This window comes from Zingiber officinale, chromosome 7B (genome assembly GCF_018446385.1).
Source record: "Zingiber officinale cultivar Zhangliang chromosome 7B, Zo_v1.1, whole genome shotgun sequence".
NCBI classification, from domain to species: Eukaryota; Viridiplantae; Streptophyta; class Magnoliopsida; order Zingiberales; family Zingiberaceae; genus Zingiber; species Zingiber officinale.
The window spans coordinates 4,265,538-4,409,716 of record NC_055999.1 but is presented as its reverse complement, the minus strand read 5'-3'; the positions used below and the strand labels follow the sequence as shown (position 1 = coordinate 4,409,716).

At 39.7% G+C, this 144,179-nt stretch overlaps 8 protein-coding genes and 1 long non-coding RNA gene across 13 annotated transcripts; 6 read left to right on the top strand and 3 right to left on the bottom strand.

Moving 5' to 3' along the window:
- The first annotated feature begins 10,080 nt into the window (after positions 1-10,080).
- On the top strand, positions 10,081-11,336 carry LOC122005113 (probable xyloglucan endotransglucosylase/hydrolase protein 23). The gene is made up of 3 exons (XM_042560034.1): positions 10,081-10,436; positions 10,531-10,724; positions 10,822-11,336. Exons 1-3 carry the CDS (start codon positions 10,176-10,178, stop codon positions 11,213-11,215), a joined length of 849 nt encoding a protein of 282 aa, XP_042415968.1. The 5' UTR covers positions 10,081-10,175; the 3' UTR covers positions 11,216-11,336.
- Positions 11,337-30,846: 19,510 nt separating this feature from the next.
- On the top strand, positions 30,847-32,136 carry LOC122005111 (probable xyloglucan endotransglucosylase/hydrolase protein 23). The gene is made up of 3 exons (XM_042560033.1): positions 30,847-31,214; positions 31,310-31,503; positions 31,599-32,136. The coding sequence occupies exons 1-3, from the start codon at positions 30,957-30,959 to the stop codon at positions 31,990-31,992; spliced, it is 846 nt and encodes a 281-aa protein (XP_042415967.1). The 5' UTR covers positions 30,847-30,956; the 3' UTR covers positions 31,993-32,136.
- Positions 32,137-32,480: 344 nt separating this feature from the next.
- On the top strand, positions 32,481-37,021 carry LOC122005108 (ribosomal RNA processing protein 1 homolog). 2 transcript variants are annotated; one of them, XR_006118320.1, is made up of 3 exons: positions 32,481-34,289; positions 35,435-35,536; positions 36,864-37,021. XR_006118320.1 is itself a non-coding variant. In XM_042560031.1 (2 exons), exon 1 carries the CDS (start codon positions 32,600-32,602, stop codon positions 34,250-34,252), a length of 1,653 nt encoding a protein of 550 aa, XP_042415965.1. In that variant the 5' UTR covers positions 32,481-32,599; the 3' UTR covers positions 34,253-34,289; positions 36,864-37,021. The 2 variants fall into 2 exon arrangements, 1 of the variants encoding a protein (XP_042415965.1); XM_042560031.1 differs by lacking the exon at positions 35,435-35,536.
- A 3,288-nt stretch (positions 37,022-40,309) lies between these two features.
- On the top strand, positions 40,310-41,516 carry LOC122005109 (probable xyloglucan endotransglucosylase/hydrolase protein 23). Its single transcript, XM_042560032.1, has 3 exons — positions 40,310-40,632; positions 40,715-40,908; positions 40,986-41,516. Exons 1-3 carry the CDS (start codon positions 40,357-40,359, stop codon positions 41,377-41,379), a joined length of 864 nt encoding a protein of 287 aa, XP_042415966.1. The 5' UTR covers positions 40,310-40,356; the 3' UTR covers positions 41,380-41,516.
- A 4,094-nt stretch (positions 41,517-45,610) lies between these two features.
- LOC122005110 lies at positions 45,611-50,304 on the top strand. Of its 2 annotated transcripts, none has more exons than XR_006118322.1 (7): positions 45,611-46,078; positions 46,225-46,302; positions 47,910-49,054; positions 49,136-49,218; positions 49,415-49,513; positions 49,858-49,970; positions 50,047-50,304. It is a non-coding gene; the product is annotated as an uncharacterized LOC122005110 (long non-coding RNA). The 2 variants fall into 2 exon arrangements; XR_006118321.1 differs by having other exon boundaries at positions 45,621-46,078; positions 48,999-49,054.
- Positions 50,305-51,671: 1,367 nt separating this feature from the next.
- Positions 51,672-54,889, bottom strand: LOC122005107 (protein SMAX1-LIKE 4-like). The gene is made up of 3 exons (XM_042560030.1): positions 53,348-54,889; positions 52,875-53,067; positions 51,672-52,773 (listed from the first exon to the last, which is right to left on the bottom strand). The coding sequence occupies exons 1-3, from the start codon at positions 54,571-54,573 to the stop codon at positions 52,594-52,596; spliced, it is 1,599 nt and encodes a 532-aa protein (XP_042415964.1). The 5' UTR covers positions 54,574-54,889; the 3' UTR covers positions 51,672-52,593.
- Positions 54,890-90,298: 35,409 nt separating this feature from the next.
- Positions 90,299-92,430, top strand: LOC122003517 (transcription factor bHLH35-like). Of its 2 annotated transcripts, none has more exons than XM_042558625.1 (5): positions 90,299-90,451; positions 90,671-90,842; positions 90,953-91,186; positions 91,308-91,449; positions 92,059-92,430. In XM_042558625.1, exons 1-5 carry the CDS (start codon positions 90,378-90,380, stop codon positions 92,061-92,063), a joined length of 627 nt encoding a protein of 208 aa, XP_042414559.1. In that variant the 5' UTR covers positions 90,299-90,377; the 3' UTR covers positions 92,064-92,430. The 2 variants fall into 2 exon arrangements, with proteins under 2 accessions (XP_042414559.1, XP_042414558.1); XM_042558624.1 differs by having other exon boundaries at positions 91,308-91,478.
- A 954-nt stretch (positions 92,431-93,384) lies between these two features.
- LOC122005106 (cation transporter HKT2-like) lies at positions 93,385-95,422 on the bottom strand. Of its 2 annotated transcripts, none has more exons than XM_042560029.1 (3): positions 94,239-95,422; positions 93,938-94,144; positions 93,385-93,690 (listed from the first exon to the last, which is right to left on the bottom strand). In XM_042560029.1, exons 1-3 carry the CDS (start codon positions 95,393-95,395, stop codon positions 93,486-93,488), a joined length of 1,569 nt encoding a protein of 522 aa, XP_042415963.1. In that variant the 5' UTR covers positions 95,396-95,422; the 3' UTR covers positions 93,385-93,485. The 2 variants fall into 2 exon arrangements, 1 of the variants encoding a protein (XP_042415963.1); XR_006118319.1 differs by having other exon boundaries at positions 93,570-93,690; positions 93,785-94,144.
- Positions 95,423-125,071: 29,649 nt separating this feature from the next.
- On the bottom strand, positions 125,072-126,131 carry LOC122003516. The gene is made up of 2 exons (XM_042558623.1): positions 125,936-126,131; positions 125,072-125,848 (listed from the first exon to the last, which is right to left on the bottom strand). The coding sequence occupies exons 1-2, from the start codon at positions 126,101-126,103 to the stop codon at positions 125,276-125,278; spliced, it is 741 nt and encodes a 246-aa protein (XP_042414557.1). The 5' UTR covers positions 126,104-126,131; the 3' UTR covers positions 125,072-125,275.
- Between the last annotated feature and the right edge of the window lie 18,048 nt (positions 126,132-144,179).

Below are 144,179 nucleotides of genomic sequence, written 5' to 3'. Positions count from 1 at the left end.
AGGCGTCGATCCGGCTTAGATCCATTTCGGATATCTAAGTCGAGATCGTGACTAGATTCCGGTCTCGGAAAGACGGAATCTAAGTCATACTCTTTGCTATTACTTTGTTGAACTTTAATTATGCTAACATTTTATTTTGCAGGATCTATTTTGTCTCGGACTATCCTTGTTTTGCAGGAAAGTTGTTCGCTGGAAAAAGGTGGTCCGGGCGCCCGGAGGTCCGAGCGCCCGGGAGGCACCCGGGCGCCCTGGAGGTAAAAATTATCCTGACCGCGCGTCGTCACTTGGAGCTCGCTGGTTGGACTTGCCATGTCTCACCAGGGCGCTTGGAAGGGATCCAGGGCGCCCCGAGCTTCATATAAAAGATGGGGCGGAGGCAGAGATCAGAATTAACTTAGAACTCTTAGACTGCTTGCTCTGCTGGTCTGCGCTCCAACGAGGCTAACGAAGCTCCGACAACGTTCTCTTGTCCTTGTGGTTTTCTTTCTGTTGGTATAGCTTTGTTTTAATTTTCATTAGCATTCCTTGTACTGTCTTTGTAATCATTATTTCGAATTGCTAGTGAATTGCCCAACGAAAGTACTCACGGAGTACGGGCCTTCGAGTAGGAGTCGTCACAGGCTCCGAACGAAGTAAAAAACATTGTGTTCATCTGTCTAAGCTGCTTCATTTCCGCTGCGCTTAACTCTTTTATACTCGTTTTTCGAATCGATATTCACCCCCCCCCTCTATCGACGTTTCACGATCCAACAGAATATTCCATGGGCCATGATAAAACTGACATTTTCTTGATCTTCTCAGGTGAGCGACACTTGGTGATAACCTTGATATACATCGAGCATGTAGATTAGCTCGCAGCGTGCTAGAGTCCACCATCTGGTCTATTCGGGGCAGCGAATAGAAATCCTTAGGGCACGCTTTATTCAAGTCACGAAAGTCTATGCAGACCCTCCATTTGTTGTCTGGCTTGGGGACCAGTACGATGTTAGCAAAGCAGCTTAGAAATTGTACCTCCCATATGTGGCCAGCCTCCAGCAATTTATCTATCTCCGCTCAGATGACTAAGTTATGTTCAGTGCTGAAGTCCCTTTTCTATTATTTTACTGGCCGAGTGTCCGGTCAGACGTGTAGTTTGTGTTGAGCCACACTTGGCGAAATGCCGGACAACTCATGTGTTGTCTAAGCGAACACATCATGATTTTGTCTTAGGCAGACTACCAGCTCCGCTTTTTTCTTGTCCTCTAGATTGGTGGCGATGAAGGTGGTTGCTTCCGGGCAGTTAGGGTGGATCTGAACTTCTTCTTTCTCTTCATAGACCAACATGGGGGGTTTTCAATGATGTCGTTCACCTCCAGGCGAGGTGTCTTCCGAGCGATTCGTGCTTCCGTTCTGACCATCTCGACGTAACAACGCCGAGGGGCCAACTGATCTCCTTTGACTTCTCCTACTTTATCGTCCACTGGGAATTTGATCTTCCTGCAGTAGGTGGACACTACCGCTCAGAACTCATTGAGTGTAGGTCGACCCAAAATGATGTTGTAGGCCGAAGGCACATCTACCACTATGAAATTTGTGGTCCTTGTCCACTTCAGGGGTTCTTATCCAAGTGAGATGGCCAACTTGATCTGACTGATCGGCAACACTTCATTGCCTATGAAGTCGTAGAGCAGAGTCATCATTGGCAGCAGTTCACTTCGATCAATTTGTAATTGATCGAATACCTTCCTGTATATGATATTTACCGAGCTCCCTATATTAATAAAAGTGTGATGGATTGAATAATTGACAATTACCACTCGGATGATTAATGGATCGTCGTGGGGGACCTCCACTCTCTCCAAATCCTTAGGCCCGAAATTAATCTCGAGTCCCTCAACTTTCTCCTTACTGCAGCCAACGGTGTGGATCTCAAGCCGCCGCACATGCAACTCTCTCCAATGTCAGCCCACCGGCAATCATTCCTATCTCCCCTTGAGCGGCGTTACTTCGATTCTCTTCTTCCCTTACGGACGGTCTGATCCGTTCGGAGGAGGCTCAGGCAGGGATTCAGTCCCTTTGTGGTTGGTGGTGGCGTGGCCCCGGTCATCCTTTCCGAATTCCTTCATTCTGTAGATCGGCTTCGATGATGCTGATCCAGAAGTGGGGATCGTCGGTGGCATCTGTGTGGAACCGACCTGCTAGTTGCCAGGTCATAGCAGTCCCTGGTGTTGTACATCATCGACTGGTGGAAGGTGCAAAACATTGGTGCCCACCTCTTGCTCTTTGGATGAGCGGCCGCCACTTGTTGTACGGCATGTGGCCGAGTCTCCTGGTGTGGAGTGGCTCTCGATCGAGGCCCTTTAGGTGGTTGATGACTGCTCGGTTGACGTCGCTCGAATGCTCCTATAGGCTCAGCGGTTGTCTCCTTATTCCTTATCGCATGGGCTTCTTCCACATTAATGTATTCATTGGCCTTCTTTTGGAGATGACCAAAGTCCTTCGGCGGCCGTCGAATAAGCGATCGGAAGAACTTTCCCTCGGTGAGCCCTTTGGTGAAGGCATTCACCAACACATCTGACGAAACTGTTGGAATGTCCATCGCCACCTGATTGAAGCGTAGGATATAGGCCCTCAGGGTCTCTCGGGGCCCTTACTTCAGCGAGAACAGATTCACGCTCGTCTTCTGGTGGCGGCGACTACTAGCAAAGTGATGTAGGAATGCCTCTCGGAAGTCCTTGAAGCTGTGGATCAAGCTGTTTGAAAACCATTTGAACCATCGTTGCGCCAATCCAAATAAAGTGGTAATGAAGACTCAGTATTTCACTCCGTCCGTATACTGGTGAAGGGTGACCATGTTGTCAAACTTGGCCAAATGGTCGTCAGGATCGTTTGCTCCATTGTACTCCCTGATTGTCAGCGGGGTGTAATGCTTTGGCAGAGGGTCATTCAGGATACCCTCCGAAAATTATTGATTGACTCGCTCGGGCGAGTCATCTTCCCTTGGTGCTTTTCCCTTTCGTGCATCCTGCACGGGTGCCTCATCAGAAGAAGATCCCCGGTCTCTATCCGCTCGACCTCTTTCTTCTAGGGGAGCCCATGATAGCGCTCGGTTGAAGGGAATTGGCGTATTACGGGTGTTCCCATAGGAGTCGATCAGTCTCCTATTTGGCTCATGACGAAAAGTTGATCCGCTCGATCTTTTCTTTCTCTTTTAGCCTGTCGACCTACTGCAGAGGCGGCAGGCTCATGTGTTGGCTGATCGGCCAACACCTATTGTTGTTGCTCCAATATCTTCGTCACTCGAGCTTGTATTAGTGCATCAAAATTCTCTTGTGTCAGCGTCACTGTTGTGAGTCATCCAACGTCTTTCATCTTCTTATTTGGATACAGGTTACGTTCTCACAAATGATGCCAAAATGATCCTATCTGAATGAAGGAAGTTGGAAAGCTGGGGATGGGGTTATAGGAGATCGGTGGCCGGCTAGAAGGGGAGGTTGGATAGACGTGCCCCCAAATTGATTGATTCTTCCTACACTTGTTAGTTATGCAGCGGAAATACAAATGAACAAGTAGAAAGCTAATCTAAATACAAAACAAGAAATATAAACCGCTAACACGTTCGTTTACGTGGTTCAGAGATTAGGGCTCCTACTCCACGGTTATCCGTAAAGTGGACGATCCCACAATCCGTCGGTAGATTAGCTCCCGGTAAACTCTGGCTATCTCAAACCTCCTTGTGGGTAGAGAAACCTCACCACAACACTCACAAGCACTTGAGAATTAGTAGACAACTAATTAGACTTTAACCAAGTCCAATTTTGTCAACTATAACTAAGCTCCCAAGCCTTGGTTATATAGGCTGCGGGTTGGAAAACCCCGCCTACTAGTCGATTGTCCTCTGTGGAGATTCGACCGTTACATCCTAACGGCTCGATACCAGTCGACTGGTAAAAGTACCAATCATCTGCTCCAAATTGGTCAAGTGAACAGAAGCATTCTGTTTGCACCTAGTTGACTACACCAGTCAACTGATGAAACTACCAGTCGACTGGTTTCCGAGTACAACTCTCAACACTCGGGCCCTCACCCTTACGACTCACTTGACTCTTCATTGCAGCTTTGACCTCTTACCTTCAAACCTACTTCCTTTGGCTCTCGTCCCTCGGATACACCCAAGCCCGCGGCTCGTCCCAATGTCATCCTTTGTATATGCCTCGAAATCGCTTCCCTCAGCCCTTGTCCTTGTTGCCTTGTCCACGGTCCCTTGGATGGTCTATCCTTCACCGGACTTGAAGCCATCATGCTGAGTCATATGTGTATCCTGCAAACCTACATACTCACATACACATATCAAATAACTAGGGTGAACCTAACTTAAACCATTTGCCCAAACACCAAAACACATAGTCGCACAGACCATTGGGATTACTCCAACAATCTCCCCCTTTTTGATGTTTGGCAATACGTTTAAGTTAGGGAAAAAAATAGAAAATAAATATGCTAAAAATAATGGATTTACGTTGTCAAGGATACACACTTGGACTTACACTGTCGAATGGACTTACGATGCTAAGGTTACACACTTGGACTTACACTGGCGAATGAACTTATGATGCCAAAGCTACACACTTGGACTTACACTGCCGAATGGATTTACGATGCCAAGGCTACACACTTGGACTTACACCGCCGAATGGACTTACATTGCCAAGGTTATACACTTGGACTTATACCGCCGAATGGACTTACGTTGCCAAGGCTACACACTTAGACTTACACTACGGAATGAACTTACGATGCCAAGGCTACATTCTTGAACTTACACTGCCAAAAAAAAAACAATGCAACATGCATTGGAACCTATCCCAAGGCTCCCTTACACCTAAGCTCCCCAATAAGCTAGGATTTTACCACATGGCTATTTAAGAACCTATCACAAGGCTCCCCCTACGCAAGGGCACTAAGGTTTTCCTAACTAAACCTTACTTCTCCTCCTTTGCCTAAGATCCCAAAAGCTTTTCAACAATATCCTAATTGTTGAAAACTTATCATCCAAATGACCATAAACTCGTGTATTTATCCCCCTAGAATCTCATACACCTATATACAAGCTGACCCGATCATAATCTAATACTGAAAACAATTTCAGACTGATATCAGTCGACTGCCACAAGCATGAGTCGACTGCTGCTATCAAATTCAACACACCGAACCATTTTGTGTTCGAAATACACTGTTGTCAATCGACTGGTAACTGTACCAATCGACTGACACACTGTTCCAGCCATTTTCAACATTCTAAACCTAAGTTCATAAATGCATAGAAAATTCCACAAATAACCAAAAATCTTCAAATTTTGTGGAGAGATCTGTTTTACCCATGTCTACTTGGGAAAAATACATTCAGAAATGTATCTATCACCAATCCCAAGATTTACACAAAATTCAAAACTAGCTAAATGGTTCAATTGAACCTTGACCTAAAGTCCTAGTTTTGACTCTCTTGATGTATTTGCTCATACTAACCCACAATGCATCCCTGGCATTGGTTTATATAGAATCTATACATCCAAAATCAATTATCATGCAATATGACCCCAATGTCATATTTTCTTGCATGAAACACAACTCAATTGTGTCAATTCCCTAAGGTTGAGACTCAAATCCGTCTCCAAATCTTTTGGCATATTTCATGACCCGATCTAGACTCCCAAGTAAAACCCACTTGAGATCCATTGGCCATGGATTCCAACTTGACTCTTAGAGCTCCCCTTAGAGCTCTTAACCTTAGCCACATCTCTAGGTGACTCATCTACAATAGCTAGGCCACATCGGTGCACCTGAGGTGATACTTGGCCTACAAACCTAACTTTCTTAACCTTAGACACCTTGTCCTTGGTTAATTTCTTCTTACCATTAAATGACTTTCCCTTGTCATTTATTGATTCCTCCTTGCTATAGTCATATGCAATCCTAGCATACGACTTTCCCTAAGCATTGGAGACACTAGATCGGTATCCTAAACTCGATCTATCATTGTTGGGTCTTGGCTACCCAACACCATACCTAAATCCTTAGATCCAACATTGAATCTTTCTAAGATTTTCTCTAACTTATCAAGTTTTGCCTTTAAAGCTTGATTTTCTCTTTCTAGGTTCCTAAACCTAGAATTAACATGTCCACCATGGACATTCCTAGACCTACCCTTTCTAGGCATGTGTCTCCCCTTCTTAGGATTAATGCCTAGATTCTCCATTACCTTCTTCTCCTTAGGTAATGAGAATCTAACTCTTCTAGGTCTATCATGCATACATTTCCTAGGATTTTGATCTACATTAACCCTATTCCTATCATGATATTTAAATCTAAAGTTATGCATCGGTAAATAATAGCAATTATTTCTAGTATGCATGGGAGTATAAGAATTTAAATTTGACTTCAAATTTAAATTAGGGTTTACCTTACCCTTTACCTTTGGAGCCCCCCCTTGACATGAGCCTCCGTTCTTCCTCCACTTCTTTTCCCACTTCTTTAAATGCGTCAACTTCTTGAGCTCTTTCTTCTTTGGACATTTGGTGTGGTAGTGCCACATTTCACCACACGTGAAGCATCTAATGTGCTTCTTCTCCTTCTTTTTCTTACACCCCAAATTAGTATCTAAAATAATTTGAGTGGGTTTAGGTTTTACCTTCTTGAGCAAAGGACATCTACTCTTGTAATATCCCTTCTCATTGCAACCAAAACACACAATGTGGTTCTTTGATTTGACTTTGGTGGAGATGCTCACTAAGTTGGTTTCCAAGATTTCTTCTTCTTCTTCACTTGTCTTGAAATCTTCTTCAATTCTTAAGGATGTAGATGATGCCTCATCTTCCTTCTCCTTCTCGAATGTTGAGCATGGCTCAACTTCTGGTTGCTCACCTCCTCTCCTTGAGCAATTGAACCCATCTCCTTGGGCTCTTCTTCTTCTTGTGTAGGCAAAAGCTCTTCTCCTAGAACTTTCTTCACTTTGCTCCACAAATCGTGAGCATTCTCATATTCACTTACATGACTCATCACATCATTAGGCAAAATATCAATTAAAATTAATATTACCTTTGAATTTGCCTTTGCCCGTGTGATTTGCTCCTCCGTCTAATGTCATGGTCGGAGCTTCTTCCCTTTCTTATCCTTCGGGACTTCAAATGGCTCTTCCACCACCATCATTGTGTCCCAATCTGTCTCAAAGAAGTTCTTCATCTTCACCATCCAAAAGGTGATGTCCCATAAGCTTTCTCCTTCGAACTTTGGCGGATCTATCAAGATGGTCATCTTTGCTTCCTTGGCGATTAGTCCAATGGAGAGCGGTCTTGCTCTGATACCACTTATAGGGGATCGGTGGCTAGCTAGAAGGGGGGTTGGATAGACGTGCTCCCAAATTGATCGCTTCTTCCTACACTTGTTAGTTATGCATCGAAAATACAAACAAACAAGTAGAAAACTAATCTAAATACAAGACAAGAAATGTAAACCGTTAACACGTTCGTTTACGTGGTTCGAAGATTAAGACTCCTACTCCACGGCTGTCCGTAAGGTGGAAGGCCCCTCAATCCGTCGGTGGATTAGCCCCCAACAAACTCCGACTATCTCAAACCTCCTTGTGGGTGGAGAAACCTCACCACAACACTCACAAGCACTTGAGAATTAGTAGACTACTAATTAGACGTTAACCAAGTTCAATTTCGTCAACTATAACCAAGCTCCCAAGCCTTGGTTATATAGGCTGCGAGTTGGAAAACCCCGCCTACCAGTCGACTGATAAAATCATCAGTCGACTACCCTCTGTGGAGATTCGACCGTTACATCCCAATGGCTCGATACCAGTCGACTGGTAAAAGTACCAGTCGACTAATGAAACCACCAGTCGACAGGTACCCGAGTACAATCTCTCAGCATTCGGACCCTCACCCTTACGACTCACTTGACTCTTCGTTGTAGCTTTAACCTCTTGCCTTCAAACCTACTTCCTTTGGCTCTCGTCCCTCGGATGCACCCAAGCCTGCGATTCGTCCCAATGTCATCCTTCGCATATGCCTCAAAGTCACTTCTCTCAACCCTTGTCTTTGCTGCCTTATCCACGGTCCCTCGGATGATCCATCCTTCACCGGACCCGAAGCCATCAAGCTGAGTCATATGTGTATTCTGCAAACCTGCACACTCACATACACATATCAAATAACAAGGACGAACTTTAACTTAAATCCTTTGCCCAAACACTAAAACACATGGTCGCACGGACCATTGGGATTGCTCCAACAGAGGTGACTACTGACAGGATGAAGATCTCATCCTGTAAAACAAAACAAAACCAAACCAGGGAAGGGGTCCTTCGTGTTGGCCCTCCAACGCTCAAGTTAGAATCAGGAAGAGAGAATGAATAGTCTAGAAATAGATAAATCTTGTCTTTCCTCATACCTGATATACTCTTTTATACCTTTCTTTGTGATAGTTCATCTACTCTTATTTAATGATATTAATTACTAGAGGAAGACTTCTTTGTCTTGACTTTTGTGCATTAATGATAAATGAAGTGTTCTCCTTGGTCTTGACTTTTTCATATTTAATGATGATAGACGGAGTGTTCTCTTTTATTTTCTCGTCTCATCCTGTGTAGTGTCATTCTTGTGCCGGACGTGCGGTACGAGCGGCTCGCTTTCCTACCGGACAGGCGGTCCGAGCGGCTCACTTTTCGGCCAACTGAAACAACCAACTACGAGTTGTTCATTCGTCTGATCGACCTATGATGCCCATTTGTCTGATCGGCCGGGTAATCCACGCGGCCACTCTTTTACCGATCGAGATAACCAGACAACTACATTTGATCGAGGATATTGACTTTGATTAATACTGTATCAATTAATTCGTTATATATATATATATATATATATATATATTGTCTAACAAATTGTACCAACTATTTCGACTGAGATCTTCCATCCCCGAATACTGTCGAATACGATGGATCCTTCCCCACTGTATTTGTGAATCACCGGGCAAGAATGGAAGCCCACCCCAGGGCGAGCCAAGACGCGCTTTCTCCGGGCGGTGCCGCATGCCAGCGAGTCACGTCCGACCCAGCTTTACTGCTCGTGGAGAAGGCGCTATGTCTTCCAATACATCGCAAGAGATAAATAGAAAACTGACACGTACGTTCTTCTTCTTCTACACTTTCATGGTCCCCACTAACAGCTGGCACGATGACTAACAGGTGGTAAAGTTCACCCACTCCTAGGCCGGCCTCGATAAATTATTTATCGAGTCCTCAATATTTATTATGACAGAAAAGGAAAAGAAAAGAGATAGAAGAGAAGAAAAATGCCAGTTAAATTATAGAATATTAGTTTTTAATATTTTTTTTTCTAAACTGAAAAAAGGCACCAACCAGTTTTTCAATCTAATAATAAATAAATAAATTTCACTAAATAAAGAAAGTTCAAATCTATATAAAAATAACCTTATGACTTCTATCTCAAATAAAAGAATTATCAATAGACCAGATGTATTATGAAAACACCTCGTACTAAAGACAACAAAACATAACAAAACTCTAACTACATCAAAAATCGTAGGGCACCTTCGAACAATTCGTGTAAATAAATAAAAAAAAGGTTTATGAACTAAATTAATGAGTTCTTGTCTTTATTATTGTTAACAAAATTTAATATTAGTGTGTTAATGGGTTGAGATGAGTTGGTATATTTTAATTAGTGATGAAAGTTAATGGTTATAGAAATTATGCAGGTTCAGTGTGTTAGAAATAATGGGTATGTATTAAGTTAGTGGATGAAAAATAATGAAATAATAATTGTATAGTAGAGTTGGTTGATGTTGACATCTGTTGCAAATTTACCCTTTTTTGTTCTATTGTAAATTGGATACAGTACGTGAACATCAGTCAAAAGCCAAAAGCTGGCAATGGTTCATTCGGAGACAGCTGAGCTTGATCGCCTTCCATTTCTTTAATCAAACCGCGTTGAAGCAATCTATCGCTCATTTCCTCGCATTTTCCTATAGATCTTCTTCACCTATAAAAGGAGAGGAAAGGAAAGCCATCGACTCATTCATACTCACTCCGATCCCAATTTCATTTTCGTATTGAGTTAGCTAGTTCAAGTAATCTGATATCACAATCCTCGGCTTCTTAATTCTCTATCAACATGAAGAGCTGCTACCTGTTTCTGGCGGTTGCTTGTTCTCTCCTCGTCATTGCCTCTGCTGGCAGCTTCTACCAGGACTGTGACATTACATGGGGTGATGGACGAGCAAAGATCCTCAACAATGGCCAACTCCTTACTCTGTCACTCGACAAGACCTCCGGGTCTGGCTTTCGAACTAAGAATGAGTATCTCTTTGGCAAGATTGACATGCAGATCAAGCTTGTTCCTGGGAACTCTGCTGGCACCGTCACTACCTACTATGTAAGTTTTCAGCTCGTCGATATGTACAATGGCGACTTGTTCATTCTGGAGCATAATTATGTGCTAATGGGGCATATATATTTTGAATATGCAGTTATCTTCTGAAGGGTCAACGCATGATGAGATTGACTTTGAGTTCCTGGGCAACCTCAGTGGTGACCCTTACACTCTCCACACCAATGTGTTCACGCAGGGCAAAGGCAACAGGGAGATGCAGTTCAAGCTCTGGTTTGACCCCACCATGGACTTCCACACCTATTCCATCCTCTGGAATCCTAGACATGTCATGTGAGTAAAACTGATCCAACATGCTGCTATGTTTTATCTCACTATATATATATCAATCTCTTGCTCATCATGCATGAATCTTAAATCATTCTTCCAGCTTCATGGTCGATGGCACACCAATTAGAGACTTCAAGAACCTGGAATCTAGAGGCATTGCTTTTCCTAAGAATCAACCCATGAGGATCTACTCCAGCCTCTGGAACGCTGATGACTGGGCGACCAGAGGGGGCGCAGTCAAGACTGATTGGTCGAATGCACCGTTCGTGGCATCATACCGAAACTTCAATGCCGACGCTTGTGTTCCAGCTAGTGGTGCCTCCAAGTGTGCTTCTAATGCAGCTTCCAACAACGGCGGGTGGTGGAACCAAGAGGTGGATTCAACAGCCCAAGAGAGGATGAAATGGGTTCAACAGAATTATATGATCTACAACTACTGCAGTGACCTCAAGAGGTTCCCTCAGGGCCTGCCCCCTGAGTGTTCCATTGCCTGAGAGAAAAGAGAGGACAACCGCTGTGAATGTGATTCTTTGATTCATTTTAAATTTTTCGTAGCACGAGAGCAGATATTGTTGTTTTGTTTATTGTCAAATAAAATATGATTTATATTTGAAACTTTTTTTTCGGATGTCTGACAATATAAAACATCAGATTGATCAGCTTAATAGAACTGCTAATATTATTAAAAATTCTAACCTATTAGACATACAAATTATTTACGTTTTCGTAAACAATCTTTTGTCTAATATCAACAACATTTCAGATCTCATAGTTTAAATTTATCAAAACAAATGAAAAATATGTGCCCAAGAACTTTGTATAGAGAAAAGATCAAGAAACTGATTAGCATATAGATGAGTAATTGTTTATCAAATTCACATTTGAAAAGAGTACCATTTTTTAAATCAAGCTAGCAAGTGAAATATACCCACAAAATCAAACTAGTGTTTTCAATCAAAGAAAGAATAAACTAAAATAGACAAAATGATTGTTTTTTTTTTTTTGACAAATAAAATTACTTGTACTCCAGCCTTGGAATAAAAGGAAGCTCACTCTACCAAGCCAGATATATGCACCTATGTATTTAAATTTTTCTTCTCTAATATTTTCTCCTCCTTCAGTCCTTCTGCTAATTTGAGCGCCAAAGTAGTCACCCCGAGTTCCACCTCGACATTCATTCTAACCTCTTTCCCAGTGCTATAGGTATTTAAAGAGTCCTTCTCAACACCGGATCAACATGGTTTTGCTCCTTGGCAGTTACTGTTTGTTAACTCATTTGACAACAATTTCAAATAGGAAGAAATGATCGTCGTTTGTAGGAAATCGTCTGACCTGAGATATTAAGATGGTGGAAATTGGGAAAACTGATGAGGATCAACATGCCACAGGCAATATGGCCCGTGAGGAGGATATCACCATGACAAGAGAGGATTTCTGATAATTAGTCAATCAGGCCAGCCGTGCATATATGTGAATGGAAAAGAGGTGGAAATAAAAGAGACTCCTTTGTAAATGAGATTTTGGTCTCACATTGAAAGTTTCAAAACATATTGGTTAATTTATATTGATTCACAAACATTGATATTGTGAACAAATACTTAGGGAGAAGCTCTCACACATGCGCGCCCGAGGGGGTGGGGGTGTAAATTTAAGGTCTAGATTGCACTGATCTAAAGGTCACTTTTGTGCAAGCACGACCTGTATACATCGAATGTTGAACCAATTGAGGTAAAATTTATCCAAGTGAATCAAGTTGTGTTTTGCCACTTAAATCTTTTTGCTAGTTGCTCAAAGGTAACAAATAATCCATAACCTTCAGACATTTTAAGTCGGAGGGGTTAATGATAGTAAATGCCATTAATTCGTCCATTTGAATACTCTAAGGTGTTGGCGCATTTGACATCAATGATCAAACGTGAGTTTTGATGTATGATAAGTGGACTAAAGTTAGATGTGTTGTTGATCTAACCTTATTACTGAGTGCGTAGGGTTGACAAACTTGATGGGTCAAGAGGATTTGACACTAGGTAGGAAGTCCAGATGTGGAATTCTGGAAAAAGGTAGGGATATTCGATTCCCGACAGGAGGAAGTCCGGATGTGTGATTTCAACAGGAGATCGGGATGTTGGATTCTCGGTGGGTGAAGTCCAGATGTGCGATTCCGATAGAAAGAACTGGTTGGTCAAATTGGACGTCAAAAAGATAACTTGACACTTGGTAAGTGAAGGTAAGTCACTGGAGGAGAGTAACTCAGTAAGGACGCGTCCCAGTTAAGGGGACAGTTGGTGTCGGTCCAATTTAGGTTTATTTCGTAAATCTAAATTGAGACCCTGACTATATCTTAGTTTGGAGGACAGAGTTTAAGTCATAAATTAATCATATTATTATTGTGTTAACCTTGTTTTGTAGGTTAAATATTTTTATGTTGGACTAACACTTGTTTCAAGGCAAATGGAGTACAAAAGATCTCGGGTGAACAGTACCCGAGGCGCCTTCCAGACGATGGAAGGCGCCTTCCAGGCGACGGAAGGCACCTTCCAGACGACAAAACGTGTCTTTTAGGTGACGTAAGGTGCCTTGAGTATTGTTCATAAATGGCGCCTTTAAGTGCTTGGAAGGCGCCTTCGGTCAAATAAGGCAGAGACATCATCGACTATAAGGAGCCACTTTTTAAGGGATAGAACTCGACATTGAAGACGCCTTCAATGCTATGGAAGGCACATTCCATCCCTTATAAAAGAAGCATTTAACCAAGGCTTCAATGACATCATTTCTACGAGCTTCTACGTGTCCGTTTAGTGTTCCGACTGCTTTGGCTTTCTACTGCTGCCCTACTATGACTCTACTGAGCCCGACTACTACTCAGTGTCAGTTAATTTGGTGATTCAGAGTATAGATTAGATTTACATCTACTGAATGTTTAATTAAACATTTGAAAGACCCCCACAATAAAGTTAAAAGAATTTAGGAATAATAATATTTACACAATTAACCTAGTCAACTCCTCATTTAAGTGTCACTTGACACAAAAAGAGGAAACCTAGCTATGACATAGACAAATGTCTGACACTAACTTTAGAGACCTCACCAAACTAAAAGGCTTAGTTAGAGGACTACCAAAACTACCCAACTTAGACTCAATAATTTTTAATACTTGTCAATAAGGGAAATAAATAAAATCAACCTACAAATCAACTAATCAAACTCAAACCAATTCAACACTTAAATTATTACACTTAGATTTATTTGACTCATATGGAATTAAATCTATAAATAGAAATTTATATTGTCAAGTAATAATTGATGATTACTCAAGATTCACTTGGGTAATATTTTTAAAAAAATAAAGATGAAACATTTGAAAGATTTAGTGATTTGTGTAAACAAATTGAAAATGAAAAAGACTTAAAAATAAAAAGAATTAGGAGTGATAATGGTGGGAAATTTAAAAACCATAGGGTTACTAAATTCTTCTTAGAAAATGGATACCATCAAGAATTCTCTTGTTCTAACACAGCTAAAAAAAATAGAATAGTTTACTAAATTCTTCTTAGAAAATGGATCCGGAGCTGGTCCGGGCGTTCGGAGCTGGTCCAGGCGCCTAGAACTCAAAAGTTATCTACAAGCTGATGTGACGCATGTCGATTGGTCGAACCACGTGTTCCAGGTGTCCGGAGGGGTTCCAGGAGTCCGGAATAGCCTATAAAAGCAGTCTTCGACCAGGAGCTTCATAACAAGATCACGAACAACTTTCGCTTCTTCGAGCTATCAAAAAATACTTCTACGATGCCCAAAAGCTCCGAAGACGATGCTACTAAGATTTCCTTATATAAAGTTGTCGGTATTCTTTAATTTTCAAATTGCTTATAAAACTATATTTGTACTCTTTCCAACTGATTAGTGATTGCCCATCGAAAGCATTCTTATGTGCAGATCTTGGAGTAGGAGTTGTCACAGGCTCTGAACTAAGTAAATTCTTGGTGTTTGTGTTGTTTATCTTTATTTTCCGCTGTATATTTACTCAAAACGAATGAATTAGCCACGAATACTATTCAACCCTCCCCACACTCTAGCGCTTTACGATCCTGCAGTAGGAACAACATAAAAGTCAATACTAATAAGAAAATAATAAGTTAAAGATACCAGGAGAGGGTGGGGATAAGTTTAATCATTCCTTTAAGGAGGTAGCTCATCCTAGACTTTTTGTAAGTCCAAAAATGATAGGTTAGTCCCCCTCATGATTAGATGCATTGGTGGAGAGCGCCCTTAAAACCTTACATTAACATGTTGCTGCTTCTAGTCGAGAGCAAGTCATAAACTCTTTTGAGGTCAAGATGTTGGAGTGTATACTAAAAGCCTAGCTTTTGTAAACATTTATTTTTGAAATAAAAGAATCACATTGGTCAATATCTGTATTTATTTGTTAAATGTAATTTTTTAAATAATTTATATAGTAGATAACATGGAGTGTGGTGTCACACTCAGAAGATCATGTTGTCGGTTCTCTATAAATTATAAACAGTTGCTCACGACTAAGATGGAAAGGAACAAACCATCAGAATAGTCGTAGTGTAATTAAGTATTAGTTTATCTTGATTAATAAATTACACTTGTACACTCTAAGTGTATTGAGTAGGACTATTTAGGTAAGTTCTTTTTGTACTGACTTAATAAAAGAACTAAACCTTAGTTATTATGGAATGTGTGCTCTTAATCCTAATATAATAACAAGCACATATATTTAATATTTATTTCTTTGACTTATCAAAGGGTGAGGTTTAGCTCGATAAATCAATATGCCCGATAAGTTGGGAAATGATATTACTTATAGTGTGTGTTATTGATTATAGAAGGAATCTGTGTCCTAGTTATCTAGGTTGAAAATGCCCCCAAGAGGAGCTCATAAGGATTGTCATGTTAAACCCTGCAGGTGGACTTAGTCCGACATGACAATGAAGTTGAGTGGTACTACTCTTGGAGCTAGATATTAATTAAGTGAGTTGTCAGTAACTTATTTAATTAGTGGACATTTGTTATTTTAAACACAGGGAGACTAACACACTCACGATAAGAAGGAGCTCATAATGTAATTTGGGATTGGTGCGGTAGTGCGATAATAACTCTCTAGTGGAATGAGTTATTATCAATAAACTTGAGTTGTGTGTTCGAGGCGAGCACGGGATACTCAAGTTCATCGGAAGGCCAAAACCAATTTCTCCTCTAGGTCATTGTCGTTGCCTCATTATAGCTTCAAGTTCATCCAATTGTAAGGCTCTTCTTGGTGTCCAAGAAGTGGGACGATCCAATGCTTGGTGACCAAGCAAGGGCCGACCACATCCTCTTCTATAGGGGCCGGCCCTTTGCTTGGTGACCAAGCATGAAGGGGCCGACCACTATATTAAAACAAGGAGGGTTGTTTTTGAATTTTTAAAATCTTCTCTTTGTAGAAAACTATAAGTTTTAAAAGAGAGATTTTAATTTTAAAAACTTTCCTTATTTGAATTTGGCCACATGTTTTAATAGAGAGTTTTAAAAGTTTTAAAACTTTTCTTTTTTAACCATCCTCATGGTTTAAGAAAAAAAAGGAAGATAAGTTTTAAAATTAAAATTTTCTATCATCATGTTAAAAAAAAGGAAATTTTATAAGAGAAGTTTTAAATTTTAAAACAAGGTTTTAATTTTTAGAACTTTCCTTTTTTAACTCCTATTTTAGGAAAGAGAGCTTGTAAAATTTTATTAGAGTTTTTCTTCTTGTAAAATTTTATAAAAATTTTATTTCCTTCCTCTTATAGGGGCCGGCCACCCTTGCTTAGTGCCCAAGCAAGGTGGCTGGCCATATTAAAAATAATAAAATCATCAAATTTATTTTTGGTGATTGATTCAATCAAGAGGAAAGAAAAGGAAAATTAAAAGGGAAAAGGAAAAACTAAAGGAAGATTTTAATTTTTGTAAAAATTCTTCCCTTATTTGGCTTGGGCAACTAATATAAAAGAAGGGGTGAGGGGGCTTCATGAGACACAACTCTTATTCTTTTGCTTGGAGATCTCAAGTGGCCGACCCCTCTCTCCCTTCTCTTTTCCCTTTTGCTCTCTTCTCCTTGGTGGTGGTGGTGGCCGAATTTTAGAAGAAGAGGAGGAAGCTTTTGGGTGGTATTCATCTTGGAGGATCGTCTCCCACACGACGTCCAAGGCGAGGCGAGGAATACGGCAGAAGATCTTGAGGTCATTAGCTTACAAAGAGAAGGTATAACTAGTAGTTTTTTTCTGCATCATACTAGTTATTTTTCTTTGTATGAATTCTAAATACAAGAGGCAATTAGATCTAGTTTATCAAATTTATTTTTCAAGTTTGTGTTTTCTTCTTTTTCGAATTTGTGATTCGATTATTCTTTTTGGTTAACCTAGAGTTATTTAAGGAAATTAAATATTAGCTTTCCTTAAAAGGCTTTGCCTAGGCGGTGGTGGTTGCTCTCATATCCAAGAAGGTCATGTGCCTCGCCATGTAGTCCTGGAAGCTAATTTTGGAAATTAATATTTAATGAAATTAATAACTTAGATAGATTTGAATCAATAGTGTTAAGTTCCGCTTGCGATTCAAATCTAAACCATTAAGAACAGATAAGTTAAATTTGGAATCAATGATGTTAAGTTCCGTCTGTGATTCCTAATTTAACTTCTAAAGAACACAATAGGTTATTTAAGGAAAGGTTCGACATTTGTACAAAAAAAATTTGTACAGTGGAATCGGTGCGTTTTCCTAGGACTAACCAACACAAGAAAGCTTTCTTCTATTCTTCCCAAGCCTTATAATCGTTTAGCTCCTTTTTGGCAAACATCATCTTCATCTGAGTGGTTTCCAATTCAGCAGCCATCTTCATCTCCCTCTATTTAGCCTCGAATATTTGCAACAGTAGTTTCTCCTCGGCGAAGATCTTAGTTTGAAGATCGTCTTGGAGTTGTAGGCACTGAGTCTCTTAGGTAGTCAACTTCTACGTCTCAACAATAAGTTCTTATTGAGCTCATTCTCCTAGGCTTGTTTGGTTGACATCTCTGTCGCCTGAGAAGTGGCCTGGGCTTCAGCTAACTCACCCCAACTTTTGAATCCTATCAGAATAAATATTGTCCTTAGATACCTATTTTACTGCTTCGTCTTTGGCTACCTTCTTCGCGGTTGTCAAGTTGTCCAACAAACCCTCTAGTCTTGATTAAGTAAGCTACCTTTATAACTCAGCCACTTTGTTTTTTATCTGTGTGTACCTTTTGAGGAGGTTGCTGACATAGTGGTACATCTCTGATGCAATATCTATCTAACATAACCCCTTGAACTTTAAATGACAATAACTTTTGACTCGAGACTTAGAATTAGGCTTTGTTAGTGACCATGAATGTAGAATTTGAAAATCTACATTTGTTATTAGGGCACCCATAACTGTCAATTTTCAGACCCAAATTCCACCATCTAAGCCCTCAACCGAGCCTCCGAAGAATTTATTACTATTTTTAGTCATTTTTATTTTTATGCTATTTAGGGTATTTTTGGTATTTCTAATAATTATAGATCATAATTAGTTTAAAACAGCATCCTATTTGATTAATTTTAATTTCTGTTAAGAGATTTCTTTTTTTGGAAAAATCTCTTTTATTTTTCTATAAGATTGGAATTGAGATTTATATATTGATATTTTTCCCTTTCTTTGTCTTAAGGTCTAGAGTTTATATAAATTCCTGTCTAGTTATATGAGGATTCATCCCTTAATTATTAATAAAGTTTCTTTTTTTTTAGCAAAAATAGTTTTTCTCCTTATTTCTTTGGGTTCTCTTCTTACCTTCTCTTCTAATTCTCCCCTTCTTGTCTTCTTGCAGGATAATCGCTATCTTGCCCAGCGTCCATCCCTTTTTCCTCCACCCTACATTGCACTGTTAAATCAGTAAATTATAGATATTATGTAAAGCATCAAATTGGCAGATAAAACTTACCTACCGAATGGATCAGATCAAATTCTTGCATAGTTCCAAGTAATTCATCTTCAACATAATTTCTTCCTCATAAGCACATAGTTGCTCAGAAGGGGAGGAGTTGTCTAAACTGTCTTCCGCCCTAGGTTCTAGAGATGATGGGGTCAAACTAGGGCTAGGTCCCTCATTACTAGGAGAGGTCGTTAGAGTCTTGCCCTTGCCCCTTGAAATCTTAGGTAGTGTTTAGTTTAGGGGTTTGGGAATGAGGGAATAAATTCATTCCCAAACCTTATATTTGATTGATAGGAATGAAATTTAAATTTTAGAATGAAATCTAAAAAATTGGATATTGATGAAACTCACGTCCTTCCTTGAGTTTTGATGGGAATGATAATGGAAATTTAGTTTTGGACAAAAATGCCCTTAATATATTTGTTCAATTTTTCTTTCATTTACTTTCTCTCTCCTTTTTCTCTTTTATCATACTTTCTCTCTCCTTATTCTATCATCACACTTTCTCTCTCATCATATTTTCTCTCTCCTCAATCTCTCCCATCATGCACACTCTCCTCATTTTCTCTCATTACACTTTTACTCTTTTTATTCTCTCCTATCATACTTTCTCTTTCATCATACTTTCTCTCCTTATCCTCTCTTATCATGCTTTCTCTTCCATCACACTCTTTTTCCTTATTTTTTCTTATCATACTTTCTCTCTCATCATACTTTCTTTCTCCTCAATTTCTCCCATCACACACTCTCTCTTTTCATTTTCTCTCATCACACTTTCTCTCTCTTTATTCTCTCCCATAACACTTTTTATCTCATCACATTTTTTCTCTCCTCATCCTCTCTCATCATGCTTTCTCCCATCACACTCTCTTAATTTCCTAATTTTCTCTCATCACACAGTCCCTCTCAGCATTCTTTACCATCACATTTTCTCTCTCATCACACACTCTCTCTCGCATCATTCTCTCACACTATATTTTTCTCTCACATTCAACTCCCTCTCACATCTAATATTTTTTCCTATTTTCCTCCAAGGGTAAAAAAGAAAATTTTAATTTATTCCGATAGAAAATATTTAACTAATTGAACATTATTTTTAAGAGTAATATCCATGCTCATACTCATTCCTATTTCACAATACTATGATTCTCATTCCTATTCTGATTTCTAAAAAAGAACCAAACACCACCTTAGTCTTCTCCTTCCCACTTTCTTTAGGAGGCAACTTCTCTCAGGTAGAGGCGCTAAAACTGTCCCTCTCGAAAGGCAAATCAATTTCTTCTTCTTCGATGTCTTAGCATCATGATCAAATCTTTCTATAGTTAGAACTTTAGGATCATGTGGGCATTTCCTTGAGTCCCAATCTCAGAGACTGGCCCTGTTTCCCACTTTGAGCTAACTTAGAAGGGATAATAGAAGGAGGAAGCCTTGGAGCATGCTTCTTCTTTATGGGTCTGGCCTCAAAATGTGTCTCCATCTTGATAGGATCCTTCGTACGGCTAGAGAGGGGGGGTGTGAATAGCCGACCCCAAATCTTTGCTCGTTTCTTTCTACAAATTAGGTTAGCAGCGGAAATAACAAAAGGAAACGAAAACAAAACAAACCAAACCTCAACTCGTCGATGTAACGAGGTTCGGAGATGAAACTCCTACTCCTCGGCGTGTCCGTAAGGTGGACGAAGCCTATCAATCCGTCGGTGGATGAGTCCCCGGAAAACCGGCTAATACAATATACTCCTTGTGGGTGGAGAAACCTCGCCACAATATTCTTGCAACAGCAAGAAAGGAATACAACAAGAAATACAAGAAGACAAGAACAATAAATGTAAAAACACAGGTTTTCTTGCCTCCTCGCCGACTGGATTCGTTGAAGCAGCAGCTCCTCAGAACACCTACAGGATATCCCGGTCGAGAAGCTCACGCGAAGCTTGTGAAGAAGAGCTCAACAAAGCTCAAGCACGACCATGAGAAGAAGAGAAGAGGAAGAAGTTCTCGCAGCCCTCGACCCCTTTATACTGCGAAGAAGGCGAAGAAACTGGCCGTTGCGTCAGCAGCTAGAACCCCGATCGATCTACGGACCGATCGGGGTCTTGATCGGTCCCGGACCGTCGGTTAGTCTGAGAACCTTCATGCGTACTACGTCGATGCGTGGACCGATCGGGCTCTGGATCGGTCCACGACCGATCCCTACCTGTCAGCGACATCGTCTCTGATCGGTCCCGGACCGATCGGGACCTTTGATCGATGCGTGGACCGATCGACTGCCTTCTTTCGCCTCGTTTGGCGATCGGTCACGGGCCGATCGATAACAGAGTTTCTCGATATCGATCGGTCACCGGACCGATCGAGCAAAGAGCATTGGATCGGTCGGTGACCGATCCATTGGATTTTGCCCAAACCAAGTTCCAAGACTTCAAACCAATATCCGGTCAACCTTGACCTATTGGTACTTCATCCCAAGCATCGGTCACTCCCTTGACTGCTAGAACTCCACCCAGTGTCCGGTCAATCCCTTTGACCTACTTGGACTTTCAACACCGTAAGTCCGATCATCCCGATCCATCTGGATTTTCCTTGCTGGCTTCACTCACGGGACTTTCACCGCTTCACTCACCAGGATTTCCCACCGCCTAACATCCCGTTAGGACTTTCCCTTGCTGGCTTCACTCACCAGGACTTTCCCACTGCCTGGCTTCACTCACCAGGACTTTCCACACTGCCTAACATCCCAGTTAGGACTTTCTCATTCACCTAGCTTCACTCACTAGGATTTTCACCTGGCTTCACTCACCAGGATTTTCCCGAATGCCTGGCTTCACTCACCAGGACTTCCACCTTCACCTAGCTTCACTCACTAGGATTTTTCCCCCCGTGCCAAACTCCCTGTTTGGACTTTCCCCGTGCCAAGTCTCCATACTTGGACTTTTCCAGTGCCAAGTCTCCATACTTGGACTTTTCGCGTGCCAAGCTCCCTGCTTGGACTTTTCCGTGCCAAGTCTTCATACTTGGACTTTTCCCGAATCAGGTCAACCAGGTCAACCTTGACCTACGGTTGCATCAATAATCTCCCAAACATCTATTCTTGTCCCACATCAAGAATAGAACTCTCTCACGAGTGTCAAACATCAAAATACAACTCAACTAGGTCAACCTTGACCTAAGGTTGCACCAACAATCTTCCTAAGTCAAACATCAAAATACAACTCGAGTCAGGTCAACTCGAGTCAGGTCAACTAGGTCAACCTTGACCTAAGGTTGCACCAACAATCTCCCCCTTTTTGATGTTTGACAAAACCCATAATCAAGTTAGGTTAACCCGATAACCTAACTTAGGTTTTCCAACCATCTTCCAATGTCCAATGTTCTTTCCATGAACATTCTCTAGACATTCTCCCCTTAGGTTAACCCGATAACCTAACTTGGGTTCTCCAATAATTCTCCCCCTTTTTGACACACATCAAAAAGAATTCCAATGTTCTTCCTCGAACATTCCTTGACATTCTTCCCCTAGCTTAGGTTAACCCGATAACCTAACTTGGGTTCTCCAATAATTCTCCAATGAACACTCTCCCCTTTTTGACACACATCAAAAAGGAAAAAGAGGGTATCAAGGTCAAGAGTTTCTTCCTAATGAAAGTCCCATACCTTTCATTGAAACTCTTAATTTCCCCCTTGATACTAAACTCAACAATCAACTTAGTGATAATCCCATATCACTAATCCTCAAAAGTCTTAAGGAGTAAAAACTCCCTAAAAGTCAACTCCCCCTTGACAATTAGGTAAAAACTCCCCCTAAAGGTCAACTCTCCCTTGACCATTGCACCAACAATGTCTTGGAGAGTTTCAAACCTTTAGAAATCCACAAAACACCATTTCCATAACTGAAATTTCAGACCAACAGCTGAAAATCAGAAACTGGCACGCACTGATCGGTCCCCAGACCGATCAGAATCCCCCTGGATCGGTCCCCAGACCGATCCACCCTTCACTGATCGCACTGGATCGTCACTGATCGGTCACCAGACCGATCAGAACTTCCCTGGATCGGTCCGGTGACCGATCCATACTCTGAAATCAGAGATTTCTGATTTCCCTTCCCGGAAATTCAGAAACTCCTAATAAATTCCAGAAAATTCCAAAAATCGTAAAATTTTGAGGATACATTCCTCATATCATACACTATCATGGAAAAATAGTTTTCTATGAAAATAACTTCCATTTTTAAATCTTGATACAAAATTCAAAAACTTTGAAATAGTTCAAAGTTAAGTCCAACTTTGTATCACTTTGGTCAATGATGAATGTTATCACTAGGAAAGCTTCATCAAGGTTTTTCAAAACAATTTTGAAATGATTTCAAACTCTTTAATTTGGGACCACAATCTTAGGGCTATATGCACATGACTTGTACACAAGCTTTCCCTATGATCCCCATTTTCTTGAATTAGGCTCATCTAGGTACAAAAACTATGCACCTTGATCCTAACTCATGATCCTAATATCTCACACACATCTAAAGTGCATCAAACACATCCAAGTCAATTTTGATGTGAGATATGGGTTTAGATATCTTAGACTAAGGTCTCATGCATTTTCTAAACACAAATTTGATCTCAATATCAAAGTGTGTTTTTCATCCTTAAATCAATTCAATTGATTACTAATGCAAGAGATGATGACATGGCATAAAATGGTATCATAAATGAAAACATGTGCCAATGTCATGATGTCATGGCATAAAGTTTGAAACTTAAATAAACATGACATAAAAACTAGCCTAAGCATGATCATGACATTTCAAATGATAATAAAATAAATATGATGTCATGGCATGGCATATGGCAACCAATCATGGGAAGTTAGCACAAATAAAATACCTAAATTCCCTATCTAAGTATCCTTAGCCTTAGCTAACTTAGAATCTAACCCTAGATTGCCCATATATCCCTAAGAGACAACCAAAATCCCAATTATGGTATTTCTCTAGGTTTTCTTAAATTGTGCCAAATGAGATTAAAATCGATATTTTTCAAATATGGCACAATTTACTCTTTAAGGAGTAAATAATAATCCTTTTTCATTTTCAAGGGTTATCAAGACCTTGAAAATGCTCCTTGAGTGTCAATTTCCTCAAAGTTGGGTTAACTACCCTTCTAATTGGAGTTGACACTCTCCAACCCATCTATGGGATAGAGAAGATACTCCTAGGAACCCAATACCTATTAGAGCTCATTGGGTTCACTAAATATTCACTAGGGATAACTTCCCTAGCAACCCTCCTAATGACCCTCTTAGGCTTTGAAGCCTTGGTCATTTGGGTCTCATCAAGGTCAACTATAGGGGTGACTCCCCTTGTAGCCTTGGTAATGGTCTTCCTAGCCCTAGGTTTTGTTCCATAATCAAATGGAACATTGTGGTAAGTGGGCTTGACCATTTGGGACTTAGGTTTGTGACCCAAACCTTTCTTGTCCTTGGACTTGGGTTTTTGACTCTTAAACCCTAGAGATGACTTCTCCATGTTTTTAAGAGCCTTTTCCAAAGTATCAAGTCTTGACCTCAAGACTTGATTCTCCTTCTCTAATACCTCAATTTTTGATTTGTCATTTTTCTTTGAGGCATTCCTAGGCATGTGTCTAGTTGATTTGGGATTCCTACCTAGGTTCTCCTTAACCTTAGATGAGGTAATTCTAGGGTTGGCTTTCCTAGTGTTATCCTTATCTAGGCTCACATGTTTGGCACCTAAGCATGTGTATCGATTTCTAATGTTATCATGCTTATCATTATTGACTAGTGCAATAAAATTTCTAGCATGCATCTTACTAGTATTGCACGAATGAGACTTAAATGATACCTTAGGGTTTGCCTTAGCTCCCCCTATAGAAGTGCTCGGTCTCTTGCCCTTGTGAGGTTGCCTCCCCCTCGGACAATGACTCCGATAATGTCCCCTTCGCTTGCATTGGAAGCACACCACGTGCTCGCCTTTGCGTATCGGAACTCCGGCTTCCTTGACCTTTGGCGCCGGTGGAGTCTTTCTTACCCTCTTTGGACACTTACTCTTGTAATGTCCATGTTCCCTACACTCAAAACACATAATGTGTAATTTAATTGAACTTAAATTGCTTGAGTTACCTAGGGTTGAGGGTGGATGCGAGCTCTCTTCTTCATCCCTTTCGGAGGTAGAAGCTTCTTCTTCTTGCTCCGAACTTGAAGAAGAACTCTCCTCCTCTTTGTCCTTAGATGTTGAGTAACCCTCAACTTCTAATTCGCTCCCTCCATGATGTGAGCTACTTGGCTCACTAGGCTCCTCTTCATGGCTTGAAGTGGAGCTCTCCTCATGGTACTTGGCCAAGTTATCCCACAACTCCTTGGCATTGTTGTATTTACCTATCTTACACAAAATATTAGTAGGTAATGAAAATTCAATTGTTTTAGTTACCTCATTGTTGATCGTGGATTGGTGGACTTGTTCCTTCGTCCACTTGTTCTTCTCTAGAGGCTCTCCTTCTTTATCCATTGGAGGAGTAAACCCTTCTTGTACACAAAACCAGTTCCACATATTAGTCCTAAGAAAATACATCATCCTTACCTTCCAATATGCGAAGTTGTCGTTGTAGAAGGGTGGAATGGTGATGTCTTCTCCGAATTGATCCATCTCTAGCTTTTGCTCCCACGGGTGTGAATCCGATGAAGAGCGACCTCGCTCTGATACCACTTGATAGGATCCTTCGTACGGCTAGAGAGGGGGGGTGTGAATAGCCGACCCCAAATCTTTGCTCGTTTCTTTCTACAAATTAGGTTAGCAGCGGAAATAACAAAAGGAAACGAAAACAAAACAAACCAAACCTCAACTCGTCGATGTAACGAGGTTCGGAGATGAAACTCCTACTCCTCGGCGTGTCCGTAAGGTGGACGAAGCCTATCAATCCGTCGGTGGATGAGTCCCCGGAAAACCGGCTAATACAATATACTCCTTGTGGGTGGAGAAACCTCGCCACAATATTCTTGCAACAGCAAGAAAGGAATACAACAAGAAATACAAGAAGACAAGAACAATAAATGTAAAAACACAGGTTTTCTTGCCTCCTCGCCGACTGGATTCGTTGAAGCAGCAGCTCCTCAGAACACCTACAACAGCAGGATATCCCAGTCGAGAAGCTCACGCGAAGCTTGTGAAGAAGAGCTCAACAAAGCTCAAGCACCAGAACAGCAGCTCTGTAGAAGAAGAGAAGAGGAAGAAGTTCTCGCACGCCCTCGACCCCTTTATACTGCGAAGAAGGCAGCGAAGAAACTAGCCGTTGCGTCGCAGCTAGAACCCTGATCGATCTACGGACCGATCGGGCCTGTCTTGATCGGTCCCGGACCGTCGGTTAGTGCTGAGAACCTTACATGCGTACTCGATCGATGCGTGGACCGATCGAACTCTGGATCGGTCCAGGCCGATCCCAACTCTGTCCGCGACATCGTCCTGATCGGTCCCGGACCGATCGGGACATCTGATCGATGCGTGGACCGATCACCTGCCTTCTTTCGCCTCTGTTGCTGGCGATCGGTCACGGGCCGATCGATGAGAGTTTGACCGATGTCGATCGGTCACGGACCGATCGAAGCAACAGTATCCTGGATCGGTGCGGTGACGATCCGAGCAATTTTGCCCAAACCAAGTTCCAAGACTTCCAAACCAATATCCGGTCAACCTTGACCTATTGGTACTTCATCCCAAGCATCTGGTCACTCCCTTGACAGAACTCCACGCCAAGTGTCCGGTCAATCCTTTGACCTACTTGGACTTTCCAACACCAGTCCGTCATCCACGATCCATCTGGATTTTCCTTGCACGGCTTCACTCACGGGACTTTCACCGGCTTCACTCACGAGATTTCCCACCGCCTAACATCCCAGTTAGGACTTTCTCCTGGCTTCACTCACCGGGACTTTCCCCTGGCTTCACTCACCAGGACTTTCCACATTGCCTAACATCCCAGTTAGGACTTTCTCATTCACCTAGCTTCACTCACTAGGATTTTCACCGCTTCACTCACGAGGATTTCCAATGCCTGGCTTCACTCACCAGGATTTTCACCTAGCTTCACTCACTAGGATTTCCCCGTGCCAAACCCCTGTTTGGACTTTCCCGTGCCACGTCTCCATACTTGGACTTTTCCAGTGCCAAGTCTCCATACTTGGACTTTTCGCGTGCCAAGCTCCCTGCTTGGACTTTTCCGTGCCAAGTCTTCATACTTGGACTTTTCCCGAATCAGGTCAACCATGTCAACCTTGACCTACGGTTGCATCAATAATCTCCCAAACATCTATTCTTGTCCCACATCAAGAATAGAACTCTCTCACGAGTGTCAAACATCAAAATACAACTCAACTAGGTCAACCTTGACCTAAGGTTGCACCAACAATCTTCCTAAGTCAAACATCAAAATACAACTCGAGTCAGGTCAACTCGAGTCAGGTCAACTAGGTCAACCTTGACCTAAGGTTGCACCAACACATCTCAGATGGCTTCGTTAGATCAAAAACTTGCCCTGATATCCTTGTGGCTGTGAGAGTTGGCTCAGTAAGGGTAGGGACCTTGATTGTAGCTTTCGGGACTTCAACTACAACAGTAGGAACCTAGGTGGCTGCTAAATCATCCACTATGAAAAGATTGGAGGAGGGCTCTTCGGAAGGGCACATATGTCCTTCATGGAGACCATCTTCCACTTTAATTTCTTACTAATTGAGGCAATGCACATGACTTGCTCTACAAAGACAAAAAAGTTAGTTAGTGAAAAAGAAAAACTAATTAAAGAGCGCCTTACTCAAGGGGTCATCTATCTCCGCTACAAGGGGGCTTACTCTAGCTCGATACAACAAGTAATGTGATAAGTCCTAGAAGAAGGAATGAAGGGGAAATCTACGGCCTTTGCCCAATTGGCCAAAGAAATAATTAATATATCCTGTGGGTAGCTCATGGGGATGGTGCTTTGGTAGCGGGATCCTAATTTCATGGTCGGAAGGAAACACACAAGGTTTCTTGGATAAACAAGACTGCATTTCTAGTCGACGTGGTTCATTGGGACTCATACTAGGGTACCACCTAACTAGGAGTTCCTCAATGGCCATGAGCTCAACAAGAAAGGAAGAAAGCTAGTAGAAGAGGTCAAAAAATAGAAGAAGGTCCAACAAACTTACAGTCTAGCTGGACATGAAGAATATGAAGGCAAAGGATACGGGAGACCAAAGGAAGCGAATGAATGCGGTGTTGTTTTTTGATTAACCTGATATACCTTGGTGGCTGAATGTTAAGGTTGTTGTGTTGACTCATCGAACCGTTGGATGACAAGTTCTTTTCCTCACCGTTGGATTGTTCGGCTGAATGATTGTGATCTCAATGTAATCTTCATCATTAAAGTGGGGCACTGATAAGTTATGAAGTGTCACATCAATCTCTAAGGCGGTTTAAAAATAGCTGTCTGATGCCAAAGATAAACATGCACTAGCACCCCTACTCTATTAGATGTAGGATGGCGTCAGCAACGAAACCTCGGTATGCCTCCACAATTAATGCAATAAGGTATTTACACGCCCTAAAGTAGATATTGCATGCTACCTATTAATGAAACAACATAGTGCACCAATCATCAACGAGATACATGACCAGCATATCATATCTCTCAATTCCAAGGTTTTCTCTGTAGCGATTGACCTATAGACAACTGCCCCAATAAAACATGAACACATCAAACTAACATAATGAAGAAATAGGAGAGGGTTGTTGGTGAACAATTCAACATAGTCTAGTTAGTTGGACCATGCCTCTTTTGACTAGACTTAAAGGGGAAGTTTGTGATGCGGAGGTTTCTTTCTACAACTACATGCCTCGTAGGTCAACAGTCATGTTAATTTGTCGGTCAAAGTCAAAATAGGTCCAACTTAACCCGAGCGAAGATAACTTTGCTCAAAATGGACTCAGATCTGATCAAACTAGCTCAATACACACATCCCCATGATTAAAGGACAAGATGTTGATCATATCTTAGTCTCAGACTTCCACCTTAGTCTCAAACTCCATTTAGTTTTAGACTCCTTCTTAGTCATAGACTCCATTTTAGTTTTAGACTCCTTCTTAGTCATAGACTCCATCTTAGTTTTTGACTCAATCTCAGTCATAAGCCTACATTTCGGTCTCAGACTCCCTTTTAGTCTCAACAGTGGACCCCACCTTAACCTCAGACTCCATCTTAGTCTTATATTTCATCTTAGTCTCATACTTCATCTTAGTCTCAGACTCTCTTTCCGTCTTGGCCATAATGTCGACAGTAGTTTTAACCTTAGTCTTAGACTTCATCTCGATTTTAGACTCATTCTCAATCTTAGACTTCTTTTCATTCTCGGCCATAGTCTCGATAACAGACTCTACCTTAGTCTCACACTCCATCTTAGTCTAATATTCCCTCTCAGTCTTAAATTTCATTTCATTCTAGGACTCCCTTTCAATCTCAGCCGCAGTCTTGGTAATAGACTCCACCTTAGTCTCAGACTCCATCTCAGTCTCAGACTCTATCTCAGTCTCAAAGTCTCTTTCAGTCTTAGCCATAGTCTCATTATCAGACTCTCCCTTAGTCCCAGACTCTATCTCAGTCTCAGAATTTATGTCAATCTTGACAATAGATTCCACCTTAGTTTTAGACTCCATCTTAGTTTTAAACTCCCTCTTAGCCTCAGACTTCTTCTCAAGCTCAGATTCAGTCTCAGTGATAGTTTCCCTTTTAGTCCCTATCGCAATCACCAACATCACACCTGTCTCTGCCTTAAACGCCAATGTTCTCCTTGAAAGGCAGATCTCGATATCATCTCAATCTCGGTCTTCGCAAGGCTACTACTTTACATCGATGTCATCCTATCTTCATCCTAGAGACAAGTTTATGTCCTATACGGGTTTGCCAATAGTGACTGCGAATATTTCAAAATATGTGGCATTCTAAGCTGCAAAAGGCGGGTTCCGCCGCCCAGCGGCCCCCTACGCCTGCCCCATGGTATTGTAGGAGGAAGGTAAATCAGGGTGAATGCTGGGTTGGCAAGTTGATGGTTGTTCGAGGCTTTAAGCCAGCAGACGGGGATATTATCCCACATTGCAACTGGCGACACTCGAACCGTCGCTCCATGCTACAAACATACCATCAACTTACCAACTGATCCAGCCCCTGGGGGCAAAATATGTGACATTCTAAGAATGAATGAGTGGTGGGTTATTAAACCTTGTCCTCTAGGTACCCCCTAATGGCACATGGAGGTTGATCAATGGGAAGATAACCAACGACGATCGAATTTGATTCCCTCCTCAACTTGGCAATGATTATATTCCAACTTATATAGAGATGCTCTTGAAAAGATCATATACATACTCACAAAGATAACAATAAAGATTCTAATTTTTTTCTAACTCCATCAGATTCTACCTTTCTTCTCCACCTTTATCCTTCAACGTTTGAGCAAACCCTAACTTAAGTATAAAAATATCCGTGGGATACATCTACTGGCCAATCTAATCCTCTCATTGTGAGTGTATTTCAGATTCCTTTATCTCCTTCACCTATGATCTTTGGAGTTGGGGCACGTCAGTAAATGAGTTGAGTGATGGTTTAATTGTCCATGATATTTAACCTGAACAGTATCCAAGTAAAATAATGTCATTAAAGAAAGGTGAATCAAGATATTGAGAAGTTCATTAAGTTATTCATTGTTTGCTGGAATAACATAACCAAGGACTAGTCCATTATCTGCTCTTGTTTTTATGTCTCCAAGTTGCTTACGAGTGAAAAAGTTTGGAGGAGTCGGTGATACCAGCTCGTCCAGTGACTCGTTTTCCAGGGTACGAAGCCAGCAGGAAACTGGCTTGTGAGAATTAGATAAGGCACAACCAAAAGGTAAAGTTGGCAACGCAGATGCGAGACAGCTAAGCTCACTCTCGTCCTGTCTTCGGCCTTCCCTCATCTGTGCCACTACCTAATATATAAACCGCGTTGCTCTGACGATCCGTGCAGTAGATCTGACTGCAAAACTGTACCCAGCTCAGCTAGGAAGCATCCAGCGAAATCACTAGAACTCTACTCCTCCACTAGACCCCTAGCCCCGTGCTCATCACATTATCATCATTAGCTATAAAATGACATCAACTCATCCTCCTTCCTCACTCAGTCCCAACACATTAATCTTCTCACTCAGCTCAAAGAATACAGAGATCCTATTTCGCTTCTACTTCCCAACCTTCTAATTCAATGAAGGGCTTGCTGTTTGCTATCCTCACTTGTTCTTTTTGGATCATTGCCCAGGCTGGCAATTTTTACCAGGACTTCGACACCACCTGGGGTGATGGTCGAGCAAAGATCCTGGATAATGGCCAGCGTCTAACTTTGACACTCGACAAAACTTCAGGATCTGGCTTTCAGTCCAAGAATGAGTACCTCTTCGGTAAACTTGACATGCAGATCAAGCTAGTTCCTGGCAATTCTGCAGGCACTGTCACTGCCTACTATGTAAGCTCTTGCCATAAATCACCACACATTAGTTTTTGTTTATTGGAGTATGTATATACGGGGGCTAATATGCGGGCTACTTGTTTCTGCTGCAGTTATCTTCGCAAGGACCAACACATGATGAAATCGACTTCGAGTTCCTAGGAAATCTCAGTGGAGACCCATACACTCTCCATACCAATGTCTTCACGCAAGGGAAGGGCAACAGAGAGATGCAGTTCAAGCTGTGGTTTGATCCAACTAAGGAATTCCACACCTACTCCATCCTGTGGAACCCAAGACACGTCATGTGAGTACCTCTAATTCACAATCAGACCGAGCTCTACTGAAACAAACTCTATGTCAATCTCTTTTTCACCATGGTTCTTTTGATCGTCCTTGCAGCTTCATGGTTGATGGCACGCCGATCAGAGACTTTAAAAACCTGGAATCCAGAGGTATTGCATTTCCTAAGAACCAGCCCATGAAGATCTACTCTAGCCTTTGGAATGCTGATGATTGGGCCACCATAGGCGGCGCCATCAAGACGGATTGGTCCAACGCACCGTTCCTGGCATCATACAAAAACTTCAACGCCGACGCTTGCGTTCCAGCTTCTAATGCCCCTAACTGTGCTCTGAATGCAGCTACAAGCAAGAATGGATGGTTGAATCAAGAACTGGATTCTACTGGCCAAGAAAGGATGAAATGGGTGCAGCAGAACTACATGATCTACAACTACTGCACTGATCTCAAGAGGTTCCCTCAGGGTCTGCCTCCGGAGTGCTCTGTTGCCTGAAACAGAGAAAGAGAACGATCAGTATCATTATTTTATTCATTTTGTTGATATGCGCAGTAGAGGAAATTATTGTGATTTCCTTTCGTGTCAGTAAGATATGTTACCATAAATTCAGAAATGAAAGCTATTAATTACTTTCTCATCCGTTCCAGACGAGCAAAGCAGCTACTAAATACATCATGTAATTTAGCATCTCATCACCAAATTGCAATGATCGAAGCTTATACACATGAAAGTTTTAAGTGATCCAACAAGTTTAAATTAAAAAGACTAATAATAATATTTAAACTAGTCAAACTCGAGCTTAGTTGCTGTTTTAACAAATTAGCTACTGCATATGGCCAAAACCGCCTGCGATTAGACGTAAGTTGGCGTGCGTAAGTTTTTCGGGCCCGGGCTTGGGCCTGGGCCGCGTAGAGAGACAGAGGATGTCACCACACGGCCCGTTTCATTATAATAGGAAACACAATTCGGATCTCTCGGATCCTTTCGTAGCTTTCTCGCCTCCTCTGGTCTCTTCTCTTAATATGCCCTGATTTAGGGCTTCAAGCCTAGGGGCTTTTCAAGGCCATCTCGTAAAGATCCGTTACTTGTGGTGGCGGCGCCAATGGACGCCCTCCTTACCGGCGCCATCATCGCAAAACGCCTTGCGTCTTGCAACAGAGTCGCTCGGGAACGCGCCGTCCGCGCCTTCTCTTCCTGGATCTGCCGCCAACCTAACGACGCCGTCACCGATGCGGACCTGATCAAAGTCTGGAAGGGTCTCTTCTACTGCTTCTGGCACGCAGACAAGCTTCCCGTCCAGGCCGAACTCGCCGGCCGCCTCGCCGCTCTTGTTGAAACCCTGCCTCCGCCCCTTGCCTTCAGATACTTCGAGGCCTTCCTCGTTACCATCCGACGGGAGTGGGGTGGCATCGATTTCCTACGCCTTGACAAGTTCTACCTTCTTATTAGGAAGTTCCTACGGCATGCTTTCTTGCTGCTGAGGAAGAAAGGATGGGATCCCGACCTCGTCAGCCGGATGATGGGAATATTGTTGGAAAAATCGCTTCTTGCAGCCGACAATTACTTAGCCAATGGGGTCAAGTACCATCTATCGGAGGCCTTCTTGGACGAGACGAATGATCTCCTTCCTTTTCTTGTGGACACACTAGACTTGGTGCTGAAGCCCTTTATTTTAGTGTTGGAGAAATCTGCGGATAGGATACTTGTGAATAAGATAAAGATAAACATGTTTGATCGGTTCCTTGAGAACGGCAGGAAGTTGCTGAATCTGATGAAAGCTGGAAGTCAGGTGGAGTTGAACACTGAAGAGGAGAAACTTGGAAAGATTACTTTGTCGCTAGCACTTTCGAAGATGTTCTTTGATGCAGCTTCAGCTTTGGAAACTCTACAAGCAAATCGGAAAATTTTGTTTAATTTGCATGAAGGTTTTCTTAAGTTGGAGAACGATTTAGAAAAATCTGGAGTGCATATCTCAGCCGAGTTCTTGGATAATGGGTGCTCACAGGATGTGAGTAGTACCGTGGTTATAGAAAGCACTGAGCAGGCTGAAATTAAGAATGAAGGTATTGAAGGTAACCCAGATGACAAACAAAGTAAGAAGAGGAAGAAACCAAAGGCATCTTCAGATGCTGATCAGAGGAAAAAGAAAAAGACTGATAAAATGAAATCTTTAGATTCTGTTTCGGAGAGTTATGTAGTCGAACCAAGTAGTGAGGTCGATGTAGTTAATGCTGGGATTCAGAATGGGGATATGATGGAAACCCATGAAACGATTGATTTTAATGAGTCTGTAATTTCAAACCTGCAGAGACAATTTGAGAAGGCTGCTGCTGAAGCCGACATCCTTAATGGAAGCGATCAAATGAGTGCTTCACCAACCACACCGATAGCTAAGATTGCTGTAAAGAAGAGAAGAACAAAGGCTATATCTGCAGGAGCCAATGAAAATGGAAGCAGTCCTAACTCTGGGAGTATTACGGGAAAAAGTGGTAAGAAGGTGAGGTTTTCGATGAAGAGTAACTTGGTCTGGAAGCCAAATAGCCCTCTGCCTCCACAGAGTTTGAGATTACCTCCATCTGTTACTCCAAAAGGTAGTGCTCTTAAGAAGGGCGTTCCTCCTGGACCTATCAAGGAAACATCTTCTAAAGTTAAGAAAATGAAGGCGAAAACAAGCTCGGTAAAGAAGATCAGGATTGCTGTTAAGAGCCCTTCAGCCATCAAGCGCCTTCGGAAGCTGCAAAGTCGCTCTGTGTAGATTGGCCTGATTTTGTTGTTTATGGTTCCATGCTTTGGTTTGTTTCCTTCTCTGCCTTCATTTTTCATATATTTGGAATTTAGTTAGTTTTCCTTTATCATGTCATCATTTCTGGTATGAGTGCTGGACTGTGATTATATCATGTTCAATTTATCTGTGACAAGTCACACCTTACTGATGGAGTTCTTGACTCTTTCCATTTTGTTACTTAGCTTTACAAGGAAAATTCTATGAGCTTAAGATGCCATTTGAAGGATCGAAACTGCACCAACACCATTTACATTGTCTTTTCTTTTTTGTTACTTTATTCACATAATTTTTTGTTTTCCTCTCATGTTGTTTTATATTTATGATTATACTCATAAGAAACCTCACTTCATACTCATAGTCCTGGATCTCTATTAGGTCTACATATACAGCCTATCCAGAAGTTCAATAGTATGTATCAGTATATTTCAAATGGGGTTAATCTCAGGGAGGGTTGCCTAGTCTGCAAGCTTCGCGGTGTCAAGAATAAAGTACTTTATGTTTTAGGGAAAATTGGTTCCTTTTCCAGTCCTATGCTAATTCTAGGAGAAATTTAAGTTAGCAGAATTAATGATGCAAGAAAAGGAAGAAATTAGAGGAATGCACAGATGGCCTTAAGAGAAAAAGGATAGAGAAAATATGACTCTTTAGATTTACTGATAGTTATGTTGAACCAAAAAGACTGGTACTTAAAAAAATAAAGGTGAGAGCTTGAATGGGAATATTGATGAAAACTCATGAAATGATTGATTCTATGATTTCAATTCTACTGAGACTATTTGAGGAAGTTTCTCTTGAAGTGAGCATCATCAACAATAATGGTAAGCTTATTGAAATGAGCAAAAAGTATAGGTGATAATGCAAATGAAAATGGAAAGGGGTAATGGGTAAACCACTAGTCAGGAGATTGCGAAGGCAAATAATAATCCTCTGTTGTCATGGAGCTCTAGATTACCTCCATGTGCTGCAACAAAAGATGTTGCTCTTAAGAAGGATATTCCACCTGGAACCGTCAGGGAAAAGTTTGCATACAACAAAGAAAAATTAACGTGTATTCAAGCTCTGTAAATCTGAGTTTGATTTCTTCTCTGCCTTTATTAATCATTTCTTTTGAGTACTAATCTTTGGTTTTCCACTATGCATTTTATCTTTCAGTATGAACTTGAGGAGATGGATTAATGCCTATTATCTGATGTTTAGTACGAATCTAAATCTTCACAAATCACAAGCAAATTGATTGAGCTCAAACAACTGAGGGTATTAAGATGTTTTTTGTTTATCTGTTCTTCATACTTCTTTGGTCTACACAGCCCAGTTTTCAATTTTTTATTTTACTTTTCTCTGGATAAATTATATGTAAAAATATATTGGTATTCCATATCATGTAGCCCTCATTTTCTTTCTAAAATGTCCACTAGTCCATAACACAATTATTTAACCTAATGCAATCATAGTTTAGTAAAATTCGAGTGAATCCTCGGTTCCTCACCATCCTTGTTTCATCAATTTCTTGTACAGAATGAAATGATCAGTTATGATATGCTTTGAAGTTCTGTCTTGCCTGGAAATTTTTGCATACGATTGCATTTCTCATGTGCTATGCTTCCATTCTGTAATCTACATGCAAATGATATCATTGTTAGTTTGTGTTATTAGGTTAATGTTTATGACATATCACATATGTAACAGATTAAGGAATTGTGACTGAGAAACAGTAAAAGTAAAATACACAGTTGGATTATTTTGCACCAATTGTGACAGAATAATCATCATTTTCCTCCTCAAACCATTAAGTCTCAACTATTTGGGCTGTCTATGTGATCTTTATCATCCATTATGCTCTATAAAAGCTATGCTAGTAGTGATTTTGCACCAATTAAATTGATTTTTATTATATTAATTAGAGGCTTTTTTTTGGGCCTCTTCTAGTTGTTGTGATCATCATGTCGAATTTATCCCAACTGTTTTGGTCGTCTAGTTAAAGAGCTCATATTACATTTTTAGAATAACATTTGAGGAATTTTAAGAGATTGAGAAATAAAAATCTATGTATCACTTATGTACATTATTTCAAAGAATCATGTTTATTCCACAATTCCCCTATAGCCTCCCACCATTCTGTGTCATGCATCCACGAAGGCAGTAAGAACTATGTTTTTTTTTTCTATTGCTTTTAAGGGAGGCTGGCTAGATGCTGCTGTTTTGGTTTTTTAGAAATATTAACATGTGCTTTGAACTTTCTTTCTTGTAATTAATAGCACTAGTTCGGGTAAGAGATGCATAGTAGACTCTCATGCGAAACCAGAGACCAGTAAAGTTGGTCTTTCCAAGAAGACAATCTAATGATGTATTGAAATCGTCTTTGTTAGCATAGTACACATGTTTAATCCATTGAAAGTGAAATCGTCTAAATACATTTAACGTATTAGTATCATATTTTTCTAAACAGAGTGAACCCATCTTTCTAATTACATTTTGTCTGTATTGATACAGAAATCCTTATAAACTGTAAGATTGCAAACATTTGTTCATGGTTGATACAGGCCAAGTTAATTAGCATTTTCTGACGTTTTGTTTGTTCTAGGATTTGGCTCTAGACTGGATCCAACTAGAAGTGATATATTGTTGGTGCTCATGCTGACGCTGTACAATATAACCTTGCATTTGTGGCTGTTAGCAAATCACTTGTATGAACTCAGTTGCAAAAACACTTTTTTAAGAGAAAAGTATTCATTTACTTAACCGTCCTAGGAACCATGATTCAGCTAATATGGATCCTGTTTCACATTGGTCAATTAAGGTGATCTTTCAGATTTAAAAAATCAACTTTGAGCGTTATTTATTTGACAGTATATTTTCAACTTGACTCGTCCCTTGTAACATTGGTAATTTTAATTGCTGGATGTTTTTAGACATCGGCAATGCGATTAAGCTAAATTACAACTGATCATTCATAAGAATAATTATTTTTGTACCTTAAGCAAATAGATCATACTCTATCATTGGTGTTTCTACCTACTCCTGGATGTCATTTCTTTAAGGTGCAAGTGCAAGATTTTTTACTCTTTTCGTAAGTGGAACAAATTCTATCGCCAAATCCATCATTGCAAGACTATACTTGTGTGGCAGATAATTTATAGGCAGCTACTGCAGTATATCTTTTTGTTTAAAGCATCAGCCTCAAAATCTTTTCCTAATCCCTCCACTTAATTGTTGTCCTCGTCTCATTGTTTTGGGATGTTATATTAGTATCACGGGCCCTATAGACCTAGCATCTTTTCTGTTTACGCAATTTGAGATCTTTAAATTTTTTATCTACATCCATTATGCATGATAATGGTCCTAGAAATTCAAAAAATAGTTAGCTTTGGCCAAGTCCTTTCTACGATGCAATCATGCGTTACAGCTATAACACCATTCAGAGATTCTATTAATTGAACTTGTGAAAGTTGAATTCTTTTGCTTATCCCTAATAACATATCATCGGTTCCACTAATGCTAATTAAGTGATAAAGATACACAAGCGTGTAGGTAAATTAGCTCTTCGTACGCTAGCCTGTTTTGGAGAGACGCCAACTCCATTTCACATTAATTATCACCTACTAATTATATTAGAAAAATTCTTCCGTCCAATATAGATTGGCTCGGGGATCCACTGATTTGATGCTTACCACGGCCTGTTCGTAATGCTCACGTGCAATAGGCTTTAATCACATCTCATGATCTCAACAGTGGCTTGGTTCGATGAAAGCAAGAAGACTACAAAACGACGAGTTGCTTGTGATCCTGTCACCCTGTCCTTTCGTCTCCTCTTTGGCATTGAGTCCGTCAGCTGAGATGGACTGACATGCTATCTGTATAATTTCTCCTAAGAAATAGAATTGAGTTACCTGCTTAACCCGCCCAAGACAGTACTAGTTTGACATCTATACACCAACAATGTTAGATCATGCATTATCTGCACTGATGCGATGCATAAAGGTGATATTTGAGTCAGAAGTCGAAGGAACATAATAATCAAAAATAGTCATAGGTCAAAGAGACGTGACAATTAATATTTAGGGAAAAGAAAGAGTTCTGACGTCATCAACCATATAATTTTCGATTGGGTACAGATAGATTAGAGCCCTAGATCAAAGACATAAGATATAGCCTGGAGTAAGCCTTGACCTTTCCAGACTGGGTGGGTATCCTCAGCCCGAGCCCCACAGCTAGGCTTGATACTCTTAGTCGACCCTTAGCGATCCCAGCAAGGAAGGTGGGGCCCGCACCTCAGCTCGTCTCCCTTATCAAGACTCAAAACAGATGACTCACCCGAACAATCGTCTCGAGCAGTCCGTAGCTAAACCCGGATGGAACAGACAGCACTAGGCGACAATAAGGGCATAGAATCGTAACTGTCTGTCATAGAATAACTGTCATGCGTCAGGGAATATTCAGGTGGTCTGCTATCATCTACGAATGGAACCTTCCTTCAACCAATGAGAGGGCTTCATGTGTCCTCCATCACCCAACAAGCTCTGACACCCAGCATTCTTTGACATTGGCCAGTCTCCAGAGGTACGCATTGTCATATAAAAAGGAAGGTCTTCTCCCTTAGCCAAGTACGCGCACATTTGCAGTCGTCTTCTACAATTTTGTTTTCTTCGTACATTGTTCTTCTGGAGAAAAAAATACCTGACTTGAGCGTCGGAGGTCTTGCGCTGAGGATTTTTTCCCTGGTTTCTGGTTTATGGTTTCTAGTTTCTAATGTTTCAAGTGCTTATCTGAGTGTGCGCAGAACCTAAGTACTGCCGGTTTCATCATTGTCGTCCTTCAGTACCATATAGGGGTCATTTTCCTGTGCACATATACTAGGAGTATCTAAATCACCTCTCCGTCAACATCGACGACATCTCAACCGACCTTCGTCTAACTCATATTCCTAACCGGATCATGCACTATGCACAGTAAACTCTCTCGGACATCTTCACCATGCACGACAAGCTCTCGATACAGACTCTTTGAAAATCAAGATCTCTCCGGGAAAACAAAATCCTGCTCGCAGCAGAATTTATGGTGTCTCTAGATGCCATTTGACGTGTTTTGAGACACTAGTACACTACAACACCCATGGCACACACGTCAAGATGAAAGCCTGCAACACAAACTTCAAGATAGCGACAAAGAACCAGATTAAACTCGCGTTATCTAATTAGAAAATGTCGCGTAATTAATGGTTATGGCACGATGAGCTTGGATTTCAAGTGTTCTGGGTTCTCATCGTCCATGAGAGATCGTTCACTCTCTTCTGTTGTAGACTAGGTCTAACTCACGCTTTGATCTGACAAGTTCACAGAGTTTCTCAGTGCAGTCCCTTCAAGCCCGAAGAACATATTTCATTTGCTACTTCGCTCTTTTGAAATTCTATGGTGATATTCCCAAGTGATTTCTAATAAATCTCTCCGACTCTGGCTCAACTAAGCTCGTGCTTAATTCATGGATAAAGTCGCCCACTTGAGATTTTCCCTAGATAGAAATGGCTCAATAAAATTAGATCCTCTATCACATTTGGGCAAAAACTTGTCTATAATACCGATGAATCATACTCAAGATCTTGATGACACTTGTATCGAATGTCTAAACTCTGTCTCTTGGTGAAAATAGGCATTAAACACGTTTTATATCTATATACAAAATCTGAAAATGTTCAATCTATCTCTTTTCAAATTTCAACTACATCAACACAAGGAGCTAGTCTCTGTTTAATTTATTTATTTACTCATGCAATCACGTACGTATCCAATCAATACACATATACATTAATATACCAGATGAAAATTTAAAGCAAAGCGTTGCACAAAACTACAAAATAGTACAAAATGAAACCAACAATGACAAGCAAAAGCCGCTGAAAAGCAGAGTTGCGGATACAGGATCTCCAACTACTGGAGCCAGCTCATTCCTAGATCATCTTCACAAGGAACCTTCCCCAATCCTGCCTTTCCCTTCCCTATATATATCCCAACCTTCCCTCACCCACTTCACCCACAAGCGCAGATCACTCGATCTCTTCTTCAACTCAAATACCTAAGCTCATGCTCATGGCGTCCGCTCTCTTCTCTCTCTACTTTGTGTTGCTTGCCATTTCTTCTACAAGCACGGCAATGCCCGGAAATTTCAACCGGGACGTTGACATCACCTGGGGTAACGGCCGTGGAAAAATCCTCAACGCCGGACAACTCATCACGCTCTCCCTCGACAAGACCTCCGGATCCGGCTTCCAGTCTAAGAACCAATACATTTACGGCCGGTTCGACGTGCAGCTCAAACTCGTTCCGGGAAATTCTGCAGGCACCGTCACCACCTTCTATGTATGTGAGAGATTAGAATTCCCATCGTTATTGGAACTCTAAAAATGAGATAATCGAAGTAATTGGATTGTACATGTTGCAGTTATCTTCTCAAGGGCAAATGCACGATGAGATCGATTTGGAGTTCCTGGGGAATCTCAGCGGCGACCCCTACACTCTCCACACCAACGTGTTCACGCAGGGGAGGGGAAACAGAGAGAAGCAGTTCAAACTCTGGTTCGATCCCACCATGGATTTCCACACCTACTCCATTTTGTGGAATCCCAAACACATTGTGTGAGTCTGATCACTTATCAGCGTACATTTCTGAGGAAAACTCGAACCAAGGATTTATTAAGCTTTTTGCGCTGCAGTTTCTACGTGGACGGGACGCCGATCAGAGAGTTCGAGAACATGGAGGCGAAGGGGGTGGCGTACCCGAAGAGGCAGGCGATGCGGGTGTACGCGAGCCTGTGGGCAGCAGAGGACTGGGCGACGAGGGGCGGGATGGTGAAGGCGGATTGGTCACAGGCACCTTTCGCGGCCGCGTTCAAAGGCTACGAGGCCAATGGGTGCGTGTGGCCTGCCGCCGGCGGAGGCGCCACCGCTTGCTCCGCCCGCGGAAGTTCGTGGATGTGGCAGGAGTTGGACGCGACGAGCCTGAGGAGGATGAGGTGGGTGCAGAGGAACTACATGATCTACAATTACTGCACCGATGCCAAGAGGTTCCCCCAGGGAATGCCGCCGGAATGCTCTGCTGCGCCTTGAGTTGAGCGGCCATCCCCCTTTTTCTTTTTCTGGCAATAAAGATTTGCATTCGTCGTAGAGCTAGCTAGTACAGTGTGTGATTATTTTAATCTATGTTGTATGCTTGTTTATGTTTGATAAAAATATTTTTCCTTTTATAGCGAAGCTTGTTCATGTTGGGAACAAAATTGTCACACGATCAACATTTCAAATCACAAGAGATTTAAATATATGCTCTCAGAGAGTTTAATCATATCCACCGTAAGGACTGAATTACGGTGCAGGGGTCTAACTATAGAATGTTGGACTCCTGGACTCCCCGCTGCGAGTGCTTCTCGATTTATCCTGATGACCGGTGAAAAATTTTCGTGAAATCAGATTGATTAATCATTTTTTTTAAATTGCAATGCAGAAGGGCTCCCGGAACAACTCTACATACGATGCTTTCTCAATTTTCCATGTTTACAAGGATCTAATTTTTAATTTTCACGAAATAACTAATAAATTTTATTTAATAGGCGAAAATGATTTTAGAACACTAGATTGATGTATCTGTTATGAATATTTTTATCTATTCTAATAATAGTAAAAAATTTTAATAAAATTGAACCAATTCTACAGGATTAATTAAAATTGGATAATCAGTTTTTTAATAAAACAGTCAATCCTAATCCCATGAAATATCTAACCGATCATCTCTATAAATTAGAAAAATACATATGGAGACTCATCATGATAGTTAACGTTCTCGAATCCGCTACCCATTAGCAAGAAAATCTTTCATAATATCAAAATCTAAATATCTAATCTATCACGTGTCATCATTTATGAAATTCAGGTTCATCCTATTTTTTTTAGTTTCGATCCTGGGATTTAATATGGTAAAATAATCCACCACGAGCTTCATGATCCGTGCTTGGTAAAAGGTGTCACCCTTCAAAAAGAGCAGATTTAACGGTCCAGATTGAGGATGTTCCTTTTACATGTATTGACGGAATGGATGATCCTCATTTATAAAATAGATGTAAATTATTCATCCTCATCAATATATGCAAAAGGACCATCCCTTAACTGTAAAAAACGATCCAGAGGATCCGATCCCCTCTTCACAAGGCTTTTACTAGATTTGAGGAGAAAGATGGTCTTTATTAGGTCTATTTCAACGTCACAAAAACGTTTGATTATTGGACAATAATTTATTTATAAAAATATTTTTTTAAAAAAATATTCTTTTTTGTGTTTGAATGTGTTAATGAAATTGGGATTTTTTATATAAATAAAGGCATTTTTGCTAGTACTAGGAGAAGTAGCAGGTGATTAATTAGTACGTAGTTTCCATCCAAAGGAACATTTCTTGAATCTGGTATTTGAATTCAGCACACAACCTAACAAGTATACTTCAGTCATTATGATACTGTATCAAATATCTCATCTATATCTTTCAGCTAAATATAAGCAATTGCTGGAAAAGGATATGAATAAATTAGGGTGATGGGAGCCTGATGCTATTCCTAGTTAGCCCCCCCCCCCCCCCTCCCCTCTCCAAAAATGTTAGGTTTCAGAGTTGAAGATATGGCAGCTACTTCTTTCTCCATTGTTCCTATTAGAAATTTGAGAGCATAATTTTCTTCAGACTTGATCTCTCATACAGCTTCCATATCTGAAAAGCGAAAAAAAATTCAAGCAGAGATTTGGATTTTGATCAATACAGATATGGTGAAGGAAGAGAGACACGAACTTATATATTCCGGAAAATAGAAGAGATATCTGTGTTCTTTCTGAAACGAATGATCTCCAGCATACCAAAGTTGTCGATGCCAGCTTTTGCAGAAAGCTCTTCTCGTGAAGCACATTAATTTTGTTAGAGTTCAATTAAAGTCTCATATTAAAAAGATTTGATAAAAATTATAGGGTTAAAAGGATACATAATATCTCTATTGACATGAAACCTTTTGAGTAGAGCCTAAGAACAAAGTCATGAGGATCTAGGTCCAAAGTGGACAGAATATCATGTCATTGTGGAGTAGATGAGGGTAATCGGATACTTACGAGGAGACCCGGAGCAGGTCAGGATGACTAAATGCTCGCGGGGAGACTTGAAGTAGGTTAGGTGACCAGATGCTTGCAAGGAGGCCAGGAACAGATAGAGTGATTGGATACTTACGGGGAGGCAAGTAGGTCAGGGTAAGCAGATCAAGATTGACCGGATCCAACTGCTTACGGGGAGATTCGAAATAGATCAGGATGACCAGATGTTTGTGGGAAAAGCCCCGGAACATGTCAGGATGACTGAATGCTTACGAGGAGGTCTGAAACTAGGGATGTAAACGAGCCGAACCGAACTGAACAGTATCAGGCTCAAGCTCGGCTCGTTTAAGTTATATTCGGGCTCGAGCTCGGCTCGAGCTCGAATCGAGCTTTTATCACAAGGCTCGAGCTCGGCTCGTTTTAGAATTATCAAGCTCGCGAACAGTTCGAGCTCGGCTCGTTATTAGCTCGATTATCAAAGTTAACGAGCTTAACTCGTTAAGCGAGCTCGGGCTCGTTTAGAGTTCGTTTTTGGCTCATTTTTTGACTCGGTTTAAGGCTCGTTTTAAGGCTCGTTTTAGAGCTCGTTTTTTTGGCTCGTTTTAGAATTCGTTTTTTTGGCTCGCGAGCCTATAAACGAACATGTTCGCGAGCTCACGAGCCGAATATCCTTAAGCTCGAGCTCGGCTCGATAAAACTGTCGAGCTCGAAATCGAGCTCGAGCTCGGCTCGATAAGATAAACGAACGAACTTGAACGAGCTTTTTACCGAATCGAGCTCCGAATAGCTCTCGAACCGTTTGGTTCATTTACATCCCTATCTGAAACATGTCAGAATGATCAAATGCTGGCGGAAAAACCCAAAACAGATCAGGATGATAAAATACAAATTAACCTGCAAAGTTTCTTCAGGTAAGAAAGGTTTGATCCTCCGGGAAGAACTTGGCTAGATCGAAATCACTAATAGTCGGTTGAAATTTATCATCCAGGAGGATTTTACAGGCCTTGATATCTCTATGGCAGTCCACAAAATAGAGTTCTCAAGTACATACTGTGATCGTTCATGCTATGCCGATGATGATTTGGAATCGCGTTTGTGAGTTCGATTACTAAATTAGGATGATTTGAAGATTGCTACCGAATGAATGTGAAGCTGCAAATTAGCTGGAGAAAATTAATCCATCGATCCTTTTTTTGTGTGTGTTGTCTTTTGTTCAATTCATGGATGATGGTAGAATTGACAATCTTTTGGTTCTTGTACCTCCGGCAAAATGCTGTTGAAGCTAAAATGATAAGAAGCAAAGCTATTTCGACTCAAGTGTAAAGGATAAATGATGATTGCTGGCTTAGAGACGGGAGTTCTAGGACAAGTTGATCAATTTGAATTTAATCTGGCTGCCACTTAAATAAATTTGAGATATATGATCCATCAATCTCAAAGTACCCAATCTATGTTATTCATTATACACACCCAATTTGAGTAATTTGGAGATCACTAAGCATGATTCCTTTAATCTATTTCACCAATTATATGATAGCAGACTGGACTTAGAAAGACTGAATTATTCATAACTGACCTTGATCCCCAAAACTCAAAATCCTTTATCTCCCAGGGACTCCAGGACAACTGGGGCTTGGAAAACATTCTCTCTCAAGTCCTTACCAAGTTGTCATTCAACCTCTGATCAAGAGCTTCCTCCGGTCATGTGGAGCATCCGGTCAGCGTATGACCTTTGCCACCAAGAGCTTCCTGTTTACTTTTCAGCAAGGGAAAGGGATAAAGGAGAGCTTCATGTGTGCCGTTGAACTTATTCATTCCTGTCATTAGGAAAGTTAAAAAGACTCTCATGAACAAGATTGACTCTGAAAAGCTCTTTGATAAAGTCAACTGGACAATTTTGCTAGTGATTCTGAAGCTACACCAAGGTGGATATAATTGACACCAAATAAAGTTTTGAATTTTCAGTTGGATGTAATCATATTCCTGCTAGTGCGATTGTTTGTGCGCGAGCGATCAATTAAAACCATGCAGTTGAATCATATACTTGGGGTGGTCAAAGTAATGAAAGAGAACTCAAAAGTGTTTCTTTTGATCAACAAGTTGGGGAGGCAATGGCAGAGCCAAGTGAAACGCTACCCGGGCTGTAGCCCCGGTTTTTTTTTTTTTTTTTTGTAAATTCCTAGTTAAAATTTAATTTCCTTTTTTTATTTAGTTTGGGGCTCATTTTTATTAAATTTGTAGTCCGGGTGGCATCCAAGTTCAACGAAGGAGAAGGATGAAAAAATAAAATTCCTCTTTTTTCACATCTGCTCGATTCCTAGCATCCAAATCCAACGAAGAGAGAAAGAAGAAAAAAATAAATCCATCTTTTCCACATCCGCCCGATTCCTTCTACGGTTTTACCTCTCTACCCCGCCTGATTTCTTCTTGATTCTCTTCTTGCTCTTGACGTTCCACTCCTCTCTTAAATGCCCACTTGCCCGGGCTGCACCATCCAGTCATCTTCCTCTTCGCCGAGAACCCCTACATCTTGTCCTCCCTCCTCCTCATCTCTCTCTTTGCCAGCTCCCTTTTCTTCTCTGCCTTTGAGTTTTCCACCATCTCCCTCTTTGCCAGCAACCTCGCCGCTTTAGCCACCAGTCCACCACTAACCCCAGGAGTCCCACCTACTCTGAACTCCTCTATCGGCCAGGTAGAAATTTTCTTGAAGAAAAATTCAAATTTAGGGCTTTTCTAGTTTGGAATTTCTTTTTTTTCCTCCATGAATTGATATCAGATTTGGTGGTTGAGACAGACAAAACCTAATCATCTAGGTATCTTTTTATATTTGTTAAATAGAGGGTTCAAGCTTGACAAAGGAGAAGACACCAATTGCTTCCTTGATCAAATTGTTTCTCTACACCGTCATCCATCCAGGTTTGGGATTTTTTAGTACTTTTTTAATTCAATAAATGATGTTAAATTTTTAGCTATTACTATTGTTGTTGAATCTAGGTAGGCTAAGGTAAGATTTATACTAGAAATTGTATTAGAAATCATTCTTTAAAATTCATGAAATTCTAAGTTAATCATGTCAATGAGTATTTGTATTAGGTTATTTTAATGTCAAACCAAGAGAGAAAAAGGAGAAACAATATTATATCATTCTTTAAGCCAAGAATTAATAATCTTTTATCATCTGAGAGGACCGAGACTAATACATCCATTCCTAATGAGGAGTTCGAATCTTCGTCTAAATCTCAAAGAGTTGAATTTGATAAAACTTTACTTGAACGAGATCTTGGATTGTGTATTTCAATGTGGCACAATCTAGTTAATTATCATGATGAAATTAAACGAGCTTATATTAAAATGGGTCGATATCAACCTAAATTATAAAGTGCCCACGGTCTGAATTAGGAAATCAACATTGTCGATTTCAATATACATGGTTTAAAAAATTTGCATGGTTAGAGTACTCTTTTACAAAGGATGCAACATTTTGTTTTCCATGTTATCTTTTTAGATTAACTGAAACACACAATCTGCATTTATAGTTGAAGGGTTTAAAAGTTGGAAACACGTTAATGATGGAGTCAAGTGTGCCTTTTTTGTCTCACATGGGAAGTTTAACTCAGTGCATAATAAATCTGTAAAATATGTTGTTGATGTGATGAATGTAACTCAATGTATAGATAAAGTTATGAATCTAGAATTTTCTAAACAAATTCGAAAGAATCGAATAAGGCTTGCATCAACAATTGAGAGCGTCCATTGGCTTAGTTTGCAAGCAAGTGGATTGAGAGGCCATGATGAAGCTTCAGGTTCCCAAAATAGTGGTAATTTCATTAAATGCTAAAACTTTTGGGAAAATGGAATGCTAGTATTGGCAATGTTATCTTAGAGACAGCTCCAAGAAATGCAAAATATACCTCACCAGAAGTTTAAATTTTTTTTTTACATATTATTGGTAACAGAGTCAGAAATAAAATCCGTGAAGAAATTGAAAATTCTAAGTTTTGTATTTTGGCAAATGAAGTGAAGGATGTATCTAACAAAGAACAAATGACTATAATTTTGAGATTTGTTGATGTCCATGATTTTTTACGGGAGCCTTTTTTACAAATTGTACATATTCATGACACCACAGCTGCAACACTTAAGAAAAAAAATATATGATGTCCTCACTAGATATAATATAGAAATACATAATATGTGAGGTCAAGGGTATAATAGTGCTAGCAACATGTCTGGCACTTTTAATGGATTGCAAGCTTTATTTCTTAAAGATTGCCCCTATGCATATTATGTGTATTGTTTTGCCCATCAACTCGAGCTAGCATTAGTTGCAACCGTTGAAAATGAGATCTCTATATGGCTTTTCTATTCGAATATGACTAATATTGTTAATCTTGCTGCATCTTCTGCCAAACACAATGCCGAGTTACAATCTGCTCAAGTTAATGAAATTACACGTTCTGTTATTGCTGGTGAACGTGAGACTGGCCAAAGAGCTAATCAGATTGAAATTTTGCATCGAGCAGGAACTACTAGTTGGAGCTCCCATTTTCAATCTATTTGCGACTTAATAGATAAGTATAATGCAACTATTAATGTACTTGAAAACATTATCACTGATGGTTCCTCAACTTTGATGCGTGGGGAAGCTGGTAGTTCCTTAATAGTGATAAAGTCTTTTGATTTCATTTTTATTTTGCATTTGATGCATAAAATTATGGAGATCACAGACTTACGTACTTTGTTGTGTCTTGCAACAAAAATCTCTTGATATCATAAATGTAATGGATTTGGTCTTTACAACTAAAGCATTTCTTCTAACATTGAGAAATGATGGTTTTGATATTCTTTTTTCATATGTCAAATCATTTTGCACAAGATTGGATATTGATACTAGAGATGAGTGCTCATTATAAGCTTTCTAGTCGTTTATGTTAACAAAGGGATACCATCACAGTTGAGCATCACTTTCATTACGATATATTTAATGCTGTAATAGATTTTCAATTGGAAAAGTTACACTCTAGATTCATTGATGAGACAGTAGAACTTCTTATGCTTATCTCTGCTTTTGATCGAAAAGATAATTTTAATTGGTTCAACATTGATAAGATTTGTACTCTCACCAAGAAGTATTATCCTGAGGACTTCGTTGAACAGGAAATGCATAATTTGAGGTGTCAACTACAACATTATGAGCTCGATGTGATTTGTCATAAAAATTTCAGAAAATGTCCACTATCTCATAATTGTGTCAAGGGATATTTGAAACAAAAAAAAATGTAATACTATAATTTGATCGACAAGGTGATTTGTCTAGTTTTAACTTTGCCTGTTTCCACTGCAACTACAGAGCGTGCATTTTCGGCTATGAAACATATTAAAACAATTCTTCGTAATAGAATGGGAGAGGATTTTCTGACAGATTCTATGAATATCCACATTGAGAGAGAGTTTGTTGCAAGTATTGATTTAGATTCTATAATTGATGAATATTATACTTTGAAGAATCGTAAATCACAACTTCAATAATATATGTATGTATATATGGATCATAAAATGATTTTTACTTTGTGAGTTATTTGTGCTAATTAATTTTTTCAACTTTTATTTAGGAAGTTATGGCATAAAAGCCCTCCAACTGGAAACTACAACTGGAGCGGCAATTCAAGTAATCATTTAGCTGCTTAGATTCTGTCTCTTGTAGTTCAAATCATGTATATCTAAAACGTACCAAACTATGCTTTAACAGTTTTTAACAATGCGATTGAGATTAATGTACCACAACCCCGGTTTTTGTCCATGAAGGAAACATTTGATCTGCTTCTAGTGCAGGTATACATCCATCATGTTTTCTATAAGGAACAACACGATTTCAGCTTTCCTTTTTTGACTTTCTGTATCTTGCCTAACTTCATATTTTTGTACTTGGACCTACATTTAAGAAAGTAAAATCACGACCAGTGGTAACTTTAATTAGTTTTTGGTTAGCTAGCAATTTGTTTGATCAATTTTGCTTCTCAACTTGTAGGTGGCAAAGTTCCTTTCCTGTTTCAAGTCCATACCTAGTATTGTTGACCTTGACAAGGTTTCTGGTGATGTTTGATTTGGTTCAAGAATAGTGTTGAAGGTATTCTTCCCGGATTTGATTTATTTATTTTCTATTTTTTACTTGACAAATTAGGCATGTGTTTCTTATGGAGTCTATTTTAATTTCCTTTTTAATCTTAAAATTCAAAATTTTAATAGACACTCTGTATATTACAGTAGCACATTGATTTCCTTTCATTTCTCTTTTTTGGCACATAATCATAAAATACTATGAAGAATTACCATATGCTTCATTTTATTTGGCAATCAACGGCGATGAAGACCTCACCTCTGAGCATCGACTATTATTTGTTCCTGATAGTATATTAGTGTTTTGTTAGATTTTGATTTTCTATCTGTTTTAAATATAACTTTCTTTTGCAGAACTCAAGAAAAAATATCAAAGGGATTTGCAAAACTTGACTTTGGCCACTCAATCTTTCAAGATTTTTTATTTGTTTGTGTTTGCTACACTCCTAATATTTTGCATTAATGAGGTAAGATCAGTTTTCCTTTTCATGCTATTGAATTTTATACTGCTAACGAACTGACTAGTGCTCTCGTGTTTTATAGGATTCAACCTACAAAAACTTAGAGATCATCATTATTGATGCAGCTCATAATATTGTTATCCACAACAACCTAAGGATTAACTCTAGAGTTACCATTAAACTTTGCTTTCATGGTTACCTTTTATTTAGAAATTTGATGTGATTTCACCTTAGAATTTTAGTTACCCATTTGATGTGTTTGTCTAGTCCCATAAGTTATGTGATTCTACTCATCAACTTGTTTCCTTTGATAATTTGGACTCTGATATATTTTAATGCCTATCATTTTTCTATTTGTTTGTTTGACAAATGAGTTTTTTTTTTTTTTATGAATTTTGGTTAAAGTAAAAGATATAAATTATAGTTGTTCTATTTGTCTTGTAAAAATTATTTTTTGAAATATTTATGCGAAAATATTATAATTTTTTTTAATATTTATTTTTTAAAATATTTTTAAAAAAAATTAGTGATGGAAATTTAATTCCGTCGCTAGATTTAGTGATGGATATTAAATTTTTCGCTAAATTTAACTACGGATATTAAATTTCGTCGTTAAATGATAGATATTAAATTTCATTACTAAATTTAGTAATGAAATTTAATATTCTTTACAAAATGCAGCGATCAAAATTTATGACTGATAATTCGGTGTTAGTTTTTAATGGTTGTATATATGTGTGTGCGCGGAGGACAGGCCCTTCCCTCATTACATAATTGTACCAATCATTTCATTAAAAAATTTTAAATGCTTAAAGAATAAAGTCACTTTTGTATAACCATTGTAGAATATTGAGAGAAGTCATGACTGATCCATTGAGCCCCTCTATTCAAACATTCTTGCAACAAATATACGATCATATTTCAAAGAAAATATTGGCGCAGAAAGCCAGAAAAGTCAGGTCAAAGTTAGCTAATTTTTAAAGATGAAAATTAATAGATGTAGAGTGATCTATATTGTAACTGCATTATGATCATCTTGAATGCTCCACCTTCAAATAATTGCACACAAACAAATGAAATCAATCACGAATTTTCTTGTTTTTTTTTTAGAAGTTCATCAATCAGGCGACAATTCTATGGCAAAATAATTTATATCAATTAAAAATTATTTTTATGTTTTAGTCATTTGAATTATGAGAAATGTCTAAAATTCTTGTGGCTACTACTCTTTGGAATAATGATTAGTACATAAGGGAGGTATTTATATCAGTTTTACTGAGATTCAAATCTCAGACCTCATTATGACAACACCTCATGCGCTAGCCACTAGTTCCATCCGAAGGAATAGCCAGAGATAAAACAAGAACGTTGATGATATGGCACCAACAACTGCATTTGATGCAGTTGCAGTAATAATTCAGCTAAAGGACTGCTTAGTTAAGATTTGAGTAAAGATATGTAACTGTAATTGGAAAATTTTGCTTAAAGAAAATTTTACAAGGTGGCATTGCGCCTAGTTCTTAAAGAACAGAGGCCATGAAGCCAAACTCTTCAATGTTCCTTCTCTCTTCCCCTTCCAATCTCAACCTCAAGTTCCCACCTCTTTGCGCAGTTAGTAGACACGGTTGCAAAACCTCTCTCACCCACATCTCAAAGAAGCTCTCCAAGAACAAACCACCGGCCTGCGTTAACTCTTCCACGACTTCCGGATCGATGAAAAGTTGCCACTTTTCATCCTTAGCATTCTGCACTTCATCAAATGCTCGATGCAGCTTCAAGAGGAGATTGACCTTAACCTCGTGGTACTGACCACAACATGCATTTAAAGTGAGCTGAACAGTCGAATTCAGAAGCTCTTGTGGGAGACGGCGGCTATTGAATTCAGATCACTTGGAACAGTATGCTCCTCGATGTCACTGTTCACTGTAAAATTGAGATCAAAACTATGCTCCTCTTTTATTGGCTTCTTTGATAAGCTCCCAACATCACTCTCTGACTTTCTTTTGGCGTCGTATGATGATGATGTATCGAGGGCACAAAGTTTCATCGCCACTACATTGTTGATGTCATTGGCATCCTTCACGTTTGAGCACTCGGAAGTGGTCAGTATAAAGATTGCATCAGCCAAGCTGACTTCTTCACCTAACTTTCCCTTAAGAGTACCAATTTTTATGGCATCCGAGAATGACTCAATGAAGTCAGAATTCATTTGACAGAAATCCTCTATTAAGAGTTTAAGACCACACATTTCGTGTGCTTTCTTAACGCATCCAAGAGGGTTGCAGTTGCACAGAATGAACCATTTTGCTTAATCGATATGATCTTATCCTTGAATCCGAAAAAGGACTTGGCCACGACTGAAGCTAGCCTTCTCTTGGCAACACAATCATTCCCTTCTACGAGGAGCATCATAGCCGTGTTATCACCACTGGCGCACTCATGCAATGCTTCCACGATCGAAGGAATAGAATTTGATTGCCAAGGAACTTCGTCTTGCAATTGACATTGTAAAGCTATTGGGTCTGCCATCAATAGTCTTGTCTCTTTTGATGTTGCCGAGTCTGAGAACAAGGGACTGGATAAAGCAAGAGTTGACTTAACCTGGTGATTTACTGATATTTTAAGGGAACTAATTAATACTTCCCTCAGACGAGTTCCCTGTCTCGTTCTTCTTATCAACTACTAAAAATCCAGGATAAACATTTTGAATGGTTGAAGGGAAAGATAATGATTGAGATTCGATGAAGGTTTTGTTTTGGTTGCAGAACATGCTGTTAGGCCAACCTGAATTCAATTCTGGCAAGGCTTCCTGAAACAAAAGAAAAAAAAAAATACACGAGAAGATGTAAATCATAAGAAGAGATACTATTTATACAAGGAAAAGGATGCATAGATTTCTCCCAAATTTACCTTCTGATTGCTCTCAGGGTTTGCTTGGAGCCAGCATGGGATTTCTGACTTGAAAACTGACGCTTCTTTTTCAAAGTTAAATGTGCACTCGTCACAACAAAGCAGCTTCTCCTGTTGCTTTGAGCTAAAAATCTTTGACTGAAGCAGTTGAAATGGGGACTCAGCAAATGTTGACACCTTTGAGTTTAGGCAACTGCCAAGAATAAAAGAGGAAATGGCATATCAATATTTCAGTGCCATCTAGTCCTTCTCATACAACTAAATCATGAAATAGAAACGGATTTCAATAGCATGAAACAAGTAGGGTTCACTAGTTTTTCATCAACAACCAAAGTGCAATATATTTTGCCAATTATTAGGATTAAGCTTAATGAGAATAATCTGAAGCACTTCCACTATTCTCTAAGAACCATGCAAGGGTTGTTTTTGATATATGCAAGTGATGTTTTGGCAACCAATGATATATATCTCACCTGGAAGCTTGGAGACCCAAGCCAAGCCAACCTGAGGGAACCACCACAGCTTTAAGGGCCCATAGAGTCACAAGACATGGCTGCCTTATTAGGCACTTCGTGTACGTGCTGTAGCTTGCGGTAGCCAATAACCATACCCGGTTGTTAATGCTGCTCTTGAACTCGGAGAAAATATTCCCCATCTCCACAACGATATGCTCCACTGGGTCGTAGTTGAATCCGCTTCCATCTATTGGTTCCTCATTCACTGCCCAACTCAAATCCCCTGCATAGATTATGAGTCCAACTCTATATGATGTTAGAGAATTGATGGCTTTTCTGAGATCAGCCATCTTCATGTCCACTTCGCCCTTGCTCATCAGCCTGGGATGGACAGAGAACTGAAGATTAATGAAACCGGCATGCATGAGCTCATCAGGAACCTCATATCTCTCCAGCCTCCGCTTCAGCTCATCCACAAGGCCCTCCGTCATGGAGATAGAGTCCCCCACCACCACAGTGTTGTCCTTCTTTCCCTGCTTGCTTATCATCGTCCCAATGACCGACGTCAAGTCCTCGCTCACGGAGACCTTAGAAGCAAGACCCAGAAGCGGGGATTGCCACATCTCTCTGCTGGCGTTGGTAATGTCCTTGCTAGAGTCCAGCAGAAACGGAGAGGATTGGTTCAAAGTCCAAGCCTCTTCCTCAAGGTTACTCTTAACGCAGCTGCTAGAGAAGCCAGCCTCCTTCATCACCCTGCTCACACTAGGGTCATCCAGAATGGAGAGCATGAGCTGCTCCATCTCCACCTTGATGGCAAACAGAGGCTGCTGCTGCAACTGTTGCAGAGGTTGCTGTTGTGGCAGCTCAATGCCGCCCCTCCTCTGGTTAGCCTGGGCCCTCTTGAGAGCTGCAATGAGGGAATTTGAGAGGGAGGAAGGGGAGGGAAGGAGAGAGGCAGAAGAAGGAGGAGCGGTGGCGGGAAGCCGGTTGAGGGCCACATTGAAGCAGAGCTCAAGGGCTCTGCACCGAAGAGGGTGGGTGGTTGGGTGGTGAGGCTGGGACTTGAGGCAAGCTCTCCTAAGAACATCAGTGGAGGCAGAGGAGGTGCTGATAACGATTGCAGCAACATGAAGGGGTGTGACCTGGGCGTGGCCTGTCCTCCTGGCCAAGTTGACCGAGAGCTTGAGGACCGAGGCAACCTCATCAGTGAGAGCCTGCTGCACTATGCAAACTCCACTTCTCATACCTCAGCCTCCAATCTTCTCCTTCTCCTTCTCCTCCTCTTTTTAGCAACACCAACGCCTTTCCTGCTCAGTGGGTGTTTGATTAGAGCTGCGTGTTGAGATGGTGGAGAGGAGCTGCTTGTAGGATTGTGAAGAACAAGGATTACTTGTAATTGTAGGATAAATGTGTTGGTGATTGCTACGCTTTGTGAGGCTTGGAGATAGTTGGTGTTCAGGGGTTTATGCACCAGGATCTCTCTTTTTTATTCCTATCACGTCCCTCTTTACTCTGGCTTTTTCTGTTGTGGCTGGTGCACACTGTTGGTGGTGTCCACTTCAGCGATTTCTCGCTTTCTTTCTGCACCTTCTTTTGGCCTAATTTGCCTCCTTTTATGCTTGCTTACGAATGCTGTCCCTTTGCAGTAAAGTTGCAGTAAAGGTGATTGAGCTCATCTTAACGTAGTTCGTCCCAGATTAAGGGATTAAGGAAGGTAACGAATGAGAGAGATTTTTTTCTTATGAAAGATCAATCTTTCTTAAAAAAAAATCTTTCTCATCCTCTAGGAAATATTAATAAATATGATACATATTGAGCATATAACTGATTTTTTAAACTTATTTTTGTTCCATTTATATTTGGAGGGGAAGCGACGGGCAGGAGGGGTCTTGATCAGGATAGAATAAATTGTCATCAAACTATGAACCCAAACATGAAGCGTTCCAGTTCTTTATATATTTTTCTCCTAAGACTTTCTCAATTGAGACAGATTAAAACAGGAGTGACAAAATTAAAATCCCTGCATCGACGCAGATCATATTTGACTACTATTCTTAATAAACAAATTAATAGAAGAATGGAGCTATGGAGAGGCTGTCGAGAAAATAAATTGGACTATAAACAAGTAAATAAATTATTTGTATTATATTCACACTATAAAGACACTATAACACTTTTGAGGATTACTTATAATTTTAGAGAGAAAAAGAAAAGGAAGATGAAGAACAATTTTCAACATGAAGACTCTATATTTTTATTTTTCGTTGGATGATGAAACAAAAATACAGGGGGAGTATTTATAGTACTCACCATACAAGATACATAGTTGATCAGAAAACTAAATTCTATCTACCAGGAAATTCTATCCCTATCATATGAGAGAAATACTCTCAACCATATATTTTAATTCTTATCAATTAAATTCTATACTGAGAGAAATACTCTCAACCATATGTTCTAATTTCTATATGTTAAATCTTATCCATGAGAAAGAATACTCTCATCTATATTTTTATTTTTATCCGTTAACGACTTAGTATTGATTTTCAACATATGCTTCATTCTTTTACAACCCAGACTTGGATCATAATTAACCCCTTAACTCCTTACCCAATTAATCAAACATGTCAAAATCGGGTCACATTTAAATGAGCCAAGCAACTCCTTGATTATCGCTTCAAATTAAGATTCTGATTACAGTGAATTTCTACACAAGCCTGCTCTGCTTAATACTGCAATGCATGCATGGTATGGTCTCAGTCTCAGTCTCAGTCCAAGTCTCAGGAATGTTGAAGCATTCTGCTCGCGAGCTGACAAGCTCCATCAGAATCGTTCAAAGAATCAAAAGGCGAACCGGCAGGAGACAGAAAAAGAAAGGAGGAGAGTTGTTAAAGAGGTGGAGAATTCTTTTACTTTAAAGAGACGTCTGTTTGCGTACTAGCGGGCGTCCCCTCTCTTGTCTCTTGTCTCTTGTCTCTTGTCTCTTGTCTCTTGTCTCTTGTCTCGTAGCAGCCAAAACACAAGAGTGATCACTCATTGTCTCAAAAGAAAAAAGGTTTGTAGTAGAGAGACAGCGGTTGGTTCCTTTTCCCCGAGTAACAAAGCATGCTCATGTCTGCCCCACTTGCGTCGCCTTAGCTTGATTTTATAATTTTGTGCTCTCTGGCTCTTCTTGCAGTTGCAGTGAGGAGAGCCCCACACATCTGAAATTTAAATGCCTTTTTCATCTTTCCTGTTTAGAGCATATGTGTTTTCTTCGCGGATGTAAGTTAAGAAAAGGGAGATGCGGTCGGACTCACGTTTCTCCTTATTTTTCTATTTTTATTAGAGAGAAAAAGGAAGAGGAAATGAATGTTGAGAACGAACAGCCTAAATGGGGTTTAATAAAATAAAAACTCTCATGAAATGCTAGAAAAGAATTTTCCTCCAAGAACCAGTAGGAAAAAACCATTTTCATCTCCTTTTTTCTTTCAACTTATTTGTGCACAGCTCCCTTTGTTTCATAGTCGCTGTCAGCAGAATTTAGTTAATTAATGAATAAACACTCAAGAATTTGCAGCTCCAATGGCCATCAACTTGTAAAATGTACATTGTCACAAACTTGTTTTCTTAAATGAATAAACACTCGAGAAATGTACAATGTAGCAGTCAAGAAGTTCAACGGAAAACTGAATTAGATAATGATCACTCCTTGTGATGACTTTACCATCAAGCAATACTTGCTCGAGTAGAAAGAATTGCACAGTGCAGTAAACAGTAGTTGGATGTTGAGAAGGTCACATGCTAAACAGTATATGTTAATTAGTAGGAAAACAATGCCGAGGACGAAAAGATATTTAAACCTTTGTAAACTTAAAAATCTGTTTCTGCAAACTGCATGAGATCAGAATAGCTTGTCATGGCAGAGGAATACATTAATCAGAGAAAAAAGAATAACAAAGTAAGTTGATGTTCTTCTCCTCTCCATCGGACGTCGGCAGGATGGGGGAGAGCCCAAGGAGAATGAGTGAAGGGATATTTATTTTCTTGATTAAAATTCTTTTTCCTTGATCAGCATAAAGGCAGTGCCATTTTCAGAGGAAAAGAACTTGAACAAGAAAGATTGGAAGAGGGAATGACAGCGAAAAGAGATGGCAACAATGCCTACAAGACATTGTAGTTCGACAGGTGAATGACATAGGAGAGTAATGAAGTGAGAGTTTGAGGCATTGCATCAAAATGCCAAAAGGGTGAAACCCAATACCCTAAAACTTTCCTCTCAAAGGACAGGACAGCAATGCAATGCCTCCCCTCTCTTGCTCTGTATTCTCTACTTTTGATGCTTCGTCTCCTTCGATTTTATGTCAGAATAAAGCCCAAAACGCCACTGTTATGCTCTTTGTTCTTCTTGTTCAAGAATGTATCTTTGTTCTTTTGCAAGGGATTACAGTTGGATTTTATGGTGGACTTACTGTAATTTATATCTACAAATCTGAATTGAATTCATCTAAAGTGATCTAACTTAAGTTTATTCAATTTCAGATTATTGGATGTGAGTTAATGTATAAAACTATTTAACCCAATCTGTATCATCTATGAGTTGATAACAAATTAAATTCTCTATATCAAATATTGGTCCACAAGAGTTTAGGGTATCTTTACGTCTTCCTTTGTTCCCCATTGACAAAGGTTTTGTAGTGTTGTCACCCTAATTCCCTTTTGATCCTATTAGAAAATTGTGAAGAAGGTTGGCTGGGAATGTGGCTTCTGGGTTGACTGCTTTTAAACCTTACTTCGCTCTGCAACACAAGAACGTCAGTGCCGAGTCAGGGAAGAGGTCCCCAGCGTTAACCCTCCGACACTCAAGTCAGTCACCAAAAAGATGAAAGAAAATAGAGTAACAACAATCACAGACGTGAATAGTAATAACGCGTACCTCCGCCAGTGCATGAACTCCCTTTTATATAGGACTCTAACGGGTAATGTGCACGCTCCTCAAGGCATGAGCACGTTCTCCAAATTATCATGTGAAAGGGCATGTCAGAAAAGTGGCTCTAATAGTATATCTTAACAGGACATGCAAATCCCTAATGCGATAGTAGCAACTTCTATCGTACGATCCACCTGTTGACCATGCCTCGTTGTAAGTGGCATTATCTCTCAAACAGATATTAAGAGATATGAGATAGGTCTCACTATTTGGCCGAGCGGGGGAGTCATTCGGCCGAGGATCACCGCTCGGTCGATTTCAGCCGATCTTCTTCATAATCCTTTAGCCCAGTTGATTGTTACCGCCCGACCGGACCAACGCTCCGGTCACCTATGTGTTCCTCCGTTTCATAATGAGCATCTGATGTTCTTGTCGTAGTGCTCTTGGTTGTACGAACATTCTACTCGAACAAGTCACTTACCGATCGGATACTTCATGCCCGATCAGCAACTGTCGTAGACCTTCGCTCAACCCACCTTTGGTGAGCCCGTTGGTTCTGTAGCATTGACCGTCTTGACTTTGACAGGCATGTCGGCCTTGACTTTGACCTCCACGCCATATGCTACCTCCGTCCTTGACCCGCACTTAGTGGGTCCCTTATCACCGCATCACAAACCTTCCCCTCAAATCTAGTCAAAGGAAGTTGTAAGTCTGATTGACCGTACAAGTAGTGTCTTTGATGACATTCTGATCAACCATTTTCTGTTCTCGAGCTCCCGATCGGATTATATAATCTTCGTCGTTTTGCTTCATCTTGCTAACCTGGGTGTGTAATTGCCGCTCAGATCCTAATTCATAAGCCTAAGTTTTGAGCGTTCGTTCGACTATCATAGAGACAGAGATATGTGCCGATCGGGATGGCTGACGACAACACTTAGTAAATTTTCCATTTCCTGGCTCTTTCTCGGATGAGCGCCCTTTGATGGTTGCTGAAGCCATCTCAATTTCTGGGAGATTGTGCAAATCTCCGATCATTATGGCTGAGCACGCCGCCCATGCCTTTCAATGAAGCCCCATTAATACGTTCTCGGGCTTGCTGCCACCTGCCCCCCTCTTTGTCACCGCATGTTTGACGTGACAGGTGGATATCCTCTGATGATATGACAAGCGCCTTTTCAAATTCCACGACTAGATCTTGTCCTCGCTTTTCATAACCCTTGATCAGGAGGCTCAAGGCGATCGTTCGCTAGGCTTTATAAGCCCTTATTTACTCGCATCGTCTTCACTCTGCCTCGCGTTTTCATTCTCGAGCACATTCTGTGACGCTTCTCCTCCTCCTCATCTTCACCGGCGACCTTTCTCAGTAAGCCTCTCCTTTCTTTCCTTCGTTGAATCTGCACTTCACTTCGTTCTTGATTTCTTATGACTGTCTCCCCTCAACCTTCTCCATCTATCCCCGGGTTTTGGTACACTTCCACCATTCCAAATTTAACGGGGATGAGATCAACCGGATGAAACTCACCTACCGTTTCTCCTTCGACTATCAGATTGCTATCCCCTCTACCTACGACCGACCCCATGAACCTCCCGCCAGATTCTTCATCGGTCTTCGATTTCTCGTTCACCCTTTCTTCTCAGCTGTATGTAAATATTTTCAAATCTCTCTGCACCAATTGGTGTCGAACTCCTTTAGGTTGTTGTGTAGGGTAGTTGTGTTGTTCGCTTGCACGACATTCCATTATTTTTATTATCCAAAGTTGTCCAAACTAGGAACTTTTTTGTTCCAAGCCCAAGTGGGCTCTGTCTTTTTTGAAAAAATGCTGACCTCCAATAAGCACTAAAGAGAGCATTATTTTTTTTATTCACTTTCCCACTCAGTAAGACTTCCTGACCGACTGGCGGATGGAAGTAATGAGGCCTCCATCATTTGGGAGATACCAAAGATGATCGAACTATCTCCAAGCAGCTTCCAGTTTGGCCAGTCAAAAATATCACATCCATCGGCTATTATTGGAGATTGTCCTTTACGTGTTCGGGTTGAGCCTGATCCACACACGACTGCCCATGACCTTAGTATTCTCTGGCTTATCCTCATCCTTAAATCTAACTGATTTTTTCTCCTTTTTTGCAGCTCAAATCATGCTGAGGGCACATCTGAGCGGCAAGAGAAGGCTCGCGGACTCAGAGATTAAGTCACAGGCGTTGTCGAGCCGCAAATTACGGCTTACAGGTTGTCGAGCAATTCGATGACCTGACAGGGGAAGTTGGAGGGACCCATGTGTTGGCCAGCGAGGCTGGAGCAAGTCAAATAGCGATTAGTGATATCACGGCTACTACAGCTAACCTCCCTCCTAATTAGCCTTTAATGCTTCCGATGGTGGTGCCCTCGGAGTCGGTCATCTTATGTGAACCTCTAATACGACCCAACAGGCATCGTGGAGAAGTTTCTTCCTGATCAGCTACTTCTGCCTTACAAACCTCTGCACGTACTGGTTTGCGCCTCTCCTCCAAGCGGGATGAAACTTCATCACCCGCCTTCCCCGAGCCAGCAGCTATCCCAATTCCTACATCCATGTCATCCGACCAGACACTCTCTCTGTCCGAGTTGCAATCGGGGACCATATGCACACTGCCTATTGCGTATATGCCTCCTCGCTCTTCTTTATCGACCGCATAGGTATCTTCTATCTGGTCATCCCCGATGCCCAAGTACACGGGCAAAGTGACTTCCGAGCCTTCTGGTCCGAGCGGCCAAAGGCACATAACGACCATTATCCACTTGTCCACTGATGAGTGGCGCCACCCGGACGACACCGAGCCCTGTTCCCTAGAACACCAGATTCGGATCCAAGGGTCGTTGGCTCAAGTATGGGTCGATGCTAGGGCCTGCACGACGACCATCTCCGTGGGAGAGCTCGCGGATAGTCGTACCTATAAGGCTACTAAGGTACATATATTATTCTTATTCTCACCTATTTATTTCCCGATCAGCATTTACTAACTTATTTTTTCTACAGTTTTAGGTCGAGAGTCTGGCCATGTGCCAAAGATTAGCCTTTTTTGGAGCACGAAGTCCAACAACTGCGTGCTCTGAGTGGCCTATCAGAGGCTTCCCGGGCTCGTTTGGAGCAACTGACTAGCAAGGTGGCCCAACTAAAGGTTGATTTGGAGAGAAGCTTCGAACATCTTCAAGCTGAGCGGAACAAGAGTACCGAGCAGACCTCACAAATTGAGCGGCTCAACAAGTAGGTTAGTAGCTTTGAGTCCAAAATCAACTTCGCTAATACTCGAAAGCTTTGTGCCATAGAGGTCTTGGCACAAAGTCTGAAGGATGCTGAGGCTGCTCTGGTCATCGAGAGGGGTAGTCGATCGAAAGAACAAGTGACTACTAAGCTTCAGCTCGACACCAAGGATGCTGAGCTGACTTCGCTGAAAGCCGAGTTGGAGGCATCCAGAGCGGCCTTCAAGATTTACTAAGATGCATAGCCCGATCAGTTTGAAGTCTTCAAGCCTAATTATCTCCGCTCGAACCCCTTCAATGGTCGGCTCACGATCGGGCGCTCCGCCTCTTCAATTTTGGTATCGATGTAACCCTCTAACAGTTGAGGGATAATGGCTATCTCCATCTCGCACCGACCAACTAGATCATAAACAGAGAGAAGCTCATCGAATCGCTGCTAGACGACGTGCTCGATTAACAAGAGTAACCCCTTTTTTGTTTCACAGACAACCTTTTGTACCCTCTCTTGGTGTTTTGTAAAAAATCTTCAAAGTGTCAATGAATGAACACCCGTTCGGCGTCCCCTCTTGTTAAATTTTGCAAGTGTTCCTTTATATATCGCCTTTCGGCCCAGTGGGATGTTTAGCTTCTCCACCGTCTTTTAGCGTTTTGTGAAAATTTTCTAAGTATGCATTCTTGTTCCTCCGCTTATCAATGTAACAAGTTGACTAGCCATCCAACCGTCCATTTTGGTGTATGCCAAACCGTCTCTTTGCTTTTCTAAGCAAGGATCTTCCTTACCAGTCGACTGTATAACCGATATTTATAGTTGTCACATAACCTATTACTGATTTTAATCTCGAATTTATAGTCGACGCTCGGCTTTGGTAGTCAACTTTTGAGTTCATAGTCGTCGCTCGGCTGTTGATTTATTGACAGGGGTTTAAAGTCATCGCTTGACTATTGAAGGCGTAGACAAGAGTTTATAGTCGCTGCTCGACTGTTGACGTAGACTAGAGTTTATAGTTACCGCTCACCTATTGATGGCGTAGACTAAGGTTTATAGTCGTCGCTCGATTGTTGATGGTGTAGACAAAGGTTTATAATCATTGCTCGACTGTTGATGGCATAGACAAGTATTTATAGTTGTCGCTCGACTATTGAAGACGTAGACAAGGGTTTATAGTCGTCGCTTGACTGTTGATGTAGACTAGGATTTATAGTCGTCGCTCGACTTTTAACTTGGACGAACGACACAAGAGTCTGGAACACTTGGGTATTTTATTCATTATCTCCCTGCACACACAAGACATAAATTCATACAAGTGTATCAGGATTTAATCACATACCTCTCACCCGACCCTATAGGGCTGGAGATGGTTTGCACTCCAGAGCCGATCTAGCTTTCTCCCATCTCCATCTTGCAGATAGTAGACTATCGAACGAAGCTTCTGAATAACTATGTAGGGTCCTTCCCATGGGGCTTCTAGATTGGTGACGTCGCCAACCAGCTTCACTCTCTTCCAAACCAAGTCATCAACCTAGAATGACCTTGGAATTACCCTCCAGTTGTAGGTCTGCTTCATGCGCTACCTGTATGCCATGAATCGAACGATGGCTTTATCCTATACTTCATCTACCAAGTCCAGCTCCATGAGTCTCCATTTCGACATTTCCATCATCGTATAGCTATACATGGTCGGACTCTACTCCAACTTCCACTGGCATCACTGTGTCCCCTCCGTACACCAGATGGAATGGGGTGACATCCGTCTCTCTTGGTGTGGTGCCATGGGCCCACAATACACTGGGGAGTTCATCAACCAAGCTGCCTCTAGCATGGTCGAGCAGAGCCCGCAACCCTCTGAGAATTTCCCTGTTGATGACTTCCGCTGATCGTTGCTCTCGGGTAGGCCACTAAGGTGAAATCCTGTGTAGTGTCATAGCCTTCGCACCACTCCTTGAGCCTTTTGTCTTGCAAACTGTCTTTTGTTATCCAAGATGAGTCGGCAAGGGATGCTGAACCGACATAAGATATTTTGTCATATAAATTTGATGACCATATACTTGGTTATTTTGGCTAGCGACTCAGCTTTCACCCACTTTGAGAAATAATCTACTGCAATGAGTAGAAATCTTCGCTGACCAGTTGTCATTGAGACCAACGATGTCCATGCCCCACTGGTCAAATAGACAAGATACCGTGGATGCTTTCATCTCCTCGGTGGGTCGGTGCGGGATGTTATGATACTTTTGACATGATAAGCAAGTGGCTACTGTTCGAGCGACCTCATCTTGCAATGTGGGCCAAAATTATCCCGCCAACAGGATCTTTCGAGGCAGTGATCTGCTGCTCGGGTGACTTCCGCAGGAGCCTTGATGCACGAATGTATTCAACATCCTCCAATCTAACACACTTGAGCAGCGGCCATGAGAAAGTTCTTTTATATAGCTGATCGTCGATCATGGTAAATCGTCCAGCCCTCCTTTTCAACAAGCGAGCTTCCTCCTGATCAGCTTATGTGACGCTCGATCAGAGGAACTCTATCAGTGGTGTCCTCCAATCGCTCGAAAAGTTTATTCCATGCATCTTGTTGATGTGCTCCACTAGTGAGACCTGTTCAATTGGCTGATCTATCTATTGGTTGATACCCGGAATATCGTATCGATTCCCCTGTATAAAAATTTTGTACAAGTCCTGAACTATTCTTAACAACCTATTGTGTTCTTTAGAAATTAAATTAGGAATTATCTGTTCTTAGAGGTTTAGACATGGATCGCAAACGATACTTAACATTATTAATCCAAGTCCACCCATGTTACAAACTTGATTAAATATTTTTTTCTAAAATTGGCTTCCAGGTTAAACATGGTGAGGCACTAGGCCTTCTTGGTTATGAGATCATCCACCACTTCCTTGACAAAGCCTTTTAAAGAAATTCAATATTCAATCTCCTTATAGTAACCCTAGGTTTGACCAATAAGAACAATCGAATCACAAGATCGAAAAAGAAAAGAAAAGAACACAAACTCGAATCACAAATTCGAAACCTAGAATCATATGCCTCTTGTGTTTGGTATTTCAAAACATATACAAAGAAAACTAATATGATGCGGAATAGAATTACTAGTTATACCTTTCTTTGTAAGGAACAACCTCTTGATCTTCTATTGTATTCCTCTTCTTATCTTGGACGTCGTGTGGGCGACGATCTACCGAGACGAGAACCACCCAAGCTTCCTTCTTCTCCAACAAGTTTTGGCCACCACAAGAACTCCAAGAGAATATGAGGTTCGACCGCCACCACCAAGCTCCAAGGGATTATAGAAACAAAGTCTCCTATCTCTCCTTCTTCCTCTAACAATATCTGACCACCAACAAAAACTCCTTGAGATGAAGATGTCGCCGGCCAAGGAAGAAGAATAGGAGATGGAGAGGAACAGAGGGGGCGGCCAACAACCAAGGAAGAGAGGAACTAATAGAAGAGATATTGTTATGATGTGAGACACCTCTACCCTCTCTTTTATATTCCTTGGTCTTGGCAAATAAGGAAAGTTTTATTAAAACTTCCTTATTCTCTTTGCCAATGAAAGGAAAGTTTAATAAAATTTCTCTTTCAAACTTTATATGGTCGGCCACCTTAATCCCTCCAAACAAGGAAAGTTTTAAACACAAAATTAAAACTTCCTAATTTATTTCTAGAAATTTTTAAATAAAAAAAATCTCTTTAAAAAATTCCCTTCACGGTTGGTCATAAAAGAAAATTTTTATAAATTAAAATCTCTCTATTAAAACATGTGGATGATTTACAAAAGGAAAGTTTTCTCTAAAATTAAAATCCTCCTTTCAATCTACAAATAAGGAAAGATATCAAATCTTTTCTTAATCTTTTGTAGAAACTATAAAAGGACAGATTTAATTTTAAAACTCTCTTTTAAATCATGAGGATGGTTACAAAAAAAGAAAATTTTATTAAAAATTAAAATCTTCCTTTTAACTACAAATAAGGAAAGATATTAAACCTTTCACTTAATCTTTTATAGAAAGCTATAAAAGGACATATTTAAATTTTAAACTCTCTTTTAAAACCATGGCTTCCACATAAGAAAGATTTTTAAAAAATAAAATCCTTTTTAATTTAATGTGGCCGGCCACACCAAGCTTGGGTTCAAGCTAGGGCCGGCCACCTAATGAAACCAACTCACCTTGGTTTGGCGGGCCCTAGCTTGGGCTCCAAGCTTAGCTTGGCCAACCACCTTAAGGTGGATAAGAAGGTGGGTATGGGTGAGTATAATACTTTATAAATAAGAGGCTATGATAGGGACCGAGAGGAGGAATTGATTTTGGTCTCTCGATGAAATTAAGCTTCCCATGTTCGCCCAGAACACCCAACTTAATTTCATCAATAATAATTCATACCACTAAAGAATTATTATTGAACTACCGTACCAATCCCAAATTACATTTTGGGATCATTCTTATCATGAGTGTGTTAATCTCCCTGTGTTTAAGATATCGAATGTCTACTAATTAAATGAGTTACTGACAACTTACTTAATTAATATCTAGCTCCAAGAGTAGTACCACTCAACCTTATTGTCATGTCGGACTAAGTCCACCTGCAGGGTTTACATGACAATTCTTATGAGCTCCTCTTGGGGACATCATCAACCTAGATTTTTAGGACAGTTTTCTTCTATAATTAACAATACACACTATAAATAATATTATTTCCCAACTTATCGGGCCTATTGATTTATTGAACTAAATCGCACCCTTTGATAAATTAAAAAAACAAATACTAAATATATGCGCTTGTTATTATATCAGGATTAAGAGCACACACTTCCATAATAATAAATGTCTTGTTCTTTTATGCAGTTAGTATAAAAAGAACTTACCTTAAATAGTCCTGCTCAATACACTCAGAGTGTACTAGTGTAATTTTATAGTTAAGATAAACTAATACCAAATTACACTACGACTATTTCAATGGTTTGTTCCTTTCCATCTTAGTCATGAGTTGTTTATAATTTATAAGGAATTGATAACATGATCTTCTGTGTGTGACACCACCCACCATGTTATCTACAATATAAATTAATTGAATAACTACACTTAACATACAAATGTAGACATTTGATCAATGTGATTCTTTATTTCAAAATAAATGTTTACAAAAAGCTAGGCTTTTAGTATACACTCTAACACTATCATGATTCGTGATAATGAACTGGATAACTTAGCCAGCTCGTCAGTGGCCTGGTTGTCCGATCGGGAGATCTTCTAGATAACCACTTCTTGAAAACTAGCCTTCAACTTTTCAAAAGCTTCGGTGTATAGCTTGATTCCCTATTTGATAACGATATAGCCCAGGAAGCAACCACTCTTTGCTTTGAACAGACATTTGTTTAGATTCAGCTTAATTCCATACACCCTTAGATTTCGACAGGTTTCTTCGATATATGTGCAAAGATCAACTGATCGGAGAGATTTTATCAAGATATCATCGACATATACCTCCATGTTATGGCCAATCTGTCGTCGGAACACCTTGTTCATCAACTTTTGATAAGTGGTGCTGGCGTTCTTTAGTCCAAATGACATGACATTGTAGCAGTATGTCATGTCAGCCGTGATAAAGCCGACCTTCTCTTGATCTTCCCAGGTGAACGACACTTGGTGATAACCTTGATATACGTCGAGCATGTAAATCAGCTCATAACCCGCTGTGGAGTCCACCATTTGGTCTATTCTGGACAGGGGATAGAAGTCTTTTGGACACGTCTTGTTCAGATCGTGGAAGTCGATCTAGACTCGCCACTTGTTGCCCGACTTAGAGACCAGCACGACATTGGCCAGCTAGCTCGGAAATTGCACCTCGCGGATGTGGCCAACTTCCAACAATTTTTCTATCTCCGCTTAGATGATTTGGTTCTGCTCCACGCTGAAATCCCTCTTCCTCTGTTTCACCGGCCGATCGTCCAGTCAGACATGAAGCTCGTATTGAGCCATGCTTGACGAGATGCCCGGGAGCTCGTGTGTCAACTAGGCGAGCACATCATAGTTTTGCCAAAGGCAGGTGACTTGCCTTCTTGTCCTCTGTCAGGTCGGTAGTGATCAATGTAGTGACCTTCGACCAGCTGGGATGGATTTGAACCTCCTCCTTTTCCTCATAGATTATAGCAGGAAGTTCTTCTATGATGGTGTTCACTTCCAAGTGCGGGATCTTCCATGTGGCCTTCACTTCGGATTTGACCATCTCGATGTAGCACCGTTAAGCTACCAACTGGTCACATTTAACTTCGTCCATCTCATTATCTACCGGAAACTTGATCTTCTAGCAAAAGGTGGACACCACCGGTCGGAACTTATTAAGGGTCGGTCGGCCCAACATGACATTGTAGGAGGACAACGCATCCACCACAATGAAATTTGTAGTCTTAGTCCTCTTGAGAGATTCCTCTTCGAGGGATATGGCCAGCCAAGCCTAGCCGATCGACAATACTTCATTGCCTATGAATCCGTAGAGTGGGGTCGTCATAGCCTATAGCTCACTCCAGTCGATTTACAGATGATCAAATGCCTTCTTAAAGATTATATTCACCGAGCTATCTGTATCAACAAAAATTCGGTGAATAATATAGTTAGCTATTACTACCCGAATGATCAAGGCATCGTAATGGTGGATCTCCACTCCCTCTAAGTCTCAGAGGCCGAAGCTGATTTCAGGTCCCTCGGCCTTCTCTTTGCTGCATCCAACAACATGTATCTCCAGCCGCTGGGCGTACAATTTCCTCGCTCGATTGGAATCACGGTTGGTCGACCCACCAGCGATCATTCCGATTTCACCTTGAGCGGCGTTATTTTGGTTTTCCTCTTCCCGAGCCGAGGACCTAGTCCGCTCAGCAGAAGCTCGGGCGAGACTTGTGTTATTTCTTCTTTGAGGCAGATGATGACATCGTTCGTCTGTCTGCCTCTCCTCTTCTCTTTGCCCATCCGATCAACGTTGATGTCGTCAATCTGGAGTTGGTGATCGACGATAGTATCTGGGAGGAGCTAATCTACTTGAAATTGACATCAGGTCATAGCAATCAAGTGTGTTGTGCGTTGTTGACTGATGGAAGGAGCAAAACAATGACATCCATGACTTGCCTTTCGCAGCTCTCAGGCGACCTGCTGCTACATGCTGCACGGCATATGTTCTTGGTTCCTGATAAGGTTGTCCTATCCTCGATCGAGGCCCCTTGGGTGGTTGATGGCCACTCGCTAGTCGTCGCTCGGGAACGACTCTGGGTTCAGTAGGCACCTCCTTCCTTCTCACCGCTTGGGCTTCCTCACGTTTATGTATTCAGTAGCTCACTTGAGTATGTGGTCAAAGTCTTTTGGCATCCTCTGATGAGGGAGTGGAAGAACTCCTCTTTGGTAAGCCCCTGGGCGAAGGCATTTACTAATATCTCCAAGGAGACAGATGGAATATCCATGGTCAACTGGTTGAACTGCTTAATGTAGGCCCTTAGTGCCTCCTTTGACCCCTATTTCAACGAGAACATATTAACACTTATCTTCTGGTAGCGGTGACTATTGAAAAAATGATACAAGAATGCCGCTCGAAAATCTTTGAAATTGTGAACTGATCTGATTGATAGACATCTGAGCCAGCATTACACTAATCCAAAAAGGGTGGTGAAGAAGACCCTGCACTTCACTCTGTCGGTGTACCGATAGAGTGTGGTCGTGTTATTGAACTTAGCTAGGTGGTCATCCAGATCGGTAGTTTCATTGTATTCCCTTATCGTCAGTGGTGTGTAATGTCGGGGCAAGAGGTCATTCAGGATCCTCTGAGAGAACTATCGATTGATTCATTCGGGCGAATCATCATTTCTTGGTGTTTTCCCTTTCTGTGCATCCCAAATGGGCGTGTCGTCCGATGATGATCCTAGTTCCCTGTCTACTCGGTATTGTTCATCTGATGAAGTCTAGAACAATGCACAATGAAAGGGGATCGGTGCATTGGGTGCGTCCCCGTATGTGCCAGTAGGCTTCATATTCTGCCCTCGAACGGATACATGTTCTGCTCGATCTTTGTATCCAGCTTACAGACCCACTGCGGGTGTCGCGGGCTCGTGTACCTAGCGCTTGGCCAGCGCCTATTGTTGTTGTTGCTCCACCATTTTTGCTGCTCGAGCTTATATCAGCATATCCAATTCCTCCTTCATCAATGTCATCGTCATGAGTCGTCTAGTGTCCTCCATCTTCGCGTTTCGGATACAATCTATATTGCCACAGAGGGCGCCAATATGATCTTGTCTGAAAATCATGAAGGAGGTTGGCTGGGGATGTGGCTTCTAGATTGACTGCTTGTAGACCTCGATCTGCTCTACAACACGCTACGTTGCATCACTGTGAAGATGAATGCATAGTAGACATTCGGCCAATGGTTTAGTAGCCAGCCATTTCATGTGTCATAATTTGCTTATAATCGGTGTTTGTATTAGGCTCGTGATTTTCACATGTACATGGCATTGTTTGAAATTCTTAGCCAGAAGGACCAGATGCCTTCAGAAACCTACCATGATGTAAGTATTTCCTAAGTATCTATTTCCAAATTCTTTTTACTTCCATCGTTTGAACCAAATGTCGTCTCGATATTTGTCAAGCTATTGTTGCTCTTGGAGAGTCATGATGATCTTCTCAAGGAATTGATGCGATTCAAACCTCATAATTTCGAAGGAACGATTAGCCAACACAATTCTTCCTCTCAACTGTGGATTGATTTTTGGTCAAAATTTGATCCGTTCAAAATTGGATAGAAAGCCCTTCCCTCCTCTCAACTTCAAAATTGGACAGAAAGACACTATGTCTCCTCTCAACTGTGAATAACTTACCCAAAATCAAAATGTCCTTTACCAACCTCCTCTCAAGTTCGTCGTCCTCTATTGCCACCCTTGAGTCCATCGACCACCTGTGAGCTTGTGGCTACTTACGAGCCCACAACTCATGAGTTGACGGCTTGCTCATGAACCTGCCACTCGTGAGCTTGTAGCCTGTTTGTGAGCCTGTCACCTATGAGTTTGCCATCGTGCCGCAAAGCTTGTCAGTGCTTAATCGCCGTGCGTGTGATGTTAGTTGTAAGTTATTTTGTTCTAGATGAAGAATGGAAGAATTATTTTGCTTAATCGTCGTGCCTGTCACCTAAGAGACATTCTGGAATAATTGTGTTGGCTAATCGTTCCTTCGAAATTATGAGGTTTGAATCGCATCAATTCCTTGAGAAGATCATCATGACTCTCAAAGAGCAACAATAGCTTGACAAACATCGAGACGACATTTGGTTCAAACGGTGGAAGTAAAAAGAATTTGGAAATAGATACTTAGGAAATACTTACATCATGGTAGGTTTCTGAAGGCATCTGGTCCTTCTGGCTGAGAATTTCAAATAATGCCATGTACATGTGAAAATCACGAGTCTGACATACACTGATTCTCACCTCAATTAGATGGAAAATATACTATTTTTTTTAAATGGCAATCAATTGGATGGAAAATATATTAAATTTTCTTTAAATGATGCTGAATTTAGGAGGAATTATATTAAGCAGGAAAAAAAGCATGCTCAATTTAATAGAAAATATACTCGATTCTAGTTTAAAGTACTGAATTTAACAAGAATTATATTCATTTTTAAACTATTTATACCTAAAAAATATGAGAGACAATTTTGATAGAAAATATACTCGATTCTAGTATAAAGTGCTGACTTTAAGAGGAATTATACTTATTTTAGTATATTTTCTATCAAATTAAGCACAATTCTTTTTCCACCTCAATTGGATGGAAAGTATACTAGATTTTTTTCTAAATGGTACTCAATTAGATGGAAAATATACTATTTTTTTTTAAATGATGATAAATTTAGGGGGAATTATATTAAAGCAGGAAAAAAGTTCGTACTCAATTTAATAGGAAATATATTTAATTCTAGTGTAAAGTGTTGACTTTAAGAGGAATTATATTCATTTTTAGATCTTTTGTTCCTAAAAAATCTGAGGGGCAATTAGGTAATAATATTTGCATGAGGGAGTTGAAACAAATAAAACTTTGGACACAGAGAGTGGAAACAAAGTTTTTTATGATTTGGGACTGCATGCAAAGTTAAAGTTGTGATTGTAGATTTTTCTCTAATTTACCGAAAAAAAAAATTAATATCTAATTAACACTACAAGAACATAGATATTTAGCGACGAAACTTTTTATCGCTAATATATGTGTTTTCGTCACTAAATAAAACTATGTCATCGCAAACACATTTGCGATGCATTAAATAATATGGTCGCTAACATTTGGATGCGATGTTAATGTATATGTAAGATCGATGCACACTTGAGGGAGGGGTGAATCACGTGTTTTAAAGACTTTCTTTTTCAAAAATAGTACGCAACGGAAAAGATAAATAGAAAGAAAGAAGTAAACCCGAACACAAGCGAACTTGGTGCGTCTGAGAGACGAGGTATTGCAGAAGAGTACACCGATGGGCAAGAAGGATATGTGCGGTGCTTCTGAGGGACAAGAAGTCGGAGCGGAAGACTGTTCGATGAGAAGGTCAAAGTTAGGTTCGAGTGAGCTCAATTTCGGACAGCCGGAGCATCACCCAAGCGAGCACGAGAAAGAGATTGTTTGGATGAATAGTGCTCAAGGTGCCTCCAATGACTTTGGAGGTTCCTCAGACGAAATGGCGCTAAGGTGCCTTGAGAGATCTCGAAGGCGCCTTAAGCTAAGGCATAAAGGCTCCTTCAATCCGCATGAAAGCGCCTTCCAATGTGGTAGAGACGTTGGCGACTGTTGCACCGAGGATAAAACTTTATCCACATCGGAGGCGCCCTAGATTCCTTTGGAGGGACCTCTGAGCCACATCAACCAATGGTAACATCATCCCAGGAGGCTAGAAAAAGCCCCCTAAAGTTAGGAATTTAACAACTACTGTGTTCAATTTCTAGTTAATTTCTGAGCTATCAAAGAGTATAAGAGGCTTCTTTGCTTTCAACGAAGGAGATTTTTAGAGCTTTTCATTTGCTTTGCATTAATAACCACGTAGGTTGTATCCAAGTAAATTCTTTAGTCTATTTTCTTTTATGTTATTGTTTATTTTAATTATTTGTGCTTAATCAATTGTGCATCCTTGCCTAAGCTCAAAAGCAAGAGATATTTTTCCAACTTTGATTTCATGGCTATTCACCCCCTAACCGACCTATGCAGATCAACACTTATAAGGTATAACATGTAAAATTGTGCATCTAGTGACACACCTACATTTAGAGGTGATAGATTCAGTTTGCAATATTGTCCATGGCTTGAACTTAAAATATAGTGCATAGAACAATTCCCTTAAGCGTCAACTGTGGGAAGTCTCATGTATATACAGGTTTGTACACGACTAGATATAGTATTTATAGTGGGGATGTTAGATAGATATGTAAGTAATCCAGGACCGTCGCACTGGAAAGTTGCAAAAAAAGTGATGTAGTATTTTCAGAAAACTAAAGAACACATGCTCACATATCAAATGTCAGATCTCATAAAGGTGATTGGATATTTAGATTCTGATTTTAAGCTATATTTTCATACTCGTTGGAGGGGTTATTTCTTGGAAGAACATCAAGCAGACACTAGTAGTCACTTTTACTATGGAGGCAGAGTTGATAGCATGCTATGAAGCATCCAATCATAGGATTTAACTGCAGAACTTCGTCACAACGCTTCAAATCGTTAATGACATTGATAGTCCATTAAGGATCAACTATGATAATAAAGCCGTAAAATTTTATATCAAGAACAACCACTGTTCGTCAACGTCCAAGCATAACAAATTTCTAATAGTTAAAAAAAGAGTTCAGAGTCGATCTAATAGGACACATCAACACAGATTCCATGTTGGCAAATTCACTTACCAAGGGCTTGATGCCAAGGTGTTTCATGGCATATTCTGGATATGAGAGTTCTTCTTATGGAAGAAGAATTTATCTAGTAGGAATCCATATTTATTTTATTTCTCTATGATTATAAAAATAAATATTGTACTTTGATTATTTATTATACGTACTTGAAGTTCAAAAAAAATAGTGAGAATTTACATGTTTGTTTGACATGTTAATAAAGTATCATGATTTACTGCTACTGTTTAGTATTTGGTATTTATAAATATGATATAGATTTCTTTTAAAATCATAAAGCTTGGATCATGATTTATTGTTGCAATTTAGTATAAAGTATTTGCAAATAGGATCAGACCCTTTTAGATCACTTCAGGACTAATTATAATTGACACGTATTGATCATATTTTATACAATTTTCATACTATACATTTATACTTTGATCTATGTCATTAATGACATTGGTATTAGGATTACTATTGGGTCTTGTTATATAAGCATATATAATAGTTATGACCTCTTGAGTTCTATATCAATGAAGTTAATAGACATATTATCACCGCGGGTATTTTGTAATCATAAAGTTTGATATCAATTAAAGTTATACTCATATATCATATACAACTCACATTTACTCCAAGTCGGAGATTCTTGTATTTAAAGTGATCTAACTTAAATTTATTGAGTTTCGAAATATTGGATGTACGATAATGTGTATAACTCTTTAGTCTGATACATTATCATTTATAGGCTGATAATAGATCATATATTCCTTATATAAAAGGATTAGTCTCCTATGATTTAGGATATCTTAGCATCTTCCTTTATTCCCATGATGAAGGTTTTACGGTGTCATCATCTTAATTCTCTTGGAATGTCTTCTTATTACTTTCGCATCATCTTTCTCCACCGGAATCACTCAGACAGCACTAAATGATAAGGACAATGGATCTTCATCAATTGGGTTTCTTGTGATTTGTTTATCCACTTTATTATATTATGCCATGTTAATCGTTGAAATTAGATCTATATACTTGTATTTTCTGTTACTAAAGTTCTTATTTGGTTTCTAAAATTCGCATAGCTAGAATTTACCAGATCTAGCAATAACCGCATTGTCATCAACAGTACTGTCTACCTGCATCCAAATCACAAGGGGGACAGTATCTCTTCCGTCTCTATCTTTACGTCGCTTTAATGTGTAAAACTATAACATTACGATACACGCTTCATCTACGACGGAATATAAAAAACAAAACTCTTGTTCCAGGAAAACACAAAAAACGTTTAGAAATTACTCAGCCGTAGAGCATATACTGCCAAAAATTTAATGCGGCAGTAGCTCTGTGTCTTCTTTCTCACTCGGTCAAACCTGATACTTTCTTAAAGAGCTCTCCCACCCCGAGGTGTGACCAATTACGTAGCTGGATTTTTGACCGGCATCATCGATGTGTCTTATTAACTAACTGATGGCCGGTGCCAAGACTAGGCATGCACGTATATTCATCCACGAGGAAAACATGATGGGTTGACTGTTCAGCGTGGCTTAGTTTGTAATTGTAGATCGTGAAGGTTGTCCATAAGAATGCGAGAAGGAATCCTGGATCTGCTTGTTTAGCGTTATTCCCTTTAGCTTCATATTTATAATGCGATTTTAATACTATATTTAGCTTATAAAAGATCTTGTTGTTTATGCTTCGTACTAATTTTGGTTGATTGGAAAATGAGAAAGAAAAAATTTTAAGTATAATTATGAACCATATGTAGAATCTGATGGTGGTGGTACAATCTGAGTACAGATCGAATGACTATATAATACCATTTACGTGTAGTCGAAATTAGAATTGGACTCTATTTTTTTAAGATTGATACGGTGTTTAAGATGAACTCCTTTGAGAGGGGTTAAAGTCTAGGAGGTCGGTTGATGTTGAAGTTAAAGTCAAAGTCAAAGAGTTGTCAACATCATTTAGAGTAAGAGAAGGCTTGACCGGACCTCCAGGTCGGACGGACTGTAAGTGTTAAACCAAGGACTCGCCCGGTGGGGCTTTCCGATCGGGCTAACCTCAAAATCTGATTTCGCAATCAATGATGAAGTACGATGACGTATGAAGTCAAGTATCAATTATCCCAACCAAGTGCCCCAGCCGATCGGAAGTATGGTCCGATCGGACATACTAAATACCTGTTACGTACAGTTCAAGTAAAGAAGCCTAGTCACCGACCGCACTCATAAACATTGACTAGGTATTTCTTAGGATTCACAGCCGGTCGGACTATATCAATAATTCAATCAGTTGGTCAAAATAGTCTATGGTGGGCCTCGCAGCCCAACAAACTATTACGCTTTTTTGACCTTTTGTGTCACAAAGGACAGAAGATATTTTACAGGCAAATCACACTTTAGAAGCTTCCAGCTTGTCCAATCACAAAGATTTTACGGACTCATTTTAGAAAAGGTGTTAGGATCACTTTATGATCTGCCCTTTTTTTGGAAGTGCTTCATAATTCATGCATAAATATAACAGTGACATTATAAAATGGGGTCTTCACCCACCAGCGAAGGTATGCAATGCTACATATTTCTACACGCTCATTGTTATAATTTTTTCACTATTCTTCTGCAAAAATCGATCACTGACTTAAACGGCGAAGGACCAATGCCGGGAACCCTTTCCCTAGCCCGGCACTAACATTTTTTGTGACATGCAGGACAACGAGAAGTCTCCATCCAGTCAACATTAGAGCGGAGTGTTCAACTAGTCATCTTCCAGCTTTCGGGCAGGATCAAAGACGAATTTACCCGCACATGGTGCTCATGGAACACAATAATCATCTCCCAAAATACGACGACTTTATCTTACAACAATAGCAATGCAAATCACAAGACCTTTGAATCGAAAAAGTTTCTCGAACTCTTAAATATAAGTATGGAATGCAATGCTTGCTTTACTTTAAATTGAAATAAATAAAATGACAAAGACTATATGAAGGGTTAGAAAACTTCTTAGTTCAATCAAAATATCATTCATCAAGTTGAATTAGATAATCTAGATCACATCTACTTTCAAGATATACAATGTCTCTTCATTTCAATACCTTCCATTTTAAATTCAATGAATTAGATTAAATCATCTAAAGGGATACCTATGCCTTTATCTATCACAATCCTACACATTAAGTCACGTCACATATTAAATGATAAACTTTAATTTCATCCTCATTTATTCAAAACCAATTTTTCAACCCCACATAAACTAAATTTGTTTGACCACAATGTAACACCGGAATGGCCACACCACTATTATATGAAATCTTTACTTCACATCCTACTTTTCTTTAAAAGTTTCGGATCATTTAATGACAAAATGCGGAATTAATTGCTTAATTAATCTACTAGTTACCATCACCCGTGTACGTAATGGATTGTGTTTACATAGTTTATATATCAAGCCGTGTCGACTAAAGGAAATTAATTACCTCCAATCTCCCGTCGCCATCACTGAGAAATGCGAATGCAATGTAAGATGACTCGGCCACTAGTAATTAAACTTGGATTTTCTAGCTTGATGACAAGGCGTGAGTGAATCTCAGTACTTAGCTTGCAAAAAAACTCCACAAAAGTCTCAAAGAGGGAGGGGAACAATCAAATGCGTTTGACAACAACTTGCCTTTGGGGGTGTTATACGCTGTGGGAAACTTTCAAAGGTACAACTTTTCTTGTCCTATGATGATGACGCTAAGTCCTTGACAAATTAAATAACAAATTCATAGACGACCCGAATTAAATTCCAAGGAAGAGTACGATTGCAACGAAGAAAATGTTGGTAATTGTGAATAGAATGGACGGCATAAATCACGTCTGAAAAATTAAGTCCTGTTAAAATTCACTTCTCCGTCAGTAATAGTGTCATAAGTTTCATTAAACTTGTGTTGGTCCTGGGACGAATTGACGGGAACGCTGAGGGCGAACATATTCGCCTTTTACCATCATAAATTTCATTAAACTTCCACGGACATAACTGAAGTGGTATATGGATGGTTATTTATCTAATGAGATTTTGGGATTGTATAACTCACACGTCTAACTCACTTTCCATCCACTTGTCTTCTCAATTATAATAATTTACCTCTTCCATGTTGGTGCTAGGATGAATCGATAGGGCGCTAAGAACAAACATTTCACTTGTTATGCCACATAAGTTTCATTAAACCATAACCAGGGGCGGTTTTAATTAACATCACAAAAAACACATCATATTAACTATTCAATTAATTATTCTTAACAATTGATGCTCGATTAAAATGTGCGCACACATATCAACTTAATTGAATAGATTTGCAACCCTTAAATAACACGAGAAAATTAGATTTTTAGTCTAATAAGTTACATTTTTTTCAATTTTGATCCTGTTATGTTATCTATGAATTCATATTTTTAGTATATTAACTTATATTTTTTTCTAATTATACTTATGTTATTTATAAATTCATATTCTTATTACATTAACTTATATTTATTTTCTAATTTTAGTCTTGTTATCTATAAATTCACATTTTTAGTATTGTAACTTGTATTTTTTTAATTTTAATCTCTTTTTTTTTATCCAGTATTCAAATTGACCACTAGTAATTGTGTAACTAGGGATGACGATACTGACATGAAAAATGAATTTAGACATTTTTTTTGCTTACATTAGAGAAGAATGGGGGTTGTCATTTAGATTCCATGTGTATATCCCTGTCACCCACTAGGCCAGTTAATTTGAATTTCAGGCAAAAAAAAAAAAAAAGAATTGAAATTAGGAAAAAAAATATATAAGTTACGAGATTAAAAATATAAATTTATAGATACATGACCAACACTGAAAAAAATACAAGATATACTAAGGGTGTAAATTTATAGATAACATAATTAAAATTGGAAAAAATGTAAATTAATATATTTAGAATGTGAATTTATAGATAAGAATCAAAATTGAAAAAAAAAATACGGGACTAAAAATAATTTGTTCAAATTACACCTTATCATCGAACAACGTAACCTAAATTGGTGAAAACACGAGTATTGATCATGACTCCTGTTTCACCATTTCAGATCAGACGCTTTGAATTAGTATTTACAGTTTTTGAGTGGTATTAAATAATTGTAACAGATTTAAAATATAGAAATATTCTTAGATAGTTTAAATTAGTTGGTTAATATTTTTTTCCCCTCTTTCTCTTTCCTTTTCACAGAAGTTTTTACCTCCTCTCTTGTTCATAGACAAAGCATAAGTATATATCTACAACGAGCTCAATGTTATATATATACTTATCTTGTACATCCTTATTTTATATAGTTCTAGACGATCCTCACATATTCAAACGCGCTTGGACTCTCAAAAGTGAATCGAGGAGCCCAGACAAATCTTTACCTTACGAGTTAGGATAATGAACTTCCATTTACTTTCTGATTTTCTAAATCAATTATTAATATTTTTATTAATGATTAATTTAGTTTATTATTTAATATTTTATAATTGAATTAGGTAAGTAAACTACTACAGATATATTTATGTAATAGAGAAATTCCATTTTACACTTTATAATTTGCTACATTTTTTAAAAATGCTTTTGTACCATACTCTCTAATTAAATTGTTTTGGTATTATAGTTTTGATTATTATCAAAATATCTAGTTGTTAAAGTTTGCTATATATTTAGAGTGATGCTAATTTACAAATTAGTTTGCATCTTGTATATATGTTTGATTTTTAATATTTTCAAAGTTATAAACCCAGTTAAATTCATATTTACACTAATCCAAAAAGGGTGGTGAAGAAGACCCTGCACTTCACTCTGTCGGTGTACCGATAGAGTGTGGTCGTGTTATTGAACTTAGCTAGGTGGTCATCCAGATCGGTAGTTTCATTGTATTCCCTTATCGTCGGTGGTGTGTAATGTCGGGGCAAGAGGTCATTCAGGATCCTCAGAGAACTATCGATTGATTCATTCGGGCGAATCATCATTTCTTGGTGTTTCCCTTTCGTGCATCCCAAATGGGCGTGTCGTCCGATGATGATCCTAGTTCCCTGTCTACTCGGTATTGTTCATCCGATGAAGTCTAGAACAATGCACAATGAAAGGATCGGTGCATTGGGTGCGTCCCGTATGTGCATAGGCTTCATATTCTGCCCTCGAACGGATACATGTTCTGCTCGATCTTTGTATCCAGCTTACGGACCCACTGCGGATGTCGCGGGCTCGTGTACCTAGCGCTTGGCCAGCGTCTATTGTTGTTGTTGCTCCACCATTTTTACTGCTCGAGCTTATATCAACATATCCAATTCCTCCTTCATCAATGTCATCGCCGTGAGTCGTCTAGTGTCCTCCATCTTCGCGTTTCGGATACAATCTATATTGCCACAGAGGGCGCCAATATGATCTTGTCCGAAAATCATGAAGGAGGTTGGCTGGGGATGTGGCTTCTAGATTGACCGCTTGTAGACCTCGATCTGCTCTACAACACGCTACGTTGCATCACTGTGAAGATGAATGCATAGTAGACATTCGGCCAATGGTTTAGTAGCCAGCCATTTCATGTGTCATAATTTGCTTATAATCGGTGTTTGTATTAGGCTCGTGATTTTCACATGTACATGGCATTGTTTGAAATTCTTAGCCAGAAGGACCAGATGCCTTCAGAAACCTACCATGATGTAAGTATTTCCTAAGTATCTATTTCCAAATTCTTTTTACTTCCATCGTTTGAACCAAATGTCGTCTCGATATTTGTCAAGCTATTGTTGCTCTTGGAGAGTCATGATGATCTTCTCAAGGAATTGATGCGATTCAAACCTCATAATTTCGAAGGAACGATTAGCCAACACAATTCTTCCTCTCAACTGTGGATTGATTTTTGGTCAAAATTTGATCCGTTCAAAATTGGATAGAAAGCCCTTCCCTCCTCTCAACTTCAAAATTGGACAGAAAGACACTATGTCTCCTCTCAACTGTGAATAACTTACCCAAAATCAAAATGTCCTTTACCAACCTCCTCTCAAGTTCGTCGTCCTCTATTGCCACCCTTGAGTCCATCGACCACCTGTGAGCTTGTGGCTACTTACGAGCCCACAACTCATGAGTTGACGGCTTGCTCATGAACCTGCCACTCGTGAGCTTGTAGCCTGTTTGTGAGCCTGTCACCTATGAGTTTGCCATCGTGCCGCAAAGCTTGTCAGTGCTTAATCGCCGTGCGTGTGATGTTAGTTGTAAGTTATTTTGTTCTAGATGAAGAATGGAAGAATTATTTTGCTTAATCGTCGTGCCTGTCACCTAAGAGACATTCTGGAATAATTGTGTTGGCTAATCGTTCCTTCGAAATTATGAGGTTTGAATCGCATCAATTCCTTGAGAAGATCATCATGACTCTCAAAGAGCAACAATAGCTTGACAAACATCGAGACGACATTTGGTTCAAACGGTGGAAGTAAAAAGAATTTGGAAATAGATACTTAGGAAATACTTACATCATGGTAGGTTTCTGAAGGCATCTGGTCCTTCTGGCTGAGAATTTCAAATAATGCCATGTACATGTGAAAATCACGAGTCTGATACATGATTCTTTTTCCACCTCAATTAGATGGAAAATATACTATTTTTTTTAAATGGCAATCAATTGGATGGAAAATATATTAAATTTTCTTTAAATGATGCTGAATTTAGGAGGAATTATATTAAGCAGGAAAAAAAGCATGCTCAATTTAATAGAAAATATACTCGATTCTAGTTTAAAGTACTGAATTTAACAAGAATTATATTCATTTTTAAACTATTTATACCTAAAAAATATGAGAGACAATTTTGATAGAAAATATACTCGATTCTAGTATAAAGTGCTGACTTTAAGAGGAATTATACTTATTTTAGTATATTTTCTATCAAATTAAGCACAATTCTTTTTCCACCTCAATTGGATGGAAAGTATACTAGATTTTTTCTAAATGGTACACAATTAGATGGAAAATATACTAATTTTTTTTAAATGATGATAAATTTAGGGGGAATTATATTAAAGCAGGAAAAAAGTTGTACTCAATTTAATAGGAAATATATTCAATTCTAGTGTAAAGTGCTGACTTTAAGAGGAATTGTACTCATTTTTAGATCTTTTGTTCCTAAAAAATCTGAGGGGCAATTAGGTAATAATATTTGCATGAGGGAGTTGAAACAAATAAAACTTTGGACACAGAGAGTGGAAACAAAGTTTTTTATGATTTGGGACTGCATGCAAAGTTAAAGTTGTGATTGTAGATTTTTCTCTAATTTACCGAAAAAAAAAATTAATATCTAATTAACACTACAAGAACATAGATATTTAGCGACGAAACTTTTTATCGCTAATATATGTGTTTTCGTCACTAAATAAAACTATGTCATCGCAAACACATTTGCGATGCATTAAATAATATGGTCGCTAACATTTGGATGCGATGTTAATGTATATGTAAGATCGATGCACACTTGAGGGAGGGGTGAATCACGTGTTTTAAAGACTTTCTTTTTCAAAAATAGTACGCAACGGAAAAGATAAATAGAAAGAAAGAAGTAAACCCGAACACAAGCGAACTTGGTGCGTCTGAGAGACGAGGTATTGCAGAAGAGTACACCGATGGGCAAGAAGGATATGTGCGGTGCTTCTGAGGGACAAGAAGTCGGAGCGGAAGACTGTTCGATGAGAAGGTCAAAGTTAGGTTCGAGTGAGCTCAATTTCGGACAGCCGGAGCATCACCCAAGCGAGCACGAGAAAGAGATTGTTTGGATGAATAGTGCTCAAGGTGCCTCCAATGACTTTGGAGGTTCCTCAGACGAAATGGCGCTAAGGTGCCTTGAGAGATCTCGAAGGCGCCTTAAGCTAAGGCATAAAGGCTCCTTCAATCCGCATGAAAGCGCCTTCCAATGTGGTAGAGACGTTGGCGACTGTTGCACCGAGGATAAAACTTTATCCACATCTGAGGCGCCTAGATTCCTTTGGAGGGACCTCTGAGCCACATCAACCAATGGTAACATCATCCCGTGAGGCTAGAAAAGCCCCCTAAAGTTAGGAATTTAACAACTATCGTGTTCAATTTCTAGTTAATTTCTGAGCTATCAAAGAGTATAAGAGGCTTCTTTGCTTTCAACGAAGGAGATTTTTAGAGCTTTTCATTTGCTTTGCATTAATAACCACGTAGGTTGTATCCAAGTAAATTCTTTAGTCTATTTTCTTTTATGTTATTGTTTATTTTAATTATTTGTGCTTAATCAATTGTGCATCCTTGCCTAAGCTCAAAAGCAAGAGATATTTTTCCAACTTTGATTTCATGGCTATTCACCCCCTAACCGACCTATGCAGATCAACACTTATAAGGTATAACATGTAAAATTGTGCATCTAGTGACACACCTACATTTAGAGGTGATAGATTCAGTTTGCAATATTGTCCATGGCTTGAACTTAAAATATAGTGCATAGAACAATTCCCTTAAGCGTCAACTGTGGGAAGTCTCATGTATATACAGGTTTGTACACGACTAGATATAGTATTTATAGTGGGGATGTTAGATAGATATGTAAGTAATCCAGGACCGTCGCACTGGAAAGTTGCAAAAAAAGTGATGTAGTATTTTCAGAAAACTAAAGAACACATGCTCACATATCAAATGTCAGATCTCATAAAGGTGATTGGATATTTAGATTCTGATTTTAAGCTATATTTTCATACTCGTTGGAGGGGTTATTTCTTGGAAGAACATCAAGCAGACACTAGTAGTCACTTTTACTATGGAGGCAGAGTTGATAGCATGCTATGAAGCATCCAATCATAGGATTTAACTGCAGAACTTCGTCACAACGCTTCAAATCGTTAATGACATTGATAGTCCATTAAGGATCAACTATGATAATAAAGCCGTAAAATTTTATATCAAGAACAACCACTGTTCGTCAACGTCCAAGCATAACAAATTTCTAATAGTTAAAAAAAGAGTTCAGAGTCGATCTAATAGGACACATCAACATGATTCCATGTTGGCAAATTCACTTACCAAGGGCTTGATGCCAAGGTGTTTCATGGCATATTCGATATAGAGTTCTTCTTATGGAAGAAGAATTTATCTAGTAGGAATCCATATTTATTTTATTTCTCTATGATTATAAAATAAATATTGTACTTTGATTATTTATTATACGTATTTGAAGTTCAAAAAATAGTGAGAATTTACATGTTTGTTTGACATGTTAATAAAGTATCATGATTTACTGCTACTGTTTAGTATTTGGTATTTATAAATATGATATAGATTTCTTTTAAAATCATAAAGCTTGGATCATGATTTATTGTTGCAATTTAGTATAAAGTATTTGCAAATAGGATCAGACCCTTTTAGATCACTTCAGGACTAATTATAATTGACACGTATTGATCATATTTTATACAATTTTCATACTATACATTTATACTTTGATCTATGTCATTAATGACATTGGTATTAGGATTACTATTGGGTCTTGTTATATAAGCATATATAATAGTTATGACCTCTTGAGTTCTATATCAATGAAGTTAATAGACATATTATCACCGCGGGTATTTTGTAATCATAAAGTTTGATATCAATTAAAGTTATACTCATATATCATATACAACTCACATTTACTCCAAGTCGGAGATTCTTGTATTTAAAGTGATCTAACTTAAATTTATTGAGTTTCGAAATATTGGATGTACGATAATGTGTATAACTCTTTAGTCTGATACATTATCATTTATAGGCTGATAATAGATCATATATTCCTTATATAAAAGGATTAGTCTCCTATGATTTAGGATATCTTAGCATCTTCCTTTATTCCCATGATGAAGGTTTTACGGTGTCATCATCTTAATTCTCTTGGAATGTCTTCTTATTACTTTCGCATCATCTTTCTCCACCGGAATCACTCAGACAGCACTAAATGATAAGGACAATGGATCTTCATCAATTGGGTTTCTTGTGATTTGTTTATCCACTTTATTATATTATGCCATGTTAATCGTTGAAATTAGATCTATATACTTGTATTTTCTGTTACTAAAGTTCTTATTTGGTTTCTAAAATTCGCATAGCTAGAATTTACCAGATCTAGCAATAACCGCATTGTCATCAACAGTACTGTCTACCTGCATCCAAATCACAAGGGGGACAGTATCTCTTCCGTCTCTATCTTTACGTCGCTTTAATGTGTAAAACTATAACATTACGATACACGCTTCATCTACGACGGAATATAAAAAACAAAACTCTTGTTCCAGGAAAACACAAAAAACGTTTAGAAATTACTCAGCCGTAGAGCATATACTGCCAAAAATTTAATGCGGCAGTAGCTCTGTGTCTTCTTTCTCACTCGGTCAAACCTGATACTTTCTTAAAGAGCTCTCCCACCCCGAGGTGTGACCAATTACGTAGCTGGATTTTTGACCGGCATCATCGATGTGTCTTATTAACTAACTGATGGCCGGTGCCAAGACTAGGCATGCACGTATATTCATCCACGAGGAAAACATGATGGGTTGACTGTTCAGCGTGGCTTAGTTTGTAATTGTAGATCGTGAAGGTTGTCCATAAGAATGCGAGAAGGAATCCTGGATCTGCTTGTTTAGCGTTATTCCCTTTAGCTTCATATTTATAATGCGATTTTAATACTATATTTAGCTTATAAAAGATCTTGTTGTTTATGCTTCGTACTAATTTTGGTTGATTGGAAAATGAGAAAGAAAAAATTTTAAGTATAATTATGAACCATATGTAGAATCTGATGGTGGTGGTACAATCTGAGTACAGATCGAATGACTATATAATACCATTTACGTGTAGTCGAAATTAGAATTGGACTCTATTTTTTTAAGATTGATACGGTGTTTAAGATGAACTCCTTTGAGAGGGGTTAAAGTCTAGGAGGTCGGTTGATGTTGAAGTTAAAGTCAAAGTCAAAGAGTTGTCAACATCATTTAGAGTAAGAGAAGGCTTGACCGGACCTCCAGGTCGGACGGACTGTAAGTGTTAAACCAAGGACTCGCCCGGTGGGGCTTTCCGATCGGGCTAACCTCAAAATCTGATTTCGCAATCAATGATGAAGTACGATGACGTATGAAGTCAAGTATCAATTATCCCAACCAAGTGCCCCAGCCGATCGGAAGTATGGTCCGATCGGACATACTAAATACCTGTTACGTACAGTTCAAGTAAAGAAGCCTAGTCACCGACCGCACTCATAAACATTGACTAGGTATTTCTTAGGATTCACAGCCGGTCGGACTATATCAATAATTCAATCAGTTGGTCAAAATAGTCTATGGTGGGCCTCGCAGCCCAACAAACTATTACGCTTTTTTGACCTTTTGTGTCACAAAGGACAGAAGATATTTTACAGGCAAATCACACTTTAGAAGCTTCCAGCTTGTCCAATCACAAAGATTTTACGGACTCATTTTAGAAAAGGTGTTAGGATCACTTTATGATCTGCCCTTTTTTTGGAAGTGCTTCATAATTCATGCATAAATATAACAGTGACATTATAAAATGGGGTCTTCACCCACCAGCGAAGGTATGCAATGCTACATATTTCTACACGCTCATTGTTATAATTTTTTCACTATTCTTCTGCAAAAATCGATCACTGACTTAAACGGCGAAGGACCAATGCCGGGAACCCTTTCCCTAGCCCGGCACTAACATTTTTTGTGACATGCAGGACAACGAGAAGTCTCCATCCAGTCAACATTAGAGCGGAGTGTTCAACTAGTCATCTTCCAGCTTTCGGGCAGGATCAAAGACGAATTTACCCGCACATGGTGCTCATGGAACACAATAATCATCTCCCAAAATACGACGACTTTATCTTACAACAATAGCAATGCAAATCACAAGACCTTTGAATCGAAAAAGTTTCTCGAACTCTTAAATATAAGTATGGAATGCAATGCTTGCTTTACTTTAAATTGAAATAAATAAAATGACAAAGACTATATGAAGGGTTAGAAAACTTCTTAGTTCAATCAAAATATCATTCATCAAGTTGAATTAGATAATCTAGATCACATCTACTTTCAAGATATACAATGTCTCTTCATTTCAATACCTTCCATTTTAAATTCAATGAATTAGATTAAATCATCTAAAGGGATACCTATGCCTTTATCTATCACAATCCTACACATTAAGTCACGTCACATATTAAATGATAAACTTTAATTTCATCCTCATTTATTCAAAACCAATTTTTCAACCCCACATAAACTAAATTTGTTTGACCACAATGTAACACCGGAATGGCCACACCACTATTATATGAAATCTTTACTTCACATCCTACTTTTCTTTAAAAGTTTCGGATCATTTAATGACAAAATGCGGAATTAATTGCTTAATTAATCTACTAGTTACCATCACCCGTGTACGTAATGGATTGTGTTTACATAGTTTATATATCAAGCCGTGTCGACTAAAGGAAATTAATTACCTCCAATCTCCCGTCGCCATCACTGAGAAATGCGAATGCAATGTAAGATGACTCGGCCACTAGTAATTAAACTTGGATTTTCTAGCTTGATGACAAGGCGTGAGTGAATCTCAGTACTTAGCTTGCAAAAAAACTCCACAAAAGTCTCAAAGAGGGAGGGGAACAATCAAATGCGTTTGACAACAACTTGCCTTTGGGGGTGTTATACGCTGTGGGAAACTTTCAAAGGTACAACTTTTCTTGTCCTATGATGATGACGCTAAGTCCTTGACAAATTAAATAACAAATTCATAGACGACCCGAATTAAATTCCAAGGAAGAGTACGATTGCAACGAAGAAAATGTTGGTAATTGTGAATAGAATGGACGGCATAAATCACGTCTGAAAAATTAAGTCCTGTTAAAATTCACTTCTCCGTCAGTAATAGTGTCATAAGTTTCATTAAACTTGTGTTGGTCCTGGGACGAATTGACGGGAACGCTGAGGGCGAACATATTCGCCTTTTACCATCATAAATTTCATTAAACTTCCACGGACATAACTGAAGTGGTATATGGATGGTTATTTATCTAATGAGATTTTGGGATTGTATAACTCACACGTCTAACTCACTTTCCATCCACTTGTCTTCTCAATTATAATAATTTACCTCTTCCATGTTGGTGCTAGGATGAATCGATAGGGCGCTAAGAACAAACATTTCACTTGTTATGCCACATAAGTTTCATTAAACCATAACCAGGGGCGGTTTTAATTAACATCACAAAAAACACATCATATTAACTATTCAATTAATTATTCTTAACAATTGATGCTCGATTAAAATGTGCGCACACATATCAACTTAATTGAATAGATTTGCAACCCTTAAATAACACGAGAAAATTAGATTTTTAGTCTAATAAGTTACATTTTTTTCAATTTTGATCCTGTTATGTTATCTATGAATTCATATTTTTAGTATATTAACTTATATTTTTTTCTAATTATACTTATGTTATTTATAAATTCATATTCTTATTACATTAACTTATATTTATTTTCTAATTTTAGTCTTGTTATCTATAAATTCACATTTTTAGTATTGTAACTTGTATTTTTTTAATTTTAATCTCTTTTTTTTTATCCAGTATTCAAATTGACCACTAGTAATTGTGTAACTAGGGATGACGATACTGACATGAAAAATGAATTTAGACATTTTTTTTGCTTACATTAGAGAAGAATGGGGGTTGTCATTTAGATTCCATGTGTATATCCCTGTCACCCACTAGGCCAGTTAATTTGAATTTCAGGCAAAAAAAAAAAAAAAGAATTGAAATTAGGAAAAAAAATATATAAGTTACGAGATTAAAAATATAAATTTATAGATACATGACCAACACTGAAAAAAATACAAGATATACTAAGGGTGTAAATTTATAGATAACATAATTAAAATTGGAAAAAATGTAAATTAATATATTTAGAATGTGAATTTATAGATAAGAATCAAAATTGAAAAAAAAAATACGGGACTAAAAATAATTTGTTCAAATTACACCTTATCATCGAACAACGTAACCTAAATTGGTGAAAACACGAGTATTGATCATGACTCCTGTTTCACCATTTCAGATCAGACGCTTTGAATTAGTATTTACAGTTTTTGAGTGGTATTAAATAATTGTAACAGATTTAAAATATAGAAATATTCTTAGATAGTTTAAATTAGTTGGTTAATATTTTTTTCCCCTCTTTCTCTTTCCTTTTCACAGAAGTTTTTACCTCCTCTCTTGTTCATAGACAAAGCATAAGTATATATCTACAACGAGCTCAATGTTATATATATACTTATCTTGTACATCCTTATTTTATATAGTTCTAGACGATCCTCACATATTCAAACGCGCTTGGACTCTCAAAAGTGAATCGAGGAGCCCAGACAAATCTTTACCTTACGAGTTAGGATAATGAACTTCCATTTACTTTCTGATTTTCTAAATCAATTATTAATATTTTTATTAATGATTAATTTAGTTTATTATTTAATATTTTATAATTGAATTAGGTAAGTAAACTACTACAGATATATTTATGTAATAGAGAAATTCCATTTTACACTTTATAATTTGCTACATTTTTTAAAAATGCTTTTGTACCATACTCTCTAATTAAATTGTTTTGGTATTATAGTTTTGATTATTATCAAAATATCTAGTTGTTAAAGTTTGCTATATATTTAGAGTGATGCTAATTTACAAATTAGTTTGCATCTTGTATATATGTTTGATTTTTAATATTTTCAAAGTTATAAACCCAGTTAAATTCATATTAAAATTTTAAAAAAAAAACGCTACAAAGCGACACGTAAATCATTTTTTTTACTATGCTACGCATGCAAGTGTTAATTATTAGTGCGTATTTTTATTTGTAAATTGGCTCGGCCTTAAAATTTTATATTTTTAATATTGTTAAAGTTGCAAATTCGCGATAAAGTTAGTATTAAAGTCAAAAGCTTAAGAAAATTCACAGTATCTTAGATTTTAGCATAATAATGTCAAATCTTAGGGCACAAATTGTCAAAATTAAAATCAAATTAAACATTACGTTAGGAACAGAGAAAACTTCCTTTTTCATCCTTAACACTATATTGACATATATAATTAAGCTGGTTTGTTAATCAGTTTGCTGCTAAAATTAAAGAAATAATAAAAATAAAACTTGAGTTTTTAGTCTTGATATCAGAGTTGTCAAACCGCTCAATTCGTGATGGGATGGATCGATAGGGAGGATTGATCCGTCATCTTAGTGGATTGAGAAATTTCTAATTCTATCCCATTCAAGATGGATTGAAGGTTAGGAGGATCATCCACAAATCTATCAAAAATGTAAAAAAATAATTTTTTTTTTCATATTTTTAATATTTTATTGTAAAAATTGTTTAAATATTTTAAAATTATAGTACAGAAATGTTATAAATTGACATAAAAGTTATTTTATATGTATTTTTTAATTTACGGGTCAATCCAAATGTATTGTAGGTTAATCTATACGAATCATAAGCTTAGGTGGATTGTGAGCCTAAGCGAATCGGCCTATAATAGATTGATAAAATTTTAATTTAACTTGCTTAACTTATTTAGTAAGGCGGATCAATATGATAAGCCAAATTTTTATAACTTTGAAAATATTAAAAATTAAAATTTATAAGGTGTAAGTTGATTTTTAAATCAGTTTACGTCTTGAGCTAACGGCGGTTCCCATCTCTTCAGAGGATAAAATTTAATATTTTAAAATTCCAAGGGGTGTTTTAGAAAATTACGAACAAAATAAAATTTTCTATACATTATATATTATGCGATCGCTCTCCCCTTATAAATGCGGAGTCTCTCCGTCTTCCATTCATCCCTCCCTGCGTAATCTCTCTCTCTCTCTCAACCTTCCTCCGTCCACCCTCACGAAATCCAACAGCGACCAACTAACACAATGGACGACATGAATGCCGAATACAGCCTCTACTGGGAAACTAAGCGCTTGATGGATCTCGAAGAGCTCGAGAGGTACTTTTCCTTTTCTCGTCTGTTCTTTTCTTGATTTCATTATATGAAATCAGCTTGAGAGTGTTGCTCTTCCCCTGCTTGTTCATCTTGTTGTTCAATTCACAGACGGAAAAAAACAAAACGGGTCATTTATTTTCTATTACATATGCTCTGAATCTTAATTTCTTCCGAGCTAATCAATAAAGCAGGGGTTGATATCTTTCCTTCTTAATTACGCAGTTGGGGGTTTGAGGAGGCCGTGTCCGGTGGCTACTATGGTTCCAGTTCTCCCGAAGGTGTCTCTTCGTCGGCGCCAACCACGGCGAAGAACATTGCCATGGAGAGGAATCGCCGGAAGAAGCTCGACGATAAGCTCTACGCACTCCGAAGCGTCGTTCCCAAGATTACCAAGGTAATTAATTAATAAATTATCACTTCAAAACCATACCAAATTGTTTTTTCCCTCACTTTTTAATATCTGATTATTATAATTAAGTACTTAATTAACTGATGTGAACTCAGATGAATAAGGCATCGATCATAAAGGATGCGATCGATTACATTATTCAGCTTCAAGACGAAGAAAGGCAGATGAAAGCTGACATATCCGAGCTCGAGTCAAAACTCAAGCAAGAGTTGGCTTCGGTTGATGACGACCTTGCGCACTTGGAGAATCTGCACTTCTCGCAGAGAAAGAAGAAAAGAACTGCGTCTGCTCCAAGTTCCCCCAGCTCGACACCAATTCAAGTTGTGGAAGTAGTCACGCATTCTCTGTTTCTCTCTTACACACTTTTTTAATTAACTACTGATTATGAAAATAAAACAGCCTTCTCAAATTCGGAAATTGATTAATTAGTTTTGGCGGCATGTCATGCAGCTTACAGTGAGTGAAGTGGGGGAGAAGACCATTCTTATAAACATCACCTGCAACAAGAAGAGCGACACCATGATCAAGCTATGCGAGCTTTTTGAGTCTTTAAACATGAAGATCATCACGGCCAACATCACCTGCCTCGCCGGTAGCTTCTTTTATACTCTGTTCATTGAGGTATAATATACTCTCACTTTCTTTAACTTGTGTTATGGAAAACACATCCGCCATTTTATGAGAAAATACACCAAATTAACTATCTCAGAGCCATGTTAATTATCGAGAAGATCAGATGGAAGGGGATTCAAAGATGACAGATTATAAATTGCACCCCGAAACAGACTCCCCATTTTTAGCTCATTTAACACATGCGGCTCTTCTCAACAATTTAATGTCTTTTTGACCAGAAAACCAATTCAATATTTAGTTTTTATAATCTTTTTATGTGATTCAGCATTGATTTAACTAGTGGTTATCTGCCATTCCTATCCTTTTCTCAAATGTACAGTACAGTCGTCGCTTGCCCAGGAAGACTAATTAGTCATCGCTGCACCACCACCACCATTCACATCATTTTAATTAAGGAGCTTCTTTAACAAATGGAAGTTTTTTTTTCAACAAGAAAAAAGAAGAAAATTTACTTGTTTTATTTCCAAATTCTTAAGCTAAAGTAATCGAATCATCTCATTCTGGAAATGATCGACTTAAAATCTGCACATTTATATAATTGAAGCAAGATATATATACTTGTGTGCAGAGTGATGAAATAGGGAGCGCTCAACTGAAGGAGAAGATTGAAACTGCAATTACAGAACTTGACAGCCCGAGAACAATGAGTTCGATCCTCGAGTTATATTAACTACATGGATTTACCCAAGAGCTGATTATTACGCCCTATGCACAAAAATAAATCAGTCAATAAACTGCTATTCTACCCTTGCTACTCCGGGAGACTAAGGCTGTTGCTTAGCAACAGATGGAGTGGATAAGGCATGCATAGCAGAGTCGATTACTTATGGTAATGTTCAAGTTCTTTTTCAAGTTGTAATGATGTTTTACTTTGATGCTGTGATCAAAGTTTTGGAGTACAATTCTCTGTAATTTGTGTCATGAATATAAACCCAAGACGTTTCATTTATGAATTTTTGATAATTTAATAAAGAGAGCATTTAAAAATCACTTCTTATATATTTACAAAACGCCCAACAATAAGGGAGAGAAAGTGAAAAATCACTCGTTATAATTTCGAAACTATAGTTTTATGACGAGCAAAGTGATTTTAAAAATCAACTTGCAATTATATTTTAAAGGCTCATTGGTAACACTGGCTTTACTAGAACTAATAAAACAAAAATTACACAAAAAACACAGAAGCTCTAGTTTTACAGCTGCAAGTTGATTTTAAAACTAGCTTGAACTATGGAAACCTTTTTTTTTTGTTTTTAAAATCAGTTTTGCACCCAATTTTGAAGGTCTGTTAGTGTCAAGAAAATATGACAAACTATTTTATAGGATATAAGATGATTCTAAAAATGGGTTTGTGTCGTTAAAATGTAGATCCATCACATTAACAGTCTCCCTAGTACATGCCCCACGGATATGGAGGGAGTTACATGCAAGTACACAGACGTCAAGTTTATGGTGAGATAAACCTCAAGTTGTCAGTTTCTAAGAATCGACCCCTGATTATTACGAGATTTATGTTGTTAAAACTTGATAACAGGATGGTAAGTTTAAGACCATAATTTATCCACCATCGTATTAAGTTTTAATAGTTTATGTTTTTTCATACATAAAAGTTATATTTAACTACCTCCTCCTAAAACCTAATGATGCCAACACACCTTAAAAGTTAAAAGCACGATTTTAAAATAAAAAGTGGATTTGCGATTTTGTTTTTTTTTCCTTTTTGTTCGATATTTTGGAGGTAATGTGCGCTCGTGTAACAAATCAAAGAGGATTAGGATAAACAACAGCAGAGTGGATATCTTGAACCAAAAATGGAAAAAAAAAACAATAAACAAAATCTGTACAAGGGGTATAATAAAAATTTCTTATCAAAATATTACAGCAATCAGCCGTATTAAAAAAGATAAGCTTTTAATTACACAATTTCGTTACATATAGAATCTAATCTTCTCATTTAGCTAATTAATCGTATTCAGAGTAATAATTTTGTGTCCCTCAATATAGCTTCCAGGATTTACCACATCCTGCACTGAATTTCTTCAACCTTCCATAGAGCATGACAAGGATCAAGATAAGCTTGCCCTCATCACTGAACCATCCTGACAGTGAATAGGGTTTGTCCTCACAGCTTGCTCCTGGATTGAGCTTTTGCAACCTTGAGCAACTGTAGCCAGTTGACAACCCCACATTTCCATAGCCACTGCAACCAAAAAGATACAATAAACTCATCAAAATTCAGAGCTCTATGTTTGATGTGCAATTGAAAAACACAAAACTATGGACTATTGTCATACATTCATCTACAGTCCTATCACTCTCACATCACTAGTTGATTCTCTTAATTACTCGTGTCAGTGGATAACAGTGTTAAAATCGACGTGTTTGTGCTGCGCCTATTAGATCGACAAGCATCCTTCGTGCGGTCGTATTTAAACCGACTTCATTACCTCGTCACTTCGAAAACGATGTTCAATGTGCTAAAGTTGAGCGAATCTCCGGACATCTTCCTCCTCTCTGTAATGCATACTGCAACTACGGAGATGAAAATCCAAGATAATTGTGGAAAAATTAGGCTTTGCAACCACGAGTTTTTCCCCTCGGGGTTCGAATCATCCTCGCGAGGCGAAGTGAACGATGCGGAAGAGGGAAGGTACCTGCGAATTTATTGTCAAACAAACACGGTATCAGGCCGTATGAGTCGAGGCTAAATGCGTCGTTTTTAAACGTCGAGGGGCCGAAAGTACTCACATCATAACGGTGAGGAAGACGAGCACAGCAGGGGAGATGAGGGAGCAATCGACGGAGTTTTCCCCGGCGTGCCTTGAGTTCACCACGATGAACCACGCGCTGGATAATTTCTGAAAGGAGTTCAAGCCATCGAATACGGCGCCGTTCCAGTCCATCGCGCAGAACAGAACCACCACGGCCATCAGCAGCCCGACAGCGGTCAGAGACTGCATCGAAGTCTGCGACTTCGGGAGAAGAGGCCTGAGTCGAGCTTCATTTCCCGAGCTCTTTAACATGCTGCCGAACTCTGCTCTCCTAGTGAGTTTGCTGGAGGCCCAGATCGCCGACCTTAAGAACAGCGGAAATAGAGTGTTGCCGACGAGTGCCAGGATCGTCATCAGCAGCAGCACCACAGGGTCCCGGTTGAACACCACCATGTTCTCGCTTGTAGGGACAAAACCCCCGTTGGCGAAGGATGAAACAGTCGTGCACAGGCAAAATAGGAAGAGATTGATACCCTTCGTCTTTAAGACGCCTCGTGCCCTCGAAACGCCGGCGAAGTAGGCCAACAGCGACGCCGTGCCGAGCACGTGAAAAGTCGCAATGTAGCCGGAGATTACGTAAATTAGCAAGCACGTATAGGTCGTCGTCGATTCAACATCCGCGACTGAGGGGTTGATGTTCATCCCTGCCTCGGAGCGATCGACGACGGCGTCGTCGTCGTCGTTGGGGATGCGGCCGGCCTCGATCTCAACGCTCCTCGATGAGTTCGCCTTCTGCTTGGCTTTTCTAAGGAGGAGGGCGAGGAGGGAGACGAAGACATCGCCACCGAGGAACATAAGAAGCATGAGAACGACGACCTGTGCGCTGGAGAATCTCTCCATCTCGACGACGCCAAGGCAGGACACGGTGATGGCGGAGGCGGACATGAAGAGCATGTCAAGGTAGCGAGGGGAGAAGGCGGGGTCGCTGGGCTTGAGGAGGGCGAGGAGGAGGGAGCCGAGAAAGGTGAGAGAGAGGAAATAGCAGAGGTGGAGGAGGAAGGGAGTGATGTGGAAGGCAGAGAGGCGGTAGAGGAAGAGGAGGAGAGCGTTGAGGTAGCGACCGAGGCGGGCGAAGCTGTAGGTGCGGCTGATGATTAATCCGTCGGCGTGGGTCTCCGTGGAGAAGGTAGCCATGGATGTGGATTTTTCCAACTCCTCCGCGACGACGAGGATGGGGGACTGATTTGTTTATGTAGGCGAACGGTTTAAGCTGCTGTTCTCGGAATCTTTAGATATATTTTTTAACTACAAATGAAAGAAAAATAATAAGGATGGCAATGACCAATGAGGGACGGATTTATCATCCCCATTTTAAAATTTACCTTTTTAATTAAATTAATCAAATGATTTAAAAATGAGTAAATAACAATTCTCATTGAGATTGTTATTTGATGGTTTTATATTGCAGCCAAAACTATTAAATGGATTTATTAATCTTGACCAAACTTAGCCAATCAATTTTGATTAAAATTATTATATTTGTATTTAAATTTTAAAAACTACATTTAATTTACTCTTCAATTTATAGAATTTATCTTATATGTCAGTTTCCAAATTTTCGGCAGAATTTATATCACTTTACCATTTATTGTTTTCTTTATAAAAATTATTCTTTGTTTTAAATTTATATCTTAAGTAATAATTTTGATCGAAATAACTAAATGAGCCTATTAAAGCACATGTATTAAGCTGATTGATTTCATTTTTTTATACCGGTGTAAAAAATTTAATGGGTTAAAAACAAGCCCTTTAGACCTTAAAAAAAATTATATTCCTGCAGTTAATATATATATATATATATATATATATATATATATATATATATATATATATATATGGGTGAGAAATATTATTCCGTACGTCTATGAGCATCTTACATTTTTTTTTATTTAATTTTTCTTTATCCTGAATACTATACTATAATTCCTAAATCCATATGATAAAAATATTAATAGATGCACATGTAGATTTGATAGGACAGTTATCCTGTCTTAAGTTTTTTATAACTACCCCTAAAAATATATAAAATTATAAAAATATTGAAATCTTATCTCATTAAAAAAATAAAAGTAAAGGTAATACTTAAATAATTAAATGTTAGTATATATAAATTTTTAATATTTTTCTAAAAATACATTCTCATAGATGAGTTAAATAAATTCATACCAATTCATTTACATATTTAAATATACCATGTCAATTAGAAATTCCATTATTTTTATTATGTTTTGAATTTAATCAAGTTAAATTATACAATTGGATCCTATTTAATATTATTAACTTCAGACGATGCCACCAACAGGCCCCACTCCCTACGCTGCGTAGGAGGGGACAAGAGAGAGCGTGTGTCTTTTTGGACCACTTTCCTCTGTTTCTGGCTTCAGTTAATCATCAAGTTGGTCCACTAATTCAGGTAATTTTCACATTTAATCACAGTCAGTAATACCAATCATTATGATAATTTAATTTTACGTATCATTGGCGAGTGCGTCTTCGCTTTCAAAGAATACTTGAAACATACGTTGACCGACTTAAGTCTTGACGTGTGTTGGTCTCACCCTTTCACATGTGAAAGTTGCAGGGATGCAGACCACATTTATTTATTATCTATTAAATGTTTATATAATAATAATAATAATAATAATAATAATAATAATCTATTTAATTAATTTATCTGCCAATACAACTAATTTGAGGATGCTTTGAATTTGTATATTAAATCTAAACTAATTCACAACCACTGAATAGGCCTAGGCTAGCTAAATTGTACTTATATATTTAATTTGATCACTAATTATATTATGTATAATATAGACATTGTTTTTAATAATTTATTCACTATGTTATTGAACTTAATATCCAAACCATTTTTATAAGTAATTATATCTAATGACCTTTTTCACATTAATTCTGATTTGAATAAAATAATATGGCCATCTTTTAGTTTACTTCTTTACCCTCGACGAATTCATTTTTATATCGACTGCATGTCCTGTTGTTTTAAAAATATTGATGATAAATTTTATAGTAATTATCACGTAATTGAAACATAAGATGAGAATATTAATTGGATGGTAAAATTAACACGTGACAATAATTGTCCTAATGGTTATTAATCAACTTGAATTCACATGCCTTACACGTGACAATAATTGTCCTATTAGTTTCTTATAATATAATTGACGCGTTAAACAACAACCCGAATAGACATCCAACAAGAATCATGCAGTTTGTCTAGTTGCGCATGCAAAAAAAATAAATAAATAAATAATAATAATAATAATAATATTATTATTATTATTATTATAATTTTTTAAATGATCAATTTAATTTTATGAAAAAATTTTATTAATCATCATAATAAATCAAAAAATAATAATCAATTTAGTAGATTATAAACCTTTATTTATTTTTTTAATAAATACTTTTCTAATAGGGATGTAAATATCTATATCATAACATGAATATCTAATTGCACATGCAGACGATACGGATGCTTGGCACATGTCAATTATTATGAGCAAGGAGAACGCGAAAATTAGGAATTGAAACTGACCGCACCTTCATCGGGTCATTTTAAAACAATATAATTACTTCGATTCTAACTTTGACTATTAAAAAAGAACAAATTTGAAGTCAAATAAAAAAAATTTAATTACGCCCTCCATTGAAAAAACAAAATTCTATAAATATGTTACAATTAGGAATTGAAACTGATCGCACCTTCATTGGGTCATTTTAAAACAATATATTTACTTCGATTGTAACTTTGACTATTAAAAAAGAACAAATTTGAAGTCAAATAAAAAAAATTAATTACGCCCTCTATTTAAAAAACAAAATTCTATAAATATGTTATAATTATGAATTAAATCATTAAATATCTAAATGATAATTTAAATATACTATTATGATATCATAATCCCGGGGATAAATTTAAAATCAAATCAATTGTGACAAAAAATGAATATGCTAGTCTCTAGCATCCCCGTCAATCCGTCCCAAGATCAATACGGAGAAGGTAAATTACGGGCGACTACTAGCCTTTGGAATAATGACTAATACATAAGGAAGATATTTATCTCGACTTTATCAAGATTTGAATCTTATATCTTATTATGACAATACTTTATGCGGTAACCATTAGATCCATCCGAGGGGATAAATTTAAAATCAAATCAAGAAACTTATGGTAATAAAAAATTAATCCTCCATGTATACCGGCAACAAGTTGACTAAATTACAATTAAATCCATGCAATAATTGAGGAGAAATACAATATTCTTTAATTAGTGACACAACTTGAGGTGTCATATATTTTCGTCATGGAATTCTCCTATCTGTCATGTGTTATTCTCTCTCTGTCTCTCCTTTTCGTTTTTTTTTTGTTGAGATCGAATTATTCTCTCTCTCTTTTAATCAATTCAACATGCGTCCATTGGATAGCCCAAATTATTCTGTCTCGCTCTTTTGGTGGGTCGACTTCATGTTGCTTAATGCACATCCTATTCAAGTTAGTTACGTGTCTTAACGGATCGAGTTAGTAGATCCATCTGCAGGTCTAAACGCATCAAAGAATTAATTCTTATTTAGTGGGAATAGCAATGAGAATAGCTAGGCAATTCTTCACATCCCAAATTTGTTTATTTACTTTTCCTTCTTTTGTTTTTTTTGAAAAAAAAGGAAAACATACTACCGAACGAGATTTCACCCAAATGCCCTTCTATTTTTCTCATTTTTGTTTGACATAATCAACCCATTTTTGTTTATTTTTCATTTTTTTTCTTTGATAGAAGTAAATTTGATCGAAAAATTATGATCTTATTCATGATGAATTCAACCTGAGTCTGTGTTTGTAAAACGTGCCCAAACATTGTTCATTAGCATTTTATATCAAAAACATTTTAATTAATGGTTACAATATACTCAAAGGATGGTGATAAACTGCTAATTAAGAAAGTAGAATGGATGAAATATCGAATCAGTTGATAAACAATAAATTTATAATCAGAGTGGTGCCTTTAATTTGCATGGTGAACGCTCAAAATATATACTTATTTAGTAGAGTCTAAACTAGAGTTAATTAGTATGAACACGACATGTAAGTGTATCCATATCAGATACCTTATTTAAAAATTTTATCTTAAATTTTGAATAGAGTAGTTAAAAAATCTTTACATCAATTATCTATCCATTTTCTAAATTTAGATTTGATTAATAGTGATTTTCTAAATTTAGGGAATGAAACCTCTACTCTAAAAATAAAATAATATTTCTTTTTAATTTCTCTCCTTACACTCATTTCATAAATATAATAATAAAAAAATAGAAGAAAGAGAAGAAAATAATAAAAATTAAGAATGATGAAAATTTTAGGATATAATTGATGTAGTGTGCAGTGAAAAATAATTGATCTTAAATTTTAGATATAGTAATAAAAAAATTAATATGGATGCTCCTCAAAAATCAACATGGCCAGCCGGGGTTAGTCATTAAATCCACGAACAACTACTCAATTAGATCCGTTACAAATCTATTATATATATTTTTTTACCAAACATATACTTATTTAAATTTACTATTGTGATAAATCTATCACACATTTCTGTCCACTGAGCATAATTTGTATTCTCTCGCATATTCTGGACTAGTGTAAGTCTCATGTTGCAATTAATTTGTATTATGTGAGGATTTTTAGAGCGCAGAGTGTATGCTGTGGGGCTTAAAAGATAATTATATTCATTTCAAATATTTTTTATCGTCCATCTCTAAAATATATAAGGAAGATAAATCATAAGATCAATTTATACTCGACTGTCAAATAATAAAAAGGTATAAAAATAAATTTCTTCTAAAATATGCATCCTTTAGAAATTGATGTCCCATTATAACAAATCTGTTAATCAACTGGAGCAAAATAAGTCAAATTTGGGCAGCGCACTGAATCAATTGAAGGCGTGCTGAGGAAGCACGGATTGTTGTTCCTGATGAAGACCGTCCATTGAAATATGTATTAAGGAGGTGTTTGGTTTAGAGTAATAGGAGAGGGGAATGGGAATGAGAATTATTGATTATCATTGTTAATGTTTGGATTATAGGAATAGGAATACAAATAAGGGAATGAATCCTTGAAATTGGGTAATAACTCATTCCCATGTACCTCCCCTTCAATGAGTCATTACCCTATTTTCATCAATCAAAATATTCCCTTATTCCAAAAATATCCTTCACTTAAAACTAAAATTTTCTCCATTAATATTAAATATCAAAATATATATATTTATTTATTTATTATTTCATATCACTTCTCTCTCTTTGTTCTCTCTCATCATATTTTCTCTTTAATCATTTTATCACACACTTTCTCTCTCCTATCACACTCTCTTTCTCCTTTTTTTTTCATTATACTTTCTCTCTCATCATACTTTCTCTCTCCTCAATATCTTTCATCGCACTCTCTTCCTTCTTTTTTTTTCTCATCACACTTTCTCTCTCCTCAATCTCTCCCATCACACTCTCTTTTCTCTTTTTTCTTATCATACTTTCTCTCTCATCATACTTTCTCTCTCCTCAATATCTCTTGTCACACTCCCTCCTTTTTTCCTCAACACACTTTCTCTCTCATCATACTTTCTCTCTCCTCAATCTCTTCCATCATACTCACTGTTCTCTTTTTTTCTCATCACACTTCCTCTCTCACCATACTTTCTCTCTTACCATATTTTCTCTCTCCTCAATCTCTCTCATCACACTCTCTCTCCTCATTTTTTCTCATTATATTTTCTCTCTCTTCATCCTCTCCCATCATACTTTCTCGCACATCATATTTTCTCTCTCATCTTCTCTCATCATGCTCTCTCCAATCACACTTTCTTTTCTCATTTTCTCTCATTACACTTTCTCTCTCATCATATTTTCTTTCTCATCATACTTTCTCTCTCATCATTCTCTTTCATCATATTTTTCTCTCACATTCATCTTTCTCTCACATCTAATTTTTTCTCTTATTTTCCTTTAAGGGTAAAAAAGGAAATTTTGATTTATTCCGATAGAAGATATGCAACTAACCAAATATTGCTTTTAAGAGTGATATCCATGCTCATACCCATTCCCATTCCCATTCCATAATACAATGATTCCCATTCCGATTCTTATTCCTATTCCTATTCCTAGGAAGAACCAAACGCCCCCTAAATTTCTCTGTCAAGATCTAACGCCTTTCATTCTGTACCATAAAAAAAAACAAACATTTCGATTGCTTTTAAAGCAATTTGGATACAACAATGTGCAACTATTTAATGGGCTAATCTTACTCCGAGTCTTAAAATGTACACTCCAAACTCAGACTTATCATGATTAATATATAAAATACATCAGCAAAATATCTTAAACTATGTTTAATAAAAAATAAAACCAGAAACTCAAAAACGCGATCATATTTTAGCAAAAGAATAATTCGAAATTTAGATAATTACATTAGAGCCATTAGATATCGATGATGAAGCATCAAGTGTTTAATTGCGTACCCAAAAATTTTGGGCCAATATTAATAAAAATTAAAACCTTTTGTAATTATGGTTGAGAATTTAACACGTATCTTTGCTCAAAACCATATGTTTAAAATATAATTTCAAATTTCATAGGTGTGAGGGAATCCATTGGCTTTCTTTTTTTCATTTGCAAGTTTTTCTGCATCTCAAACCCTCAAAATGAGTTTTATATATATATATATATATAAGGACGTGGTGTTGCTATTAATCTCTAGTAGATTTCGCTATGACGTACAATACAAACAGCGTTAGTGTTGAGTCAGGGGGGAATCCTCGATGATGACTCTCTGACGTTCAAGTTAGTTTTCGGCAAATCAAGAAGAAAGAGAAGTAATGAGAACTGTAGCGCAACAGTAAATATTACATATAATGCATACCTCCACCGATACTTGGACCCCCTTTATATAGAGCTCCGGAAGCGCGCGTGTACGCTTCCCAAGGTGTGCACGCATCTCAAAGCTTTCTCTGAAAAGACGTGTCGGTAAAGTATCCCTGACACCGTACCATAACAGGCCGAGCATATCTCTGAAGTGATAGTGGAAGCTTTCGCCGTATGATCTTCTGTATAATCATGCCGCCTGTCAGCGACACTAGCTCCCAAAAGGATGTCAAAAGATATCCTGCTGTGTCTGTTGCTTAACCGAACGGAATAGTCGCTCGGCCAGAATTCGGCTATCCTGGCGCTGTCTGCTGTCGCGCTGAGCGGGATAGTCGCTCGGCCAAAAGTCCACTGCCCGTGTACTGTCTGCTGTAAGGCCAAGCGGGATAGCCGCTCGGGCGGAAGTCCGATGCCCGTGTATCATCTGGTATCGGACCGAGCAGGATAGCCACTCGGCTGGAAGTACTCTGTCCTCGTGATCTGTCGCTGGGCCGAGCGGGATAGCCGTTCAGCCGAAAGTTCACTGTCCGCGTGCTCCGCTGATGTTGAGTATGCTGCTCAGCCGAGTGGGGTAGCCGCTCGGCTTGGCCTCTGTACATCGTTCTCCGATCCCTTGAGTGTCGGGTGTTTGAATGTTGTGTCGAAGTTGACGACGGATCAGGACCTTCCTCGATCGGGCAGTGTTCCGCTCGATCTACTGATACCATCCACTCATTGATCGTCTTAACTTTGACCTCCTTTGACTCTCACCATGGACAACGAGGTGGGGCCTCTCATCATCACCACATCATAAGCCTCCTCTCAAGTCTAGTCAAAGGAGATTATAAGTCTGACTGACTGGACAATTGTGTGAATAGATTTCCTCCCGAGCAGCCTTCGAGCATGTGTGGTCTCCGAGCGAGATAAGACCGATCCTCGCCAATCGCCCTGTTAGAGCTTGTCGCTCGGGCATAAGTGTGCTACCTTGATCCGATCGACCTGACGAAGGTTTGCACTTATAAAAATTCATCTCGGGCTGTCTCGGGCGAGCGCGGGTTAGGCTGACGTCATCGAGATTTCTTGAGAATCGTGTAAATCCTCGCTCATTAACGCTGAACATATTCCCACGCCTTCATTAATTGTCGACCCGTGGTGATGCGCCACGTGTCACGCACGCTGCCGTCGCCCGCCTGTCAAGTCAGGCGTGATGTGACGTTTGACAGTTTGAATTCAACGGTGAGATCTTGGCCTGGGTTTCCACGACCTAAATCGGACGGCTTCGGTTGGCCGAGCCCTATCCTTATAAGCCGGCTGGGTCGCTTCAGTTGCACACTTTGTGTTTCGAGTTCTGGTGACCGTCTGTGTTCCTGTGAAATCCACTCTCCAGCGATCTTCCGCGCTCTTCTTCGGCAGCCCTTCTCCCGTAAGATTTCTCCTTATTGTATTTCGTATTGAGGCTTTTCGTCCTTCTTGTACTCCTATGATACCCCAGCGACCTTTTTCTTCCTTTGATAGTATTTCTTCTCTATTTCGCCTGTTTTGCAATGGCCAGCTCTTCTCAGTCGCTTGCTCCTATTCATGGACTCTGGTACACATCCATGGAGTCTAAGTTTGATGAGAGCAATGTTGAGAGCCTGCGCGATGCTTTTGAAATTCCTTCCGATCGTCAGATCATTTTGCCTTCTTCGTCCGATCGGCTCAACTCCCCGCTAACCGACTGCCTTTGTTTCTTCCAAGACCAATTTATCGTCGGTTTGTGGTTTCCCTTGTTGGTGCAACCTTAGGTCAAGGTTGACCTGGTTGACCCGACTCGAGTTGACTTGACTCGAGTTGTATTTTGATGTTTGACTTGGGAAGATTGTCGGTGCAACCTTAGGTCAAGGTTGACCTAGTTGTGTTGCATGTTGATGTTTGACACTCGTGAGAGAGTTCTATTCTTGATATGGGACAAGAATAGATGTTTGGGAGATTATTGGTGCAACCGTAGGTCAAGGTTGACCTGGTTGACCTGATTCGGGAAAATGTCCAAGTATGGAGACTTGGCAACGGAAAAGTCCAAGCAGGGAGCTTGGCACTGGAAAAGTCCAAGGAGACTTGGTTGACCAACGAGTGGAGCTTGACGGGAAAAGTCCAAGTATGGAGACTTGGCACGGAAAAGTCCAAGCAGGAGCTTGGCACGGAAAAGTCCAAGTATGGAGACTTGGCACGGAAAAGTCCAAGTATGAAGACTTGGCACGAGAGAAGTCCCCGTGAGCAAGGAAAGTCCTAACTGGATGTTAGGCTTGGAAAGTCCCGTGAGTGAAGCCAAAGGAAAGTCCTAACTGGATGTTAGGCATTGGGAAGTCCCAGTGAGGAAGGGAAAGTCCCGTGAGTGAAGCCAGGCAGTTATGTGGTGGAAGTCCTGGTGAATGAAGTGAGGCTGTGAAAATCCTAGTGAGTGAAGCTAGGTGAATGAGAAAGTCCTAATGGATGTTAGGCAGTGGAAATCCTGGTGAGTGAAGCGTGGAAAGTCCCGTGAGTGAAGCCGGCAAGGAAAATCCAGATGGATCAAGGTGATCGGACATCGGTGTTGAGAAGTCCAAGTGAGTGAAGCTTGGCATATGGAGTCGGAGAGGGCTCGGTAGCTCGTTCTCCGAACTAGGTTAGAGAGGGCACTCTAAACCGAGAAGTTGGATCGGTCCGGTGACCGATCAGAACTTCCCTCGATCGGTCCGGTGACCGATCGTAATCGATCGCTGGCTCATCGACAGAATCGATCGGCCCGAGACCGATCGTGAACCTCGCGAGAAGAAATCGTGGATCGGTCTGGCGACCGATCCATTTATGGCCCGACGGCCCGCCGATCGTGATCGGCGTGAGAGGCTTCTGATCGGCCTATGGACCGATCAGAGGTTCCTGATCGGTCCACGCATCGATCGGGCTTGATCGCGACACCGATCGGTCCGGGACCGATCGGTGACAAACAAGCCTCATGCGCTTAGGCCGATCGGTCAGACCGATCAGGTTCTAGCCGCGACACAACGTTAGTTTCTTCACCGCTTCTTCTTCGCAGTATAAAGGATCGAGGCATCTTCCGTGCGAATAGATCTCTTTCTTCCTTCTTGCTGTTCTAAGTGCTGCTGTGCTTGAGCTTTGTTGAGCTCCTCCAAAGCTTAGCGTGAGCTTCCGGCTGGGTTCCTGCTGTTGTAGGCGTCGCGTGAAGTTGCTGCTTCACCTCCAATGACAAGAAAGCAAGCAATTGGTAGAGTGCGATTGTATTCATATTGTATTGCTTTTCATGCTCTTGTACTCTTTGTTTGTTGTTGGATTGAGGCGAGGTTTCTCCACCCACAAGGAGTATATTGTATTAGCCGGTTCTCCGGGGACTCATCCACCGACGGATTGACCGGACTCGTCCACCTTACGGACACGCCGAGGAGTAGGAGCCCTAATCTCCGAACCTCGTTACATCCTCGTGTTAAGGTTTGGTTTTCTTCTCTTTCGTTTCTTTGTATTTTCCGCTGCGACTAACCTAATTGTAGGAAGAAACGAGAGCGATTTGGGGCGGCTATTCACACCCCCCCCTCTCTAGCCGTACAAAGGATCCCAACAAGTGGTATCAGAGCGAGGTCGCTCTTCATCGGATTCACACCCGTGGGAGCACAAGCGCTAGAGATGGATCAATTCGGAGAAGACATCACCATTCCACCCTTCTACAACGACAACTTCGCATATTGGAAGGTAAGGATGATGTATTTTCTTAGGACTAATATGTGGAATTGGTTTTGTGTACAAGAAGGGTTTACTCCTCCAATGGATAAAGAAGGAGAGCCTCTAGAGAAGAACAAGTGGACAAAGGAACAAGTCCATCAATCAACGATCAACAATGAGGTAACTAAAACAATTGAATTTTCATTACCTACTAATATTTTGCGTAAGATAGGTGAATACAACAATGCCAAGGAGTTGTGGGATAACTTGGCCAAGTACCATGAGGAGAGTTCCACTTCAAGCCATGAAGAGGAGCCTAGTGAGCCAAGTAGCTCACATCATGGAGGGAGCAAATTGGGAGTTGAGGGCTACTCAACATCCAAGGAAGAAGAGGAGGAGAGTTCCTCTTGCTCAAGTTCGGAGCACGAAGAAGAAGCTTCTACCTCCGGGAGGGATGAAGAAGAGAACATCCATTCATCCTCAATCCTAGGTAACTCAAACACTTTAAGTTCAAGTAAATTGCATATAATGTGTTTTGAGTGTAGGGAATTTGGGCACTACAAGAGTAAGTGTCCAAAGAGGGTAAGAAAGACTCCACCGGCGCCAAAGGTCAAGGAAGCCGGAGTCCCGAAACGCAAGGGCAAGGAGCACGTCGTGTGCTTCCAATGCAAGCAAAGGGACACTATAGGAGCCATTGTCCGAGGGGGAGGCAACCTCACAAGGGCAAGAGACCGAGCACTTCTATAGGGGGAGCTAAGGCAAACCCTAAGGTATCATTTAAGTCTCATTCGTGCAATACTAGTAAGATGCATGCTAGAAATTTTATTGCACTAGTCAATAATGATAAGCATGATAACATTAGAAATCGATACACATGCTTAGGTGCCAAACATGTTAGCCTAGATAAGAACAATTCTAGAAATGCTAACCCTAGAATTAACTCATCTAAGGCTAAGGAGAACCTAGGTAGAAACCCCAAAACAACTAGACACATGCCTAGGAATACCTCAAAGAAAAATGACAAATCAAAAATTGAGGTATTAGAGAAGGAGAATCAAGTCTTGAGGTCAAGACTTGATACTTTGGAAAAGGCTCTTAAGAACTTGGAGAAGTCATCTCTAGGGTTTAAGGGTCAAAAACCAAAGCCCAAGGACAAGAAAGGTTTGGGTCACAAACCTAAGTCCCAAGTGGTCAAGCCCACTTACCACAATGTTCCATTCGATTATGGAATAAAACCTAGGGCTAGGAAGATCACCACCAAGGTCACAAGGGGAGTCACCCCTAGAGTTGATCTTGATGAGACCCAAATGACCAAGGCTTTAAAGCCTAAGAGGGTCATTAGGAGGGTTGCTAGGGAAGTCATCCCTAGTGAATTTTTAGTGAACCCAATGAGCTCAAGTAGGTATTGGGTTCCTAGGAGCATTTTCTCTACCCCATAGATGGGTTAGAGAGTGTCAACTCCAAGAAGAAGGGTAGTTAACCCAACTTTGAGGAAATTGACACTCAAGGAGCATTTTCAAGGTTTTTGGGAACCTTTGAAAATGAAAGGGGATAATCTTTATCATTCACTCCTTGGAAGAGTAAAGTGTGCCAAAGTGAGAATATTTTAATCTTATTTGGCACAATTTAAGAAAACCTAGAGAAAACCATAATTGGGATTTTGGTTTTCTCTTAGGGATATATGGGCAATCTAGGATTAGAATTTAAGTTAACTAAGAGATTAAGGATACTTAGATAGGTAATCTAGGTATTTTATTTGTGTTAACTTACCATGGTTGTTTGCCATATGACATGTCATGACATCATGTTTAGTTTTATCATCATTTGAAATGTCATGATAGTGCTAGGCTAGTTTATATGTCATGCTTTATTTAAGTTTTCAAACTTTATGCCATGACATCATGACATTGGCACATGTTTTTACTTATGATATCATTATATGCCATGTCATCATCTCTTGCATTATAATCAATGTAATTGATTTAAGGAAAAACACATTTTGATATTGAGATCAAATTGATGTTTAGAAAATGCATGAGAACTTAGCCTAAGTTGACCTTAACCCATATCTCACATCAAATTGACTTGAATGTGGTTTGATACACTTTAGATGTGTGTGAGATATTAGGATCATGAGTTAGGATCAAGGTGCATAATTCTTGTACCTAGATGACCCTAATTCAAGAAATGGAGGATCATAGGAAAGCTTATGTACAAGTCATGTACATTTAGCCCTAAGATTATGGTCCTAAATTCAAATGGTTTTAAAAGCATTTTAAAATTGATTTGAAAAACCTTGATGAAGCTTTCCTAGTGATAGCATTCATCATTGAACATTGTGATACAAAGTTGAGTTAAAACTTGAACTATTTCAAAGTTTTTGAACTTTGTATCAAGATTTGAAAATGGAAACTATTTTCATAGAAAATTATTTTTCCATGGTAGTGTATGATATGAGGAATGTATCCTCAAAATTTCACAATTTTTCGAATTTTCTGGAATTTATTAGGGGTTTCTGAATTTCGGGAGAGGAAAAATCAGAAATCCCTGTGATCAGTGTCTGGATCGGTCGCTGGACCGATCCAGGGAGGGCTGGATCGGTCACTGGACCGATCCAGAGTGCTGTGGATCGGTCTGGTGACCGATCCAGTGAGGTCTGATAGCGTGCCAATGTGCTGAAATTCGACTGCATGTCTGAAATTTCGACTGAAAGTTGGCTTTTAGATTTCTAAAGGTTTGAAACTCTCCAAGACATTGTTGGTGCAATGGTCAAGGGGGAGTTGGCCTTTAGGGGGAGTTTTAACTATTAGTCAAGGGGAGTTGACTTTTAGGGGGAGTTTTTACTCCTTGAGGATTAGTGATATGGGATTATCACTAAGTGGATTGTTGAGCTTAGTATCAAGGGGAAAATAAGAGTTTCAATGAAAGGTATGGGACTTTCATTAGGAAGAAACTCTTGACCTTGATACCCTCCTTATTCTTTTTGATGTGTGTCAAAAAGGGGAGAGTGTTCATTGGAGAATTATTGGAGAACCCAAGTTAGGTTATCGGTTTAACCTAAGCTAGGGGAAGATTGTCAAGGAATGTTCGAGGAAGAACATTGGAATACTTTTGATGTGTGTCAAAAGGGGAGAATTATTAGAGAACCCAAGTTAGGTTATCGTGTTAACCTAAGGGAGAATGTCTAGAGAATGTTCAAGGAAAGAACATTGGACATGGAAGATGGTTGAAAACCTAAGTTAGGTTATCGGGTTAACCTAACTTGATTATGGTTTTGTCAAACATCAAAAGGGGAGATTGTTGGTGCAACCCTAGGTCAAGGTTGACTGGTTGACCGACTCGAGTTGACTTGACTCGAGTTGTATTTTGATGTTTGACTTGGGAAGATTGTTTGCAACCTTAGGTCAAGGTTGACCTAGTTGTGTTGCATGTTGATGTTTGACACTCGTGAGAGAGTTCTATTCTTGATATGGGACAAGAATAGATGTTTGGGAGATTATTGGTGCAACCGTAGGTCAAGGTTGACCTGGTTGACCTGATTCGGGAAAATGTCCAAGTATGGAGACTTGGCATCGAAAAGTCCAAGCAGGAGCTTGGCATCGAAAAGTCCAAGTATGGAGACTTGTTGGAAAAGTCCAAGCAGGAGCTTGGCACGGAAAAGTCCAAGTATGGAGACTTCGAAAAGTCCAAGCAGGAGCTTGGCACGAAAAGTCCAAGTATGGAGACTTGGCAGGAAAAGTCCAAGTATGAAGACTTGGCACGAGAAAGTCCTGGTGAACGTTGCAAAGGAAAGTCCTAACTGGATGTTAGGCATTGGAAAGTCCCGGTGAGTGAGGCGTATGGAAAGTCCTAACTGGATGTTAGGCGGTTGGGAAGTCCTGTGAGTGAAGCCAGGCAAGGAAAGTCCCGTGAGTGAAGCCAGACAAGTGAAAGTCCCGTGAGTGAAGCCAGGCAGATTGGAAATCCCGGTGAGTGAAGCCGGTGAAAATCCTAGTGAGTGAAGCTAGGTGAATGAGAAAGTCCTAACGGGATGTTAGGCAAGGAAACTCCTGAGTGAGGCCGGTGGAAAGTCCCGTGAGTGAAGCCGGGCAAGGGAAAATCCAGATGGATCAAGGGTGATCGGACATCCGTGTTGAGAAGTCCAAGTGAGTGAAGCTTGGCATATGGAGTCGGAGAGGGCTCGGTGAGCTCGTTCTCCGAACTAGGTTAGAGAGGGCACTCTAAACCGAGAAGTTGGATCGGTCCGGTGACCGACCGATCCAGAGGGGTCCCGATCGGTCCGGTGACCGATCGGGCGTCGCTGACTTTTATAATCTGATCGGTCCGGAGACCGATCGGGAACCTCGCGAAGAAATCGTGGATCGGCCGACCGATCCATTTATGGTCGACGGAGATCATCGGAAAACTGGCGAGAGGAGAAGCCCGATCGGTCTATGGACCGATCAGAGGTTCCCCGATCGGTCCACGCACCGATCGGGGCTTGATCGCGACACCGATCGGTCCGGGACCGATCGGTGACAAAGCAAGCCTCATGCGCTTAGGCCGATCGGTCAGACCGATCAGGTTCTAGCCGTTTGCGACACAACGGTTAGTTTCTTCATTGTTTCTTCTTCGCAGTATAAAGGATCGAGGCATCTTCCGTGCGAATAGATCTCTTTCTTCCTTCTTGCTGTTCTAAGTGCTGCTGTGCTTGAGCTTTGTTGAGCTCCTCCAAAGCTTCGCGTGAGCTTCCGGCTGGGTTCCTGCTGTTGTAGGCGTCGCGTGAAGTTGCTGCTTCACCTCCAGTCGACAAGAAAGCAAGCAATTGGTAGAGTGCGATTGTATTCATATTGTATTGCTTTTCTTACTGCTCTTGTACTCTTTGTTTGCTGTTGCAAACGTTTGTGGCGAGGTTTCTCCACCCACAAGGAGTATATTGTATTAGCCGGTTCTCCGGGGACTCATCCACCGACGGATTGACCGGACTCGTCCACCTTACGGACACGCCGAGGAGTAGGAGCCCTAATCTCCGAACCTCGTTACATCCTCGTGTTAAGGTTTGGTTTTCTTCTCTTTCGTTTCTTTGTATTTTCCGCTGCGACTAACCTAATTGTAGGAAGAAACGAGAGCGATTTGGGGCGGCTATTCACACCCCCCTCTCTAGCCGTACGAAGAGATCCTAACATCCCTTACATCCTTTTATTCCAGCAGTTTGTAAATATTTTCACATTTCCATTTCTCAACTTATGCTGAACTCCTTTCGGCTGCTGTGCGAAGTCATCATCTTATTCCGTCTGCACGGCATTCCTCTCATCCCACGAATCTTTCATTATTTTTATTATCCTAAGCTGTCTGATTCGGGGACCTTCCTCTTCCAGTCGCGAGTCAGTTTGGTATTCTTTGACAAGATTCCGACCTCAAACAAGCACTGGAAAGAGTATTTTTTCTTTATGCGTTTTCTCGAGCGACCAGACTTCCTAACCAGCTGGCAGCTCGAAGTGGCGCCTCAACCTCTTCTGAAGAGCTACAAGAGCCGATTGGACTACTTGCACGTAGCCTCCATGCTGGCCGGTCAAAAATACGACATCCATAGGCTACTGCTGGAGGGTGTCCTATACATCTTCGGCCCGAGTCCGATCTGCACCCGGCTGTCGACTAGCCTAGGTATGAAGCTCATTTAGTTCTTCCTTTGATGCTAACTGATTTCTCTTTTTCTCTTGCAGCCGAAGTCATGATGCGAGTGCATGTAGCCGGCAAGGCGAAGCTTAAGGACGCTGCGATCGATGAGGTGGCCAGTGAAGAACTAGCGAGCCAAGGTCTGCAATCAGTCGGCTCACATGACGATCCGCTCGGCAAGAGCGAGGAGACACTCGTTGTTGTGGGCGAAGGCAAGGCCAACCACACGCCGAGAGGAAGAGCCGTCCCGGGCTCACAGCCTCCAGCCGAGCGACACCCCATCATTCCCGTTGAGGAACCGTTGGGTTCGGTTTCCTCCGAGGTGCCACTTTACAGGCGTAAGAGGCGCCGAGCTAAACCCTCATTGCGTTCCGCCACTTCGGGGGCACAGTCGGTCGAGTGGGTCGAAACTTTGACACTAACTCCGGTTCAACAAATGGCAGCCTCCGTGTCGTTTGATCAGACGTTGTCCCTTGCTGATATACCACAAGGGCCTCTCGCCGCGCCACCGATGTACTTCATGCCACTGACTTCGAAGCCCTCAAAGGTTTTGAAGTCCCGCATCCGTCCGGCGACGGTGTCTCGCCCCTCGGGTCGGGCAATCTCGGCGCAGTCGGCCTCAAGCAACCAACGCCACATCACTGCGATCCTCCATTTGCCCACCGAAGAGTACAGCGAGCCGAGTGCCGAGTATCGAGGCCCTGAGCATCAGATCATTATCTAGGGACCGCTCGCCAAGATCTGGGAGGACGCACGAGCCTGTGCGGTGTTGATGCCTCCGGGCGCCCTCGCGAACAGCCATACCCAAATGTCTACTAGGGTAAGTAGTTTAATGTAAATTCATAATTTACCTCCGATCGACACTCACGAACTATTGTTTGCTTGTCCGCAGTACTGGGTGGAGAGTCTGACTATGTGCCACAGGTTTGCGTTTTTGGAGGAGGAAGTAAAACAACTGAAGGTGTCGAGCGACCAATCCTTCGCCACTCAGGAAAAGACAGATGCCGAGGTGGCCAGACTCCAAGCTGCTCTGGAGAAGAGTAATAAGCTGCTCGAGGTTGAACGAACCAAGAGCGCAGGGCAGGCCACCATGCTGGAGCGGCTGAATAAGCAGGTTACCACTTTCGATAATAAGATCGAGTCGGCGAACGTGAGGAAGAACCGGGCCATCACCGACCTGGATGAGAAGAATAAGGAGGCTCACGTTCTTGCTCAGAAACTGAAGGAGGCCGAAGATTTTCTGATCGCCGAGTGGAATAGCCGCTCGGCCGAAGAAACGACCCTCCGCGACCAAATTGTCTCCAAAGATGTTGTGCTAGCCGCCACCAAGGATGAGCTGGAGGGCTCCCGAGCGACACTGAGGATTTATCAAGATGCCGAGGGGAGTAGGTTTGATGCCATGAAGTAAGCTTACATCCGCTTGGATACATTCTGCGATAAAGTCGTCAACCGAGCCCTTCAACTATTCGACTTGACGATCGACGAGACAATCGATCAGCTTCGCGATGGAGGCCACCTGCCGGTCGATCTGACCAGCAAGGTCATAAGTCGGGGCAAGCTTACAGCCACGTTGCCCAATGATGGCCTGGATTACCTCGAGTGAGGCAGAGCCATGTAATATGTAATTCTCAAGTTTTAATGAATGCTCGTCTGTTCGGACGACTTTTATTTCCTTGTCTATTTTTTCGACTCCTTTGACTTTGAAATGAACTTGCGGCCCTGTGACTCCACTCATCCACAATTGGTCCCCCTAGACGACCAATCCACTCCGAATTCAGTGGCGCACTAGTTCTATGCACCATCGATTAGTCCTGGGGACGCATTGAAGAGAAGTGTCGAACGATCACTATATTTTGCAGGCTTGGGCCTTTGAGTAGTCGCTGCTTATCCTCTCACTGAGTCAAGTATTTAGGGTCACCAATCGACTGTTGACAGAGGTTGGGGTTTAACATCACCGCTCGACGATTTGACGTAGATCCACGTTTAACATCGCCGCACAACGATTTGATGTAAACCCGTGTTTAACGTCGCCGCTCGACGATTTGATGCAGACATCAACTATAGACACTCGTTTAAGGTCACCTCTTGACCGCTGATGGAGACAAGAGTTTAACATTGCCGCTCGATAATTTGTTGTGGTCTCGGGTTTATAAGGTCGTCGCTCGACCATTAGTGGAGACAAGAGTTTAACGTCGCCGATCGACATTTTGTTGTAGTCTCGGGTTTAAGGTTGCCGCTTAACCGTTGGTGGAGACAAGAGTTTAACATCGCCGCTCGACGATTTGTTGTGGTCTCGGGTTTAAGGTTGTCGCTCGATCGTTGGTGGAGACAAAAGTTTAATGTCGTCGCTCGACGATTTGTTGAGGTCTCGGGTTTAAGGTCGCCACTCAACTGTTGGTGGAGATAAGAATTTAACGTCACCGCTTGACGATTGGAGGTAGACCGACGTTTAATGTCGCCGCTTGACGACTGGTGGAGACTCAGGTTTAAGGTCGCCTCTCGACCGTTGGGGGAGATGCACGGGAGAGGCTTTTGCTTTTTATTCAAACTTTGCCCTCATTCAGCAAACATACAACAGATACAAAGTACAAGATTCACTTGCACACCTCTCATCCAGCCCTGTAGGGTTGTAGATGATTCACTCTCCATGGCCTCTCGAGCTGCCTTCCCTCTTCATCCTCTAGATAGTAGACGCCCGAACGGAGCTTCTGCACGACCTTGAACGGTCCTGCCCATAGTGCCTCAAGCTTGGCAACGTCGTCGACCGACTTCACTTTCTTCCATACGAGATCGCCGACCTGGAAAGACCTCGAGATTACTCATCGGTTGTAGTTCTGCTTCATTCGCTGCCGATACGCCGTTAGTCGAATGGCTGCTTTAGCGCGCGTCTCGTCCACCAGGTCTAGTTCCATCATCCTTTGTTCGGCGTTCCCTTTGTTGTAGAGCTACACCCGATCGAATTCTACTCTGTCTTCCATGGGAACAACTGCTTCACTGTCGTACACTAACTGGAATGGGGTTACACCGGTCGCCTCCTTCGGAGTCGTGCGGAGAGCCCACAATACACTGGGGAGCTCGTTGACCTAGCTATCTCGTATGTGATTGAGTCGAGGGCGTAGACTTTGAGGATCTCTCGATTGGTGACTTTGGCCTACTCATTGGCCTAAGGATAGGCTACCGAGGTGAAGGCTTGTTGGATACCATAGTCCTCACACCATTCTCTAAGCTCCTGACTGACGAATTTCCTTCCGTGATCGGATACGAGTCGGCGTGGCATTCCGAACCGGCAGATGATGTTCTGCTACACGAATTTGATCACCATCTGCTCGGTGATTCTTGCCAGCAGAGCAACTTCCACCCACTTAGAGAAGTAGTCTACCGCAACACGCAGAAACTTCCGTTGACCGGTCACTATTGGGAACAGTCTAATGATATCCATGCCCCATTGGTCGAACGGGCATGATACCATGGACGCCTTCATTTCTTCGGTCGGTCAGTGCGGCAGGTTATGATACTTCTGGCAGGACAAGCAAGTGGCCATCGTCCGAGCGGTATCTTCCTGGAGGGTAAGGCAAAAATATCCGGCCAGGACGGGCTAGCGCTTGGCCGCCTGGGTGACCTCCGCAAGAGCCTTGGTGCACCTCCTTCAGGATATACTCGACGTCTTCCGATCCGACGCACTTAAGGAGAGGCCTGGAAAGGGCTCTCTTGTAGAGCCGATCCCCGATCAAGGTGAACCGCCTGCCCCTCTTCTTCAGCAAGCGAGCTTCTTCCGAATCGGCAGGTGCAGCTCCCGACCGCAAGAACTCTGTCAAGGTCGTCCTCCAATAGTTCGGGAATGCTATTCCCTCCATCCGGTCGATGTGCACCATGAGTGAGACTTGCTCGATTGGCTGACCTATGACAATCTGCGTCAACGAACTAGCTAGCTTCGCTAACTCATCCGCTGCCTGGTTCTTCGTGTTTGGATCGTTGGGCCGGCTAGAAGGGGATTGAATATCCCTGTACAATATAAAAAACAAATACCCTTCTTGGACCTTTAAAAGAACACTTGCATAAATTAAAATAAAGAAATAAGCTAAAAGAAGAGACTCACAGCTTTTACTTGGTTACAACTAGGGAGGTTGTTAATCCAATGAAGTAAAGACACTAAGTATTTCCTTTAGGCGGAGAAGCCTCTTACAGTAGTGAAAGTACAAAATAAGAAGCTAAACTAACAATGAAGTGGGCACAAGTGTTGTATTACAATTGCTTGTTAATTTTTAAGCTTTTGGACCAAAGCTGTATTTATATTCTTGGTCGGGGCGCCTGGAAGGGTTTCAGGTGCCTGGAGGGGGATAAAGTTTTATCCCCTTTGCAACGAATCACGGTCAAACGTGATTCGGTCAAAGTCACATTCCGGGCACCCAGACCTCAAAGTCAACCCCGTTGACCTTTTCGATCCGAGCCTTCTGCATTTGTTCAGCTCATCTCGGTTTGGGTCTTCCGCTCCTGTTCCGCTCACTTGGGTGATTTCGGTCAACCGAAATAAGGCTCACCCGAACTCAATTTCAACCTTCTCGAGCAACTTTCCGCTCCGGTTTCTCATCCCTCTGAAACGTCGCGCACTTCCTTTTCGTCCGCCCACATACTCTTCCGCAACACCTCGTCCCTCGGACACACTGAGCCCGTCGACTCTCTCCCGTGCTGTCATTCTTGCTAGCTGCGTCTTTTGCTCGACTTCTTATGTTCCTAAGCTCCTGCACACTTAGACACAAGGTTAAAATACCACAGGACCTAACCTAACTTGGTTGATCAAATCAAAACAACCTTGGAGTTCCAACAATCTCCTCCTTTTTGATGTGAGCAACCCAACTTAAGGTAGGGTAAAGAGACATAAAGTTAAAATAATAAATTCTACAATAAAGTGCCAAAATAAAAAAATTTGAATCTACCTCCCCCCAGACTTAATCTTTTCCTTCTCCCCCTTTGATCACATAAAAATGGGGTACCAAGAAAAATCTAAGGGTAGTAAATGTTTGAAATACCTTTATCAAATTTTGAAAACTTGAAAATTTTAATAATTATGAAAAATTTGTAAAAATTTCTAAGTAAGAAATTTCAAGAAGAAAAATATTTTTGACTAACTATTTAAATCAAAAATATTTTTTGAGAAATTTTGCTAAATTTTGCAAGCAAAAAAAATATTTTTGAAAATTTTCTAAGAAACCCCTAGTTGGCTTTTTGGTCCAAGTCTTCTGCTTCGGTTCTGCTCGCATTGGTCCGGATCTTCCGCTTTGGTTCCACTCACTTGGGTGATTTCAGCCATCCAGAATGGGGCTCACCCGAACTCAACTTCTTGCCTTCTCGAGCAAACTTCCGCTCCGGCTTCTCGTCCATCAGAGAACGCCGCGCGCCTCCTTCTCGTTCGCCCGCGTACTCTTCCGCAGCACCTCGTACCTTGGACACACTGAGACCGTCAGCTCACTCCCGTGCCCTCCTTCTCACTAGCTATATCTTTCGCTCGATTTCCTATGCTCCTAAGTTCCTGCACACTTAGACACAGTGGTTAAATGCTAACAGGACATAACCTCTCTTGGTTGATCACATCAAAACTATCTTGGGGTACTAACATAACCTAGTTTATATTCTTGTTGTATTTTCTTGTTGTGAGCTTGTATGAGGTTTCTCCACCTCTAGGTTATTTCTGAGAATGAGTATTTTATATAGTGGAGTGTGTGCATTGTATATATCCTTGGATTAGTCACCTCAAGGAGGTGGATACCAAGTAAATCCTAGTGTTAGCGAGTGCTTTGAGTTTTTTGCTACAACAAATCATCAATAAAGTGATTGAAGCTAATCACCCCCTCTCTAACTACCGAAGTGTCCTAACAGTGGATACCAAGTAAAATCCAGTGTTAGCATTTTGGAGTCTTTGCTTCAATTTTTCTGCTGCCATTCAAAATTGAAGAAGTGAATGGACTTATTCAACCCCCTCTAGCTCATACATATCCTAACACAACATTCTTATGTATGCTTCTCACTGGAGGGAAAATCACATGTAGCCGTTGTAGCTGAGACTCAAATCTTAAATCCCTTGGTTATCTGTTGGATGGTCTAACCATTGCACTATTACCCCGATGCAGTTTCTGCTTCATTGTAGTAAACGGTGATTACACACCCTAGACACCCTTCATATCTCATCTACAAGTTATGTGAAAGGAGATAAATCATGGAGTCATCTTGTAGCCATCTGTTAACAGTTTTTACTTCATATTAAATTAGGTAACACCTAACTTGGGACTATAGACCAAGTTTCACAGAAGTTTCCCACCTACCGCCAAAGTAAATCGAGAAGTGCTCATGGCGAGTAGCCTAGAAGCCCAACATCTCGTGCTTACACACTTCATTTGAAAAAAATTCCTACAAATGCTCCGTAGCTGAGGATTGAACCACGGGTATCTCAATGATAACTTGACATCCTTCCACTACATAATAGCCCTGGGGGAAAAATTAATACAGAGTTTAGAGAGTCGACCACCAACATTTTCTATTTCATGGTGGCAAAAGATCATACACGGACCTCAAACACCCTACACGATTGATCCCATAATTATTTATAGAGAGGTAAATGATAAATAATTTTTTTTTACTTTTGAACGGTGACTATTGTTGGATCGTGAAAGTCAATAGAGGGGGGTGAATATCGATAAAAAACGTCGCAAAGAAGATCGAGTACGCAGCGGAATCAATAAAATTAAAGCAACGCTAATACAAGTAAATTTTACTTGGTTCGGAGCCTTGGTCGACTCATACTCCAAGGCCCGCACTCGTTGAGTGCTTTCGTTGGACAATCTACTAGCAATTCGAAATATTACAAAAGTAAAGTACATAATTACTTTTAAGAAAAAAAATACCGATAATAAAGAGTAAAAAGAAAAATAGCACTTTGTCGGTCACAGGAGCACAGCAAAGCAAGCAATGGAAGATCTTGTGTTGTCAGTTCTCCTTACTCCAACCTTCACCCTCCTTATATAAGAGGCTCCGGGCGTCCGAATCCCTTCCGGGCACCTGGAATGTGACGTAGCCCAGTCAATCATGAAGCTCCACGTGTCGACGTGCGTTGGAGGATAAAACTTGCCTCCGGGCGCTCGGATCCCTTCCGGGCGCTCGTACCCTTGTTTTCCAGCAATCTCCTTCTTGCAAGAAAACGATATTCCGGAGATAAATGTAAATTATATATCCTACAAAACAGACTGTTATCACAGTTTATAATTAAACAGAATAGTAATTAGATTCCGTCTCACCGAGACCGGAATCTAGTTAAGATCTCAACTTAGAGTTCCGAAATGGTTCTAAATTGGATCGGCGCCTAAGTTCCCTTTCCGGGAACATGTCCTCACAGTCACTCCCCTCCAGTGACTTACCTCCACTTACTTACCAGACGTCTGGTCAGCCCTTCGACCCGTCTGGACTTTGTGTCAGACGTCCGGTCAGCCCTTCGACCCGTCTGGACTTCATGCCAGCTATCAAGTCATCTTTTCGTCCTAACTGGAGTTCATGCCATATGTTAAGTCAGCCCGTCGACCCGTCTGGGCTTCTCCTTCACACTTGGTAAAAGTGTTAGATCAATATGAAACTAACTTAACCTACTTTGTCATTTATCAAAACTTGAGTTAGACCGTTAATGTTAATCGCATCAACAACTATTATATAGGAGAGGACAAGAATTTCATAAATATTTAGCTGTCAAGAATTCCTCTAGTGGGATGTTGAAAATCAATACCAACCTGTTAACGGATAAGAATAAAAACATATGGATAAGAGTAATTTTCTCATCCAATGGATATGATTTAATATATAGAAATTAATATTTATGGTTGGAAGTATTTCTCTCATTCAATGGATAGAAATAAAATTTCTTTGTGGATATAATTTAGTTTTTTGATCAACTATGTATCTTGCATGGTGAGTACTATAAATACTCCCCCCTATATTCATGTTTAATCATCCAACGAAAAATAAAAGTGTAAAGTCTTCAAGTTGAAAATTGTTCTTGATCTTCCTTTTCTTTTTGTTTCTAAAATTATGAGTGATCCTCAAAAGTGTAGCAGTGTATTTGAAGTATGGATATAATACAAGTAATTTATTTACTTGTTTATAATCTAATTTTTCAACAATTAGTATCAGAGTAGAATGATCAAGGATTATTCTTGGTGGAGTTATCTTGAATCGTGAGGTAGTTTATATTGTAGAAGGTTGTTAATCAAACTTGTTCAGTATAATCAAAATCTTTCCGACATGATGGGCAACCTTCAAGTAGTAGGAGTCAAGAAGCTCAACAACAAAAACTACAACATGTGGACAACATGTATGGAGTCCTACCTATAAGGTCAGGATCTTTGGGAGGTTGTTAGTTGTAGTGAAGCCATGCAACTGGAAGAAGATGCCAAGGGTATCTTACAAAAATGGAGGATAAAAGTAAGTAAAACAATGTTTGCTTTAAAAATCAAAATTAAAGAAGAAATGTTGGAGCACATCCGAGATGCCAAGACACCAAAGAAAGTATGAGATACCTTTACTACACTCTTTTCAAAGAAGAATGATGCAAGATTGTAACTCCTGGAGAATGAGCTACTAGTGATAGGCCAATGTGACAAAATAATTGCCCAATACTTCCACAAGGTAAAGTTGATATGTCGTAAAATTTCAAAATTAGCAACAGCTGCTATTGGGGAAACCATAATAAAGAGAATAATTATCCATGGGTTGAAACCAGAATATCGATGATTTGTTATTGCTGTACAAGGATGGTCAACACAATCATTGCTTCTTGAGTTTGAAAATTTACTTGCAGGCCAAGAGGCTATGGCTAAGCAAATGGGAGAAGTCTTGCTAAAGGGTGAGGAGGAAGTTCTCTACACTAGTAAAAGTAAGGGCAACTTCAAGTGACATACTAGTGATATATATATGGATCTAAAAAGGATGGAGGCAAAGTGAAGAGTTATCAAGGAAATGGAGTCCATCATCTACGGAGAGCCCCAAAGAATCATGTCAATAATAAAAAGTTTATTGGCAAGTATTACAAATGTGGCGGGCCATATGGCAAAAGATTGCTGGGTCAAGAAAAAGTTTGTTTAGTGTAATACTGTTATCTCCAATTCTAATCCAAATAGCGAAGATGATTGGGATGCTTAAAGCCTTATTTGTTGTAGAGGAAAATGAAGTAGCTTTCACAACAATGCAAAACAAGATTAACTACAAAAATGATTAGATCAAAGATTCAGGCTGCTCAAATCACATGATGGGTGACAAAGAAAAATTATAAAACTTGTCCGAATATAAGGGAATTCGTATGGTGGTGACAACCAACAACTCAAGGTTACCAATAGTCTATATTGGGAAGACAATAATTACACCCCAATATAATTCTAACCATATGTCACTTCAATATGTCTATCATGTTCCAGGACTGAAGAAAAATTTATTATCTGTGGCTCAATTAACATCATCATGTCACTATATTCTGTTTGGTCCTCAAAATGTAAAGGTATATCAAAATCTCAAAATATCAGAAACACCGACAATGGAGAGACAACGACTAGAGTCGGTCTACATGATATCAACAGAGTCTGTATATATAGACAAGACAAGAAAAAGTGAAATATCACATATATGACATATGAGGTTAGGTCATGTTAACTATTCCAAGTTAAACATGATGATGAAGAAGTCAATGCTTAAGGGGCTTCCTTAACTAGACATACGAATAGATATAGAATGTATGGGATGCCAATATGGTAAATCACACTAATTACCATATCGAGAGTCAAAGTTTAAAGCAAACGAACTATTAGAGTTAGTCCACTCTGATGTATTCGAGCCCGTTAAGCAACCATCAATCTATGAGATGCAGTACATGATAACATTCATTGATGACTTCTCAAGGTGTATCTGGATATTATTTATGAAAAAAAAATCTGATACATTTTCCATGTTTAAAGAGTTTAAATAGTCAGTCGAAGGAGAATTGGGAACGAAGATCTGTTGTCTATTCATAGACAACGGGGGAGAATATATCTCAAGAGAGTTCTCTCAATACTTAAGAGAAAGTTAAATATACCATCAATACACATATGTCAACACACTACAGCATAATGGTGTGATAGAAAGAAAAGAACCGACATCTTATAGAAATTTATCGGAGTATGTTGCACGGCAAGAATGTACCTAGACGATTTTGGGCTGAAGCAATGAGGATTGCAACTTTTGTCATTAACAAACTTCCTTAACTAAGGTTAGAATTTATTTCACCCTTTGAGAAATTATGGAACATAAAACCTATAGTTTGCTACTTTTGAGTATTTGACTGTGTATGTTATGTATTTGTTTCTGATCACTTACGAATCAAGTTCGACAAGAAAGCTATTAGATGTATTTTTGTGGGATACGATAGCCAAAGAAAGGGGTGGAAATGTTGTGATAAGACCTCAAAGACAAATTGTAACAAAAGATGAGAGAGCATATTATTCAATTTCAACCAAGTTCAGATGAATCAGGAGATCTAAATGACAATGATATTGAGCAAAGAGTGGCTCAGAGTCCTTGGCAAACTGACATATATCAACAACCAAATAAAGAAAAGGGGCCTAGTGAAAAGGAAGAATTAACTCCACAATCTCAACTCCGAAGGTCAATAAGAACACGAAGGTCAAATCTAAAATATGTTAATGCAACTATAGTTGAAGAAGCAACAGAGCCTAAAAAGTTTGAAGAAGTGTCGTAAAATCCTGAGTGGTTGATAGCTATCTAAGAAGAGATTGTTGCACTGCAGCAAAATCAATTGGGATCTCATACTAAAACCAAGAGATGTGAAACCCATTTCTTGCAAGTGAGTTTTCAAAATAAAGCACCGTCTAGATGGGTCAATCAAGAGGTACAAGGCACTATTGGTAGCTCGTGGTTTCTCTTAACAGTGTGGACTAGACTATAATGAAACATTTAGTCCAGTGGTGAAACTTATAACTATATGAATCCAACTTGCACTTGCAACCAATAAAGATTGGAATGTATGGTAGATGGATGTGAAGAATGCTTTTCTTTATGGAGAATTGAATCAGGAAATTTATATGATCCTACCAATAGGTTTGCAGAATCAATATCATCCTGAATATGTGTGTAAGCTATGGAAAGCTCTCTACGGATTGAAACAAGCACCCAGGGCATGGTATGATAAGATTATTGAATTTCTAACCCAAATTGGTTATTTAGTAATATCTATGGATTCTAACTTATTTATCAAAACAAATAAAGGAAAATTAGCTATCGTGCTAGTATATGTGGATGACCTAGTCATAATAAACGATGACAAAGCAAAAATTTTTCAAACGAAGGAGAATTTATCAATTCAATTTCAAATGAAAGAACTTGGATAACTTAAGTACTTTCTTGGCTTAGAAATTGATCACACATAAAATGGAATATTTTTTTATTAACAAAAAATATTCCAAAGACTTGTTAAAAAGGTTTGAAATGCTCAAATGCAAGTCGATCTCAACACCTATGAAACCAAATGTCAGAATGTGTGTACATGAAGGGAAAAGCTTAGAAGATGCAACTATGTATTAACAATTGGTAGGCAGTCTCATCTACTTAACCTTAACTCGACCTGATATTTCCTATGCAGTCAGTGTGATAAGTCGGTACATGTAAAATCTAAAGAAATCTCATTTGGAAGTAGCTTGACGAATACTAAGATATGTAAAGAGCACAATTAATTATGGTCTTTTGTACAAAAGAAATGAAGACTATAAGTTAGTTGGTTATTGCAATGCTGACTATGCAAGAGAGTGTGACACCAGAAGATCAACAACTGGTTATGTATTCAAGCTTGGTTCTAGAATGATCTTGTAGTGCAGCAAGAGACAACCAACTGTATAATTGTCAACCACTGAAGCTGAGTATCAAGCAAGAACAATGCTAGCTCAAGAGAGCACATGGTTAATACAACTAATGAATAATCTACATCAACAAGTAGATTATGCAGTTCCAGCATATTGTAATAATCAATCAGCAATTCGTTTGGCGGAAAATCCGATCTTTTATGTAAAAACTAAGCATGTTATAGTGCATTGTCATTTTATTAGAGAAAATTTTTGCAAAGAGATATTTGTTGAACCTCGTGGTTGTTTTGATGTGATCAACCAAGTTGGTTAGGCCCTGCTTTGTGTTTGATCCCTATGTCTGAATGTGCAGGAGCTTAGGAGCGCAGGAAGTCGAGCGGAAGACGCAGCTAGCGACAAGGACGACACGGGAAAGGAGCCGACGGGCTCGGTGCATCCGAAGGACGAGAGAGCTGCGGAAGAGTACACCGGTGGACGAGAAGAACGTGCGCGACGTTCGAGGGACGTTAAGACGGGACGGAATACTGCTCGAGAAGAAGGCCGGAAATTGGGTTCGGGTGAGTCCTATTTCGGTTGGCCGCAATCACTCAAACAAATGGAGCCTCGGAAGTCAAAGCAAAGAAGAAACGGAGCTGAGAAGACTGCTTGAGGCGCCTTCAACCAATGTCGAAGGCGCCTCAAGTTGAGGTGCCTCGAGCCTCAGTCTGAGGCGCCGAGGCTTGAGGCGCCTCAGACTTGCTTTGAGGCGCCTTCAGCATGGTCAAATTTGACCGTTTGCAACGGATAGAGTTCTATCCGTTACACCGAGTTGGAGGCACCTTGAACCTTGTTACAGGCGCCTTGGATCCTCGGGATAGAATTTTCAGAGGCTATTTAAAGGCCCCTGGAGCTAGGAATTACACAACAACTCAAGCAATCAACTGTGTAGTCTTTCCTAGTAATACTTCTAAGCTTTCAAAGTGTAAAAAGTTTCTCCACCTTCAGAGAAGGAGATTCTTCAGTGCGCTTTTTCTTACTGCCTTGGATTAACAACTTTCTTGGTTGTAACCAAGTAAATAGCTGAGTCCCTTTTCGTTTCTGTTAATTTATCTGTTATTATTTTACTATTGCATTTTTGAGTTGAAAGCACGAGGAGGGTATACTTTATTTTTTCAAGTAATTCACCCCCCTTTTGTCGACCTCCGCTGCACCATCAATATTGAGATGAGACAAATCAGTACAGATAATCAAGTAGCGGATGTGTTCACAACATGCTTAAGTGCCAACAAATTCAAGATGTTTCGTTATTAACTCATCACATTACAAAGAGGGTTGGTGTTGAGAAAGAATGTTGAAGATCAATATCAACCCGTTAATAGATAAGAATAAAAATATATAGATGAAAATAATTTTTTCAGAGTATTTCTCTCGTCTAATGGATATGAATAAAATTTTTTTATCGATAGAATTTAGTTTTTTGATCAACTATATATCTGAGTACTATAAATACTCTTTATCATTCATATTTAATTATCTAACGAAAAATAAAAATATAAAATCTGTAATTTAAAAATCGTTGTTTATTTTCATTATTTTTTTATTTTCCTTTCTAAATTATGAGTGATCCTAACAATATTACACTATGTTTGAAGTATGGATATAAAATAAATAATTTATTTATTTATTTATAGTCCAATTTCAGGCACAACAAGTTATAGATCACATCGAGAAAATTAAATCGATCCCATTACCCCCACTATAAAAATTAAGTTTCAGCAGCTGGCATGCATGCATCGATCGCAAATACAGTTTGTCCGCGTGGCACTGTCACAGTTCGATAACGAACTAACGACTCCGCACAACATCGATAAATCGTATTCGTCTGTGCGTCTTTAGTGCTCTACACGCTGCACTCCTCCATTTCATTCTCATTGTTATTCCTCTTCTTCTTCCAACTATTGCCTTTCCCTTCCTCGCACACCACGTCGAGGTTGTACAAAATCAGCACCATGGTGAGCGACGAGAACACCACGAGCACCGGCCCGAAAATCCAGAGCAGCAGCGGCAGCGCCGCGTAGAAGAGGCGGTTGCCCACGGTGTTGAGCGCGAACCCCTTCTCGAGGAGGTCGGCGACGTAGTCGGCGGTGATAATTGAGGCCGCGCTGCTGGCCGCAGCCGCTGCGGGGGGCACGTTGATGAGGAAGTTGGCCTGGTTGACGAAGCGGATGGAGAGGGAGTGGCAGAGGAAGGCGAAGAGGAACACGAGGAGGAGGACGACGTACTTGAGCGCCACCACGAAGTCGCCGTGGGCGCCGAACACGGAGTCATACAGAGGACGCTTCACGGAGTAGGTGCTGCTGAGGACGGCGGCCAGGCCGGAGCATAGCACGATCGAGGTCGTCGCCATTAAAGTCGATCCCATGATCGTGTTCCGGATCGTTTGCACCGCCAATATGTTCTTCTTCTCATTGTCCTAGAAAATATCACATCAAAAGGCCTCAGACAAGCATATCGACAAACACACGAGATGCACGCATGGCGTGTAATGAAAATTGCATACCTTTATGATGGCTTGCACCCAGAGACGGCGGCCGGCGGAGTTGATGCCGATAATTGTGTGCAGTGGCTGGGAACGGACTTTGTGGATGAGCCAGAGGTTGTAGGCGATGTGAAAGAGGAGGCCTAAAGGCACCAGCACGAGATCGAGATAGCCCTTCCTCCACTCCATAATTTAATTATATCGTCGAGCTGCTCCAAAGTGCATAGGTTGGAGCGAAATAAGTGGTATTTATAGACGACAAATGTCAACTTAATTATTGCTAAAGATCTGTGGAATTCCTCTTATGCATAGCACCAACAAAACGGCAAAGACAAAATCCCGTCACCTTGACTTCTTTACAACATGACATATTTGGGCAGCAGACAAATTATAACAATAAATTAGAGAAAAATCTTTAATCATAACTTTAATTTTACATGTAATTCCTATATCTAAAAAATTTTGTTCTCACTCCATGCATGTAAAGTTTCATTTGATTCAACTCCCTCATGCAAATATCATTACCTAATTATCCTTCAGATTTTTTAGGTATAAAAAAAAAAAAAATCAAAAAATGAGTATAACTCTTCTTAAATTCAACACTTTAAATTAGAATCCAATATATTTCTATGAAAATTTAGCACTTTAAACAAGAATCTAATATATTTCTATCAAAATTGATCCCTCATATTTTTTAGGTATTAAAAATCTAAAAATAAGTATAGTTCTTCTTAAATTCGACACTTTAAACTAGATTTCAGTATATTTTCTATTAAATTGAACATGATTTTTTTCCTACTTAATATAATTCCTTCTAAATTCAGCACAATTCAAAGAAAATCTAATATATTTTCTATTTAATTGATTATCATTTAAAGAAAATCTAATATATTTTTCATCTAATTAAAGTGAAAAAAGAGTCGTGCTCAATTTGATAGAAAATATACTGAATTCTAGTTTAATGTGCTGAATTTAAGAAAAATTATACTAATTTTTGGACTTTTTATACCTGAAAATATCAGGGACAATTAGATAAATTAGTGTCTATTATTTTTTACTAGGGAGTGGAAATAAATATTTTAGTCAATGGGGACTGCATGCAAAGTTGAGTTTATGACTGAGGACTGCATACAAATTTACCCTTGTTATAATCTAGAGTGGAATAATACACATCAATATTTACAAATAAAACATATATACAAAACTCAAACATATAAATAGTAAAAATTGTTCCAACCAACATTAGCCCAGTGTATTTTTTTTCAGACATTAACGACGTAACCAACTAATCACCATCCTAATTAACATGCATGCGCGATATCAAGAATAGCATATAGCTTATTATATTGAACGTAACCTCCCCAAAGAAAAACAATATAGCAGTGATGTACATGTATTTAATTAGGTTTAAGTTAACACTCCCGAAGATGGGCTATCATATAATGTTTAGCGTATTTGATCACTGAAATGCCTTTCTTTTTGTCTTTCTTAGACATTTTATATACATATTTCTACCGTTATGGCTGTGTGTGCATGTAATTAAAAAATATAAAAGCACACACACTAACAATTGGGGGACAGGGCCGACGTACGTGTCGTAGAAAAATTTGCAATGGCTACTTTACATTTGATTATCTATATCACCGTGGAAAAGCAGCTACAGTGTGTCTATTGAAAATAGAGTCAGTTTTCTTTTCCTCCGGTGAAGTGACTTGATGAATCAGCAACTATACATACACGCACGCCTCTCTGTTAGTGGCGCTGTGTGATCTCCCACTAGCACACGATTTTCGCGATAGCAAAACTTGGAAGACAAACCAAATTTCATTATCAAAGAAATTAAACAAGTTTTGCTAGTTGGTAGTGTCAAAAGTGGCATTCAGCTAGTGGCCGAAGATGAACACCTTAATTTAACTTTGATTGGTGTCCAAAAGATGATAAATGATAATCCTGTCTAGAAGCAGTGGAGAAAGGACGGTTGGTGATATGACGCTTGGCTGAGGAACTCTGGAAATCACACCAGTGAATAATAGTAGAGAGGGGTGGAAATCACCAGTGAACAGTAGAGAGAAGAGGAGAGAAATCGTCAATAAACAAGCTGGGAGCCCCTGGTGTAGCAACTTCGATTATCAAGTCAAAAAATAACAGTGGCGCAAAAATAGAAGAAAGTAAGAGCAAGTGTAATTGAGATCAAATCCTCTGTCCCCAAAATTATTTGTCCTTGTATCTCACTCGTCACCCCAGTCCACCGCCGACGGCCTCCGATCGCCGCCCCGATTGACATTATAACTCTTGGGAAGGTGAACCTAGGGGGGTCACCATCGACATGATTGGACCTGGAATCCAGCCGGATTTGAGCAAGGGTTCAGATCGACGGCTGAGGAAAGTCTGCTCAAATCTGGCCGGATTCAGGCTCCGATCGTGCCGATGGCGACCCCCCTGGGTTCACCTTCTTGAAGAGTTATAGTGCTGATCGGGGCGCGGTCGGAGGCCACCAGTGGTGGACTGGGGCAACGAGTGGAACACGAGGACAGGCAATTTTTGGGGCAGAGGATTTGATCTAAGTGTAACTGGATGTGTGCGCGTACTAGTACTAGCGGAGAATGACCCCCTTTTATAATGTGCCTCACAATCCCTGTATTTAATGAGATATTATCTTGCTAGCTATCAGCTAACTTGTCATATCGTCATGCTTATACTGTATCCGGTATTCATATTGCAGGTATGGAGAGATTATGTTACGTATCTGTACACGGATACGATCTTTTGACTTTCTAACAAGCATATGTGTTGTATTGATGGTGAGATGGGCTCATGGACTAGGAGGTCTATTGGGCTGTTAATCAAAAGATGGACCTTCTATAGAGAGCCCACTCTTTTATGAGACCTAAATGAGCTGCAACAATATTCCGAGAGGAGAGCACTACAACAAAAATATTAAAAGACAATGGTTAAAAATCGTTGTCATAGGCCCTTTAAAACTGTTGTAATTGGCAGTGTTGTTAAAAGTGGGGGCTACGACAACGATTTTAAACCGTTGTCTTTGAATAAAAAGACAACAGTTTTACAACAATTTTAAACCATTATTGTTTAGAGCATTTTTAATAACACTGCCAGTTACAACCATTTTTGGAGCTACAACAACTATTTTTAACCATTGTCTTTGAGGGTGATAGACAATAATAACGGTTTTAAACCGTCATCTTTTAAATTATTATCTTTTAATACCAATATATCATATTTCAATATAAATATATACTAAAGAATCATAATCACAAAAGAAAGAATATTCTCCACATCAATATCATTCAAAATGTTACTTATACAAGAATTACAATCACAAAAGAAGAAACATGTCTAATATTCAAATAAAATTTTCCCAATACAAATAAACAAATAAACTCCATTTACAACTAATGAACAATAGTCAAAAAATTAGAAACTTGTGATGGTGGTTCATGCCATATAGGATTGCAAGTAATTAGTGTCAACCCAAGCCCCATCACAATCTTCAACTTATAGAATTTCATTGGACTCCTCTTTCTCACTTGCTAATTCTTCCACGTCAACCTTTTCCAACATTGTTGATCATCAATTCCATAATAAATCCAGTCTTCCCACACCAACTCCATCAAAAAGTCCAATCTTTCCACCCCTTTGATAAGGCACTAGGAGATCTCGACATATAAAAAATGTGCATGAATACTCATTTTCATTGGATTAGGAGTCTCCAATACGGAAGCTGAAAAATGCACATATGAAAATGCTCACCCTTGTTTTATCTCGTATAAAACAGTAGAGTGGTCTTACAAGGACTAAACAGTCTCAGCATCACCTGTCATGAGGTAAACGAAAGCAACTAAGCAAAACTCAAATTAAAAGTATATGTAAAAAAGTTGTTGTAAGATGGGAATAAGATTAAGATAATGAAAGATAACCTGAAAAATTATCTTTAAAAGAGGCTTGTTTGCCACTTGTTCTCGACCAATATCATGGCGCCACCTATATCATAGAGGCAAATGCTCACCCTTGTTCTAGACAAAGGTAGTATTTGACGCATAATGAAAATGTACTTACATGTTTATTAGGACTATATCAGAAATTGCTAAAGCAAAAAGAGCACTCTGCTTCTCAAAGGCAGTATCATCCTGAATAAAGTAGAAATACAACTCAAAGTTGTGTTATCGACAGACTAAGAAATGGAGTAAAAAAGCTAATTAAGGTAAACAAAGGAGAGAAAAGGTAAACAACTACAATTGTGAACTAGATTCAATAAGCTTATACTCAAATGTTTTCAAGGTGACTGCTCTATGATTCAAATCCTCAGCATTGCAAATAGAGCTTCTTAATTAACTTGTTAATGAAAACTACATGATTCTTAACCAACTTCATAAATTATCAAATGGTTGCAATCGTGATAGCGAGCTTTCTAAAATAAAGTCTTGAACAAATTAAGTTTCTCATCACATTGACTAATTTTGTTAAATGTTAAAGGTTTGTAAATAATGAAAATTTTACTTTATATGCCTAAAAATCATTCTAAGATAGGGGCACCTCTTAGGCATATCTAGAACTTCACAAGATAAAATGCTTAATCCTATGCCAAAAGAAACCTATTGTGAGTTCAATAGTTTGGTTGAGAATAATACCTCTCCTCGTTCTCGTCCATCAGTACCGTCTAAGCCCATAGAAATTGTACATGGTTCAATCCCAACACAATTTGCTAACCAAATGCCTTTTGTGGTTTGTGATCTAAAATAACTCATATATCAGTAGCTCTAAAATTGATAATATATATATACAAGAATTCAAGAACTTGTCTTCCCCTGAAAGCATCCATCTCTCGGAAGTTGGTGTCAAATAAATGGTTTAATAGAGTGCTCTTCCCTGTTAACCAAAATAAAAAAAGAAAATGAAGACCATTCATCAGCAATTACTGAATTTAATAAGTAAAAAAATTATATTGCTGCAAAAGCATATCCAAAAGGCAACAAAAATAGAAAAATATAGATATCTATTTTATAGAAAAAATTCAAGACTCCCTTAAGACCATATATCTTGTACAAAGGAAATAAAAATGAAGAACAAAAAAACATTTCCAAATGTTTGAAAGTGAATAGTTCTTTAACAGTAAGCAATCCACAAAAGCAAATGAGTTATTTGCCTATTTCAACCTTGAGAAGCAATTGGAAAAGCAATAGTAACACTGAGGTTAGCGGCATAATTCATATAAATGAATAAAAGCAAAAGTTGAAACTAAAAGGTATTAGTTAGGTAACATGGTCCAGCACCGACTCAATCACAAAACTTATAAATACAATATAGTAAAATGGACAATGATAAACAGTGAATACCTAATATATTTCACTACAATTATTCTTGATCATCTTCTAGGCAGCCAATTTAACCAAATTAAAATTAGTATTTGGAATGAACATATTCTAATATTACTGTCTCCCACATTTATATAATCCAAGACTAAAAAAATATAACAAGAACAACCAATATGAATCAGGAAGACCAATTATGTTCCAGAACTAGAATGCATAGAGAAAACAATGTTGGTCATGAATTTAATATCATCACCATATCAAATTTCTTCGAGCACTTATTATTTTTTCAAAATAATTCTTAGTCTTGTGAGCATCACTGTGCTATTCCAAAACCCAAGCAATCACATAGAAACAAATATGAACAATAATACATATGCACAAGTTAACTTTATTCCCTGTAAAATTCTATGCTACTTGCCCCATACTTCCATATTTATAGGAAACAAAGCAATGATAGAAAAAGGTAATTATCTTGATCAATAATATTTTTTTTTATTGAATTGACTTTATTACACAACAAGGAAGACGTAATATCTCCAGCTACTCCAATCTTTATAAGGGTAAAGAATTGAAAAATGTGGTAATCTCTGACTCAGGTTGAATACCTCTAAAGTTCAAAATGTGAGATACCTTATAATAAACATAGCCTTCAAGCACATAAAATACGAAAATAGAATTCAAGAAACTCAAAGACATACCACTACTTTGTGGACCCATGATAGAAACTACAACATAGGATAATCCATGCTTTGCCAACTTCACTGACTTCATAAAGTGTTCAAGACCCGTGACATTGAATACATCATCTCCGTCAATCGGTTGGATAGAGCAACATTCATTAGCCATTTCTTCTTAAAAAAAAAGAAGAAAACAGTAATTGATGTGAGGTCAAAGACAATCCTTTAACCGACACAATAGACATTTCAATTGAATTATTGCATTATGGAAGTGAAGTAATAATCCTTTAACATGACAGACATAATAGATTACTCATATCACAAGCCAATGCATATAACTTATCATACAACTATACTTCAACCTGCAAAGAACAAGGAGGAATCCAGCCACGGTACACCTAAAGAAAGAACAACTAATTTTTGAGCAATGCAATGTAGAGATCACAAGAGTACCCAATAGAATTAAGAAAACAATGAATTCATAGAGACAGAACACAAACTGCTTGATGAATTTACACATAACTTCATAATCTAACCTCTGCAGCAATGGAGTTTAGCTTTACAGATACACAATCAAGAGAAAGAAGAAGCTTACTTCAAAAATAGTTGCATGTCCATACCAGGGTAATTGATTTCGATGGCAGGGGAATGTCCAAGAGTGGAAAAGATGTTGAGGCAATCGACAAAGAGCCCCAAGATCACGCCGAACCTTGGTTATTCTTTCGTTGCATACTAGTATGCAGGAAACAACTGCCAAGAAACAAAGCCACCATTTTAATCCCAGTAAACATCAAAGTTTACGCCAAAAGATGTAGATTTTAATTTGTTTTTCATCAATTAGGGTACCTCACGTTTTAAGTACACCATGGCTAGAAGGCACCCAAACTCCTTCACAATGATGGCGAGTTCGTGTTCGGAGATCTCGACCACGACATCCTCATGAGGAAGCAGGTAAGATGAAACCCTAATGAGTAGGCAGAGGAAAGAGGAGAAGGGAGACAAGAACCTGATGACGCTTCCACCGGACAAAAGAGAGAGCGTCGACAATGCCCTAGACGCAGTCAAGCTAGCAAACAAGGTTCGGCGAGTCCTTGTCACTGGCGCGTGTTCTGGTGAACAAACTCATCACCTTCCTCCACCTCCTCTCCACTTAACAATTCGTGGAGAGGGGTTCGCCGGAGAGGCATTGAATGAAGATGCTTAGGGTTTTGGCAGCAAGAGTGTGAAGAGATCGTATGGGGAGAGGGAAATAAAAACGGATAAGAAGGGTTCAGGAAGGTTAAGGCGGAAAACACGGCGCCAAAACTTTTTCAGAGAGAGGGAAAAACACCGAAAGAACAAAGTCAAAGACAACGGTTTTAATAAACTATTGTCTTTGACTATATAAAATAATATAAAAACACAACAATTTACAAAACTGTTGTCGTAGCCCCTAAAAAAGCGCTTAAAGACAACGATTTTATATAACCGTTGTAAAATGCGTTGTTGATTTTAAAAAAATGCTCGACGACAACGGTTTTCACAAAACTATTGTCTTTTGTATTTTATGGGAGCTCAAAGACAACGGTTTTATCTAAAATCGTTATCTTTTATCAAATTTATAACAGTTTCTTCTAAAATCGTTGTCTTTGTGGTGTTGTCGTTTAACATTTTTGTTGTAGTGGAGGGAGTAGAGTCTCATGGATGACCCAACAAGCTAGTGTGGAGTCTTTTATAGTTAGTCTGATCAGTAGGGAGTCGATCGGGGAGCAAAGCCCCATGCAAGTCCAGCAGAGCTGGAGTGGAGTTTGTAGAGAGACTGTTTGATCAGTAGAAATTGATCGAGAGAGAATGAGGAGCAGAGCCCCTTGCGGATCTGGCAGAGCCGAGAGTGGGGCATGTAGAGAGTTTGTCCAATCGGCAAGACCATTTGGGAGAAGATGGGGAGCAGAGTCCCATGTGGGTCCGGTAGAGTCAGGAGTGGGTCCCTTAGAGAACCTTTTCGATTGGTAGAATCAATCATGAGAAGACGGGGAACAGAGCCCCATGCGGGTCCGGTTGAACTAGGAGAGGGGCCCTTAAAGAGCCAATCTAATTGGCATAATCGATCGAGAGAGAACGGAGTGCAAAGCCCTGTGCAGGTTCGATAGAGCCGAGAGGTGGGCTCGTAGAGAGCTTGTCCGATCAACAGAAATCGATTGGGAGAGAATGGGAAGCAGAGCCTCGTGCGAATCCGATAGAGCCTGGAGTGGGGCCCGAAAAGAGCTTGTCTGATCAGGAGAGGACCGGGAGTAAAGCCCCATGCAAGTCCGGTAGAGTAGGGAGTGGGGCCCTTAGAGAACCTATCTGATAGGTGGAACTAATTGAAAGAAGATGGGGGAGTTGAACCTAGTGCAACTTCGGCAGAGGCGGGAGTGAGGTTCATAGAGAGTATGTCCGATAGGTAGGACTAATATGGAGAGGACAAAGAGTGGAGCCCTATGCGGGTTTGGCAAAGTCAGGAGTGGAACCTTCAGAGAGCCTGTCCGATCGACGGAACCGATGGGGAGCAGAGCCCTATGCGGGTCCAGCAAAGATGAGAGTGGGGTTCGTAGAGAGCTTGTCCGATCGACAGGACATATCCGAAGAGGAAAGGGAGCAAAGCCCTATGCGGGTTAGGCAGAGCCGGGAGTGGGGCCCATAAAAAGTCTATCTAATCGGTGAAATCAATCAGGAGAGGACAGGGAGAAGAGCCCCATGCGAGTTCAGTAGAGTCAGGAGTGGGGTCCTTAGAGAGTCTGTCTGATCGAGGGAACCGATTGGGAGAAGACTGGGAGCAGAATCCCGTGCGGGTCCAGTAGAGCCGAGAGTGGGGTCTATAGAGAGTCTGCCCGATCAAAAGGAACTGATCGAAAGAGAATGAGGAGCAAAGCCCTTGGCGTATCAGAGTAATGATTTGTCAGTCACTTTCATTATAAATGTCGTTTCTATGTTGTTGCCACGTGTCCTGATCGTGTCAAATTTTTTCATTCTCGAAAAGACGTTTACCGATTAGATTGCTGCCAATTTCAGCCTTTCGATTCAACGATTATGGTAATTATCTCAATTTTTTACCTTAGAGATCGGATGACTAAACCTTAAACCCTTAGAGTTTATAAGCTCCATTGGCCTAGGGTTTCTGCCTACACTTACTACACCCTTCCAACGCTAATCTCTTGCCGCCATGCTTTAGCTTTTTAACTCTCTTCTTCATTTGTAAGTTTTCCTTACAGTTTTGCGTCCTTTTTTTCCCTGTATTATGGATCTTGATACTCTTGGGAACGTTCTCACTCTATGGTATACCTCCACCCTTTCGGATTTCAATAGCGGGGAGGTGGACCAAGTCCGGTAAAATTTTGAGTTTCTGTTCGATCATCACATCATCATCCCCAACACCCTTGACTATCCTCATCTTCCTCCCTCAAGCTACATCATCTTCTTTAAGGACCAGTTCTTGGGGGTCTTCGTTTTCCCATCACCCATTTCTTTTTAAAAATCTCTCAATATTTTCATATTCCCCTCTAGCAGTTGGCCCCCAACTCCATCCAGCTACGTGTGGGGTTATCGGTCTCTTCCGCCTATATCGCATCCCCTTAAATCCTTGTGTTTTCACTAATTCTATTATCCAAAGAAATCGGAGGTAGGTGTTTTTATTCTCTAAGCTCGAATGAAAGTTGTTTTCTTTGATAAAATACCTTCTTCTAATAAGAGTTGGAAATCCCACTATTTTTTTGTCTGAACAGACCCCCAGTATCTTGGCCGACCGACTAGCAAATAGAGCTACCCCCATGCCAAAGTTGGGTGACTTTCGCTGGGAGCCTACCCTTATTTCTGAATCTAAAACATTGGTTGACTTGAAATTTGACATCAACAAGCTGTTCCAAGAGGGTGTTCTCTATATTTTTGGGTTGAGTCCAATCAATATTGGCCTGCCCTTCAGTTTTGGTAAGAATTTTAATCTTATCCTAACATTATAGCTAACTGAGATCTTTTTTCTTCTATGCAGCTAGGACCATATGGAAACCTAATGTAGCCTAGACTCTTAAGCTTGACCAAGAGGAGTTGAATTAGCGTGGGAAAGCTGAGCTAGAAAAGCGTGACCCCCATCCAATCATCTCTACAAATGAGGCCAATGCCAGTGAGGCGGCAGCCAGTGGGGTTGGAGGCAACGAATGAAGCCCTATGAATTTGTTACAAGAGGCATCAATCGGCTACTCCCTTCACCAAAACTCCTTGAGAGATTCCTTCACAACATCTACCCTCCATGCAAGGGAAGAACTCAACGTCGGCTCCTCAGGAGCAGCAGGCACGCAATCATGACTTAACTCCTCCTGAGACTCTCAACAACCAGCCCTTGTTGAATCTCTCGTTTTCGATTGACCCCATCATGACATAGTCGATCTCCTTTGAACACCTCCTCCAACCGCCTCCCCCAAGAAGGGTTTCGTGTCCAAGCCCAATTTTTTATGCGAGATTGTTTCAACAAAAGTTAGCACAACCCTTAGGTTGCCTTCCTAGAGGGGGTTAGTTTTATCTTCTTCTGACTCACCTGCCCCCCAACACCTGATGAGGTTAAAGGAAAAACTTCTTGATGCCTGGGAGGATTGCGTAGGGCGAATGGCCAACCTATTGCCAAGCGGATTGGTGGATAATTTTGCCCAAAATGTGATAGGGGTAAGTTTTAGTTCTTAGTTGAACCCCCTTTGTTTTCTTTTAAGCTCACTATTTTTACATCTTCACTAGTTTTGGGTCATGGGGTTGGTTATTTACAAAAAGATGGCATACTTGGACTAGGCAAACAGGCTTTGAAGAACTAAGTGGAGGAGCTAGAATCTTCCCAGGCCCCTCCCGATCAGACCTTGGAGGAGCAAGCCCTTTTGAAGAAGGAGGTAGTGGGCTAGGCGGAGTTATTGCTGAAGACCGAGGCTGAGAAGGCCCTTCTTGAGGAAAAAGAAAGGGGGGAGGGTTTCCCAGTTGGCTATCGTTGAAAGGTTTCAGGCCAACATATAGACCTACGAGTCCCGTCTCAAATCCAAAATCACTCAGAAAGCGAGGGCTTTATCAAATTTAGACAAGAATATTATTGAGGCCAAGACCCTCTTATTAAAGATGAAAGAAGTTGATGCTACATATGCTTTAGAGTTGGCGAGGAAGGTAGCCCAGCTATTGGCTAAAGAGATGCAGGTCAAAGAGAAGCAGCAAACTTTAGAAGCCAACAAGGCCAAGCTGGTAGCCTTGAAGGCGGAGATGGCTAGCTACAAGGTCGGTGAAGCTGAGCGCTTTGAGGTAAAAAGAATAGAATACCTCTGCCTTCATGATTTCAACGCTCTTTTGGGTAGGAAAACAGTAAAAATGTTCACCTTTGGAGCGGATGGGGCTATAAAGCAGCTCCACGAAGATGGGCACTTGAAGACGGAACTTCATGAAAACTTCATTACTTGTCAAAAGAATTTGATGATGTCCCATATGATGCCTTCCTAGATTTTGTCTAGGTCACTACTTTCTTATCAGTTTTTGTAATTTTCAAACAACTTTTTTATTTAGGTTTCTTTTTGCAATGGGAAAAGATGTTTCTGTTCTCCCACATTCTTTGTTAAGTTGAAAACTTCCAAGATAAATTTCCTTTACTCTTTGAATGACTAAGTGTAAGTGCATAGAGGGTGGCAATCAATAAGTGCTGAGTGGAAAGATAGTGCTGAGAAAGCGACAATTTATGAATGCCAAACAACAACAAGGAGAGTGCTAAGCAGGTGGTGGCTAAATGCCAAACGGGCGGTGAGGGGGTGCCAAGAAGGCGGCCGATAAGTGTCAAACAGGCGGTAATTTTCAATGCTAAGCAGGCGGTGAACAAGTGCTAAACAGGTGATGATTTTTCGTGTTGAGCAGACGACAATTTTCAATGTCAAGCAACCGACAAACAAGTGCTAAACAAGAGGTGAGGGGTACCGAGCAGGCAGGAGATAAGTGTCGAACAAGTGATGGATATGTGTTGGGACCATGCTTATAACTTGCAATGGGTTCAAGAGTCTGTAAATTTTTACCGACTGAAAGGTCATTGGGCGTGTGGGGACCATGCTTTTAACTCGTAGTGGGTGCGAGAGTCTAAAAATTTTTACTAATCAGAAAGTTGTTGGGGCACGTGGGGACTACGCTTATAACTCGCATTGGGTACAAGAGTTTGGATTTTTACTGATGTGAAGGTTGTTGGGGCGCATAGGGACTAACTTATAACTCGCAGCGAGTGCGAGAGTCTGAATTTTTATCAACCGGAAGGTTGTTGGGGTGCGTGGGAGCCATGCTTATAACTTACAGCATGTGCGAGAGTATGGATTTTTACCAACCGGAAGGTCATTATGGCACATGGGGACTACGGTTGTAACTCACAGTAGGTGTGAGAGTCAAGAGTTTTGTAGACCCGAAGGTCGTCGGGGTGCGTGGGGACCATGTTTATAACTCCCAGCTAGTGCGAGAGCCTGGAAACTTTATTAGACTGAAAGGTCATTGGGGCACATGGGAACCACGCTTATAACTCACAGTCGGTGCAAGAGTTTAGAAGTTTTTGATGACCAGAAGGTCATTGGGGTGCATGAGGACACGCTTCTAACTCGTAGTGGGTGCGAGAGTCTGGAAAGTTTCTCTGATCGGAAGGTCGTTGCGGCGCTCCGATGACCACTCTTATAACTCGCAACAAGTCCGAGAGTCTAGAAATTTTTACCGGCCAGAAGGTCTTTAGGGTGCATAGGGACCACACTTATAACTCACAGCGAGTACGAGAGTCTAGATTTCAGCCAACCAAAAGGTTATTGGGGAACGTGTGGACCACACTTATAACTTATAGCAGGTGTGAGAATCTAAATTTTTACCGACTGTAACATTGTTGGGGTGCGTGGGGATCACACTTATAACTCACAGCGGGTGCAAGAGTCTGGAAAGTTTCTCTGATCGGAAGGTCATTGGGACGTGTGGGAATTACACTTATAACTCACAGCGGATAGAGGTGTCGAAGTTTCTCCGATCGAAAGTCATTGGGGCACATGGGGACCATGCTTATAACTCGCAGCGGGTGCGAGAATCTAGAAATTTTTATCTACCGGAAGCTCGTTGGGGAGCATGGAGGCCACACTTATAACTGGCAGTGGGTACAAGAGTCTAAAAATTTTCTCCTACTAAAAGGTCATTGGGCATGGGGACCACTCTTATAACTCTCAGTAGGTGTGAGAGTCTGGAGATTTTTGTCGTGAGGTCGGGCAAGCCTGTTTTTGTGCTTTTTACTAAGGAATGAGAAGAGTATATTTTATAGTTCATATTCTCTCTAATAATCATAAAGAGTACCCTTAGGTCATGTAGGGTTGTAGATAGTTTGTACTCATATTTTAATCCTATTGGTGCAGGTTGCACAAATGATCAAACTCATATTTTAATGTATGACAAAGGTTAAAGTTACATTATGCTGTGATCGAATACTTTTACCAAGTGTGCAGGATATGAATTTGATTGGCCTAGAGGATCGAAATACCAAGCTGAAGTCTATTTAGGTTGATAGTTGACACGAAGTCTAGATTGGTTGAGATTTGATAGGAGGAAGTCTAGTTAGGTTGACAACTGGCTGAAGTCCAAATTGGTTGAAATTTGACAGGAAGTCCTAGTGAGTCAAGGCACCTAACATCAAGAAAGTTTACGATTGGTAAGTGGAGGTAATTCACTGGAGGAGAGAGATCCAGTGAGGAAAAGTCCCGGTGGCACTATTAGCGCGGTCCATAGGGATGTAAATGAACCAAATGGTTCATGAGCTATTCAGAGCTTGATTCGGTAAAAAACTCGTTCGAGTTCATTCGTTTATCTTATCGAGCCAAGCTCGAGCTCGATTTCGAGCTCGACAGTTTTATCAAGCCGAGCTCGAGCTTAAGGATATTCGGCTCGTGAGCTCACGAACATGTTCGTTTATAGGCTCGCGTGCCAAAAAAAATGAGCCTTAAACCGAGCCAAAAAACGAGCTCTAAAACGGGCCAAAAAAACGAGCTCTAAAACGAGCCTTAAACTGAGCCAAAAAACGAGCTCTAAAACGAGTCAAAAAAATGAGCTCTAAAACGAGCCTTAAAATGAGATTTAAAATGAGTCAAAAAATAAACTCTAAAATGAGCCAAAAACGAGCTCTAAACGAGCCCGAAAATGAGTCTGAACTCGCTTAACGAGTTAGGCTCGTTAACTTTGATAATCGAGCTAATAACGAGCCGAACTCGAACTGTTCGCGAGCTTGATAATTCTAAAACGAGCCGAGCTCGAGCCTTGTGATAAAATCTCGATTCGAGCTCGAGCCTAGCTTGAGCCCGAATATAACTTAAATGCGCCGAGCTCGAGCCTAATACTGTTCGGCTCGGTTCGGCTCGTTTACATCCCTAGCGGTGTAGCTTAGAACTATTTGAGAAGTCTAAGCTGAAATCATGACTAGATCCTGGTCTTGGGAAGACAGGATCTAAGTCATAAATTGATCATATTTTTAATTTACTAATTTTGTTTTGTAGGATAATTTTTTGTTGTTTGCACTAACGTATTTTGCAGGAAATCAAAGTTGCAAAGTGGTTGAAAAAGGCGCTCCAAGCGCCCGGAGGTTTGAGCACCCAGAGTTGGTCCAGGCACTCGGAATGAGGCCAAACGGGCAACTAGCTGAGCTGAGGTGGCACACACTAATTGGCCATCCTATGACACAGTCTAGGCACCCGAATAGGTCTAGTCGCCCGGAGTTGGATAGATTTTTCATGGATAGAGCTTCGCTGAGGTACAACCACGTTAGCGGTCCAGGCGCCCGAGGGTGGTCTAGGTGCCCGGAGTTGGCTATAAAAGAAGTTTCAAACATCAGCCTCGGGATATTAATTGCTCTGACTTTTGTTTTCGTGCGCTGCTTTGAGAAGCTCTCCACGACACCAAAAAGTTGCTCCGGCAATCGAGACTCAAGCTAATACTCTACTTGTTGTCAGTACATTTTTGTTTATTGCTTTATTCTTAAAGTAATTGTATCCATTTGAGCTTATAGTAAATTATCCAACGAAAGCACTCAGCGAGTGCGGGCCTTAGAGTAGGAGTCGTCGAATGTTTCGAATCAAGTAAAAAATACTTGCATTAGCGATTGCTTCTCTTTGTTTCGCCTTCTTTTCTTATATTTCCACTATACACTTAATTTCAAAAGAAAAAGAAAATATTTTAAAATCACGTAATTCACCCCCTCCCCCTCTCTCACTTGCTCAAGGTCCTACAAGTGGTATCAGATCGTCAAGCAGCTCTGAATTGAGTGGGGGGGTTTCTTTTTCAAAACAAAATACATATCATTTTAAGTAAAAAAATATTCATGTTAGAGTTTTCTCTTTCTACTTTGTCTTTTTTGCTGTGTTTATTTTAACTCATGATTTTAGAAAAAGCGATGAATACTATTCATCTTCTCCTCTAGCGCCTTTTTTATCCTACAGGTCCAACCTCTTGTCGCTAGAGTCTTGTAGGTAATAGGACCCGGAAGCGAGTTGTTGAACAACTTTATAAGGCCCGCTCCATTAGGGTTCTAACTTGCTGACATCGCTGATCACTGACTGGCTTGATCCTTTTCCATACTAAATCGTCTTCTTAAAAAAGTCGAGGGATAACACATCGGTTGTAATTTTGTCTTATCCTTTGTCAGTATAAGATTAGCCGAGTAGCTGCCCTTTATCTTGTTTCACTGATGAAGTCTAGCTCGAGGAGACACTGATCGACGTTTTCTTGATCATATAGTAGCCTGCAAGTGGATTCTTCACTAATTTCCACCTGAACTACTGCTTCACCGTCATAAATTATGTGAAAAGGTATCATCCCCTGTGCTTTTCCGCAGAGTGGTTCGTTGCATCCACATAATACTTAGTAATTCTTCGACCCAGTTTTCTCTTATATGATCAAGTTTAGTCTTGAGTTCTTGGATAATTTTTCGGTTGTAACTTCTACTTGGCCATTGAGTTGTCAGTATGTCACCAAAGTGAAAGCATGAATAATACCAAAACCTCACACCTTCTCAAATTCTATGCCCTTGGAACTGCCTCCCATTATCTAAAATAAACTTGTAGGGGATTCCGAATCAGCACAAGATGTTGACCCATAGGAATTTGATAACACTGTGCTAAGTGATTCTAGCCAAAGCCTCCATTTCTACCTATTTAGAAAAATAATTGATTGCCACGAGTATAAATTTCTTCTAAGAAATAGCGATTGGGAAGGGGCTAACAATGCCCATTCCCCATTGATCAAAAGGGCAAAATACCAATGACGTCTTCAAGGGATTGGTCAGCCATGGGGAATATTTTGTTGCTTTTGACAGGAGGTGCAAGTGGCTACCAGTTGAGCGGCATCAGCTTGTAAAGTGAGCTTCAAGTATTCAGCCAATAATATCTTCCGAGCCAGCGGTCGAACTCCGACATGGTTACCACAATAACCTTGGTGTATTTCTTGTAAAACATAATCGATACCATCTGGTCCAATGTACTTGAGCAATGGACGAGAAAAAGCCTGCTTGTATAGATGATCTCCTATCAAGGTGAAACTGTTGGCCCTTCTTTTGATATCCTGAACATGCTTAGAGCCAATTAGCAATGTTCCATGCTGGAGGTAAGAGATCGGCGAAGCCCAACTGCTAGGCAACTAATTGTGAGTTCAAGTGGATGACCACCCGGGTTGCTCCCATATTTTTAGCTGCTTGGAACCTAGCCAGTAGAGTTTCATATTTGCCTTTGTTATTAGATGCTCTTAAATTTAGCCAGACGGACAGCTGCCTTGCCAAGATGAGGATCCAAGGTGCGATTGGTGAGGAAATAAGGTCTCAACAGATGAGCAAACCTGACCATGCCCAGGTGAGTTTTTTTTATTTGTATGTTTGTTTTTAAATTTCTATATATATGTTAAAAATTAATTTGTTGGTGCAGAGATTCAAACTAGTCTTCCAAATTAGAAACAAGCACCTTAACCAAGTACACTACAACTATTAATGTTTTGATATGTTAATTAATTGTTTAATAACTAGTTTCTTTTGATATATTATTATTTTTAATAATTAAAAAAAATACATATTTATTTATTAATTAATTTATAATCATTTATTCTATATTAATTAATTATTTAATAAATAATTAATTTTTTTTACTCTATAATTATTCTTAATAAGTTCAACTGTAACAAATAAATTTTTTTAAAAAATAATATAATAATTTTGAACCGTGGTAAACCATGCACGAACCATGAATAAGTGATTCTGAACCGTAAATCGTAACCATCTTAGACGGTTAAGGTTAAGGGTTAACCTCCCAAGAACCATTGAACTGACAGTTTCGAACCGTCGAATAGTCAGTTCTGAACTAGGATTAGGTCTACCAACGAGCCATCAAGACTAGTCTATAGGCTAGTTTTTCAAGAGTAGTGTAGGGCATTCAACACCTTTTAATAATGGCTTAGAAAATACACAAGTTGATGTACATAGTTATCTTCTTTAACCAACACTGATCATACAACTTCCTCCATAACAGAGAGGTAGAGCCACAGCTGTTCTCTGACTTCTGGTTTGGAAAGGGATGATAATTTTTCCATGTATTCTTTGAGTTATGTAAAGACCTTGTTGTAATCTTTGTTCCACTGGAATTTGGCAGCTCGACAAAGTACTTTGAAGAAAGGGAGTGTCCGATTGGTTGATCGGGAGATGAGCATGGAGAGCGCAATGATCTGGCCCACTAGCCTTTGGGTCTCTTTGAGATTTTACGGAGCTCTCATACTTCTGAGTGCTTGGACCTTTTCTGGGCTGGCTTCAATTCCTTGCTCAATGACAATATATCTGAGGAAGTGCCCTGTTTGGCTCCAAATAAGCGTTTATTGGGATTTATCTTGAGCCCATATTTCCATAAGGTGTTGCAGGTTTGTTCTATCTTAGAAATTAAATTTGTCGATCGGACATATTTGATGTAGATATCATCCACATATACTTCAACATTTCTTTTGATCTATTACTAGAAGATTTTGTTAATAAGCCTTTGATAAGTTGCTCCTGTATTTTTAATCCGAACAGCATAACATTGTAGCAGAAGATACTGTCGGAGGTAATGAAGCTAGCCTTTTCTTGGTCCTCCTGAGTGAGAAAAATTTGGTGGTATCCTTTGTAAGAATCCAACATATAGATCAGCTCACTCCTGGAAGTAGAGTTAACCATTTCATCAATATGAGGGAGAGGATAACAACATTTAGGGCAGGCCTTGTTGA

Bases quoted from the DNA above. Each gene is read 5' to 3' on its own strand.
- LOC122005111 (XM_042560033.1), top strand. From the start codon at position 30,957: ATGAAGGGCTTGCTGTTTGCTATCCTCACTTGTTCTTTTTGGATCATT. The intron at 31,215-31,309 runs GTAAGCTCTTGC...TTTCTGCTGCAG, and splicing joins GCACTGTCACTGCCTACTAT to TTATCTTCGCAAGGACCAAC. The intron at 31,504-31,598 runs GTGAGTACCTCT...TCGTCCTTGCAG, and splicing joins TGGAACCCAAGACACGTCAT to CTTCATGGTTGATGGCACGC.
- LOC122003517 (XM_042558624.1), top strand. From the start codon at position 90,378: ATGGACGACATGAATGCCGAATACAGCCTCTACTGGGAAACTAAGCGC. The intron at 90,843-90,952 runs GTAATTAATTAA...ATGTGAACTCAG, and splicing joins TCGTTCCCAAGATTACCAAG to ATGAATAAGGCATCGATCAT. The intron at 91,479-92,058 runs GTATAATATACT...ACTTGTGTGCAG, and splicing joins TTTATACTCTGTTCATTGAG to AGTGATGAAATAGGGAGCGC.
- LOC122003516 (XM_042558623.1), bottom strand. From the start codon at position 126,103: ATGGAGTGGAGGAAGGGCTATCTCGATCTCGTGCTGGTGCCTTTAGGC. The intron at 125,849-125,935 runs GTATGCAATTTT...GATATTTTCTAG, and splicing joins GGGTGCAAGCCATCATAAAG to GACAATGAGAAGAAGAACAT.
- LOC122005108 (XM_042560031.1), top strand. From the start codon at position 32,600: ATGGACGCCCTCCTTACCGGCGCCATCATCGCAAAACGCCTTGCGTCT.
- LOC122005109 (XM_042560032.1), top strand. From the start codon at position 40,357: ATGCTCATGGCGTCCGCTCTCTTCTCTCTCTACTTTGTGTTGCTTGCC. The intron at 40,633-40,714 runs GTATGTGAGAGA...TACATGTTGCAG, and splicing joins GCACCGTCACCACCTTCTAT to TTATCTTCTCAAGGGCAAAT. The intron at 40,909-40,985 runs GTGAGTCTGATC...TTTGCGCTGCAG, and splicing joins TGGAATCCCAAACACATTGT to TTTCTACGTGGACGGGACGC.
- LOC122005106 (XM_042560029.1), bottom strand. From the start codon at position 95,395: ATGGCTACCTTCTCCACGGAGACCCACGCCGACGGATTAATCATCAGC. The intron at 94,145-94,238 runs GTGAGTACTTTC...ATAAATTCGCAG, and splicing joins GTCTTCCTCACCGTTATGAT to GTACCTTCCCTCTTCCGCAT. The intron at 93,691-93,937 runs GTAATGAAGTCG...TTTTGGTTGCAG, and splicing joins ATCGTTTTCGAAGTGACGAG to TGGCTATGGAAATGTGGGGT.
- LOC122005107 (XM_042560030.1), bottom strand. From the start codon at position 54,573: ATGAGAAGTGGAGTTTGCATAGTGCAGCAGGCTCTCACTGATGAGGTT. The intron at 53,068-53,347 runs GTGAGATATATA...TATTCTTGGCAG, and splicing joins TTGGGTCTCCAAGCTTCCAG to TTGCCTAAACTCAAAGGTGT. The intron at 52,774-52,874 runs GTAAATTTGGGA...CTTTTGTTTCAG, and splicing joins ACCCTGAGAGCAATCAGAAG to GAAGCCTTGCCAGAATTGAA.
- LOC122005113 (XM_042560034.1), top strand. From the start codon at position 10,176: ATGAAGAGCTGCTACCTGTTTCTGGCGGTTGCTTGTTCTCTCCTCGTC. The intron at 10,437-10,530 runs GTAAGTTTTCAG...TTGAATATGCAG, and splicing joins GCACCGTCACTACCTACTAT to TTATCTTCTGAAGGGTCAAC. The intron at 10,725-10,821 runs GTGAGTAAAACT...TCATTCTTCCAG, and splicing joins TGGAATCCTAGACATGTCAT to CTTCATGGTCGATGGCACAC.